The sequence below is a fragment of the Sinohyriopsis cumingii genome, chromosome 4, assembly GCF_028554795.1.
Source record: "Sinohyriopsis cumingii isolate HCF-2022 chromosome 4, ASM2855479v2, whole genome shotgun sequence".
In the NCBI taxonomy this organism is placed as follows: Eukaryota; Metazoa; Mollusca; class Bivalvia; order Unionida; family Unionidae; genus Sinohyriopsis; species Sinohyriopsis cumingii.
In genome coordinates, this window is record NC_142964.1 from 133697420 (window position 1) to 133841598 (window position 144179).

The window sequence follows — 144179 nt, forward strand, 5'->3', positions numbered from 1 at the left end:
GTTGGACCATCTCCATATGATTGGTTAAAAAATTTCGTTGATTATTACGAAGAAATAGATGATGATCATAGAGCTCTTGATGCAAATTTGAAGGAGTTTAAAAAATTAATCAGATTACAATCAAACAAAATTCAGTGTGAAATAATACGTGGAGTGATCTCAGAGACCTCAATGAGTGATTTTTTGAACTCATGGAGACCCACCGATTTGATCGTAGCAAGTAGAAAAATAGTCAGAGACGCTTTACAACAACAGTTATTTCAACTACATAAAGAACAATATTCAGAACTACCCGTACCGTTGTGTTATAGACCATCAGATACACGAAAACAGAATATTAATGTCGATATTCCAGGACCCTTGACAGAGTCAAGGAAACAGAATCTCGTATTAAATGATATTGTCGCCGTTGATATCAGTGTGGTCGAAGATGCATTACGCGCTGACAAATCTCCATGGGTGTTGGGATACGCCATGACAATCCACTCGTCTCAGGGATTAACTATTTCTGATACACGAGTCTGGATTGTAGACGATCGCATCGAGTGGTCAAATTTAGTTTATTTAGCGGTATCGAGGGTCAGAAATATATCTCAATTACGTAGAATCATAATTCCTGAAATAGTTGATAAATTTAACATCATCGATGATGATATAATAAGAAAAAAATTAATCGGATACAAACAATCTGACAAAAAAAATAAACGTGACTTTGATCTTGATGTTGAATTTATTATTGAGTTAAAACAGCAGCAGAATAATCATTGCACCAGTTGTAATTGTATAATGTTATGGCGGTATTCGAGTAATGATTCAAGACAATTCACCGTAGATAGAAAAGATAATAGTCGCGGTCATACACGAGAAAATACCATGTTAACCTGTCTTGAGTGTAATCGACGTAGAGGCGCTGGCACCCTTGGCGCTAGTGCTAGTTAAGTGATCGAAATCACCGGAGTGATCGCGGTGGTAGTTGTGTATCCGCGGGAATTATTTGTAGTTGTTCACGTGTAAATCCACGTTGAGGAGCAGCAGAATCTAATCTGTAGATTGCAGGTCTGGAAACACCTACATTTCTTCCAGTGGATCTTGTCACGGTAGATATTTTGTGTGTGGTAACACTCCAAATAGGATCAGTTGCTCTCGCTTTACCACCTTCAAGTTCACCAGGCTCATATAAATATCTGACTGTGACATCACCTAATATTTTTTGTTTTCTAGCATCTTTCCGTTGTGTTGGTATATTTTTTTTTGTGACCGCGCTAATGGGTTTCATGTTGGTTGTTCGTGTGATCTCATTATTTAATGCAGCTATCACGATTGGTAATCTTGCAACCCATTCGCGAGATCTTTTATCCTGAATAAATTCCCTCGCGTATTGATATCCAAATAACCGCTCAGCAAGTGTTCGATTAAATCGCTCAACAATTGCTTGATCACGGTGAATTGCAGTATGACCTCGTCGTATTTTGGTATTATGTTGTTTCATCAGCGATGATACTGGACCAAGAAATTCCTTGCCAGGATCAACCTGTAGTAGCTGTGGCCATCGCAGACCACCTCGTGGTCCGAGTCCTCGTTGATAAATTCGTTCAAACGCATCGGCTACTTCAGATGATGTTTTCGCCGATAGCGGCTCTGCTTCTTTATATCTACTTGCAACATCAACTACGGTTAGCGCGTACTTGTAAGTTTTTCCACGCACAGTATCATGCGGTAAAAACAGAATATCAGCTTGATGAACTTCATTAGGAACACTGACATCGAAATACGCGTACTGAATTTGTTTAGGACGTGGTAGATAAATTTGCCATATTGCTTGTTTAGATAACCACGCGCTAGCAGTAGAATGTTTAACCGATGCTGCATCAGCGAGTTTACCAATTGCTGCTTTGCCTCTCCAGTATCCTCTCGGTGAATAATAAATTGATTCCATTATTAATTACCAGCCCCAATCGCTAATTTACCTTTCATCGAGGATCTTACTAACCAATTAGCTAATGATTCTCTAATATTTTTATTTTTTTATAGAATTTAATGAATGAATTAATTTTACATCTGCAATATGCCTATCTTGTAGATTTTGACTTTTATAAGCTACATCATGAGCATGACAAGCTCGATCAATAGCATTTATTGGTTCCTCGCCTGGTTTTGGTTGATCTTGATTATCGAGCCTGATATCAAGTCGAGTACCAGGACCGCAATAATTATATCCTGGTAGATGTTTTTCTCCACTATATTTAGCCCATGGAGCACCTGGAAACTTTGACATCAAATTAGCAATATTACCACCGCGCTTATTAGGTAAAAACGAAAATTTCTTTCTACAGCACATAGAACATTTTCCACCGTACGCTATTTTTTTGTTTTTTGTTGTAACTGTAGCTAAATCAATAGTTGGAGTTTTAACTTTACAGCGTAAACAATATAAATTCATGTTATAATATATATGGATATAATTGATTTCTCAGCAACTCGGCAGCGAGAGCCAGTTAAGCATCATCCTGCGCTACCGAACTCCATCAGAATGATTATCATAGGACCATCTGGATCGGGTAAGACGCAATTATTACTTAATCTGATAATGAGATGGTTGAAATGGGATAAGTTGTATTTAGTAGCACCATCCGTTGATGATCAACGATGTTATGATGTACTTAAAGATTTCAATGAAAACGCGCGATTACTGGATGAAGATAATGATGTTATAGAGTTTATAACCGATATTGATGAAGCACCATCCGTAGATTCCATAGACGGATTTATTAATAATTTAGTTGTATACGACGATGTGATGCTAGATAAACAATCAAATCCAGCCAGAATATTTTCCCGAGGGAGACATAAAAATACAGACGTGATCTATGTTACTCAACGATATACACAAATACCAAAAGTGATCAGAGACAACTGCAACATTTTAGTTGTGTTTAATGGCGTAGACACACACACGTTGCGAAATATTCATCAAACTTGGTGTGGTGGTGACATGGATATAATTAAATTCAAAAATTTCTTCTCACGAGCGCAAGCTACCCCGCATGGATTTATAACAATAAATTTACATGATCCAAGAACAAGATATCGTGTGGGTATTGATAAAATATTTGGGTAACAGGGGTGATGATAAAATTAAATTTAATTAAACAGATATCATTAATATAATGAACAACTGTGCGTGGCTGCGTCAAGGAACAACAGATAAATGCAACAAAAGGTGCCGTGGAGAATATTGCAAGAAACATAATTATCTTATAAAGAAAAACCCTCATGCTGGTCCACGAAGATGTGTTGGTTGTAACAACGGCGTTAGAGGATTATATCAGATTTGCAAAAATTGCGGTGGAGATCAATACAGAAGTTTGATGAACTATTACAGAAAAAGAAAGAACATAAATCCAAAAATAGAAAAACCACCATCAGAACTTGAATATTACTTGAAACATAGAACAAATTCCGAAGATTCAGATGAAGATGATTCAGATGAGGAAAAACGACAGCGAGAACGCGTTGAAAAATATTCATCAAACTTGGTATGGTGGTAAATTAATAGCAGCAGAGAGGGTACCTACCAACGTTGGTCGTCAAAAAAATAAACAAGGAATAAATAAACACGTAGAGTACTTTATTTTTTCAGATACTATTTCGAACTGAGGTTTTATTAGTACAATCGTCCATTACAGAAATAAAACATCTCAAGGAAAGTTCATTTGTAAAATCTGGACCTTTCTACGAGATGATTTATTTGTTTGTTTTATTTGTTTTGTCGGAATTCTATGGTCTGTTCACCCTCTCTGCTGCTAAACAACATGATCAGTTTAATGGAAATTATCCAGACATATTATATTTAGACCCCAAATTCCTGCCTTATTACTTCATCATAGACCAGTGTATGTCAGGTGAGTAATATCAAGCCCACTTGTTTTACTACACTTTTGCACAAAGTGATGTATACATATAGACAAATGAATTTTTACGAGACTTTTTACCCTTTTCAATAATAAAGTTGGTGATCAAAACTCGGATTTCAAGGTTAAAGGGTTGGGTCTCTTTTTATCAGTAATGGGTTGTGAACATAATAGCGAAAATAATACTTATTTATCAAACCCAGATTGTGGATACTTGATTTTCTCTCTAAATAATGTTAATTATGCATTTAAGTAAACCTAACATGAGGGTACATCTTGACCTTGTCTGAGAAGAGTTCAGTAATTTTCTGTCTCTAACATCATAGTATGTCTCTTAAATCAAAATCTAGGTCAAAATCTGTCTCTAACATCAAGATCTAGGTCAAAGGTCTGTCTCTAATATCAAGATCTAGGTCAAGGTCTGTCTCTAATATCAAGATCTAGGTCAAAGATTTCTGTGCTGCACTTATGAACATGTTAACTCAAATATGATGGTAAACATACAAGTGTGTGTGTATGTGTGTGTAATTTGGATTTTTTTAAGTAGCTTTAACAATATTTCACTCATATCGCTATGATGTCTGCAGTGTGGCAGTTTAAAGTGACATCTAGCTCTGCATGCATCCAAGGATTAAAGCCAATGGTAACGATTTTTGCACATACATACATACATACATACATATATATATATATATATATATATATATATATATATATATATATATATATATATATATATATATATATATATTCTGGTAAAGTAATAAAGCGAAACCAGTCTCGCATTCTATATATACATGTATGTGGATCATCAGAGTCTATATCTTTTTTAGGAAAAATAAACATCAAATAACTAAAAGAAAAAAATTGACAAAGACAAAACACAGAAACTATATAGCAGACAAAACATCATGGCATATACATAGCAAATATGGATGTTATCCACTATCACTGGAAATAGGGATTATCTTATGTAAATATGTCAATGGGCGATATTACAAAACATATAACAAGTTATCAATTTTATTGAATAAAGCTATCACGTATTGGGAGAGGAGGAAATAAGGGGCCTGTATATACAGAGAACGACTCATCCAAGAAAGCAGCAAATTAAGAGAAACCACTGCAACAAAAACGATCATATAAATACATTTTCTTTTCAAAATTCCTTTTGATTTTTTACGGAAAAAACAACACATAAATATCAGAGGGTAGGAACAAGAACACATAAAATCCTGAGAATGTTTCAAACAAAGAGTCATGGGGGTGACACACTCGAGGCCAATAGCTAAGTATATCTAAATGTCGAAGGTGTGCCCACGTATACAAATTAACATTCTTCTAGAATATAGATATCTGCAATTAAGTATGCAAATTAGGGACACATATGTCGTCCCGGACTCGTAGATAATTTCCTAGCTAATGGTAACTGGAGTTGTTAGTTACGTTTCGTGCAAAGAATTTCTAATTGCTTTAGTAATTTAACGTACTTCATTTTGACCCAGAACTTAACTTTGCAATGAATTTAAAAATTTCATTAGTAGTAAATGTATCACGTGATTGCTTCTGGACAGTATCTGGGTATATTTGGGCAGTATTTGAGTATTATTTGGGCAGTAGTTGGGTAGTATTTCGGTAAATTTGGGTAAATTTGGGTAAATCGTGCCGCCCTCTTTAACACACACTACTGGATTTCAGTGATCTGCGTACGAACTTTGGGTTATGGGATAAAGGACCGCTCCGGTGGCTTAGGCGGTTAGAACGTCCGCCTCGGATGTGGGAGGTCGCAGGTTCGAACCCTGGCTTAGTCATGCCAAAGACTTATAAAAATGGTACTAACAGCTGCCTCGCTAGGTGCTCAGCATTAAGAGGTTAGCGTTGGGACTCGTTGGCCTGGTGTCAGGATAATTTGACTGGGTCGGACATGATACTACATGTCTGCAACATTATGCCCCATTGCTAAATATCGCTATAGACTGCCACACTGCAGACATCGTAGTTATATGACTGAAAAACTGTTAAAGCTACGTTAAAAGTAAACACACGCACAAACACACACACAGTAGGTAATGAAGTTGTCCTGATTTTATAAGGTGAAAATGTCATTCGTCGCTGCCTTATTCTGGAATGAAATCAAATTTCCACAAAACATATCCTACAGCATAATCGTCGTACAAAATACTATGGGTAGTGTTGGTTCCTAATTGCCTGGTGGCATCAGACAGAGTCAAGTAAGACTGAAATTAATTCGTCTATACAAAGTTAAGTTTCAAGGTCTGACTGCCTCAAGTCACTTCTGTCATCAACACATTGAAGATTAGGTTAGTAGGTGTGATTTTTACATTTCCCCCTTCCCCATTGAATTTTTAATTGCAACATTAAACTTCCATTTCCCCATAGTACCATTTGAAAGACATATTTATAAGAACGTAAATTCCCCTTCACCCCATATTGCCATTTTAAAAAAAAATGTATAGGGACCTGATGTCAAAATTTCCAATAATGGCATTTTTCAAAATTTGCTGGGGAAGTTGTATTAATTTCCCAGTGTCCCCATGGTTTTACACTATACTACTGTTGGACAGGTGGTCAAAGATCCATCATTGCCTTCGAAAAGCGATACAAACGGGACAAATTAGGAAAATTGTTCTTGAATTTAGATCGTTCCTCTTGATCTCGACATGGTGTGTTCATGAGTTACAAAATTGGACATGTAACTGATCTTTAACTGTTACAAGTCAGTTTCAGTTATGAAAGAAATGGGGAAACCAACTCTTTTCTATATTAGGATTTTTCTGGATTTCTTTTTGTGTCCGTGCGAGTATACGCGTGCCGGTGTCATTCTAATGAAACCCATTAAATTTTTTATTTATACCCTGTTGAATGTAACCAGCTCATTTATGTCTCATTGGAATTTTCACATAAGATCTGGTATTACATGAACCTCTCAAACACATTACTGTCATCAGCGAGACTAAACTGATGATGATTCGTTCCCGAGTTAGTATACCAATAACTTTGTGAAATTTCAAAGAATATAATCCAGGCTACTTTTATGGAGAGAGAGAGAGAGAGAGAGAGAGAGAGAGATTTTAATTTTCGAGGTTAATGTAGCCAATGAACGGCTGAAAAAAAGAAGTTTGTAATTACAGCTGCCGCATAAATGACATGATCGTTTTTATGTCAGAAAGCCTACCTTAAAGTTGAAAATTACACTAGACTAATTCAATTTTACAGCCTACCATATGTATCTGACACCGCAGAATACTTCTGCAGCCAGTCAATGAACTGTATTATAATCCACAATTTCTTCCTTATCTGTCCCTTGAGCATCCTTTCTTCCTACATTCTCTATTTTGTTTGATACCAAGACAACGTAATGAGGCAGGAGGGCAAAGCCTAAACGTTCTGTTAAGCAGTACACATTTGTTTAATGTTTGTGACAATTCCCCCCGTGACACTTCTTGATATCTAATTTGATGGTAAAACGACAAAAAGATCAAAATTTTAAAAATATTCAGAAGAATATATGCAACCATGGTGTAGAATTGGGGGATGGGGAGTTAAGATCAAATTATTATTCACACAGTGTGAAATTAATGCGGAGTTTTCGTTTGGTATAGGCTGTTGTTGAGTATCCTTTAATATGTCTCAGAATTAAGTTCAGAGACACACAGAAACACAAACACTCACAAACATCGAGCTCGAATTAAAATTATCTAACCTGTATGACAGAATTGTTTACTCGTATTAAAAATGATGTTAATGTTCTCAAATGTATTCTCATATAGGATCCAACGAGAGCACTTTTCGCTCTGCTGTATATGTATGTATGTATGTATGTATGTATGTATGTATGTATGTATGTATGTATGTATCTCTCTCTCTCTCTCTCTCTCTCTCTCTCTCTTATATATATATATATATATATATATATATATATATATATATATATATATATGTGTGTGTGTGTGTGTGTGTGTGTGTGTGTGTGTGTGTTGTTCATATTTCCCTTTTAGTCACGCATTCATTTGAATGTTTCTAATGTCAACTTTAAAAAAAATGAATTTAGCATTTGGCATTTTATATAGCATATTTTTAACCCTCTTTAATTACCCAAAATGACGTACGTAACCGGGGCTATGCCTAGATACATACTGTCATCAGTCTGTCTGCACTATAGCTCAAAACGTCGTATGGGACATTTGGGATTTTTCCTTGCTTCACTAATATGGTATAGGCTGTAGACAAGTAAGTGTCCCTTTTTGTTACATCCTACTTACGGATAAAAGCACATTCTACTTCCAAGCAAATATTTAGGAATATTTCACAGAATACCAGTAATTAAATTCACTCAATGTTTTACATAAAGATCATTAATGTACATTACTTTCGAAAGCTTTATGTGCTATATATTCATTACAAGACTGATACATTTCACTTAAAGGCGATGAAGTCCTATTTTACCATTCTTTAATTAGACACTTAAATGGGTGCTAATTGGATACATTAATGAAACCCGATAGTTTGTTCAATAAACCAGATATTCTAGTTACAATACAACTATCGACAGATAATTAAGGGACAGTAACTACGGCTACACTATTTGAAGTTTAAATGAGTCTGCTAATTGTCACAATTGTAACCAGTTAGCCCCCATTTAAGTGTCTAATAAAAGAATGGTAATATTTTCTCCGAATGTATGGATCACTTGTAACCATTCCTTAAATCTTGGCATGAGCCTAATCACTGTTTTAGATATTTTTAAGCTTTCAATTCAAGATTTCTTCCCTACGATGTCATTTTGCACACCAGCTTCTTCTTAGAACTATTAAAGTAAAAAATAAAGAGATGAAAACAGAACAGTATTGCTTAGAATTTTCTTGTTAAAAATATCTAAATTATTATTAAAAAGCTAGTCTGGCATGTTAGAAAGAGAACTAATCTTCGTTTTGTTAAAAATATATGCTTACATTATCACCTTCAATTCAATGCATCATTAATTGTTTGTATATTCCTAAGTTGTATCGATTGAGTTATTTCCCTTTATTCAGCACTTATATGGTCAGTATTTATAACCTGTGCCATTTTGAGCCACAAATTCTTTTCAATTATTTTAATGTGTACTTTTCAAATATATCAATTAGGCATATGCAGTTTCCGAAAAGTATTGTTCAGCCGTTTGAAAATACCCATGTAACCATCGCTATGACTTGATCAATACTGTGCAGTTGCGTCATTGGTCTGTCTGCATTTCTGATACGGTCATTTCGTCTTTAGCTTTGAATTCTAGTTTTAAAAATGTTGTATAGGATATACGATCGGATTTAGACTGATGTGACTGGCAATATGATGTTTCCTTATTTTGCAAACGGAACATAGGTTTCGGACCAGGTAGTAGCCCATGTTCTTTATACACCCTGCTTACTGGGAAAGAGATCAACTGGTTCACGGTTCCGAAGTTTTTGTTCATTGATTTCTAAGACGATTTTGTTTAAGGTCTTTGCGCGCAGAATTCAACACTTTGTGGCAAGTAGCAAACTCATTTGAAGATCAAAATGCTGTAGCCGTAGTTACTGCCCCTGAATTATCTGTCTAGAACTGTGGTGTATATATTACAAGTATCTGGTACAAATCATGCGATTTCATTAAAGTAACCAGGTTGGCACAAATTTAAGTAAATTTAAATACAAAATACAAACAGTAAAATAGGAATATTAAACATGTATAGAAGTAATATGCCAATGTTAGTCAACAAATGCAAAGGCAGAGAGAGAGAGAGAGAGCCTTCAGCACGTGTACGCAATACAAACAAATGGGCTTTTGTCTACCACAGGGGTCTCAAAATCAAACCATCCCGAGGGCCGCATGAAGGCATGTTTGATGGCCCAAGGGCCACGCCACCTTTGTTTTCTCTCATGACACATTATAACGCCAATAATTTTGCGGGCCACACGATAACGGCATGGTCTAAATTATTCTAACATTAAATGACCTATATCAGTATATACACGATACTATGAAACGTTTAAACATTCAAACATTTTGGAGATCTGCTTTAAACTGCATTGAAACCTTCAAACACCTGCAAATGTGCGTGAATATCATGTAAAAAAGATATAGGGATGCTATTAGCCTCTTATATTTTTAAATTTCTAACACTGTATCTGTTTGAAAAATTACAAACCAAACTCGGATCACTAATAAAGTACACCAGGGCTAGCTCGTAATGCAAGCTTAACGATAACATGCGTAGAACATGACTTATAAGCATACTGCGGTATGTTCCTTATGACTGAGAGTAAAATACAAGGTGGAATTACCGTGACATCATGCACATGTGCTGAAGCAAATCACGAATCTACCATGATAAACATGACCCAATAAACAAATATAGTGAATATAGGTCGTGGTCAAAGTATTTCTTTTATCTAACAATCTTCAAGTCTAAGGAATGTCTCAAAACAAGCCATATTTTACTTAACATATGGACGAATATGTCAAGGACTTACATTTAGCACCAGAAATGTTAATATAATGGGAAACTGAGTTATCAGAGGTACACATGAAATATACTGATGACCTCAAACCAACTGTATCAACGCTATTCTGATAATTGATAGACGAAGGGAAACATGTTTTAGAGGTGTTTTGATGCGAGATCAATTAATGAGCCAACCTAATACAAAAGAAACAGGAATTATTAATCTTGATAACAGCGATGGTCCAGGAATTCATTGGGTTGCTTACGCGATTGATCCACGTGGAATTGTTTTTTTTCGATTCGTATGGGTTAGCACCTCCAGTTGAATTTCTAAAATATATCGGTAGAGTACAAAGTACTCCGTTTCAAATCCAGTTTGGTACTCAACGCTACCAACACAAACATTAATCGATCCACCAATATGTGGCCGTGAAATAATTAATGTACTTGACGCGTTATCAAAATCAACCAAACTACCTCACAAAGTCGTGCACGAGTATACCGCAAACAGGTTTGTTAACTCATCGTCGTTTTAAACAGCCCTTAAAGATAATAATGGTTGATATTTACGGAAGATCTCTCAGCGACAGTAAAGGCAAAAAACGCGATGATATTGATTTATCAAAATATGCGACTAAAGATGAAATCGTTAATCTTTTAAACTTGTCCGGGATAGACCCAGATGAGGTTGTTATTTTTCAGGATCGATATGGCAAGCTAAAAACCGGCAATATCAGATGGAATTATATAATTCGACGAGTACTCGGTGCGGTCACGGATAATATCCCTGTGTTTACTGACAGCTGAAAAATCAGAGACTCGAGTATATCATTTACAACCATCAGAGATGAAATCACAAAAAGTGTTGCTAATCACTTATAAAATACTGGTGACACAATGACAGGTGAACTCAACATGAGCGGAAAAAGAAATAATGGTGTTAAGAGATCCAACATCCGACGAAGATGCCGAGACGAAAAAATATGTTGACGTTAACTACAGCACCGTAGATAATAAATTAGCCACGTTGCGGGCCGAGTATGATGTTCACGTAGGCACGTTTACAAATCTCCGCAGAAACTTTAGAAAAATTAATAAAACCGCAGAGGAATTCTTTGGTACCCCATTGATCGTTGACGCAAAACTCTCTGATATAAAAAAACCCATTGGATACGATTAAAAAAACACTCGAAGATGTCGTAAGTGGAATTCTAAGATTGTTAACAAAATTAGTCTGATTAAAAAATCCCACCCGGGGTAACTCCGGGGCATATTACTAACATAGTATACACAGTATCATCTGGATTCGCAACATGGTCGCAGCAAAATCAAACTCTCAAACATACCGCAACAGTCACTGGTGTGTACAGGCTGTCTGTGTTCAGATCTGTAAAATTTGAGATATTTACAACGTATCCATGGCGTCATTCAACTGATAAGTTTTCTGGAGTTGTGTCTATCATATTAAAAGCGGAACCGAAGAAACATTTATACTGGAAGCAGGTGATAAGAAATTAACCACAACATCTTACTGGTGGTGTCTAGAATTTGTAGCTGAAACACCTCAATTGGTTACTCGTAAAATAATAATGGCAGCGTCAACAACAGCGTCAACAACAACATTAGATTTTGTAACACAACATTACAGATATAATCAAGTACGCGAATGGCAATCAGAATTAAAAAATACCATCATCGAGTATACGTTGAAAGTAAAAAGATACAAGCGGCGTGTAGTCGCGCTGGATGCTATAGTTTATTCAATATGCACGTTAGCTGCGTCCACCAGGGTATTATTATCAGCGCAAACGCCAGTAACAACTGCAGTAGCAGTAACAATATGCGTTTAATCATCGGCTGCCATCGCTGGTGTTTTTAATATTATCGCGAAAAAGATATCAACGTGCACGAGCACAAAACTCAACGACGCAGTTGTAAAATTAAACACAGCCACAAGAGCATGTTCTTCATTATCGTCGCTGATATCATCAAGCCTCGACAATGCAACGATATCAGATTCCGAATTCGCGCTAATAATTAAGACATACAATGAAGTCCATCATTTGAAAGAAGAAAAAATAAATAATGTCAGAGCTACATCAGCAGATAGCCGCAAATACAAGTCCGGCAAGAACAATAATGATAACAGTAAGCTCAACCAAACCTGAATTCAGTATTAATTTTCCAACTGCGATTCCGGTAAGCGAGATTGCGCTAGCACAGTTGCGAGTATACCACAGTTGGCCAAATATCAGAACAAAATCACTTGGTGGATTACCAGCAAATAATTCGTTTGTGTTTGCAAATAAAAATAAACAACATGGTACACCCGACTGGAACGTTGTTGGAATATCCACAGGGTGCTATCAACTCGAAGAAATCAATGAGGAATTAGCGCATAGAATAAAAAATATCACCGGGAAGGAATCCAAGATAGCAATAACGGCTCATGAACCAACATTGTCTGCCGCGATCGAGATAAACTCTCCCGATTACGCCGTGGATATATTGTAACGTGCCAGGGTCAAGGTCAAATAAAATGGAATAGATGGACAGCTCACGCCTTTTTCAGTTACTAAACCTCTCCAGTGTATTGTAATGTCAAGAAATGTGTGTTCACTGCAAATGTTCTTATATAGATCATAAAAGCACAAAACAAAACAAATATAAATAGTCAACACAGTTTAGTATGTGTCTTCCAGGGGCGAATGTGTTTTTTCACAAAATCTCGTGCTCAGAATAATGAATTATAATATTTGCCAATTTTCAGAACAGATATTTCATAAAGCATGTTGAAATGACAACAATAATTTCAGTCTTAAATTGCATGTTAAAATTAGCATAAATGTTCCATTTGTCCTAATTCACATGTTCTCTAGCTCAGATAATCCCAATTCCCAAACTAATCTTATACAGAAAAAGAAGCTAATTATCTCAAAATTTGTTTATATAACGTACCGAAGTGGTAATGATTTTGTGCACCCAATCAAGGTTCGGAACCAGGCCCGGGTTTGTGTTTTAGAGTCTAATGGTAAATATGTTAGAGGCACAGTCTGGAACCGGATGTTAATAGTGTATCGCATTTGTTGGCTGAGACACAGTGTGTCGTTTTGAGCGACGCAGTATGAAACCGGATGCCGATAGTGTGCGCTTGAGTTGAATGCGACAATGTGTGTCGTTTTGAAGGAACAAAGTGTGTCGTTGTGTCGGGTATATTATTTCGATAGCTAAATGACACAACCACTACAAAATGGATGGAAATTTGTGATTTCAAAATGTTACATGAAACTGAGTAGGAAATTCGATAATGCCAATCGGAATATTAAATTTTCAGTGGATAGCAGACGGCTCTGTTGATGATGACACAGTGACAGTCTCGTCAGCTAAATCCCTCTATGGGAGATTTTATCTGATATAACGAGGAAATAAACGTTGAGACAATTTCAGAGTAACTTTATAGTAGTCATTATGAGTACTAAATTGAATGTGTCGGTAGTAACTAGTCTACCTTGCTTTTAAGGCTTGAAATTATCAGTTGAGACTTTTTGCTTGGTCTTGAGACCTTTACTGGAATCCAGTAGAACCACAATTGCCAAAACGGCGGATCTCACCCCTATTTATAGGTTTTGGGAACACACTCGAGAAATTCATGACAAAGTTTTCACGAATATGACTAAATATGGAAGAATTCGGAAAGATTAACCTGAGCGCCTCCTAGTGGAAAGTCGAGCGCCCAATACACACAGTAGTAAAAATGGCGCCCGATTTCAAACGACAAAAATAGCAATTATTTCACAATAAATTATACAAAGATTCAACATTGCCGATGAACGGTTTCATCACACTGGTGACGAAAACATATGAACATACACGAGTCTTACCTTAATCCTGGAGAAAAATGGATACAATTGCCTATTTCTCTCGCAAAATAGAAGGTAAGTGATAACAGTTTACAATCCTGTCATGTACACATTGGGCTTCAAAAATCTTTACCCAGATGATAAATATTTAAACAAATCATTGTTATATGATTTACATATTGTATTAAATTACTTTTCCTTTGTCCAAGCGTCATATTACAAAAACTGATACTACAGTTGCTATTATTTGCATTGGAAACAGAGGTACGACTTTCTAACATGAAGGGAAGGTAAACATAAATGGAGATTATAAATTATCTCCAACATTAATGATATGTGCAAATGCACTTTATAAAAGTTCAAGTTGACAGGTAGTCAGGATTATTTCAATATATCAGTCATCGATCAGAACAGTGTTAGGATGGCCTGAAATTCCACCTAAAGTACTAACGCATCGACCTGAACCAAAAAAGTCTGATTTCATCACGGACAAGCAATCATATCAGGAAGTTAAACCATCATACAAACAACATTTACTTAACATAAAAAGCGCAACGTTAGGTAGTATATTTAGCTTCCTTAGTAAGGACAATGTGTCGTAGAGTTTTATTTATGAACAAATTCCCAGAGGAGGAAATAATATATTGTTATTCACCTAGATCAAATTATTGAATATTTTAAAATCATTAATCGAGAACATGAATGGGAACGACAGCAACTACGGCAACGCTTCCAAGAACATCTTTTTGATATAACAAGTTCACGCAGCGAAATCATTAAACAAATAGAAACATTAAATCAGTTTGTATCCGACATGGAATATATTAACCAGCGAGTAATCCAGGCAACAACTGATTACACTGACAATATAAATAGATATAAACAACGATTTTTAGCTGCATACTCCATAACAGAAGCTGATCTACCAAATTATTAATTTCTTGGGTATAACGCAGACAAACTAAAAAAATCAGTTAATGATATCATCGATGAGTTCTTTACTGAAATACTTGAACAGTGGAAAAAACACTACCGCCGGCAAGTATTCTCCGATACAATAATAATCCACACGGAGAAGGCCGCCGTGTATCTCCGAAAATCGTAAATATAACTACAACGGTCGCGGTCAGTCTTGTGTGTGATGTAATTGATGGAAGTTACAACACAGACACAACAATATCAGATCAAGCGCAGGAAGGATTTATTCTTTTTTCGTTCACACAGAAAGAACCACCCGGCTTTCTGATTGTACAAGAACCGATCAATCCGGTCTTTCTACGATGTCATAATGCACTGTTATCAAGAATAAATTTCAAACTAACTGACCAATCCGGGCACTTGTTGGATTTAAGGAATGCAACGCTAAGTGTGAATTTATATGTAAAATCCTAAGGATTTTCAATCGTAAAAATCTACGATTTTCAAAGTTTTCCAATCGTGAAAATATATGATTTCTCGTAGTGTTTTTATCAAGGAAACAGCAAAAAATAAAAAAATAAAAAATTCTCCACAAAATCAAAGTGGTATTTTTTTACTTTCATTATCCTTGACTCTCAAGAAGTCTAACTTTCATTTTCATTAGACATAATTTTTCTTAGTTGCCTCACACGAGTATTAATTATCTTCTTTGATTCATATTCACGAGATAATTCTGATCTAATTTTTTCGATTGCACGAGAGAGAGAGAGAGAGAGAGAGAGAGAGAGATTTTCGACCTCACTTTCTTTTGTCGTAGCTAGCGATTGAGACATCGCCAACTGAATCTTCTTTATAAATTTTTACTGAGATGGTAAAATATATCCTCCCTCTTCCTTTTTTTCTTGCAATGTCTCAAAATCAGAAATAATTTTTTCAGGATTTAGTTCATCAGATATATTTATGCCGTCGCGTTCTAATTTTTTAAAAGCATAATTGATATTTTCGTAATTCATTATTTAGTATATTATATATACCGAATATTATATATTTAAAAGAAAAATATTTTACACTAAACACGACACAACCCAATGTGAACCCCTAGATTGACTTATGACATCTAGCAGGCTCATGGGCACGGAACACAACCCCCATGTGAACCCCTAACCTGTCAAACAACAGTCTAAAAGGTTCAGGGGGGCGTGTTTGCGAGGACGAAACAATTCCCATGTGAACCCCTAGCTTACCAAATGATATGCTAGCAGGTTCAGAGGAATACATCTAAGGACACTACAACATATATATTTACACTATTTACCGTGCCTCTCCTAGATTACCTTATGACATTCTAGTAGGTTTGACGGGTATGGACGGCACAACACATAGTATTTACACTATTTACCGTACCTCTCACATATTGCCTTATGACATTCTAGTAGGTTTGACGGGTATGGACAGCACAACACGTAGTATTTGTAGTATTTACATTATTTACAACAAAGATGGCACAACACATAGTATTTACACTATTTACCTTGTTAATCCGTACAGGTATTCTGAAGTCAAGGACAGAGAGAATTATTTACCTTTACAATAAAGAAACTAGGAGACGGTTACGCCACGAAATGTTTCAGAAATAAATAAACAGTTACTTTTGGATTGCAAAAAAATATACAACTTGAATTTAGTTTTACTTAACAAGTCAGATTTATTTATTTTCTGGATAATATGGTGTGTATTTGTGCAATATTCTCAAAGTCAGCGGAGAGAACTCTATTATTTTTTTACACAATCGCGGCAGAGTTATCTCCGTTATCTGTATCTAACACTATTGGGACATAAGAGAACGAAATCCATTTTTCATACAGGTATGAAAACGCTGATCTGGTTAACTTATCTGCAACCTGTTGGACTGAACGCCGGTTAATACCAAAATACTTGCCAGCCGCGTTCATTGACTGAACTGTTATCTCTTCGCCGGTTTCAATATTGACAGATCTTACTGCTTTCTAGCAATTGTTTTACATCTCCCGGTATTCCCACGTGCATAATTCTTGCTCTGCGTGATAGCTTGCAGGATAGATAAATTATTATTAAGTTTTCGACCATCAATATGATTGATCACAAGACTGTATTTGATCTCCCTGTTGTTGTTGTTGTTGTTGTCGGGTTTAACGCCATTTTTTCAGCACACGATAGGCTATATATGGCGGCCAGTATTAATGGTGGAGGAAGAACCCGGGAAAACCTCAGAAAGAACCACCGACCCACGAGAAGCTACTGGCAAGCTTTCTCACATACCCACATTGGCTGAATCTTAGACTCGAACCGCCGCAGACAGAGGTGAGATGGCAGTGATCCGTAACGGAGAGCGCTTTAGACCACTCGGCCACTCGGATCTCCCGGTAAAAAAAACCTCGAATATGAACCTATGGTTGTAATACTTCTTTTTCCCAGCGGTGAACGCTAGATAACCAGCATTATTAACAACACCAACTGGTTTTTTTTTTCCGCTGACAGTGTCTGATTGTACCATCACGAAATGCTTCATAATTCTTGATGATGGGATGTGGGACAAATTTTTTTTGCTCCATTATATATAATATTATTTGTTTAAATTATAACTTATCTTCAAATCTTGCTATATAGTCTTCGATATTTTTAATAACTTTAATGACCTTGACAGAGTCAAGGGTGTTATTTTTCTTCAATTCTCTGTATCTCTTACCATCACAACGGGGGCCCCGAGTGGCCGAGTGGTCTAAAGCGCTCTTCGTTACGGATCACTGCCATCTCACCTTTGTCTGCGGCGGTTCGAGTCTAAGATTCAGCCAATGTGGTCATGTGAGAAAGCTTGCCAGTAGCTTCTCGTGGGTCGGTGGTTCTTTCCGGGGGTTTTCCGGGTTCTTCCCCCACCATTAATACTGGCCGCCATGTATAGCCTATCGTGCTGAAAAATGGTATTAAACCCCACAACAACAACAACAACCATCACAACGCGCACATAGCTGTGTTTTTCCTCTAACTCCAACACCACACCTTAAACACGGCTGTGGACCAAGACTTCCTCGTCGTACGCTTTGCAAATGTCGACCGCAGAATTCACTCACGCAGGATTTGTTACAAGGAATTGAATATCCTACCATCAACCACTTTCACTGATTTCGTAATTGAGCCATCGTATATATATATATATATATATATATATATATATATATATATATATATATATATATATATATATATATATATAATATTTTTTATTTAAATACTTGCCTGAAATATAATATGGAAGAGTTTGAGAGATTATCTACGATCCAGCCTTGGAAAACTTCCAGATTCGATTTTGACAGACTAACCCCTGACTTGCGGAGGCGAGCTCTGACTGATCTGATTAATATTATCAGGGATGCTGAAAAAGAATTTCTTGATGATGGGACATCTCATGTGTGGTCGACATTCAGAAGTGTAAGCGATGACATCACTGATGCTACAATGGGCGATACACGTGCGAAAACGATTATCGATTACCTTGATGATCAGAAATATTTTTTCAGAATAAAGTTTATTGTGGTAGCAGATTCCGCTATGTGGATTATCTGTGACAAACGTGACCCTGTCCTTGCTAATGGAATAACCGCTCTGTTAAGTAAAAATTCCAAGCCAGGAACACTGACTGGTATTGACAGACCATATTACGCTCGAGCGTATCCTGTGACCGCGGGTGTTTATGGAATTTATCATCTAAATGATAAACCCAACATCGAAGATGTTGCACCAGTGAGATTTTCAAAGTTGAATTGTGTAGCCGAACAAGTAATTGAGCATTTTACAACTGCGAAGCGTGGAAATGGGTTAACTTATCAGCGACGTTGGCGAATAAACAAAGGGGCTGAATCGGTCAAGGATACCGGAGCTACAATAAATGATGTTGCTGAGTTATCAAGTAAATTAAAATTTCCAATGGTAGTAAAAACGTTAATCGGAGAGATTTTATATGAATCAGCGAATAAAGGAAAAGGGACACCAATTGATATTTTTGATCACAATGCGTACGCCAGGACTAGCGCAGTAAAAATATTTCCACGGAATCGTGCTGTAAGATTTTACCTCTCAGAAAATATGTTTGATTTTATTAGATAAGTAAAAACGATCCTGTGTCAGTGTGGTTATTTAAAAGTTCTGATGAAGAATATGATCAATTTGTAAGACCCAACGGCGATTTATATCGTCGAGAATCTCTTCATGAAACAATGAGAAAACTCGCGGGAAGATTTTCAACAGAAAATATTAACCTGTTACTGAGTAATTGTTTTACAGTTCCGTCAGTCGAGGCTCATTTTGCCAGAGAGAAAAATTCGTGGAAACCAACACGAACTCGATTTCTCGAGGATGTTCCAGCTAGTTGTGTCGAATACGGGTATGGCGGTTTATGGAATACCAAGTATGATCGTGACGATATGATATCCGTTGACATGATCGCGTGTTATCCCAGGAATTTTCTTGGTTACGGAGAATGTCATAGATATTTTGCGTGGTTTGGCATCCCACGCACGAGATGACAAGAGTTGCCATAAACGGACCGTTACCCGATTTTGACTTGACGGGATTTACTCGTGTTGCATCATTCGAATTCGCTAAGGATCTCCATCCGGTTTGTTATATTTGGTTTGGCAGGCATTTTTCAGAAAAACGCTGAGCGCCAATAGTGTTATAAACGATATATGCTTGACAGTAAAATATTAATATCGCTGACGGTCAGCGAGGCAGTTATATCGTATCGGAAGCAGACCGACGTTTGGTTACCTACACCTAAACTACTTCCTTACCCTGCTGACGCTGACGACTTTGATGCGCGATTAGACACTTTTGCGAAAAATACTACCGAAGAAAGCATTGTAAAAGATCTCGGTAGAAAAATAATCGGTAAATTTACTCAGGCTGGTGCATATGATCATCAACGGCATTGTGCAAGATTGATTATGGATCCCACCGAATATGAATTCCCGGTCGCTGATTCAACAGCGAAAAACATATTTTGTAATCGGGAAGACGTTTACTTATCTGACGTTACACGGTTGGGTACTGTTGTTAGTTTTATCAGTGGAGAATCTCCTCGGTATACTCATTTAAGATCTTCAGTACTCGCTTATGTGTCTATAAACCTGTTATCGATGATAAACATATTTCCTCGCACCGCAGTCAGAGATGCCACGGATTCATTTTATACCGATAAAAAATATTTAGAATTACTGGCTCGGTTTACGAGTACTGATGCATTATGAGGTTCGTTGAGAAAAAAAGGAAGAAATGTTACATAGTTATTGTGAAACCGCGGATGTTGCGGTTAAAGATATTTATTATAGCAATCAGATATCAGAATTGTCGTCTGCGGCGTCCGTGTATGATCCAGTATCCAGACACAAACCCGTTTATTTAAGGGAACCGGGAGGTTCTGGTAAGGCAACTCGGCTGATCGAATTATTTCGACAGAACTGCGTTGATATGATTGTGCTAACACCAACGCATAGACTTGCACGAGAAATGAAACAACGAGGAGTCAATTCTTGTACTTATCACAGCTTTTTCAGATACAAGGGTGACGTATGGATTCCTGATCGAATGGGAGAGAAATATGTTCCTGGTATCATCATTTGGGATGAGATATGCACAGTGTCGCTAGATATATTAAAAATGTTTCTCGATTGGCTATTGTTAAAGAATGTAGCTGTGATAATGTGCGGTGATCACGGTCAGCCACCACCGTTTGTTGGACCATCTCCACATCATTGGCTGAAGGATTTTGTAGATTACTATGAAGAAATAACCAATGATCATAGATCTGTTGATGCAAAATTAAGAGAATTTAAAAAATTAATCAGACTACACCCGAACAAAATTCAATGTGAAACAGCGCGTAAAATTATTCCAGAAACTTTCATTAACGACTTTTGGGAAACGTGGAAACCAAATGATTTGACAGTGGCAAGTAGAAAGATAGAGACACACTTGAACGGAAGTTATTTCAGTTACACAAGGAGAATTTCTCAGCGTTACCAACACCGTTGTGTTATAGACCAACTGATACACGGCGACAGAACATCGACGTTGACATACCAGGACACACTGAGAAACAGAATCTGGTGTTGAATGATATTGTTTTGGTTCCTGTCAGTGTTGTCGAGAATACGCTACACGCTGACAAATCTCCGTGGACGCAAGGATATGCGATGACAATACATTCATCTCAAGGATTAACTATTACTGATACAGTTGTTTGGATTGTTGTTGATCGTATCGAATGGTTAAACTTAGTTTATTTGGCAGTATCTATCGTTAGAAAAATATCTCAACTACGAAGGATTGTCATGGACGCGCCAGTGATCAATGATGATATTGACGACGATATAGTAAGAAAAAAATTAGCAGGTTATAAACAGTGTGACACAAAAAAATAAACGCGACTTTGATCTTGACGTTGAATTTATGAACGCGCTGAAGCAGCAGCAGAATAATCATTGTGCGAGCTGTAATTGTGTAATGTTATAGCAGTACTCGAGTAATAATCCAAAACAATTTACCGTGGATGGAAAAGATAACAGTCGCGGTCATACACGAGAAAATGTGATGCTGACCTGTCTTGAATGTAATCGACGTAGGGGTGCTGGCACCCTTGGTGATAGTTAAGTGATCGCGGTGGTAATTGTGTGTCTTCGGGAATTACTTGTAATTGTTCTCGTGTAAATCCACGTTGATGATCAGTTGAATCAAGCCTGAAGATTGCAGGTCTACCGGCGGATCTTACCACGTTGGAAATTTTGTGTGCGGTAATACACCAGACAAGATCAGTTGCTCTTTTTCTACCACCTTCAAGTTCACCAGGTTCATATAAATATCTTACAGTCACATTGCCCAGCACCGGTTGTTTTGAAAAATCACGTCGTTGTATTGTTATACGCGCACTTTTGATTGCATTAACGGGTTTCAACGCAGTTGTTCGAGTTACTTCATTATTTAGCGCAGCTATCACACTTGGTAATCTTGCAACCCATTCGCGAGATCTCTTGTCTTGAATGAATTCCTTCTCGTACTGATATCCAAATAGCCGCTCAGCAAGTGTTCGATTAAATCGTTCAACAATTGCCTGATCACAGCGAATTGCAGTATGTCCTCGTCGTATTTTCACGTTGTGTTGTTTCATCAGCGATGATACTGCACCTTGAAATTCTTTGCCAGGATCAACCTGTAACAGCTGTGGCCATCGCAGACCACTTCGATGATAAATTCGTTTAAACGCAGAAGCTACCTCAGTTGCTGTCTTTGTTGACAACGGCTCTGCTTCTTTGTATCTACTTGCAATATCGACGACAGTTAACGCGTACTTGTACGTTTTACGACGTATAGTATAATGTGGTAAAAATAAAATATGAGCCTGATGAACTTCATTAGGAACGCTGACATCAAAATGTGCAAAGTGAATTCGTTTAGGCGGTGGTAGTTAAATTTGCCATATTGCCTGTCCTGCTAACCACGTTTCAGCAGTAGAACGTTCGACACCTGCTGCTTCGGCGAGTTTACTAATCGCTGCTCTGCCTTTCCAATATCATCTTGGGGAATAATAAATCGATTCCATTATAATAATAATCGGTTGATTAATTATCCAGCGCCTAGCACTAGTTTACCTTTCATAGCTAATGATTCCTTGAAAGATTTATTCGTAATGGAATTTAGCGCATTTATTAATTTTACATCTGCGATACGTGTATGCTGCAGATCGTTACTTTTATAAGCTACATCATGAGCATGACACGCTTTATCAATTTAATTTATCGATATTCACCAGGTCTTGGTTGATCTTGATTATCAAGTCTGATATCAAGTCTGGTTCCAGGGCCACAATAATTATATCCTGGGAGGTGTTTTTCTCCTGGGTATTTAGCCCACGGAGTCCCGGGTAACTTTGTTAATTTTTCGGCAATATCACCTCCTCGTTTGTTTTTTTAATACTATTTGGCTTTGACTGTGCGGGAATAAATTTAAATTTCTTTGTACCGCATCGTTCACACTTACCTGTAACTGCTGATCTGTTAGTTTTTGTTGTAATAGTTGTTAGTTCACTTGTTGGGGTACGCGCCCTGCATTTCACACAATAAAAAATCCATATTTATTTATCTTTTATGTACCATGAATGTAATTGATTTTTTCTGCAACACGAGCTCGGGAGCCGGTCAAACATCATGTTGCGCTACCAAATTATGTTCGTATGATCATAATTGGACCATCCGGAAGTGGCAAGACGCAACTGTTACTTAATTTGATAATGAGATGGCTCAGGTGGGATAAGTTGTACATGATTGCTCCGTCTGTAGATGACCAGCGGTGCTATGATGTACTTAAGGATTTTAATGAAAATGCAAAATCGTTAAATGAAAACGGCGATGATGTAATCGAGTTTATCACTGATATTGATGAAGCGCCATCTGTAGACGATCTTGATGGATTCGTTAACAATTTAGTTGTATACGATGATGTAATGCTGGATAAACAGTCAAACCCTGCTCGGATATTTTCCAGAGGTAGGCATAAAAACACGGATGTGATTTATGTAACCCAGCGCTATACACAAATTCCTAAAGTGATCAGGGATAATTGTAATATTCTTGCTGTGTTTAACGGAGTTGATACTCACACGTTACGAAATATTCATCAGACCTGGTGTAGCGGTGATATGGACATAATTAAGTTTAGAAATTTATTTAGTCAGGCTCAGTTATCCCCGCATGGATTTATAACAATAAACTTACATGATCCTCAAACACGATACCGAGTCGGTCTTGATACAATTTTAGGAGAATAGAAGCAGAGAGCGTAACGCCTCCAACTTGGCACCGACGTGATCGTGTATTTTCCAGAGATTTTTCGCGATCAGAAAAACTTATCAGCGATAGGCTGGGTAAGTCAAATTAGAGTTTATTAAGTTCGTTGACAGGGTTGCCTCATACCAGATACTGAGACAATCGCGATTTTTTGGTTGCTTTTTGCGATTTTCCAAGAAGGCTTATTTTGCGAAACGGAGAGTGAACCAATTAAAGGTTGTTCACCCTCCCTGCTGATCCATAGATATTATGACAGAATGACTGGTGTACAGTGAAGTAGTTTTCATTTGCAACATGCACAATGGAGAAAATGTTGGCATACCTATGTACTACTTTTATGTACTGGGCCTGAAATTTCTTTATATGTAGTTGTGGAAATTGCGCATGATCTAAGTACACATCTGATGAAAATAACTGTCCTCATGTCCTCGAAAAATCAGCGTGTACTTGTCCAAGGTACTCTTTTTACTTTAGGAGGTATTAAAATAGGGAAAACGAATTTGTCAGAGTAGCGAAATATCAGATTCTGAAAGAGCAAAAATGAATTAGCAATTTACGTCTGTAGTCTAAGAGGTGAAAATGACCAAGCGGAATTAGCAGTCTTTTGAGAGGTACACATCTGAAGTAAGGCCAAGCTGTATACTTTACAACGCCGATTACACAAATCAATCATACACCAAAATAAAGGGAATGAAAAATTGTTTTTAACAATACTTAAGATATATAAGTTTTTTCCTTCTAAATATTCACCACTAAGGAAAACCTGGAAGACTGATTTCTTTAAAATTTAAGCTCTAGTGTAGAGCACCACCAGAGCGGTATCAAAGAGGAACCCGAGAGGACAAGTATAGGGCTCTCAACATATGTGGAAGTATTAATTATGACGTAACGTGTTTTTGACGTAACATCGTTGCCACCGACAACGATGTCATACTACATCATGGAAAAAAATCTCGTCGTTTTTAATACGTCCTTGGTAAGAAAGATTTGTCTCGAGGAAAAAACAATAAATGATTCGGCGAACCAATAAACAACGTCGTTCCGCCTCGGAGGCGGCCAGTAAAGGGTACAAGGACGAGTTCATCAGGAAACGACTTCTGCAGAAGGCATTCAATGGAAATGAAAAGGGTGTAAAGATCTTGAACAATCTTTCAGAGACACTTCATAGCGGCATGGAAGTAATGTGGAGGCAGCATTTCATGTGTGATGTCGAACTAGTCACCAGTAATAAGAAGTTACTGGCACACAGGCTCGTCCTTGCGACATGCTCTGACTACTTCTATGACCTCTTTGTGGAGAACCAGGAGACCTCTTTCAGCATAGATATAAATGAGTTGAGTGGAGACGTTCTGTCAGTCATTCTTGAGGCGTTATACACAGGAAGAGTCCGAGTGGAAGCTGCAAATGTAGATGATCTCCTCGCTGCATCCACCCTCTTGGGCATGTATTTTATACAGGAAGCATGTGAAGAATTTCTAATGGAACATGTCGAAAGGGACAACTGTCTGCAACTTCTTGACACAGCATTCAAAAGCAACCTTTGTCAACTGGCAGAAAAAGCACTCGGAGTTGCCGCCAAGAATTTTCACTCAATCTCTAAGAAGGCTATATTTCTACACCTTCCTGTTGAGCAGTTAATGGCACTTTTAAAGAGGGATGATTTAGATGGAAGCAGCGAACTCGAGTTTTTCCAGCGTATGCGGAGCTGGATTGAAGAGGATAAAAAGAATCGTCTGCGCTACGCGCCGGAACTGATGGCCGCCGTTCGCCTGCCTTTGCTAAACCCCACCGTGGTGGTGGATCACGTGGAATCAATAGAGTATCTGATGGAAATTCCAGAGTGCCAGCAGCTGGTAAAGGAAGCGCTTCATTACCACTGTCTACCTGCCAGACAATGTCTTCTTCAGGTAAATTATACTCAACGCGACACGGGTTTTTAAGATAGATTGTATCGCCGCTTTGATAATCGAACAGTATAGGGTTAGATTATTGAATCTTTCCATCGTCCCTCCATCAGTCCTCCTTTGTATTTCAGTAATCTGTAGATAATAAACTTTCAACTTAATGGCATCATGAGATAAGGATTTCTTGCAAACCTAACATGGGTCGCCCTGATCTATTTCTCAGGTTCATGTACATTTCCTTTAGAATCGTGTCTGAGATCTTATTTCAGTACATATCTTCTCATCTTTTCGACTGCAGTATTGACTCGTCTTGGGTTCAGTATACACCGCAAACAAAAACTGCGTCAATGTGACTTAATTTCCAGCAATTACAAATACTGACTACTGGCACTGAAGTCAGAGTATATTGTGAACTCCCGCACACTAACGATATTAGGTCAGTGAAAGGGTGGTGGCGGCTAGATGTATTTACCACCCACCGGGGAGCTTGAAAGTAACATTCACCTCTTCGAACGAGATTCCACATTGTAACAGGATGATCCGGGTTTGATTACTGTATAGCGAAGGCACTGAAAGCATGTTTTATGAATGAGATGTTTAGTTATAATGGAATTGAAAAGAATGAATGAATCAGACACCAAACTCGCGAGCATACATTCAACTTAACAAAATCATACGCATTGAGTTAAACAACCGATATAAGTAAAATTATATCGTTCCTAACTGGAACGAATTAGAACGAGTAACTCAAACGAATAATCAACGAGAATCAACGCATGGAACTTGTAGACAAATATGACTGGTTTGTGGATATATCACACGGATGATCAATATTAAGAAATTAACACAGAAGTGAACAATAGTTATCTACCACTAAGATATCAAAGTATATTGATTTGCACAAACTTAGATAGGCGATGATTCTGCCACAAACGGTGATTACATATATGTGTGTCTGAGTGTTTGGGTGTGGTTGTGTGGGTGCGGGTGCGCGTGTGAAAGAGATCTGGAGGGAGATAGGTTTCACTAATATTATGATACAGAAATACATCGATTCGATTTTCATTAAAATAGTAATACTGAATAATTTAACAACGGAACATATAACTCGTGGCATCCAGACGCCGACCACTATATGTTTTCAGTCCCACCGCTATATCGGATGGTCAAGGAGCCAGCACTCTTGACCCACCCCGCCCGGTCTGCTGAAGAAACCACTCAAGAGCCCCTTATTCGCTGAAGACTTGTTGGTCCGGAAGTTTTGGTCCTTCACCACTAGAAAACAAGTACCTTCCTCCGGGCCAACGTCATCACTGACAGCAGCACCATGGTTGTACGAAACCCGTCTGAGTCCTACGACTTTACGTTCAATATATGAGCTATACACCCCAAAATCTCAGCTCTACATCCACAATCTCAGCTCTACATCCAAAATCAGACCCACAGTCAGCTGAAACTATAATGTCTAGAGTCATTTAGTACACGAGACTCGGTCGTGTACAATGCAATGATATACATTACGCATGCGCGTAAGTGAAGCTGCTTGTTGCATATCAAATCAGTTCGTCAGAATTACTGTACGAGATTATTACTGTAACAACCAGATTCATACACGAATCTGTATCCGACAAGAATAATGTTCCAGAACTATAAAAACTCGAATATTTTCTCACCCTTTAATACAAGCAACATTTAAATGAATTACATTCGTCTGTTCAGTTATAAAACGGCGTTTGAAAACAGACTGTTGTCTATATAATAATACGGCGTTAAATTAAATAGGCCTGACTGTACAATTTAGAGTAAATACTGAAACATCCAATGTATCAAACACTTCTCTTACATAATATGGATTGCGAAAAGATAACTCATTTGAATATTTCACATAACTTAAAAACTAGAAATTGCTCCCATAAAGGTTATTTGTGTATGTGTTTCTCAACATACAATCAAATGGTTTGGCAGAGCCAGCATTATCGTATTTTGCCTTTCAGGCTTTTTGTTGGTCAGGTTATTGGTGTTTGTATATTTCAACACATAACCAGTACCTGGTTTGGTTGGGCAGAGCCCGCTGTAAGACATTTCGCCTTACAGGTTTTCTGTTTTGCTCATGAAGTTGCCCGTAAAGTGGACAGCTTCCCGACTCTGTAAATAACTTAGTTATGGTACAATACCAAAACCCATAATTTTGAAATAACTCAGGACGTAAATAAACCACCCTATGGTAACGCTCGATGACGCCCGCAGAATTTTTTTTTTTTTTGTTTGTTGCGGGTGTGAGTGCACAAATGTAGTGGTCAGCTGTTAAATGTTACGGATGTAGGTCAAAACATGTTTAGAGGGGAAATTCAGACGCCCATGGTAACGCTGTACACGGAAACCAAACCCGAGCACATTTTAGTTCAGGTACAATGCATAAACACATATCATAGTATCTCATTCAGACAAAAATGATTTTATAAACAGGACTTATAAATAACATTTCACCGATGCTTTGTTGTTAACTATTTTATTATTACTAATAATTCCACAAAGCAGCTACAATTGTATGATCAGTACATATTTCTTGTAAAAACAATAATATAAATCTACACTCCAGATTGTCACGATAATTTACTTCCTCATACTCATACTGTCTGTTTAAGGTCAGGTAAATAGTACTAATTTATACTCTGATTGTGTTCTGTCACATAATAGGACTTTTATTTGTTGCATACGAATGAAAGGATTCGACTTCGGCTTTGCAAGATTCCCTCATTAACCTGAACGCGCGTCATCGAGGCGAGTAGCGAAGGCTTTACGTCAAGTAATTGTATCTACACTTTTAGTGCATATCATTCCGCAGAAAATTCCATCAGCAATACTATCAGAGGATTACATTGTGAGATCATGATTCATACTGACATGTGTTCTCTACAGATCATAACTGTCTACATTTATTGTAAAAAAAAACGTATAGGTGGGGGGGGGGCGTTTTTTTGTGTATAATTTGTTGGTTGACTATGCAAGTTATGTATTGCAAGGCCATTTATCATCATCTTCATCATCTTTCTTCTTAACCCGCTTTGATTTGATCGCCGCTGCAGTCTTCTAGAACAGTTCCTCGCGCACGAGCAGTTCCGTCCTTGGTCATCATAGGTGGCGCTCCAAGGATAAAGACTGATCCTGTTCGAGATGAAATTATGAAGTATAACTTCACCAACAGTCGATGGGAACTGTTGACCCGTCTACCTGAACCTCGTCATCATCATGGAGGTAAATTTTCATAAACAGCACGTGTTGTTTCTGTGAAGAATATTATATGAGGTGTGCATACCGCGATTTTGGCAGGAAACAAAATCGCGTGCCCACTTAACATTATATCCATTTGTAACACATCGTGCCTCTTTACGCACCATATAAACCAAACATGAAGGTTTATATTTAAACTAATTGTTTAATCTTCCATAACTGAAAAAAAAACCCATATTGGTTGCTAATATAACATTATTAGCATAATTTTTAGAAACTGAAAGATACATTAAAAATATTACCTTCACAAAATTGGTGCTGGTATTACCAACTCCAGATATGTATGTGCATCATTAGAACCATGAACTCGCTAATTAAGAGGCTATGGTGCTTTGGTGCTGAGAATTTACAATAAGTTATGTGGATATTTAGGAATTGAAACAAATGAAGCCTCACCAAGGGTCAGTATATTCTGAGAGAGAGAGAGAGAGAGAGAGAGAGAGATGGCCATTATTGGAAAAATATGCAGAACAGCAAGCTAGGTGTATTGTATGACTCTTTTTGTAAGCCACATTCAGAAAATGTATGCATCGGATTCCTATTTTAATGAAGAGTTACCTACAAAAGCTCTTGCAAAACAAACTTCAGTTATTTGAAAGAGTACACGCGGACACCGTCTTCCTTAAAAGTAACAATTTATCTCCTAACATAATATTTCGCCATGTTCTTATTTATATTTTGCTCCTATTATATTTTTCCATCATAAATCTATAAAGCCAAGGTTTGATGAGTCCTAGTTCTGTATCTCATGAAATGTAACAAGTTATTTTCAAATGTCTTCTTCATTTCGTTGGTCTCTCTCTCTCCAAATGATCTGTCTAACTCTATTCAGGATTTGTAATGATTATAAAGCTTGTAATAGGCTTAGAAAATACAACTAATATAGTAGTATTAGTCCACGGATTGACCCACACAATAATCGGTAGAAACCTATTTCTGTTTCTTTTTTTATTTAGAAATTTAAAAAAAGACAGGAAAACAAGAATACTTATTTATGTTTATGATCATAGTCACAAAAATCAGTTGTAATAACCGTGCATCAAAACGTCAACATTAATGGCTGGTCTACTCAAAGAAGAATGACGTCACACATTACAACACCTAAGACAAAGGGAGGTAATGAGGTATTAATTGTGGTTTTCCTATCCCATGATTTATTTAACGGTCAATTTCGGGAATTCTGTTAAAGTAAATTTAACCGGAGAAACGGATTATAATCTGCACATAATGTTCAACAAAAGGCGTGCACAGTTTCCGTTTGGACGATTTATCCATAATTGACCTTTACAGCCTCGACTACGGTTTGGTTTGTGGAAGGTAGAGTTAATAAATATAGCATAATATTTTCATTTAAGTCTTGCGTATGATTTAGATCTTGGACTATCCTGAAGAATAAAAAACACTAGGTAAAAGGAATGTTATGCTTTACAATGCCCTATTCTCTCTCTCTCTCTCTCTCTCTCTCTCTCGTGTTCTTCTCTATTGTTAGCCACTCTAAATGCGTAATTCCACTAAAAAAAAATTCCTTTTTGTTAAAGAAGTGTGTTTTATGCTTACTGGCCCTTTCTGACAAATATCTTGTTCGATGTTGTCATTCCACACAAAGTTTCCTTGCCTATTATACTACTGGAGTTGTTGGTAAATATCACTGGACAACAAATTTTTACAAAAGTCATGTTACTGAAATAAAATTAGTCAATTCTTATCAATTTTTATGTGCTGAACACGAATATGACAGTCAAATTGCAAAATTGGCTCTAGTTTTTTTGTAATCTGCAAGAAATTAATGTTTACATAACGAAATGCATTCCAATAGTAAAAGGTCAACTGTAATAGCCTACCTATAAAAAATCAAGTCATTGACTACATCTTAGATTTCTTCGCCTGTCTCTTGTACAGCTGTTCGGGAGCATCTCTGAGGAGTGTCCAGCAGTAGTCAGCCAGCATTGTAGTGGACCATTTTCCCTGGTATCTTTGTTCCATTGTTGCGATATCTTGATGAAAACGTTCACCGTGTTCATCACTAACAATACCACAGTTGCTAGGAAAGAAATCCAAATGGGAATGAAGGAAGTGAATCTTTAGAGACATATTGCAGCCAAGTTTCTTATACTTCATCAACATGTCTTCTACTAGTTCCTTATAGTTTTCTGCCCTAACATTTCCGAGGAAGTTTGTAGAAACTAGGCGAAAAGCATTCCATGCTTGTTTCGCGTCACCTTCCAGCAAGTTGTTGAACCGGTCATCTTTGAAAAGCTCTCGAATCTGAGGACCCACAAAAACTCCCTCTTTAATCTTTGCTTCGCTGAGTCGAGGGAATTTTTCATGCAGGTATCGGAATGCTGGCAAAGTCCGGTCAATGGCTTTCACGAAGTTCTTCATCAAACCTAGTTTGATGTGAAGGGGTGGTAGCAAGATTTTCTGAGCCTCAACCAGAGCTGGGTGTTGGATATTCTTCTCTCCAATGGCTACATTCTGCCTGTGAGTCCATTCCTTCCTCATGTAGTGCATTTCCCTTGCTCGGCTATCCCACTCGCATAAGAAACACATGCATTTTGTATATCCTTGCTGCAGTCCCATTAAAAGGGCAACTACCTTCAAATCACCACAGAGGTGCCAGCTGTACTTGTTATACTCAATGGAATTCAGTAGCTGCCTTAAGTTATCGTATGTCTCTTTCATGTGGACAGCATACGCTACTGGAATAGATGGAAGAATGTTTCCATTGTGCAAAAGCACAGCCTTGAGACTCAGTTTCGAAGAGTCCACAAATAGTCTCCATTCTTGTGGGTCATGAGTGATTTTTAAAGCATTCATGAGGCCCTCAATATCGGAACAGAATATCAGATTACTTTCCTTTCTGAAGAAAGGCTCCAATTGCTGGTGGCGCTTTCGATATGCAGTAATTGTGACATCTTCTTCTAGAAGATTCCATTGTTGGAGTCTTGATCCTAGCAATTCTGCCTTGTTCTTTGATAAGTCCAAATCACGAATCAGGTCATTTAGTTCTTCCTGTGTTATTCTGTGTGGGGTTGATGATGCACCACAGTGAAAATCTGGATCACTGCATGCTGACCAGGAGAAGAACAGGTCGACTCACCTTTGTCTTCATCAGATGAATCAAGAGAATATTCTGCTGGAGGTTCTGGAATAGGAAGTCCCTCACCATGTGGAACTGGTCTCAATACAGACGGAATGTTTGGGTAGACTATTCTCGACTTCTTTCGCTTCGTTATTCCGCCGGAAAGAGGAGGAACCAAGCAGAAGTAACAGTCATTTAGGTGGTTGCTTGGCTCTCTCCACACCATTGGGACTGCAAACGGCATTGATGACCTTTTGCAATTCAACCACTGTGAAAGCTGTGTTGTACATGTAGCACAGCATATATGCGGAGCCCAAGGCTTGTCTTGGTCACCAACCTTGCATCCGAAGTAAAGATGATATGCCTTCTTCACTTGAGAATTGATACTTTTCTTCTGGTTGGCAAATGTCACTTCCCCACAAATATAGCAAAAATTGTCCGCGGTATTAACACACTTTCGAGGCATTACTGTTCTTTATTGTACGTAAATGGATAAAATAATAAGTTTTATGTAACAGTAGCTTGAACTGTCTCGCACAACGTCTAAAATATTTTAAATGCTGAACCTATCTGATTGGGCTTTATATAGTACACTGCTTACGTCAGCTTCAGCAGCCGCCTGGCATTAGTATAATAGGCCTACACATGTATAGTACACTGCTGACGTCAACTTACTTCAGCAGCCGCATGGCATTAGTATTGCATTGCATCAGAAAATGATGCAACCAACTGTGGATGATGTGAGCATGATGGTATTATGCAATGTTACATCATTATTCCGGATGTTGCTGCAGTCCTACTGGAGAAATTTACACAGTGAAACATAGAAAATGAGGTATATGAATATCTTCAAAACGAGAGCCAATACAAATTTTTCACGGTTATATTCGTGTTCGGCACACCAAAATACTACAGATTAGGGCCTTTTCAAGTCAGTAATGATTTCACTGTTGACCAGTGTATTAGGCTTCCATGTCAACTCTTCCTCTTTTGATCTGTATACTCTCTAATATAGCACAATGTGTTTTACAGGGTGTCCCCTTTAATGTAAACTTAATCATCCCACTTTAGCTACAGTGTTTAGATTACAACTTAAACAACAATTAACAGTTTTGTCTAGCTTGAAAACCTCGAAGTGAAGTTTACCTTTTCGAATTGGACTTGTTTTCTTTACCGTACTGGGTTGGTTTTCCTTTTCGAATTGGGCTTGGGTTTTTTGGGGGGGTGGGGGGGGTGGGGGTTTGTATTTTTTTGTTTTTTTATTTGGGGTGGGGTTATACTGTTAATTAAAATCTTATGGATTTAAGATAAAAACTATAAAACAAATTTTTAAAAGAAATAATTTCTTTAATTTAACTTAGAACAACAATAAGATCTCTGTCTGTCTGTCTGTCTGTATCTCTCTCTTCAACATTGTTGTTTAATGTCTTTGAGGAAAAGGTGTTCAAACTGTCGATTTTGATTAGCTTCAAAACCTCGAAGTGAAGTTTACCTTTTCGAACCAGACTTGTTTTCTTTACCATACTAGGCTAACTTGCCTTTACGAATAGGGCTTGTTTTCCTTTTCAAATTAGGCTTGTTTTTTTTTTTTTATTTGTACTGAGCTTGGTTTTCTTTTTGTATATCTTTTATATAGTTCTCTTAAACTACCGCTTCCGCGACAACTTCGCTAAAACCACCGGTCATTAAGTCGTAATTGAAAGCCTACACAAGCTTGTCCCTTAAACATGACGAAGCGTACACAATCACATATTCCTTAAAGATGATGAAAACCTAAGAAATGATGTGTCCCTTAAAAATTGCGGAACCGACAAAATTATGTTGTACCAATGGAATGACCGGATTCAAAACATAATAATAGCGCTGATGTAGCTTGTAATTTTGTTCTCCACTTATAAATGTGTCATAACCTTTCTCTAAAACCTTTCGTGCGCTAACCTACTCAAAATCACATTGTTTGTGCTGGTTTCCTTTGTGTCTTTACATGTATGTGTGTATTTTTTCTCTCAATTAAATCGACCTTTATATAGGATTAAACTCTTGCAAGAGAAAACATTAGGTGTGTGAATCTCTTAAAACAATAAACAACACAATTTAGCAGATATGGCTTATTATATTTGCAAATAATCGTATTTCCATATTAATCCAATTTTAGGATGCTTATGACAATAAAATTAGTTATGCATACTTAAATCGTGTTTTAGGGTAATTTATTTTAAACTGTCATTTACTACTGTCTTAAAACTGCATATGAACTAATTTTCTTTGAAGTTACAAAAAGGGAGCGAAATGCTAATGAAGCGATAAAAAATGTTTCACAGATGGAATCATCAGAGTAAAGTGTGTAATCAACCTTGATTGATTGTGTATTGAGGTCCTGTCTAATTTAGGAGTCGAATTCCACGCCGGTTCTGGTGGCAAGTCTATCTTTCATCTCGATGGGAAATTATGCTAAGATCACAATCACGCAGTTTTCAGCACGTGCATTATTTTACCTGGATAATTCTTATTTATGACTTCGAGTAACGGTGAATGTGTATTGATTCGATATTTTTCGCTAATTGGTCAATGGCGCGAATTTAATTCTTCCTATTTAGGGTTCAAATATAGTTTATAATAGTCGAGATCCATTATGGGTGTTAGGACTTCGACCGAGGTATTTTGATAAGCAAATGTTTTCCATTCGAGTCTGTTTACGATTTTAATAGGCCCATTTTGCGATTATTTATAGAAGTAAACGTTTTTTGGAATTATATGTTTGTTTCTTTAAAATTTGTTGTATGTGGGATGTAATTTCAGATTACCGTTGCACGGGACGTCAAAACAAACAAGAGAAGTACGAAATTACATAGGCACAAAACTGGTTCTACAATGTTCTTGAAATGCTCCATCATTATATTGACCAGTAATGGTCAGCTGGGTGGGGACGTTCGAGGTATTTGCGTCAAGAGCAAGTTAGTTGGCTTACAAAAATATTTATTGCCCCGCTGATGAGATTCTGGACAATGACTGTTATCAGGAGCTCCATAAATTTCATATAATTAGAAAATGGCCGCAATTTAGATGTATTGTTTAAGAAACGGACTTTGGGTACAAATCGTTTCTATGGATCAATTCAACAGAGGTTTTCATTATCTTTCTCTCACTACATATAAGGTCAAGGCAATGATTGATTTTCATTTTAGATTATAAACTGAAAACTGAAAGCAGAGAGGCTTTCCCAAGCCCAGAGAGTTTACCAAATGACCAACAATAAATTACAGACTATTCCATGTTGAATACTATGCTTTTGTGACCTCCAGCCAGATCTGAAATTCAATTTCCCAAAATGAACCATCACACACTTCCCTAAATAATGAATCAGGTCCCCCAAAACTTGTAATAGAACTTCAGATATGCTTGACCTAAGACAATGCCGACCCCCTTCCTCTGCGGGCTCAAGGATTCGTGTCATCAGTGGCGATTAATTGAAACAAATTGTTTGCAGTGTGTGCGTCCTGTGAAAATCGAATAAAGGATCATGATATTCATTGCCGCTGCGAGTCTGAGTTGTTGACAATCCAATGCAGGACGCTACATTAGCTTTGTAATCTGGCAAGAAGAGCTTTGATCTGGTCATTTGGCTTGTCAGTTTCAGTTGAGAGCTTCAGTCTTCATAGGTATCCTAAATCTGTACGGTCACCATTTCGACTCGAGGAAACCTATACTGATATATCTGGAACCTTACAAAGAATATGACAAATGAGGGTGATGGCAAGAGTCAGTCGATAAGGGTCTTACGTTACTGCAATGTTCTGACGTGCGAAACTAAATAAATTAACTTAATTATTTGTCCCTGTCCTTGTGTTGGACTCTGAAGCGGGTGGCCAGCACAGGTAAAGAAATAATGTCCTCCTCTGATGCGAAAACACAACAAAACAAATATTCAACAGTGGGGAAACCAGGTCTAAATGGATCCGGAACAATTCGAGCAGTGATTCGGATTAAAAAATTGTTTTAGATCTAGATATTGGGAGTATTTTCTAATCCCAGAATGGATTGATGAGATCATAAATAGCTCCTTTGTTCACTGCATTAGCCTTTCGGTGTCTTGCCGGAAAGACAAAGAGTGTTTTAAGCAAAACACAAAACACCAACAAACACAAATTTCGACCCAATATCTTGTCAGTCTGATAATCCGCTTAAGTCAAAGCAGTTTCATGGATTTACCCATCAAGGTATCCCTGCATAAATCTTTGAACTTATGTTGAGGGGTCATGGAATTTAGGGATTCAAATAGCCGCAGTGAGTCTGAGATGCTTGAAAATTTCCCTTGTGAAAGAAATCTGTATTAACCTAAGACGATTCACACTATTGATGCTCGTCTGTCCCACGTTGCCGGCATTGATCAAAGCTATGTTTTTAGCATCACATAAGTCCCTTTTATTCTTTAATCTTTTGCGATGCTCTGACTTCCGTAAATATGGCCACCACAAGGATAGTTGCACATTTAAACCAGTCTGCCACTGATGTGTGTGGAAGAGGATCACGATGGATCGTCATGCAAGGACATATTTGTGAATTGCTAGGGCGAACACTTTGCTTTCTCTAGAAACTACCTTATGGAGACAAGAGAACTGAAGTATAAGATGTCAAGCATGAGAAAGGTGGCTTGTCTCCGAAGCCAGAAAGTCAGTGGCAACTTCACTTAAAAACTGCTTACTAATCCTACTGGAACGCAGCTGAATAAGAAATCTTCCAGCAAAAAATGTGTCTGTATATTTCCAGACATTACCTTACCATTCGATCAGTCCGAGCTACCAAATCCGTGCGAGTGGCCACCGGAACGGAGAGATAATCAGTAGACATGCGTAATCAATGTAACAGTGTGACAGACATAAAACCAAACACTACTAAAAATGAACCAGTTAGACCTATTTATCAAAAAGAGCAGCAAACCTCTCACCACAACAGTAAATGTAACACTGTGACAAATAAGAAATTCAGCAATACTTACACAAACCTAGTTCTAATTCTGCCAACAAAACAAAGAAGCAAATAGGTGTCTACAATGATAATGCTTGTTCGAAAAATAGGTGTCTACAATGATAATGCTTGTTCGAAACCATACAAAGAGCAAGTTCAGAATCTTTTGATCATTCATATCAAGCTCTTCAGTAAGTTTGAAAGTCTAGAAATTATAAGCACTGGCGTATACCCTCTATCCGATAACGTGCCAAAGCATCACAGAAGTTCCGCACTATATCACTTTCATAAATATATCTTACACAGAAATCCAATAGAATTCCTGTGGTTTAAAGGTAAATATTGATGAAATATATCTTCTACTTAAAATAGCACAACACCATAACTTTCTACCTTCAAGATAACTTTTTAACATGAAAATTATAATCAATTTGCAACTTTTTAGAAGTATTCCTGATGAGCACGCTGAAATGGTTTCCATTATCATAACCAAACTCAGAGCCAAATCAATTCCAGTCCTAAATTAAATGCTGTTGACCTTCTTTACAAGCTATGGTCCTACTTGTGCAAAGTCTTTGATGTTTGATCTGACTTTCCCCCAAGCACCCCAATCAATCAGTTTGGTTCTGAGTAACGAATGAAGTCAACAGCACCTTTGTTTTCCTTGCGACTTTCAAGGCCATCCTACACTCTGTGGCTGCAAAGATATGAACGAAAGAGGAAACCACTAGAATAATGTGTTTCAAACGAAACCTTTGCATTGTAGTCGATGAGTCGCATATATACTCGCATCCTGCCACTAGACCCTAATCGTCCTTAGATCTGACTATATGTGATCCATCTTGTTTACTTATTTTCTCTATTAAGTTGACGATGATCTCTATATAAATAACCACATTCTAATGTATTTAATAATTCAAAAGTCAAGGAGTAAGCCAGAGATAGAAGCTAAATAAAACCGATTGGGGAACGTCTCAGACACTCTGCAAATCAAAATTAACGACAGATCTTTCCAAAAACGTGTTGGATCCGATACTCTTACCAACGTACCCCATGGTGTTGCTATTTATACAATACCAAAGTCTGACGTGATTCCGAAATTTATCGACAAACCATGTTAAGATGATACCTGAGATAACGTCATCAGTCAACAGAAGACGGACCTTAGATATTACAATGTCAATCCAACGGATGAATATACATCATAAGTTAAATATAGCGTTAGAGAGATAGTAATAGGTAAACATTAGGATCGTACGTAACAATGGTTGAATTCTCGCTTCTTACTATAGAATAGGGTACAGGGCATCACTGACAAAATGAAAACAGCTGTTCCAACACCGAAATGAATCTAAAATACTGGTCACTGCCAGAAACTTTGCGATCACTGGCCGAAAGTCTACACAAGGTCCTTACTGGAGAACTATTCTGAAAAACCTAAAAGAAAATGTTTCATTAAATCTTAAATCGGTTCACGCTAAAGATTATATACAACACCTTTCACTCTCGGATAACTAATGGACACTCTTGATCGAGCCCACGACACTTCAGTAGGACTAAAATATATCCACTCTCATTTTCTTATACACTTACCTGATGGAGGTCTCAATACACCATTCAACATTTTCGATCAAATTTCGGAAACTGTCGACTTACCACCATTATGGCGAGAAACAACTGTAACACTCGTACATAAACCTACAAAGGACCATAAAGATCATTCCAAGTATCGCCAAAAAGCACTAACAAGATGTATTGGAAACGAAAGGGGGAAAAAACATGGAACGAAGGATCCATGACTGCCAGTAATTATCTCCTCTATCAACTACTACTGTCTCCTCTGGTATATAGAATTCAGTAAACCAATATCAAAATTTCTATGTGGATTAAGACGCCGGAGAAGAACAAATAATCGTCTAGTCAGACATGAATCATTTGTTGAAGAAGTTATCATCAACAAAAATATACTGTTGCCATCTTTTACTGAGAGAAAGTTTATTGCACCACGTGTAATTATGGCCTGATTAATGACCTATTCGCAAGGCCGTCCGTCTGTCTTGATATCCGGCTATTAAAATAAAGATATTTCGTAGTTAAGGTAGGTACCACCCTTTCAGATAGATACTCTCAGGATATGGGTTTACAACAGGACAGCATACTGTCAGTGATGCTTGTTAGCATCAAAATGGACAACATATGGTAAAACGTCTTAATCCAGGAACTGACGGTTCATACTATGTATGGTATAGATTGTAGATTATGCATATTATTGATTCTCAACCACTGATATACTTAAACAGAGATCAGACATTTCCGAAATATAAACCTCTGTATGCACTTTGGTAAATTAAATAATATTTTTTAAGTCCGAAAACGTTATCTTCGTGGTTTTCTTATCTCTGCTGCGGCTAAGATCAAATGTTTAGGACTTACTGGACCATAAACTGACCTTCGTTCTACATAATAAATACCTCAGGAACAGGTGTTTAAAGGCCCTGATCTATTACGAGTCGTTGCAAATACAGATTTGGGTGCAGACTTTGGTACGATCTTGTCCATGACTCTATTGTGTACGAATCATCGTACAAAACTTATCTAACATTTAGAACTTTGAGTCAAACAAACCGTAATATTATCTCCGATGAACGAAATAAGGTCTACATCCTCTAATCGGCCCAATCCGGCATATGATGTGGAGTTTAGGCAAAAATAAGAGAGCTAGTACGCTTCGAAATCAAATTCCATTAACCTACGAATTCTCTGTCATTTAAAGGCAACAAAATTCAGACTGGCTGATAATTCAAAAGTCTCTCTTCCTAAATTAAGACCTTCGTTAATTAGTTAAATGACATCTGGGCCTCCAATCGTGTCCATAAGTCCCAGTATGCAAACGGTTCAAAAGATGAAGAATAGTTTGCAGCTGCCGTTGCCCAACAGCAACATACCGAACCGGTTACAGAATACAGCTTCCTGTTTTGCTGCAGATATTGCAAACATATTTCAAACCTTTGAATTACATCTGGACATCTCAAATTACAATTGTAATCATCGTTTCGGATTCCCTTTCCACGGTAAACGTTTTACTAAACCTTAACTTTAGCAACCAGTTAATAACACAGGTCTTACTGAATCATAAATCTGTTCATACAGTCTAAAACATGTACAATGTCCTATTGGTTGACTATTGACATTAGTATTAAAGGTCATGGTAATTAGGAAATACTATCCTGTATCCTTCCTGAATGGAAGATGTTATCTAGCGCTTTCAGATATTAAATAAATTGGCATGTTCTATATACCCAGAAGACTATATGAAAAGAAAACTCTACTGACAAGTTTTGGGACATGAAACCCCAAACTGGAAAATGGTATCTCTCACGCTGAACATATAGCAGAGATGAAGTGGCACTGTGCCATTCACGTATAGGACACGCATATCTGACTCATAGATACTTTCTAAATGGTGTAGGTCAACAGTAGTGAATACCTTGCCAATGTCCACTGACAGCGCAACACATTCTTCTTGACTTTATCGACTTCCAGCCAGGTTGTTTTTGTTTTATATGAACTCAGTTAAGATCCCCTATGATGATGTCCAGCCAGTAAAAAAAAAATTCATGGACTTTTTTTTAGAAGAATGTGGTTTATATAAAATCAATCTGGCAATTATAATCTCTGGTATTTTTATTTTGGATCTTTATTTAGTATTTTACATACCTCTATATTATGTGATGTAGGACTACATGTTTACATGTTTTTTGAAAGGGCGTATCTCCCTGAAGTTTTTTTTTTATTTTAGTCGCAATCATGAGAACCTAACTTTTAATTGGTACTTCATGGCCAGGGTTGTGCTTACGTGCCGTTAAACCCTAAACATTCATACCTAAGATAATGTCAATACAACAAAAATCACATATTGTTCATTAAAAAAAAAGAAAAAATTATTTTTTTGCAATTATCCCCAACTTTTGAGAGAAACGGTGGGAATTATGTTATCCTACCCATCCTACGTACGCTCATTAATTATTTCGTGTGTGCATATGTAATGTCGAGTACCGTATATGCTCGCTTATAAGTTAAGTTTCAACTGCAAAAAACAATAGCTATAAAGCGCCTGCAGATCAGGGTATATATTGTTTGTTCGACTGATTACTTCTAACAAACTGCTCAGACCCAGATCTGCAGGCTCATGATGCGAAGGCAGATCTGAGTCTGTGCAGTTTGCAGTTGGATTCGTCTTTATAAACGAGTACATACGGTAATTCCTCCTCCACCTTCTGCGAATGAGAATCGAAATTTAATTGATTAATGATATGCGCACAACTGTTTTGGGAATTTAAAACCATTCCGTGATAATGGAGGTGGATGATGTGGGGGAGGATGACGCATATAGGTGTCATGGAGAAGGGGGAGTACTGATAACTATTGAAGGATGACGATAGTGCTGTTTTGCTGCAAACTTCTAGTTTAACAATAAATAACGACACATAAGACGAACATAATATAGCCAGGTAGGTTCTTCAATTACATAATAAAACAACAACATAGTAATGTCTTTCATTACCAATCATTCCAGAAGTTATATTATTTCTGTCGAAAACCACTACTCAGTGCAAATTATGTCTAATAATGGCTATCTGTAGATAAGCTTCATTACGGCACACACTAGCTGTCATTCAAAAAAGCTGATTTCTATTGCATTCTATTTTTTTTAAAATAAAAACATTCGTTGTAGCTTATTCGTTGTTCTGTAAACAGTTAATAATATTTCATTCTCAACCTATATATTGTAATTAGCTTTACCTCAACATTGTTCGAAGAGAAATAGGTGAGTAAATCAACGTCGACTGTAAAAAAAAGCAAACAATTATGGAATGTCAAGGTAATAGATTTTGTCATCATGTGTCAGCTGTGACCTTTTATTATAAAAATAATAATTTACATCTGATAAATGTCTGATTGTTGATGATATTGAACTTTAATATTTTTGCTCAATGCATATATTTTTCAAAATGTAACACTTCCAAATTTCTGAAGAAGCCCATCAATTGTTAGATTGTTATGATAGTTCTGAATCAGTGAAGTAATACTAATATGAATAATGAAGAAAAACAAAGACACCTTCGACATAAGGCGATTAACTAATGTTGAATGGCCGATATCTTCAACATCCCACGCGTTTCGGCTACAAACCATAAATTACATGAAAGCATGGATTATTCCATAGCGAATACTGTGTGCTTCTTCTTGTCGATATCGACTTGCTTTGTTCAGTTGGGCACGAACAACCTATTACAGCTAACTTTTCGAATGTAAATTCTTATTTAGGAAACTTTTGTCATAGGTGTACAAGTCGGGGTATTATTATCGTTTTTGTTGTTTCTATTATTATTGCTATTGATGTTGCTATAAGTTCAAAATAGATGATAAGAATTTGTGTCTCTTTCTATTGACGCACAATTCAGCGAAGCAAGCTTGATATTTAAATGGTACAAAATGGAGTAAATAGAATGTTCAGAGTGATTGAGGGAGGGGAAAATTCCCATCTAATACAAAGTGGGGATAATGGGTTAAAACCGCATCTAATACAGAGTGAAGATAGTTGGTTAAAAACCCCGTCTAATACAGAGTGAAGATAGGGGGTAAAATCCGTCTAATACAGAGTGAAGATAAGGGGTCAAAAACCCTGTCTAATACATAGTGAAGATAGGGGGTTAAAATCTGTCTAATACAGAGTGAAGATAAGGGGTCAAAAACCCTGTCTAATACATAGTGAAGATAGGGGGTTAAAATCTGTCTAATACAGAGTGAAGATAAAGGGTCAAAAACCCTGTCTAATACATAGTGAAGATAGGGGGTTAAAATCTGTCTAATACAGAGTGAAGATGAAGGGTTAAAAACCCCGTCTAATACAGAGTGAAGATGGGGGTTAAAAAACCCGTCTAATACAGAATGAAGATAGGGGGTTAAAATCCGTCTAATACAGAGTGAAGATAGGGGGTTAAAATCCATCTAATACAGAGTGAAGATGGGGGTTAAAATCCGTCTAATACAGAGTGAAAATAGAGGGTTAAAATCTGTCTAATATAGAGTGAAGATGGGGGGTTAAAAACCCCGTCGTCTACAGAGTGAAGATGGGGATTAAAAACCCCGTCAGTAGTATAAGGGGTGAGATTAGCGTCAATGGGAATTAGCATTAAAAACACCCTCTGGGCGAGATTAGCGTCAATGGAAATTTAACATTAACCACCCTGGGCGAGATTAGCGTCAATGGAAATTTAACATGGGCAAAAAACCCTGGGTAAGATTAGCGTCAATGGAATTTAACATTGGAGAAAGGAAAAAAAGGAAATATTGAGATTAGCGTCAAAGGCATTCGAACAATGGAAAAAAAATATCGATTCTAGGGACAAAGGCAATTGAACATGGGGAATAGAGTTTGGGTCTGTCTAGGGACAAGGGGAATTGAACATGGGAATAAAGTGTGGGTTTGTCTAGGGACAAAGGGGAATTGAACATGTTAGAAAAAAAAATAAAAACTACTTTCGGGACAAGGGGAATTGAACATGGGATTTTTTTTTTTCAAAAAATTTTATAAAGGGGTAGGCAATTGAAAAGTCATTCTCTTTTCGAGAAATATGGCTGGCCCTGAAAAGGGCCTTTGGTTTCTTCTTCTTCTTCTTCTGCTTCTAATTTCTTCTTTTTCTCCACCAACTTCTTATTTTCTCACCTACACTCTTTTTCTTCTTTTTTTTCTCCTCCTCTTCTTTCTTCCTCTTCTCATTTTCTTCTTCTTTTTCAATTTTTTCATTCCATTTTCTTATTCTTATCCTTTCCTCTTCATCCTCCTTCTCCTCCTTTATTTCCTTCACCACACCACTTATCATGTCCTTTGCTTTTCTTAAGTTGTTAATCTCCATTTTTACTCTATGCGGACTATAAGAATAGTGGTCTTCATTGAGTCGTACTAGCATTTGTTCTATCATGCCCAAATTGTCAAGGACGTCTTGCAATGTTTGAAATTTATCGAGGTGGTTCGAAGCCATCTTCTCTGTAGAATGGTTTGAACGACGAATACTGTGGGTTCTTATACGAAAAGCGTGGACGTGAAGGAAAACATCCCCCTAAAACATAAAATTGATATTACCTAGATCATGACCTAACATCGTGCGGACGTGAAAGAAAACATCCCCTACTTTTCTCATTTCATGTAATATACTATCCACATAAGTGAAGCAACAATAAACTAACCCCAAATCTACTATTTACACACGCAAATCATTAAAACAAACCCAAATCTACTATCCACACAATCCTACGTGATCTGTTACAAAACCCAAACTATACTCTCCACATACGCTAAGAAACAATAAACAAAATCCATAATCTACTATCCACACAATCCTACGTGAGCGGTTACAAAACCCAAACTATACTTTCCACATACGCTAAGAAACAATAAACAAAATCCATAATCTACTATCCACACAATCGTACGTGAGCAGTTACAAAACCCAAACTATACTCTCCACATACGCTAAGAAACAATAAAGAAATCCATAATCTACCATTCACACAAACTTACGTGAGCAGTTACAAACACAAACACACAAACACATACACTCGCACTATGAAGAAAGAGTTAGTGTTTATATTCACACTACTCTACCTACACACACACACACACACACACACACACACACACACACACACACACACACACACACACACACACACACACTCTCACACACACACACACACACACACACACACACACATTGGCAAATGGATGATTATTTCTTTTCTAGAGTATTGGGTAGCCCTGAAAAGGGCTGTTTTTTTTTTTGAACTTCATAGACACCTGGTTAATGGTGGCAACTTCCAGGCCTGGCGCCACATGCACATCTTGTTCCCCAGTTGCTTTTTACTTTTTTGGGGGAGAGAGCAGAGGCAGGATATGTGGCTTCAGAATCCCAATTTTCGGTTTCTGGGATTCTGAAGTTTCTTCTTCTTTTCTCCTTTTCCTCCTCCTCTTCTTTGTATCTTCTCTCCTCCTCTTCTTTTGTATATTCTCTCCTCTTCTTTGTATCTTCTTTCCTCCTCTTCTTTGTATCTTCTCTCCTCCTCTTCTTTATTTCTTCTTTCCTCCTCCTCTCTCATCCTTCCTTCTTCCACAATGGCCTCCGCGGCCAGTTCGTTCAACAGGCGCCTGGCATATTCCAGATGCACATGAAGTTCCAACAGTTTCGCCAGTCTCGTGTTCATTCTGGTGTTGATCAATCAACAAGGGTAGCTGGACTGCCGAACGAGTTTCAATTTATACTAAAACTGCGGACGTGAAGGAAAACATCCCAATGAAAAACATAAAATTGATCTTACCTAGATCATGACCAAAAAAAAAACAATGCGCGGACCTAAAAGAAACACTCATTCACTTTTTTATACTGCTCATCACTATTCTAAAAAAATTTTTCATTAATCACACCAATATACTATTCACATACGCAAAGCAATAAAATCAAACCCCCAAATCTACTCTCCCCACACCTCCAACAGCCAAAAAAACAAATATCATCTTAATCTATTATCCACACCAACGTACGTGAGCACTTACAAATACACATTCTTATACACAAACACATACCCTCACACTATGAAAAAAGAGTCAGTGTTTATATACACACTACTCTACCTACACATATTGGCAATTGGATTGTTATTTCTTTTGTAGAGTATTGGGTAGCCCTGAAAAGGGCTGGTTTTTTTTTTTTTTTTTTGTTTGCTACGGCAATCTTTTAATTTCTAAGAATGCTACGTCCTCTCAGGATGGACTTTCTGGCGATAGGTCTGCTTCTTCGGAAAGAGAAGAAGAACTCTTTGGTGTCGATACGACAATCGACAAAGCCTTTGTCAGGTTCAGGTTGCTGCTGCTGCTGTTGCTGCTGTCTCTGAAGTCTGTACTTCTCTGTCCATTCTTCTTTCTCCCTGTTCACTTCTTCTCTGAAGAGCTCTTCGATCAGGTCTTCAGTGACTTTTAACATTCTCACGTTCTCTATTTCTTCTGGCTTCGGTATCAGACTGTGTCTGACCCTATGCAAATTCACGTAGGCTTCGTTTAGCTTAGCTAGTTTGGAGCACATCTTCGTAGGTGGATGAGTCAACAATGGATGGTTAGACTGGAGGCTACCCCGGTTCTTAAAGTCAAAGCGCGGACGTGAAGGAAAACATCCCTCCACGGTTTTCGATTCGCAACGTTTAATGAGTGTCATGAGAAAGATAGAGAGAAGTCAAAGTGCATGAATCAACATTCTTATAGTCAAACAAAAGACAAATGCATTTTTTTCAAAACACAACATTTTTTATTCAAAATCACTTAACACTAACCAACAACTCTAACATTTTTTAACAATAATCCAACAATATAACATCAAACATTTTTTTCAAATGACAAACATTTTTTTCAATTTACACTCTACTTTAAACAGGGTTGGCAACGTTGTGAATGAAATTGTGATTTCCACTGTTGCAAGTCATTGAGTCATGGATGGACACTACGTTTCCTAGCTGAAGACAACAAAATAAGCATACTAGTCACAAAATCAACGATTTACTTTCTCATCGTTTCTAGAAAAACCATGATCACTAAATGTTCTTTTGCTGATAATAAGTGATCAATTTCGATCTCAACTTTCTCTTTGAATTTGTCAAAGAGGGCTTTAATGTAATGGATTTCTTGAGTCGTTAATGGAGGACAGAAATGTTCACACAAGTCTTTATACCACCAACGTAACACGTCTTTTTTAAACAGACTCCAAGCTTCGTCCAGATATTCTTTGAATTTTTTCTTCTTGACTGATGTTTTGACATTCATAGTAATCATGCTTCATCCATATCGTAACTGTGTCTGTCAGGTATGTAGCACAGTAGGAGACCAATTGCTGTTCTTGTTCTGGACATCTCGACTTGATCATGATGTCCTTTTCGTCTTTGTCTTGGGATTCTCCTTCCACGGTCTCCTCACATTTCATGTCTAAAGTTTCTCCACTAGGCAAAGAGGGATAACAGTCTTCCATGCTTCTAATAGTCTAGAATGACTTCTCTCAAACTGTTGATTTCTATGGTATTGTCGAATTCTGCATACAGGTGGACGTTCACTGTGTGATCTGGAGGTGGATTTGCAAACTGAAGTTCCACACGAATCTGGCCCGATTTTATAGGGTGGAAATGTCCCTCGTCGCTGCCTTGGTCTGGAGTGAAATCAAAACCACACAGAGCATAGCCTCCTGCATAATCGTCGTACGAAATACCGTCACTGGTGTTGGTTCCTAACTGTTCCGTGGCTTCGTACAAGGACAAGTACGATCTCAAATAATTCTTTGCGACACCAAAGTTGGGCTCAAAGGGTCGGGTACACAAGGTCTTGCCGTCGCGACTGACTTCGATCTTGGACACATTGTAATGTTGAAACTCAAAAGGACTTTGATCGTGGGTTCCGTTGAAGGCTGAATTCCTGACGATACCAACAATCAAACGCTTGGGTAACTGTCCTTGGAGCAGATGATCTTCGATCATAGATCGCTGTCCAGCGGGAATGGTGAACGTTTTCACTTCTACGCGTCGTATCGGATACTTAGCGGTCGTTCTGCTCAACGTCTGACTGACGTCGTTTCCCACTTTAGGTAACACTTCCACACGACGCACGTAAAGTCGGGCTTCTTGAATGATAGTTTTGTATTCGTTGGCAAGGGCCATCAAATGGAAAGCGGCACTGCTACGATTCAGTCTCAGACGGATATCCACCCCGTTCAGCAAATACTTTTCTTGTAACCACATGTCCAAATGCAAACGATCCATCAGTTCTAAACTTCGCCCTTGCAGAATTTTCTTACGACGGTCGTTAAGCCCCACCTTGTGAGGATTGTCATCTTCTGTCAGGACTGTGTCGCTAAACGTGCCTACACCTGCCGTGTCAGGTTTCCATACCACGCAAGCATTCAGATGAGTATTCTTGGCTTCTTTTCCGTACATCAAGAGATTTTCCAAGTAGGCACGATATGGGTAAGTATCCATGCTGCTGCTGACCAGTTTGTTCTTCAAGTACAAGTCCACTTCGCTGAACAAGGAATGCATGAAATTGTTGACGGGAGCTACTACATCATCATTGTCTAGGCTAGCGTTGGGTGGTTCGATCACTTTCACTTTCAAATACAAGTAACTGCTATTCAGATCGATGTAATCTTCGGGCTGTCCTTTGATTTCAAACTCGATGGGAGCTGAATCGGTCAATGAGGAGACGGGATGAAATTCCACCCACTGGGATTCTTGCATCGTCATCATGGTGGGGGGCATGGCAAACATATCCAGTTCCGACTTGGAACAAGCACATGACTCTCGGTGCATCATTTTTTTTGTTCTTTCTCAATAATCGAAAACGTCTAAGTCTCAAACGGTTCTTCTTTTCTTGGCCTTTCTCGCTTGAAGTCTCGTGAAAGGGTGTTTTCTTCGTCGTCTCTTTCTGCCTTGTCCTTGCTGAATGCCTGACTCGGTAGCGTGCAGGGCATTTATAGGTGTGTCTCGGCGGCCCAAAATGTCTTTGCCCGTTTGTAACAAGACATTTTTGCCTGCCCTCATGAAGGCTTCTTTAGGGTTTTGCTTGTCGATGATGACATTTTGGAGAAATTCTTTGCCTTGTGTCAGTGCCGCATCTTTCAAGGCGTGCAATCCGCGTGTCACCATCGGTTTCAACATCGGGGCCACCGAACGAAAGGCTGATTTCAACATATCTCCTAAACCGTGTCCTCGCTGTCGAGCAACCCCTCGGTACACTGGATACATGACTTACGAGTCGTGAGAGAACCGTTTTCGAAAATGGAGTTTCACCGTGACTTTTCCTTTGGTGAATGGAATATTTTGTCCCAAATCTCCTTTTATAGCAATGTTGACCGTGTCCAAATACGACTTGCTGACAGGCAAATAGTGAGGATGGACAAATTCGCGGTGGACGTGGTAAGTGTTTCCACCTTCTTCGTCAGTGGCCGTGGCAGAATCCACTTTGAAAGGAATGACACGTAGTAACGGTGCGGAGGTGTGTCCCACCACGTTGTACTCCACCACATCGGAGTACACAAACATCAAATTCAGTCCTTGGTTCAGTTCTACCGGGGCACGAAATAACTTGCTAAAAGACTCGTTGTCGTAAACGATTGGTAATTCGTTTTTCTTGAGCATGGCCATTCTCATGTCCATGTCTCCGCCCAACATGTCAAACAATTCAGGACAAAATAAAATGGACAGGATTTTACTCCCGTCAAATTTCATCAAGAAGCGACGAGCTGCTTTGTGGTATTCCATGGTGACACTTTTTTTGACACTCTCCAAAGCTTTCAGAAACACGACATCAAATCTGGAGGTTATGGCGCTCACCAAATGTTGACCACTAAAATAATAGCCTGGAGGAATGAACAAATGATAGGTGGTGTACTTTTGATTTTTTGTGCCAGGCGTTTTCTTGTCATATTTGCCATAGGTATCCAAGTACTGTTGCAATTGTTCGTCATGAACTTCTACATCAAAAAAATTTTGATTGGGAAGGACATTGAGGACTTGGGTCGGGTGAATGATTTCTACTAAAGCCACTTCCCAATGGGCTTCGTGATCTAAGGGGATGGTCTGAGGTAATTTGGCCGTGTAACAGCACAACGTGTTCTTGGGAAACACCTCCATGGAACTGTCACTGGGTAAGGTTAAGTAAAATTGGTTTTGGTGACTCATAATTCCAGAGTTCTGTGGCTGTCCGAGGGGTTGCTGGATGTCAGAGGCGTGTCTCCGCTCAAAATGGGGTTGTTGTTGGAGTAGTGGCTGGCACTGGCACTGGACGCAAGGTTTCCGTGGTTCCCGTTCGAGGTGAATTTCAGGGAGGGATTAGGAAGCAGGTAAACGATGCAACTGCTCAATAAAATGGTCCACAATTGTTTGTCTCCTTGTTGCAAACTCAAATTGGCGATGGCTGCCCCGATGACACAATACACCACGAAGATTTGGCAGAAAAAGACGATTTGCGTTTTAGGCACTCGTTCTCCACACCACACCCACAAGGGTTGTTTTTGTAAATCTTGCACAGAAGAACTAGGTGAAGGAGGAGTGGTCGACGTAACTGCGTCTGTGTGAAAGGGCATGATGGTCACTTCTTTTTATAGTCGATGACTTGCGAAGCGTTGATCCAAGAATCAAAACTGGGTGGATATCCTTTCCAACGTACTTTGACTTCTTTGACACGTCGTTTGCCCACTTTACGGGTTCTGCGTTCGAGAATGCGTTCGATGTCGTACACGTCGTCTTCTTTTTTGGTCACACGTTGTAACTTGGGCAAATAAAACGTTCCTTTGAGCACTTCTCCGTTCATGTCTTCCAATTTATAGACGGCAGGATGACGACGATGCACTCGTCCAGTGACGCGAAACAATTCGGTCGTCCAGTTAGGTAAGTAATCTTTGTCGAAAGTGCGTTTGGTTTTGCCAGTGCGCACCCAATCTCCTACGGTCAACTCTCTACTTTTCTTGCGGACAGCCCTCGTCGGGGACGTACCAAACAGGCGCTCAAACACCAACACTTCGTTGTCGGGAGTCACGTCTTGCGGGGCACGTCCGATGCTTCGATGGTAAGATTGGTTGTACGCTTGCACCAGGTGCGGTAAGATGTCGATGTACTTCAGAGTGTGGTGATGCGTAAAATATTTCCACATGCGTTCTTTCAAAGTGCGTTGAAAACGTTCCACGATGCTGGCTTTGGTTTCGGGATTCTCGGTGGTAAAAAAATGAATGTCACGTTTCTTTAATTCTTTTTGGAAAGCTTGGTTCAGAAATTTGGTACCTTTGTCCGTTTGCCATCGAAGAGGGTGACGACCACTTTGTTTCAACACTCGTTGCAGGGCTCGCACTAACTCGCTGCTCGATTTGGAAGTCAAGGGCACGACCCAGGCAAATTTGGAAAAGACGTCGATGACACAAAACAAATATTTGTAGCCACGATTGTAGCTGCCCAAATGAGAGACATCGGCTAAATCGGCTTGCCATTGATGATCGATGCCTTCCACTTGGGTGCGACTTCTGGTAAACTTGCGTCGAATGGGTTTGTGTAAAGTGTAGGTAGCTTGTTCTTGTAACCATCGTTGCACTTGAGGTAAACGGAGACTTTTCAATCGAGTTTTGGCAGCACGATACAATTTTTGAACTCCTGCGTAACCTGCAGGATGAGAGGGATCGTAGTAAATGCTGGCTAAGACTTTTTCCATTTTTTTTTGTGTTTGTGTGTTAATAAGACACCCACTCTTGGAGGATGCTACTCTTCTTCTCTTGGGGTACTTTCTTGGATTGCAATGCTTTGCGTGTGCGACCGGCAATAGGTGTTGAAGAGGAGGATGTCTGACCGGGGGATATCGGTTCTTGTTTCACTTCTGTCTTCACTTCTGTCTTCACTTTCTTTTTCTCTTGTGATGAAGAAGGGGTGGCCATCATCTTTTTAATCCATCCAATTCTGGAGGTAGGTGGTGTTGTTAACTTGTGTACTTTTTCTGGTGGAGTTTGAAACCCTTCTTCTTCTTCTTCTCCTTTTTCTGTCTTGGTCACTGGTACTGGTGGTACTGGTACTGGTACTGGTGATGGTGCTGGACTTTTCATCAAGGTCTTAAAATCTTTCAGAGTGGGTAAAGCTGTTTCGCCTAAAGCTTTCTGGTGAAAGAGTTGCAGTCGTTGCAAGAGTTGACCGTACTTTTGCGTTTTTTCTGTTTCGGACAAATCTTGGCGATCTATCAAGGACTGCAATTCGTGTTGCAACTGGGACATCTCGCTCAAATGGGGATTGGGAGGTAAATGCGGAGTGCGTTGTTCTTGCCAACGATGGTATTCCATCCATCGTTTGTAAGGCACTAAAGCTAGTTTTCGTCCTTCCATGGGGTTGTCAGGGGTAAATTCTGAGATCTTGGGACTTCCGAGGGCCTTTTTATCTTGCTCCCACCAGTCCTCCCAACATGGTTCCCAAGACTCCTTTCAGCAAGGGACCTAACAAGAGGGGTAAAATGCCTCCACGTTGGACCAACATCTTCTTCTTTTGACGAATGGGAATTTTCTTTTGAACCATTTGGCGAAGAACGTGACGATGTTTACCTAAGCATTGTTTCTGGTGTTTGGACAAAGGGATCGTGCCTTTCAAGACGTTCAAACAACATTCGCACACGGTATCGATGACCTCTTTGGAGGCTGTTTGAATGAGTTTTTTTCGTAGGGGTGGAGAAGCTTTGGACAGGACAGATAACATGTCCCCATGTTTGACTAAACGAGGAGGCAGTCCTTTCCTTTTCTTTCCTTGGGGATTAGAAGAGGGATGCTTTCTGGAGGGTGACATCTTTGAGTCTTCAGCACCAAAAACACTGATACCCGTACTTAGTCACAGACCTTCTTTATACTGGAATGCGTCGCCACTGATTGTCTTGACGTCGTATCAACTTGAGGACAGGCATGACACGTCGTGGACGGGTACGCAACGGACTAAATCGAGCCAGTTCTTGCTTGGACAAATCCAGTAAACTTTGTAACATGCCCGATCTTTCTTGGACTTTGACTTTGGGAGCAGGTACTTTGTGAGCCGCAGCCACTGTTGCGAAACTGGAGGGTCCTGCCACTGGGGAAGTTCTTTGGGTCATCAACGGAGAAGTTCTTGGTGTGATCAACGTCTCCAAGTACTGTTCGGTTCTTGGTGACATCAACGGAGAAGTGATGGAACCTGAGGATACCGGAGACGCAGTCACCGCCGTGGCAGGTCGTGGTTTGCGAGTGTAAGGTTGCGTCCTGGTCGAAGTGCCTCTCTTGCGACTAGTTTTCTTCTGTGGGCTTTTCTTTTTCTGGGGACTTTTTCTCTGTTTCTTTTTCTGAGGGCTTCTTTTCTTTTTCCGGGGTGGTGTCTGGTCAGAGGAGGGTCCCGCCACTGGAGAAGTTCTTGCAGACACGGGTCTTTTTGGGGACCTGGTCTTTTTCTTTTTCTTCTTGGAGCTTCGTTTGACTGCTTTTTTTTTGTCTTGGGGAAAATTTTGGGAGCATTAGGATCCCATCTTAAGAGAGAGCGAATGATGACCCCTCCTAGAGTACCGCTCCCTCCAGATTTCAAAATGATTTGTTTTTTGGTTTGAGTGTCAATGCGGGGATCGGCCAGTTGGGTTAAAGCGACTTTGTTTCGATCGAAAAAGCGTTTGGTTTGATGAGGAATCTGAATGATCCCTTGGAGTAATTGACGTGCCGTCACCGTGAACCATCGTAAGACTGCTTTGAGACTAGCTTCTAAGACACGAGCTCGTATTTGTGGATTTTTTTCTCGACTGATGCCGTAGAAGGCACGAATCAATTTGACGGGAAGATGCGACTGAAGGGACGTCATGTTGACACTGTGTGTGTGAGACAGACGAAAAGGGTCTGAGGCTTTTATAGATTTTTTGTGGAATGAAGTTAAGTCGAGGACGGAGACGTGTACAGGACAGGCCCTCCATCTTGGCACCAGTGGTGAAACAAGTGGGTACGAAATCGCAAATCCTCGGGGGTCGTAGGTTTCAAATCGACTAGTAAATAGGCGTGTGGAGTGTGAGTGGCATCGTCGTACGCCTGAGTCAGCCAAGGCGTTCCTAACTGTTTGGCTAAGACTTGCACTTGCGATTTATCTCGAGGGCTTTTAAACAAGACCACATAATGCGCATTGAGACTGATGGTGCGATGGGCTTTACTTTGTTGAAACAAATTTTGAGTGATGTAAACGACACTGGCATTACGGTGATGCCCTTTGCGCGTGAACCACAGATTAATTTCTTCTTCGTTTTCTCCTAACATGTCGTCAAAAATGACCAAATGGGTTTGACGGGAGTCAGAGACGATGCCATCGTCTTCTTTAGGAATGCCTTCCACAAACACGATGGAATCGCCTTGACTTTCTCGCAAGAGGCTGTACGCCGATTGCCACTCTTTGTAACACCACACGATGCGTTGAGGTGGTCGATCGATCAAATGATGTTTATGTTCGATCAAACGTTTGACAAATTCGGTTTTGCCTGAACCGCTAGGTCCAGCAATGAGCATGTTAAAGGGATGACGAAGATACAAAGCCTCCCAAATGGTACGATCTAAGTGTTCGTCGATGACTTTGACAGTGGAGGAAGAGGGAGCAGAGACAGCAGTGGTAGCCATAGTGTGAGAAATGTCACTTGTGACACGAAAACAAACAAGACAAGAGTTTATATACTTTTTTTAGAACACGTTTATTGAATGTTTCAAACATGAATACGAAAGACAAAAATACATAAAAGCCAAAGGCTTAAGTATAAGGATAAAAGGCACATGATAACCATTAACGTGGAATAAACACAAGTGTCTGTACAACATGTTTTGGGTAAAGTTCTAACCAGTTCTATAGTAGGGGGTAAGGTCACACAAGTGTCCTCCCGAAAGGGTCTTTCAGGCCTGTCCACGACAGTCCCGTCCTGGGTGACGGGTTCTTCTGGCACCGTCACTAACACAGGTTGAAAAGTCGCAAGGCTCACAATCGCATTCCACTTCAGAAGCCCCACACTTGAATTGTGCCTGTCTAAACTTGTTTTGTGTCTCTCTGAAAGTATTCATCTTGTTCGCTCGGTCTTGGTAGTCACAATGAACTATCGATCTTGCCTAGGGTTCCTTTTTATATACAGACCAATACCGACGTGTCCATACGGTAAGGTGAAATGATTGGGAAGTCGCACTCTCTTCTGGTACACGATTTGATAGACTTTTTCCAAGGGTCGACTGACGATGTGGTGAGTGGGTAAACGTACAATTTTGTTGGGTTGATAGGTGGTCACTTTAAAGTTTGCATCCTCTCCCGATTGCAAGGCTTCTTTCAATACCCCAAAGTTCACCACACGACTGGTACGATAATTCAGAGTCAATCCTTTCACTTTACACGTCGTGTGCAATTCTCCTTGTGGGTCCCGGTATTCGTAGCCGAGCATGAGCTGTCACGTAAGCCGCAATGATGACATTTCCAAAGGGGTCGTCTTGTACAAAGTCCAGATCTTCTTCGTAATTGACCAAGATCAAATCCTCGCGAGCGACGTCCACGTGTTTCATGTATTTGGTTTTGTCGTGAATCATCTGAAAGTAGCGGGAAGGTTCTGTCAAATATTCCGTCTTGGGTAAACACGGTCGTTGTGCCATTTTACCCCACAAGCAATTTAACATCACTTTGGCAAACGACCGCCTGCCTTCGTTTTTCTCGATGTGGTCTAAAGAGATGCCTTCTTGTTCATAGTATTTCTCTTTGAATGTCTTTTCGTCTTCGGAAGTGTGACACCAGGAAGGATAGCCGCTGGCTTCTTGTTTCAGTTTCAAAAAGGCATCCACGTAGTCGGCGAAAATGCCTTTCTGAGTGGGGTCACCCTTGTGGTATTGTTGTGTCTTGGGAAAGTGGCAAATTTCGTACACTTCTAACAGTAGGTATCCCATGTCCAGAGCTTTGAACAATTCTACGCTGACCCAGGTTCCCGTCAAGGCCCGTTCTTCCTGGCTGTGCTGACAAGGTTGGTCTTGGTTGCACGTTTCGGCACAAGTACGGCACAATGGAAACATCAGTTTGCCTTGACAATGGTGAGGTAAGACGGGATGGTATAGGTTCGTGGGAGGCAAAACTTTACACTTGATCAAGCCTTCGTATTGTCGAATGTTTTTCAGGTCGATGTGTTCCGTGAACAATTGTGGGTCCCCTGCAGGAAAGGGACAATATTTGCACACGTAAGGATACAACGAACACACGTCCAAGTATTTGATTTCTTCTCCTTTCTCTTCGTCGGCTTGGTACAGCAAACAGGTGGTATTGGTCCTTCCTCCGTACAAACTATCCCTCGGGTTTAGGGGGTCCATCAGCTTGTAACTTTCCACGGCACGTTTAAACTCGGGATCGGTTTTCATACGGTGATCGTACTCGTGTTCCCACATTTCCACCACTTGGTATCCTTCCTGTTCTAACTTTAGACGTCGCTGACAAGTGTCCTGGTACAAGTCTTCCATGGTTCGTTGTAAAAACTGATTTTTAGTGCTACGATCAGGGTAACAGACGGGACATCCGTGAAATAAGCAACTGTTAAACTCGTACACGATCTTGGGTTTTCTAAGTCCCAGCCATCGACTGAATACGTTCCGATGGTCTTTTCGCCTCCTCCGTTGCGGGCATGCTGAATCCATTTGTCTTCCTTGTCGCACAAGTAATGTAACCAACGTAGGGCTTTGACCGAGTATTGACGTTTGACATAGTGGGTCGTTTGAGGACTGATGACAGCCACAGTGTTTTCAGGCATGAATCGTTGTCGATACACTAAGGAACACGCTTTGGCAATGGTGCAAGCTTCTTTCAAAGGATCGACCCCCTCCGTGTTCCATGAACAGTTCTCGAAATTTTCCACAGCAACGCCGTAAAATGTCCACGTCGGAACGACAATACTTTAGCATTTCTTCCTGAAAGTCGAAAGGGTCCGAGGCGTGAGTCTGGTACCAAGCGTAGAAAGCTTCTCGTTGTTCGGTACGCATGTTGTCGGGGTCGTAATAGTGAGCCTCAGGCAAATGGGGTAGAACGGCGTGTTGATTGGCTTCCGTATTGAAAAAGTGTGGAAAGTACCCTTTAGCCATTTCTGTCATTCCAAACGTTTTAGGCATTCGACTCAAAAGGCATGGCCAAATAGCTCATCGAATCTTTAAACTGCACTTGTCCCACTTGCATGAAAATGATTTTGGCTCCGTTCAAAGTGACTTTAGGACGTTCGGTGCCTTGTTCCGTATAGTATCTGAGAAGAAACTGTCCATCGTATCCGGAGAAATTGTGAGCCATGACTGTGGCATGACGATGACAATCTCCGTAACGTTCGATGTCCTCTTGGCTCCACGTCTTGTCGATGGGATCTAAGACCCATTGGGCAAAATCGGCTAACGTGTTCGGTCCTCGAAAGATTTTTCACGCCCTCCGGGAATCTTGCTGCTGTGAGGGCAATGACTGAAGATAGGTTCTTGAATGCACTTCTCGCACGCTCGATGAGCCACGCAGAAATTAGGAATGTGAATGCCAGTCTCTTGCATGCATTCGAAATCGAAAAAGATGAAATTGCCTTTCTTCTTGTGACCGTCCTCTTTCTCTGGTGGGGGTTGGTATTTTTGCACGTAGCATTCGTGTTTCAAGTCCACGATGTGGTGACAAATGTGACATTTTTTCTTTCCTGAACATACGTGTGCCTTGGCATTATTGGTACGTAGGCCTTGTCGACACTTAGGGCACAGTCTCAGCAGTTGACAAGCACATTTCTGCTATGAACCTTGCGTCTTCAGATGTTGTTGGTAACAGGCAGGGCTGACAAACGTGCGCAGATTAGCAGGACATTCTACTCTTTCTTGTCCTTCGCTCAGACAGGTGGAGAGGCCAAACATCCTGGGCATTTCCATCCGCAATGTTTGTGTTGCTCTCGATTGTTATAGCCATAGTCACATTTCTCACAGTAATAACTGTATCCCAGGAATCCAGTGATAGTGATAATGGTATCGAAATGGTCATCGTGATAATAGACATGAATGTATTTTCCGTCCTTAAAGTCTTTCCCTCGAAACAACAGAGGCCCACGCACTTCTTGAGGGTGCACTTTCAAGGTGTAGCGTGGAGCTAGGACATCTTGCAATTTTTGCATTTCAGGAATGCCACAGGGTGTGTCTTTGGACAGGCCAGCTTGTTTCAACAGGAGTTCTGCTTCGTTTCGTTGTTTGGCTCAGTCCGATTGTTGAATAGTTTTCCAGGTTCTTTTCCATTCTGCCGTGTCGTTCTTGTTGGCATAGGTTCGTCCCACCACGATGGCTCGGGCTAAGCACATCTGGTCTTGAGGGTTGTTAATTTGGACGAGACTCTTTTTGGTGCTGCGAAGGTCGTTCACCAATAACACCTTATTGCGTTGTCCGGTCCCTTGAGGAGGAGAGACGTGGGCCATTTTCGGTGTGGCTTTACCATCGGTGATGTCAAACTGGTCATTAGATTGTTGTACGTGTTGAATCTTGTCCATGATTTTGGAAGGGGTTAGTTCTGCCGGTCTGCTAAACTCGATCCAAACAGGGGATTTCAAGCTGTCGTGTTGTATGGATAGTGTCAAGCGATCGTCTTCTTTGGGTTGACATTGTCGCTTGAGTGCGGTGAGCAAAGAATCCCACATCTCGGTGATAAACCCTTCTGCTTTCTCCAATGGTACGTCGGACTTGAAATCTTTAAACTTCACTGTGTAGGTGTAAGCCGTGGTTCTAAATTTTCTAGAGGAGCGCTTTTCCGTCTATCGAATGGAATAGTACTTTTCAGGGTTAACTAAGGGTGGTGAACTTTGTTTAGAGGGTTCGGATTCTGGTTCACTCATGTCCTCTTCAAAATCACTGGCATGAATTTGTGCCAATACTTCAGCTCTGGTACGAGGCGATAGATCACGTTCCTGCCTCTTACTTTCTTCTTCTTCTTTCTTCTCGAATGAATAGGATCGTTTCATCTTGAGTGCAAAACGTCAAATGACTCAAATTTAAACACCATAGACTAATTTATAGTCATGACAAACCAGCGTATATAAAAAGGGTGTGTGTCTTGTCCTTTCACTATTCATTTCACTCTCAAACCGAGCACAACGATGGAAGAGACTACCCAGATGGAACGTTTCATCAGAGCTTTGCGAGGGGTCATTAGAAAATTCTCTTCAGACCAGCCGACGGACTACTCTCCTTCCTTTCGAGATAAAAGTCAAGATACTTGCTATATCTGTCAGAAGAAAGGGCATTGGTCTTCAGAGTGTCCAGACCGTCAAAAAAGAACAAAAACCGGGGCTAGAAAAGACAAAAGTCAAGATACCTGTTATTATTGTCAAGAAAAAGGACATTGGTCTCCAGATTGCCCAAAAAAGAAACAAGAGGAGTCGGAAGAAAAGAGGGATTCTTCAGAAGAAGAGAGAGATTCTTCAGAGGAAGAAAGCAACCAGGTGAAGAAAAAGAAACAGGAGAAGAAAAGAAGAAGGGAAGAAAGTGAGGAGGAAGAGGAGGAAAAGACTGTGACGGTGAAGAAATTGAAAAAAAAAGAGAGAGTAAAAAAAGAAACAGAAGAAGTGAATGTAATTTATAAAGTGTTCTGTTGTGAATTGTGAATTGGATTGTAACTATGGAGAAAAGAATACATTAATGATATAAGGTAAGTGTCTTTGAGTTTTGATTTTAAAATAAGAAGCTACACTCACGCACTCATACACAGACATGTACTATAAGGGTAAAATGGGGGGGGGGGTTGTTGATTTTTGAGTTATTGGCAAATTGAAAGGCTATCTCTTTTCGAGAGAAGTGGGTGGCCCTGAAAAGGGCCTTTTTTGGTGTAGGGGTGAGTTTAAGCAATCAACTTTAACTGCCTTAAGCCTTTGCCACGGCCGAGGCCTACTTCTGATGATGATGATTGGGTTGAAATCACTAAGGGTGGTACGATAGGCTTAGTCACAGGGTTGGCGTGTTTAGCTCGGGAAGGTCGTATTCTCTTCGGTCGTGATAAAGAAGTCTGATACATTTGTTTCAGACTTCTTAACTCCGCTAAAATGTCCAACAGTACCGTAGCCGTTTGATTTTCACCCTCTTGTTTCTTTGCTGCTACTTCTTCTTCTTGTTTTTTTCTTACCTCTTCTTGTTGCTGTTGCTGTTGCTGTAGGAGAAAAGCTTGTTCCGCTTCCTTTTGTCGTTGCATAAATTTCTCCAATTCTTCTTTCTGTCTCTGTCTAAAATTCTCCACTTGCGGTAATGAAGAATGAGACGAAGGTTCCGGAACAAATTCTTGCGAGGTAAGAAAATCCTCAAAATCCCAATGTACCTCTTCTGAAAGTAAGTCCGGGTTCCCTTGGGCGGTCTCCACTGCTGGTGCCCCCCAATGGATCGTTTTCTGAGTTTCCGTCATGTTGAATCACTGTCGCATAGATTGACAGCACACAGGCGCTAGCGAATCTATATAGACCACATGACGTCACAGACTGCTGTCTTCGGATTGGATGCGGACTGACTGAATTTTGTAACGCGTGTTCGGATTGGTGAATGAACTCAATCCGTTTCAATCCTTCCTCTACCTATAAATAAGCGCAGTTCACTGCATTGATTCACCTGTTCTCGTCGCCTCACGATGTGGACCACAGTTGAATCATCCACCCTTGTGTCTTCCATGATGTTTAGGACGGACATGCTCATGTATGTCCGGTCCAAGTGGACTGTTGTTGATAGGACAGATACTAGTCTATGGATGAGAAGAGTTTACATAGAAAGACAAGGATGCCTCAAGAGGATGCTTGTGTATGGACCTGCAGTTAGAAGGAGTTTAAGAAGAAGAAGATGTGACAGATGCCATCTATGTTAATATTAATATTAACATAAACCCAAAGGCCCTTTTCAGGGCCAGCCATATTTCTCGAAAAGAGAATGACTTTTCAATTGCCTACCCCTTTATAAAAATTTAAAAAAAAAAAAATCCCATGTTCAATTCCCCTTGTCCCAAAAGTAGTTTTTTTTTCTAACATGTTCAATTCCCCTTTGTCCCTAGACAAACCCACACTTTATTCCCATGTTCAATTCCCCTTGTCCCTAGACAGACCCAAACTTTATTCCCATGTTCAATTGCCTTTGTCCCTAGAATCGATATTTTTTTTTCCATTGTTCGAATGCCTTTGACGCTAATCTCAATATTTCCTTTTTTTTTTCCTTTCTCCAATGTTAAATTCCATTGACGCTAATCTTACCCAGGGTTTTTTTGCCCATGTTAAATTTCCATTGACGCTAATCTCGCCCAGGGTGGTTAATGTTAAATTTCCATTGACGCTAATCTCGCCCAGGGGGTGTTTTTAATGCTAATTCCCATTGACGCTAATCTCACCCCTTATACTACTCCCGTCTAATACAGAGTGAAGATAGGGGGTTAAAAACCCCGTCTAATACAGAGTGAAGATAGGGGGTTAAAATCCGTCGAATACAGAGTGAAGATAGGGGGCTAAAATCCGTCTAATACAGAGTGAAGATAAGGGGTTAAAATCCGTCTAATGCAGAGTGAAGATAGGGGGTTAAAATCCGTCTAATACAGAGTGAAGATAGGGGGTTAAAATCCGTCTAATACAGAGTGAAGATAAGGGGTTAAAATCCGTCTAATACAGAGTGAAGATAGGGAGTTAAAATCCGTCTATTTCAGAGTGAAGATGGGGGTTAAAATCCGTCTAATGCAGAGTGAAGATAGGGGGTTAAAATCCGTCTAATACAGAGTGAAGATAAGGGGTTAAAATCCGTCTAATACAGAGTGAAGATAGGGGGTTAAAATCCGTCTAATACAGAGTGAAGATAAGGGGTTAAAATCCGTCTAATACAGAGTGAAGATAGGGAGTTAAAATCCGTCTATTTCAGAGTGAAGATGGGGGCTAAAATCCGTCTAATGCAGAGTGAAGATAGGGGGTTAAAATCCGTCTAATACAGAGTGAAGATAAGGGGTTAAAATCCGTCTAATACAGAGTGAAGATAGGGGGTTAAAATCCGTCTAATACAGAGTGAAGATAAGGGGTTAAAATCCGTCTAATACAGAGTGAAGATAAGGGGTTAAAATCCGCCTAATACAGAGCGAAGATAGGGGGTTAAAATCTGTCTAAGAGTGAAGATAGGGGGTTAAAATCCGTCTAATACAGAGTGAAGATAGGGGGTTAAAATCCGTCTAATACAGAGTGAAGATGGGGGTTAAAATCCTTTTAATTCATGGCTGATTTATATATCAGAAACACGTTTTTGTAAGTCGAGATATTGCACTTTGACACATAGCCCTGAGATATTATGAACTCTGAAAGAGTAACTTGTGTAAGGTAAAGTAGTTTGCATTTGCAACATGCACAATGGAGTGAATGTTTTCACACCTGTCTTTTTACTTTCATGTATTTTAGCTGAAAGTTCTTTGGGTATTGTACTTGTGGAAATTGTACCTGCTCTAAGCACACGTGTGCTCGAAAAACCACCTTGAATTAGTCTTAAGCAGTTATTAAACAAGGCGAAAAGAATTTTGCAAGAATAGATAATACCAGCTTCTAAAAGCGTGCTCAGTAAATTACAATAGATAAAATGTAAAAAAATTGCATCGGATCTTTTTTTTTTACGATTTACCTCTGTACTCCAGGAAGTGAAAATGACCAAATGGAGCTAGCAGTTTTATGATAGATGCACATCTGAAGTAAGGACAAAATAATTAAAAGTTTGTTCAACAAAACGTAATATATAGCCAGTGAGGAAAACCGGGGAAATTCTTTTTCTGTAAAAAGCTCACCCTATGCGAACTACGAAACTGTTTTGGCACCACCTCAGACAGTACGCTCGGTCTGGTCACCGATCGAGTAAAAGCTCTTTTTATACATTATTACTTCAAGACGCCAGATTATATTATATAAGTATGTCATTATTTTTCACAATAAATAAGTCGCTAACTTAGGGACCGACCATTTAATTTGTGAGGCATTGGGACGGGGTTTTTGTGAGCGGAAAACAATTTGGCATCCAAGTAGCGTGATAAAATATTCTTGCTCTAATTTTTAGAAGAAAGAAAGAACTTAATTTATTAATTATATTAGTTGAAAAATAATTATCTTGAGATAAGTGGAAGAAAAAAAAGTGCCCTACCTACCCCCGAAACGAAAAAAAAAAAATAAATACAATTAAATAAAATGTTCGGACCCTTACATTCAACAGGAGTTTTATCTTCTCCGCAACCTTGGCTCACAACAAACCAACCATGATCCTTAGTATACATGGTCAACTACTAAAATATGAACTACGTACAAAAGCCAAAATCGAATAATATTATGAGATCTATTTGTTTCAGAGGAAGCCACACAGGTACTAGTTTGTTAATTTTTGGAAAAAATGGAATCCTTGTGAGAAAATGGAGACCGCCTGAGGTACCCCTTGGTGACGAGTGGTCAGTGAACTTTTATATTGTTGTTCTTATTTTAGCCCATGAAACTCCCTTGGCTGGTCATTTATGGGTCATTAAGACTTATCACAAGCTGTTGCATCATTTTTATTGGCCGAAAATTAAAAGTGTTGTTTTTAACTACTGTAGATCTTGTCATGCTTGCCAAATGAAAACCCCAATCAGAAGATACCAAAGGCTCATCTGAAACCTATTCCTGCATTTGACGAACCATTTGGAAGAACAATGGTGGACTATATCGGTCCTTTATCTAAGACCAAGACCACACAGCCAATACTTGTTCACCATAACGTATGCGCCCACAAGATTTACAGAGGCAATTCCGTAGAGGAATATTATAACGAAAACTACAGTAAAAGCTTGAATAATTTTTTTTTATAAATTATTTTTGGCCATCAAAAGTCTTTCCAGTCTGATTAAGGGGTAATTGATATTTTTAGAATTTTTCAAGAAGTTATGAGTCAGTTAGGCATAATAGAGTTTAACTCTTCTGCGGATCACCTGAAAATCAAAGGGCTTTAGAAAGATTTCATCAGGCTTGGAAGAATATGACATATTGATTTGATACAGGAAAATATTTGAATGTGAATGTTCATTTGCTGTTGTTACTGTTAGGGAATCAATTCAATGGTCATTATGTTTTAATCCTTTTGAACTAGCTGTTGGACATACTGTCCATAGATCATTGAAATTTGTTAATATAGATACTTCATTCAACCGAAAATTCAGAAATTATTCTTCATATTTTCTCTTCTGTAGTTAAATTTATTGCAGCTAAATCAAAAATAGTCAGTCTAATATAATTTTTATTCATTAAACGAAGTAATAATACAATGAACTTATAGTTTAGTGTTAATATATACGCTGACCTTGTGTGAGATTGTCATATATCAAAATGTACCTCAAGGCAGTGATGGTATTCTGGCTTTGTATACAAACAACAAGACTGTCATGGTAATGAACTGCAACTTTATTCAAGTATCTTAATAAATGTATCATCTTGTGTTATGGTTGAAAATAAATCAAGAGTTCGAGTTTACTCAATTCCATCTCCTTAGTCAGCTGGTACGAAGCATACTCATCGCTAGTGTCATAATCCAATGTAGTATTATCAGGACCTAGCTTGGCCGTTTCAATTCACTGGTCCAGAGACATCGTCGTATAAGACTAGCCAAAATCCTCTACGCTCGTCTTTTAATGAAATTTCGCCCGTATCTTGCTACTATACTCTAGAGACAGACAGACAGACAAACAGAGGCGGCCTTTGGACATTTTCATATTTAATTTATACTCGATTTTTAGAAAATTATAATCGGTTTAAGAAACAACATCAACAATAATGCATTAAATACATTACAGTATCTGTGCCTTGTAACCAAGAAATTTATCGCATATTGTCGACAGGTTGTTGCAACTTTGTATCATTGATTATATAAACACTGTAGATAAATCCCAAGGAAAGTGTACACATACCGTTACGACGAACGATATGCTTGTAGGTTACATGATGTAAATTCAGCTTCAATTTTTCATCCAGCCCAAATTATCTCCATGAACTCCAGATTTCTGTGTATCTTGTCCCTTATGCATGGGGGGGGGGGGGGCGGGACGGAAAGCAGAAAGGTTGGCAATGAAATTGTTTACCATTTTAAATATTCATTTAGAAAACTAGGAGTATTAATACTTTTTATCTTTATTTTTGTACGTCACTAATGATTACTGACTGGAAGTCAATCATTGATATATAGGCCTAGAATCAACAGCACATAGTTTCAAGATTATTTATATATGCGTATTATTGCGCCATGGGCCGATCACAGTTTGATAAACCATCACAATTTGATAAACCAACAGTACTGGTATATCAAATTGCTTTATACCAGCCGTGTTATTATATATATATATATATATATATATATATATATATATATATATATATATATATATATATATATATATATATATATATATATATATATATATATATATATATATATATATATATATATATATATATATATATATATATATATGGGTGGGGGGTACAGATATGCATGTAGTATGATGCAACATAAGTACACAATGCGCTAATGTATGACCAATAAAATTTGCCACGAATATGCTTGTGTCGAAGCACATGGATTCCAGCTCTTTCGAGATAAAACACAAAAGTGGCACCAATGTACATAATCAGTATTCCAAATGCTGTGCTTAGTAATGTCGTAACTACATTATACCTGAGCTATGATAGATACCTAATGCCCCGTATTAAAGAGATGAGATGAAAGTAACGTAAGAACAAAATAATAACAATAATTAATAACCCATTAACTGAATCATGTGATTTTATGTAGCTTTCGTTATATTAGTAGCTTCAGTTAGTGCTTTATGGCTATAATATGAAGATTTCTAACCTTGACAAAGCTCGTGGAATACCAATTTAATAAATATAGACACACTCACGCCTTTCCTAGATAGAATTTATATACGTCTTTCTAAGTTCGAATAATATTGGCATTCAAATACAAAGTGATAATCGTCTTTTTAGCACATTACGAAAATGACGATTCCTTTGATCCAGTGATGTGAATTACGGTCTCTTCTATTTTCTATTTAATAAATCCCGATGCCCATTATGAGGGAGGCGAGTAGCGGCTCCGACCTAATGCTTTATGCTCTCCAATTTAAGGTTAACGATGTAACTAGACAGACTCCCGCCTCTAAAAATCATTCAAATAGGAGAATTTAAATAATTATGCAGTTGCGTTTTTAGTCATTAGACGTGGCGGTGCAATAACAATGTTATTACCTAATGTTGCTCACGTACTACTCAATTTAATATATTAAATAAGACATATATAATTCAATTAAATGACACTGTTCTAGGTATGTCGGCTTAGTATTCGCGACAACACTGAAATAACATCAAAGCTTTCTGTCTTCCACTCCCTCGCCTGAAAGATAGCCTACCGAAGTTACCCATTTAATTTCTTGCCCCCATCTGTAGCATATTAAATACAGCCTACTGACGGATAAATTTCATGATTCAACATTTTTGGTTTATTGAATTCCCAACATAGTCATTATATTGTATTGCACGCATTTTAATTATGTTATCGTCCAGAGCAGTGCTTGTATACGATTCTGAACCTTATTCTACAAGGGCCAGAATCGTATACAAAAGGTAGAAGTCGACTCAGAAAATATGTAGCCATTTTTGGCCTGTACATCAGATTTGAGTATTACGCATCGATATTTTGTATCTTTTGAATGTATAGCTTGTAAGAAAATGATGAACTCTTTCGGCATTACGTAGCCTGTTTCTTGACAATCTCGATTCACGACATAAGATTTTTAAACAAAAATTGTACGGTCGTTTACAATCACATTATTGCATCAAACTGGAATTTATATTCAACATTTATGTTTATGTTGAGTGGCAATCTTCTGTTTGAGACTGGCTCATGTTAGTGATGAATTGTCGAATGTGAATCGTTTTTTTTTGGGGGGTTGGGTTGGGTTGTTTATTTGTTTGTTTTGCTTTCTTTTTTAATTACGGCAGGGGTGGGCAAACTACAGCCCGCGGGCCGCATGCGGCCCGCCAAGGGTTTTCATGCGGCCTAGGAACAAGTCATCATTCGCACTGACTCTGTTTATGTTACTCTGTTTATCAAATAAATGTGCTTCTTATGAAGTTTAAGTTTAAGTTTTCAGATATTAACAACATATTAACAATTGAAAATTAATTATGATGTTATTTAGAAAAATCTTTTGTTTTTGCTATTTCAAATATTAATTATTTTACTTAAGGAACTATGCGGCCCGCGACAAGGTGTAAATTTGTGTATGCGGCACTTGCACTGGAAAGTTTGCCCACCTCTGAATTACGGTGACTAATTTATAAATTGGACATCAAGAAAATATTGGTTTGTCGATTTGGTCAGACGTTAAAAATTGTTCCCGATAGTTCCATAAGAACACCTTTGTCCGGAATAAGACAGATGTGTATGTTTCTCGCAAAAGTTATTGTTTCCTACTACGTGAATATTTAGAAATGCTAACTGGCCAAAACCTGCATCTAGAATGTACGAGGTAGTCTTCCCTACAGAGAGATCTGAGAGAGCAAAGTAGCAATAAACATTTCGCATGATTGTTAATTGGTTAAGTTTTATTTTATTGAAGAGCCAACGATACGCTGTCTCAGTTCTTCCCCTTTGTACATTAGAGTGGTGCCAAGAATGCGTGATTTTGTGTTGTATGCACAGGGAAAGATTATATAAACACATTAATGCCACTAGGGGTCGAGTCTGAATTTTGGACTATAAAGTCCGTTTTCGGCTGCACATTCTGTTTTACGACTTTACGAAAATTTGTATGGTTGTGAATTTGTTATGGCAAAATGGGTCCTTTCATGGTCATCTGTCCCTTGTATTAAAGGAATACCCGAGTCTCATTTGTCAACCTTTTATACATTCCATATCTTCCATTTTTGTGCAGATTTTTTATGGTGTTCAAAATTGCAAGTATTTAGCGACTTAAAGCATTGCCAGGAGAGGTGGGGATGTGGAATTGGCGTGACTCTAGAGGCAGTAATCATAGAAGGATCAACTGACAATGCGTATGCTTTAACTGGTCCTGTTTCTCCATTCTTTGACGAGTTTCAAGATGTATGTGTTGGTGATTATGGAGTTTTATTTCGATAGCGAGTGACTGCAAATTTGAGATGGTATATCCTCAACCCTGGCCGTGACCAAAAACTGTTCAGTGCTACCCAAGTAGATCAGCTCTTGTTAGTCGGTGAGATGTCTGTTTGTAGATAATGTTGTCTGTTCTTTATCAAGAACTTTAAATACAACATTTTGACTTTTCACCGATAATTTTCTCCGGTCTGATTTGCCTTTGGGCAAAATATTTTAATTTCATTAGCACAAAATTATGAGCCAGTATGACAAAAAAAAAAAGAAAAAAAAAGAAAGAACTAAACGGGAGAAAGTTAAGGAGATTATACACAATTTCTATTTTCTTCAGTGGCAGTACTGAACGGATTCATGTATGTCGCTGGCGGGGAACCCCAGAACGAGCACGGAAATCCCGTCAACACGATGCACCGGTTTGACCCCAGGAACAACACGTGGCTGCTTGTTGCTTCCATGAAACATGCCAGACAGAGTTTCCAGTTCGGTATTCTGAATGGGATGATTTATGCTGTAGGTACGGACGACCAATCTAATTGTGGTGTAAATAAATGGCTCTTATTACATGGGATATGTTTTCTTTTCAAAGAGATTGTGAAGCAAAATTGTGCACAGAGATTCCTTGTGGCTTTGCAGACAACATTCCATTACATCTTTAGTCGAAGTTCTAATTCCCAATTGTTTTTGATCACCATTCTTCCATCTTACGTGCGCAAAGACAGTTTAATATTTTGAGTTTATACTACAATGTCTATCTTAATAATGACATTAAATGATATGGTTATTAATCTTTCAGTCGCTAAACATAATCTTGCCCCAAAATAATTAGAATAAATACTGTTAACTATAACTTATTATCTGTTCCTTTATCTGGCAGTTAATTGCAGCAACAACAATCAATCCTTTATCTGGCAATTGATTCTAACAACATCAGTGCCCCCTTTATCTGGCAATTAATTTTAACAACATCAGTCCCTCTTTTATCTGGCAACCAATTGTAACAACACCAATCCATCCTTTATCTGGCAGTTAATTCTAGCAACACCAATCCTTCCTTTATCTGGCAGTTAATTGTAGCAACATCAATCCATCCTTTATCTGACAATTAATTCTAACATCAGTCCATCCTTTATCTGGCAATTAATTCTAACAACATCAGTCCCTCCTTTCTGTGGCAATCAATTCTAACAACACCAATCAATCCTTTATCTGGCAGTTAATTCTAACAACATCAATCCATCATTTATCTGGCAGTTAATTCTAACATAAGTCTCTCCTTCATCTGGCAGTTAGTCTAATATCAATCCCTCCTTTACCTGGCAATTAATTCTAACAACATCAGTCCCTCCTTTATCTGGCAGTTAATTCTAACAACATCAATCCATCCTTTAACCGGCAATTAATTCTAGCAACATCAGTTCCTCCTTTATCTGGCAGTTAATTCTAACAACATCAATCCATCATTGACATGGCAGTTAATTCTAATATAAGTCTCTCCTTTATCTAGCAGTTTAATCTAATATCAGTCCTTCCTTTATCAAGCAATTCATTCTAAGAACATCAGTTTCTCCTTTATCTGGCAGCTAATTTTAACAGTCTCTCCTTTATCTGGTAATTAATTCTAATAATGTCAGTCCCAGTGGTACAAGTTTTCAAGGGCTAACAATTGCACAAAAGGTGAATATCTAATTTTATCTCAGAAAGATGAAATGATCACAAAAACTCATATATTTTTCATAAAGCAGGCAAACGTTTCAAATGTTCGAATGGCCGTCCTTCAAACTGGAAGACAATTATATTTCAACCTCCTTACTTTGCACATTATATATTTTCTTTTGACTATATAGGGTTGATGACAGTTCCGGGGTTTGGAATGGCAAAAGATCTCCAAGTTTCAAAATGTTCAGTCGCTAATTGTTTTATCCATTTGCTTTAAATTTTCAGCAGAAAATTAAACCTGAAAAATTTAAGAACAAAAATGTGATGAAAATATATTTACAATGTGAATTTAAAAACAAAGCTTATCGACGGATTTGTCTTTATTTTTTAATCCTTTTGCGTAAATTTAAGGATATAAGCAAGGTATGAGTAGTTGTGAAAAGTTCAAACACTATATAAAAAAATTAAATGCCACAAGTCTAAATCCGGTACCAAAATAAAATTAAACATGTTTTTAAGTTAGGTAATGCAATCAGTGGACATTATCAGTCTCATTTTTTGCTCAGCAAAAGTCAATTTCCAATATTTTCTGGATTCATGCTGTAGAGACTTTGAAGTATTTATCCCTCTATCTTTCTTTCTTTCTCATCCAGGAGGTCGCATTAACGCCACTGATTCCGTGGCATCGGTGGAGCGGTACAATCCTGCCGTTAATATATGGGAAGACGTCACGCCGCTCAACTCCCCACGACGTTGTGTGGCTGTCGGTTGTCTGTCTGGACGTCTGTACGCGGTCGGGGGATCAGGTATGTCTTCTCTTTTACTAAACGCTGCCAGCGCAAGCAAGTTTAATTTTGGCAAAAAAGATGACATACAAGAACGCACAAAACAACCAACGAATACGTAGACACAAACAAAATTAACGATTGTTAGATGTAAGTAGATCCAATACTTAATGAGGAGAATGGGTTTTATACCAATAATTGGAAGGTAATATTTTTTTTTTTTACATTCGGTGGAATGGTATATATCGTTAATTCTGTTCGTCCACCCGGTTTCGTCCATCGCGAAATTTTGCTTCCATTCAATAATGTTCGAAGGACTAAATGAACTGAAACCAAGCACAATATTAAAAAGAACTATATCAACTTTTATTTTCAAAATTTTCTGACAAAGTTTGAGAGAATGACCTAATACGTGTGGTTGCATATCAAGCCAAACTCTTTTGGATGGTGGCTATGATGTCTTAGAATGTCTAAATTCATCGAAAGTATGTGGCCCTGGGTTTCTCGCATTTAAACTTAGGCGAAATATTTCACAATCAATTAAGTACACATGCGTACTTTCTTTTACACCCACCCCCACCTACGCGTACATACGCTTGACGCCCTACCCCCCCCCCCCCCCGAATTCTATTGAGCTTCCAATATTTAATCAACGCAGAAACGATCAAGGATTAATAATGTTAACGGTTTTAATAAAACAGGTAGTCCACCAACATTGAATGTCTGGCTGCATCAAAGAAATAAACTGCGTGATTTTAAGAAGTTTGTCTAGTGTCCGCTAAAATTCAAACTCCGACTGAACCCAGTCGAACAGGTTACGCATAATTATTATCGAGGTTTCAATCACCCATCCCGTTTTATATGCATGCGTACATTATCAGTAGACCCACCCACACACACATACATGCGTATGCATTTGGGTTAACCCTACCTCCACCTACATGCATACGTACTAAATGAACGGCGCCTCATTGGAATTAGCAAATGTATTATCAGGGCAAGGTGTTCAAAAACCGCTGTGTCAAACTGTCGTCCTATATGTCCACTTTGTATTTCATACCCTATCTAAAGTCACTGAGAAGTGTGTATCTATGGACGCCACAATATTGTGCAGCACGATATAATTTTACATTGTTACGTATATTGACAGCAGTTTGTATTGTGTGTGACCTTTATAACTGAGGGTAGAGGTCTACATGACTACTCTCATGTTTTGTCTTGTTAGCAAGTTGTAAATAGGTTGTTTCTTTCGGTCTAAGTTGACGGTCCATGCTTGCGTTTGACTTTAAAAATTCTACAAATAATTTGTTTACAGTTTCGTGTAATTTTCCATTAAAATGATGTACTTTTTCAGAAAATTTCTTCGTGACATAGGTCAAACATTCAGATGTCTGATATTATATTTATTTTGCTCATGGGAAGACAGTGCTTAAACAAGCAGAGGTTTTCATCAAATCCTGAAAATCCTATATACACAGTTGCATTTGACAAAGTTTTTGAGATATATCGCGTTGAAACTAAACATTTTTACATGTACTTTTTCATTCACTTACTCGTGCTGGCATTTAGGACAACCCTACTCTCCGGAAGCAGACAGCTGACGAAAATGGCAACTTCTGCGTGCTCAAGAATTTTCAAAATAAAGAAAGTGTCCGTTTTTTTAAATCTCCCTTAAGTTCTACACATTCCTTTTGTCATAATCAGGATTATTAATGTGAAAGTCTGAGGAATACCGTGTCCTTATAACTTTGAACCTGCGTAAAAGTGCGAAAGTGTGGAGCGGAGCCTTCAAGACTTATTATATGACGATGGTCCAAAATGGAAACTGCCTATCTGAGCGCCAACAAGGTCACTATGGCCGCCATCTTGAAAATCTTGTTAGTTTTGGATGCTCTTCATCCCGAAACAGATGGTTGTGTTGACTTGAGGTTACATTAAAAGACTTTTTAAAATATCTAGTTTGCCTCAATGAAATGTTTCTGTTCCTTCCTACAACTTAGAGCCCATGTCGGCCATCGATAAAATTTTATTATGGCTGATCCTTCTGATTTCCTGGTTATAATGACACGGGATTTTCTCCCAAACCCCTTCTGCAATAAGTATCGATAGTTGGTCCTGAAAATCTTCTCTCGACATTAGATTTTAGCAACATGACAAAAACTAGACATGCTTGACCTTGTCATGGAGTCTAAGGCCATTACTTTGATTTTTGTACTTTTCTGATGTAATGAACATGCTGAGTTGTGCATATATATATATATATATATATATATATATATATATATATATATATATATATATATATATATATATATAACCAGACTTAGAATATGGGCGTATCTTGACAGTATCTACGACCATTTCAGCGATCTTTGTTGATGATATCAGGTTAAAGGTCAACGGCCATGACACAATTTTGGGGACACCGCACTTATCTTGCAAACATGAAAACACACTCATCTTGAAATCATGATAATTCTACATATAAGAGAACATTATATATTCTTTTTACATAACATGGGATGTTTGAGTTTCTCAAAAAGATGGTTTCAATACTCGTTTCGTTTCTAGGCGGCAAATCTGTCTCCAGTAGAGTCGAGAGGTACAACCCTATTGAGAATAGATGGGACCTGCTCAACCCAATCAACATACCGCGTTTCTTCGGGCATCTTTTCAGTGTACATAGCAATCTGTTCCTAGTTGGTGGTGCTACAGTGGATGCAGACGGAAATGTCGTCTGCGTGGATTCCATAGAAAAATTTTCCCTTTCCACCGGTCAATGGACAATCATATGTACCATGCAAAATCCTCGTTCTGAATTTGGAGCATGCGTAATGAATGACCGGATATACGTTTTCGGAGGATACAATTGGAACTTGAATCAGAGGTCATGTAATGTGGAATACTTTGATACGGACACCAACACTTGGAGCAGTCTTTCGAGGCTTGAGCAACCGTTAACCGGATTAGCAGCGTGCACTATAACCTTATATCATAGAGGTTCAGTAGAATAAAACATCTGAAGACCAATATGTTCTTTTACTTTGGAAAATAATGCCCTTTCTATTTAAATTTTATCTAAAAGCGTGTGGGAGTGAGTGTGGTATCGGTGTGCAAAATGGTCTCTCCCACTGAGATTTTTATTTTAAAGTTCACCTTATGTATGTATGCATGTCATCTGTATCTATTACTATCGTTATAGTTTTGTATTCGAAATGTTATGCCACATAAAAAGTAAGGATTGCTCGTTAGGTTTACTATGTGATCTTTTAACTGCCAGTGATCTGTTTAGAATCGACGCGGAATCTCTCATTATCTGCATCCTCTTTCATTGGAGCGGAAACTAAAATAATACCTCAAATTTCGATTACAGGACCTATACAAAGCCTCCAAATAAGGTTTAAGTATAGCTTACAAGGCCTATATAAAGTGTGCATGTAATGTCTAAGTTTAGGATAGAAGGCTTCTCTACAGCTTCAAAATAATGTCTGAATTAAGATTACAAGGACTATACAAGCCTTAAAATAATGTCTAAGTATAGGTTACAAGGTCTATATAAAGCATGCATGCAATGTCTAAGTTTAGGGTAGAAGACCTACATACAGCTTCAAAATAATATCTTAAATGAGGTTACAAAGCCTATGCGAAGCCATAAAATAATGTCTAAATTTAGATTATAAGGCCCATATAATGCATGAATGCAATGTCTAAATTTAGGTGATAAAGCCTATACAAAGCCCCAACAAAATTTCTAAATTTAGGTTATAAGGCCTATACAAAGTCTCAAAATAATGAACTTACGTTACAAGACCGTTGTAAAGCGTCAAAACGTCATGCACATTCTGCAAGATAGATCTGAATATATATAACAATTTGCAGTTTGTCTTTGTGGAAGAACAAGGAAATAGTTGATGAGACATTGTGTAATGTAACTGATAGCGATGAGACGTTGTGTAATGTAACTGATAGCGATGATACATTGTGGAATGTAATTGATAGCGAGTACGTATAACCTCAGTGGATTTCTGCAGATCTTAGAGAACTTGTAAGAGGATGTCCTCACATGATGACAGCGATACTATCCATTTTAAAATACGGGCTTTGCAAGATAATCTATACGATTAGAAATTAAAGCACTTATTCCAAGTATACACGGACAGCTTGTTGTCAAAAGCCTTAACTTTGGCTCTAAACAAGCACAAGTTCTTGCCTTGTCAAAACCCTAACTTTGGCTTAAACAAAAACAATTTCCTCTCCAAGATTTCTTGACATCAGACCTTCTAAGTAAAGGAATGAATGCATCGGCCTTTAAAGTGGGGGAAAATCACTACAACATGGATTCATCAAAAGTTATGGTCTTGCAGGAGGAATAGTGTACAATTAACAGTTACACTGGAAAAAGGAAAAGAAGTTAATCTTACATGTAATATTGGAGCATATATCTTTATTCAGTAAGATCAAAAATCTTTCTTTCGTTTCAATTTTAATTGTAGTTGTTTGGCTTTTCTGATAATACCTGCTTCTCTTTTGCTATATGGAAACAATAGTAAGCTATCGATCCTTGTCTAATTGTTAACTCACTTAAAACTCCATGTACTTTGCATAGGTAGCAACTCAGATGAATTTAAATTTCTGCTATACAAGTCCTCATAAAAGTCAATAAATTGACCTATGGAATTTCTGGCGATAGGCCTAATTTTTCATAAAGTTGTTTTGTGGCGTAACTGTACCATTCTGCCCTTCGCAAAAATGTATTATGCAAACCAACTAAAATGGATGAAGACAGTTCATTTTACATCGATGTCAACTAATTTCCTAACTTGAATTCTTAAAGCGTCGGTTTCGTAAATCAAGGGTCGCTGGTTTGATGCCCTCCAGGCCAACATCGGTTGGCTGCCTCGGCGTGTCTTTGGGAAAGGTATATGGCTCTTGTTTCCTCGGTGTGTAGGCTATACTGTTTTAAAAGCATCATAAAGCCAGCACAAAAAAGAACATAAATAAATCCGTCAAATCTAATAGTATATATTTAATCGACTCTCAAAGATCCAGTGCACTAAAGGGTTAAACAACCTTCTGGTTTATCTCTTTCTTGGTGCCGAATACTTACAGGGTTTCTTGAACTTTTGAGAATGAATCGAATTCATTCTGCCCGAACTTAAAAAAACAATGGCATGAAAGTATTAAAGCCTAAAAGGAACAATTTTTATCCATCTTTTCAGGACGTTTATATGAACATAGTTTGCCTCACTTTAAGAAAAGATTCATCTCCTTTTGTTTAAATTGAAAGACGTTTCAAAGATATGGTTAAACATTTTTTTTTAATAGTGGAAAATATAGATAAATATTTTATTTGAAAATTCTTTCATACCAAACCGTTTTGCGTCTTAATATATAGGTCAGTTTTGATGTATTTGTGGTTACCCAGGTCCAAATACATATTCACAGACACAAACACACACATGAGCGCACGCGAGAGAGAGAGAGAGAGAGAGAGAGAGAGAGAGAGAGAGATATGTGATTCTGTAACAAGAAAAATTTTCTTTGGGAAAAGGCTGTTTCAATGGGAAAGATGACGTCAAATATTTTGCTAACTTTGTTTAAAATCGAAACGAAGAAACAATTATATCGTGTTATTGTAATAATTGGTATCTTATATGCCTTACTGGAGTTTGTCAATATGTCAGATATTTAGGTCGATACGGATAGACAGGTCCCAATCAAAGAATAGTATTACCATAGACTACTTTTCGTTTTTTTTTTACCATGTCAGTGTCCAAACAAGTTCATTTGGGCGACTATTTTAGCCCCTTGTCTTATATATGGCCTATTCAATCCTGTCAGTGGCAAATTGCTCAGTCTAGCATATAGTCTTATCTTTTGAACGCCACATTCTATTTTCCCCCGTTGAGCACAATTTGGCCCATTTTTGAAACATTCATACACCTCGACCTGCCAATGTCCGATGCAATAAAAGTCTTTATTTTTGGCTTTTTGCAGACTTCAAGTTTGTTCTTGACATTAACCGGTCGGGAAACAGTCTGGTGGATTCTTCTACTCAGAAAATAATACCTTATAATAACTGAAGGGCAGAATAAATAAATATACGGAGTCATCGTGAAAATAAAAGCAGATTATTATTTTATTCAAAGTCATATAGTTTTCAAAGTCAACAGAAGTTCATGTAGTTATCAAAGCAGAGAAATTTGTAAGTAAATTCATCATTTCGTTCACAGCAATCACGATTTTACATTAACCTGTGAATTTTGCAAAGATTAAGTTGTGTATAAGAATGAGCGACTCTGTCTAAGAAAAAGCCCCGACGCTATTGCTAAATGTAAAGTAAAGGTTCTAGCCTGAATCACATATGCCATGAAACATTTATGAATTTTCTTCCGTAATCACTTTCTTACAGCTCATTTTCACGGAAATGGCACCATGGGACACCTGACTATATATATATATATATATATATATATATATATATATATATATATATATATATATATATATATATATATATATATATATATATATATATATATATATATCTATATCTATATCTATATATATATATATATATATATATATATATATATATATATATATATATATATATATCCTTTTAATTAATCAAAACACATTTACTTTCGCTTAAAGTAATTTGATTATCATTGTCAAGCATCGAAGTCATGAGAAACAACGATGCTGCTAAATCGCAAATTACATTGAATGTTTGGTCGACGTCGTATTTAGATTAAAATAAATCGCAAATTACATCTGAATGTTTGGTCGACGTCGTATTTAGATTAAAATAAATCGCAAATTACATCTGAATGTTTGGTCGACGTCGTATTTGGATTAAAAAGGATTCTAATGTCGCTGAGGTTATGGCGAGAGCTAGGAAAGACCGAGCAGATGATGCTTCAAGACGAACTTAAAATCTGATATTAGCGAGTCTTCAAATTACACCACTGGGAATTTATTTACATAATCTCTTTGAATCTTTTAATGTAATAAGAAATAAACAAAGCCATTACAACAGTTCATTTTGACAGAACCTTTGTTCTATCTATTAAAGGTCACAACAAATCTTAGGTGTCCCATGGTGCCATTTCCGTGAAAATGAGCTGTAAGAAAGTGATTACCGAAGAAAATTCATAAATGTTTCATGGCATATGTGATTCAGGCTAGAACCTTTACTTACAGTCGTCTCGACCTAATCCTTCTCTAAGCTGCATTTATATCTTGGGGCTTATTTGGGCTCTTCCCTAAAAAGAGATTTAACCAAGACAGAGTGCAGCAGACAAAGCCAAGAAAAAGAAAGATTTAAATGTTGGGTAGGGATCAACTATAATGCTGTTTTCCAGGAGAACAAAATGGTACACGGTGATGCATCGAAAAACGCATTACCGCAAAATGAACTGAAATTGGATAACACGAGTTCCTTCTATATGTGCTTAAAGAATGGAATGCCACTCTTTTCTCTGTTAATGCTGCACATTTTGCATTAGACTAATTTGTCAAACATTAAGGCCCTTGTAATGTTGATATTGCTGCCATATTTTTAAATACTTTTTACCAGGAGAGATACGCATGCTTCCTAGATGCCTTTCTGTTATTTAGTATTTCTGTAAACTGTGTCGAACATTTTATTTGCTGTTATGAAAAGTATTTTCACAGGTGACATTTCATTCACTATAATTCGAAAAATTACGTTTGCAATTATTTACGCTGACCTGATCAGCAGGACGTAAGCAATTGAGGGTAGTCCTACGTCGTCTGCAGTACGTGAGTATTTTAGGGTGGTCTGACGTCGTCAGCAGGACTTGAGTAGTTAAGGTTGGTTTGACGTCGTCAGGGCGTGAGTATTAGGTGGTGATCTGATTTCGTCTGCAGGATGTGAGTATTTTAGGGTGGTCTTACATGATCCGCACATAAATATTAGATAGTAGTCAGTCCTGCAAGATTAAACCAACTTTTAGTTGCTCATTTCTGGCACCGTCAGTTTATTTTACAGGGGCCTTTAGCGGTTTAAGGTCAAATGAGTGCATGATGTTCGTGCAAACACGAGAGGAATAAAGATGTGAATTATAGAAAGAACTCTTTTTATCAATTATTCAAACACTTAGCAGCACCACATTTTCGATGATACACCATGTAATGTTTGTGAAGCCATTTGAACATAGCTGTAATCCATTTCATTAGCCACGTTGAAAGCTACGCTCTGTTAAGCACACTACATCACTTCCAGGCTAAAATAAAATCTTTCTAATGACATTTAATTTCATGACAGTCATACTGAGAAATATTAATTACAAGTAAGGTTCATAGGCTTTATGACACGGTGGAGGGTCAGACTTTTGTTTGCTTTAATAATGGAACAACTAAGGCAATTTGCACACAGTGTTTTCGGTGTGTTCCGGATTAAAAACTTTGGAGACCCTTTTGAACAAATCCTATTATTCAATGTCAACTCCTATTTTGCAATGGTTTTTGAATGTTCCTCCTTATGACTATAAAACGACAATTTAGTTACAACTATCCTAGAATCCCACTGGCTTCTATAGTTGACAACAAGTTTTGAAGAAACAAGAGGAGATATGAAGATGTTAAGACCCTGTGGAATTTACTTGAATCTCAAATCAGAACAATCAAAACAGTGGGCAATTTACCCTTCTACACACGTCAGACAGAGCTTTGAAGATGCATGGACTTTATGGCATTATTTCTTGCAGTGAGGATATTGGTGTGTGAGTCGTCCATTATTTAGTTTCTTATTGTGAAGGTGTTCTTCAGGTAACCAACAATCTTTCGTGTGTTTGCGAAACTTTTTTCAATTTCTCAAAATTAAGAATACATTTCTTGGAATTTCAGCTAAAATGATGAACATAAGGAGGGATGGGTCTATATGGTTTTTGAAAGAGGAAGCTTTGATCAATTGCAGAATAGTTTAACGAAAAACGCTTGGCATGAGATTAAAACAGACAACAATCAGGGTGTTCGCTTCCCCATTCTAACTGCCCCATATATTGCCATAGAACATCACTAACGTGTCTCCCGCAATAATAAAAAATTGCGGCACACGCATGTTGTTTTTGTATTGATGCTCTGGACTTTTACTGTATATTTAGCTACTTCATAAATTTAGATGTTGTAAATTACCTTGGAGAGATGTAAATTAAAATTAAACCAGGCACCATCTGCACACGCGCAATGACTAACGAACTTATTTTGAAATTACATTATCCGTAATTTACAATCAAAACACGGTATAAGCGTAAGGCTTTCAAAAGATGGTAGCCATTCAAGGAAAGACATATTACTGAGTGTTAAGCACGCAACTCGAGAAGCTTCTCGAAAATTATAACAAGAAATGTAGTTTTGTCAGACGAAAGCAAGAGACTGTAACCTAAAAGAGAGCTTGCACTCAATGAAGGGATGTGAAATAAAGTAATCAGAGAAAACATTCCTAGTGATACTAATATAAATAATAAATACAAAATACATACATAAAGCCTTTGGAAGTTATGCAATTAAGGAGTTGGAGGAGGAGTTTCAACGTTCATTGATAGCATCGTGCATGTAAAGATATGTTGTCAACTCATTCTTCTCAGGCATACATTTTCTTGACAAAAATATAAACCGACTTACAACAATAATCAGTTATATTGTAAATCTCGGTCGATCCGTGTAAATTACATATCCATAGCTCGTTCGCGCAGCACCTTGCACGTACAGCCTGATTTTACCTTGATATAGTCTACTCGGAAAGGCTGTGTCACGTTAAAGTCCTTGACGATTGCATACATATAAGTAAACTGTTGGACGCATCTAGATTCGTATACCGTCTGGTTAATAAATCTGCAAGGAGCATACGAATAGTCTGGTGCACACGACTTTTCGTAAAATTTCTGCACAGTGTTCGAATCTCTGTAAAGCTGTAGTAGCTTCCCGTCACGTGATAGGCCCCCTAGTGGCGAGATTCTCTCTAGAACAGTAGGACAGCAGTCAAATCCAGCATTTGGATCATTATCGTGGAGTTTCCCCCGCTTGTCTCGTCCCCCCAGTAATCTGAAGAGAGAAAGAGACAGAATTTTGTTTAACTAGTTCCATTACCATAGTTTAACTAGTTGCATTTTTTTATATTTAACTATTTGCATTAAATTAAGGAGAGAGAGAGAGAGAGAGAGAGAGAGAGAGAGAGAGAGAGAGAGAGAGATATTGAGATTTGTTGTTATATTCCCTGGGTCAGTGCCCATCCTTTCCCAAGTTAACCGACAAGGTCATAAAAGCAAACATTCTGTTCATACGCATGTTTCATGTGTTTATGATGTTAGGTACATGAACAGTATGATATAATAATAATAATAATAATAATAATAATAATAATAAATAAATAAATAAATAAATAAATAAATAAATAAATAACGATTCTTCGTCCTAAATTGTCTTTACTTTGCGCAGGCGTACACAGTATGGGGAACAATGGAATTCTGAGAAGGCGGGGAAATAATGCATAATGAGATTCAACAGTTTAGGAATCAGATTGAAGGGTCGATTCATATTTTACTTTGTGGATGACGTTTATTTCCTGTTTACATATTTACAAGTTCTCTTTGAAATAATTACACGTTTTGAATGTCAAAGGTCGTCAGTGTTTACGTAGTAGGAGTTATGAATGTCAGAGGTAGTCATGTTCACGTAATACGAGTTTTTGGATGTCAGAAGTCGTCAGTGGTTATCTAATACGAGTTTAATTTGACCCCTTACACATGCAGTTGGCCGAATGGCGGGGCGATCTTCCGAATACAGTGACCACATTGGGTTGAATATATGACCACTGTGGTGTGAAAACATTTGCGCATGTGCTCTTCTACATATATTGGGGTTGTTTCAAAGATGACGGAAATGTTTTCGATTTGGTCAGTTCCGTTTCTTTACATGTCTCTCTTCGACACTTTAGAACATCGATAGCATTGAATAGTCATTACCAATCAGCGATATAGAACCGAAAATCAATCACTTTCTTTTACAGCGAAATTGACTTTAAATGAAATAGCAAAGTACAGTTTGGCCCAGAACAATACTGAAACTAATATCAAGGTTGAATTTGATTCATTGATAAAGTGTAGGTAAAATTACTGTCAACTTATAACCTTAATTGTAGGTGGGGAAAATATTTTGTATAACAGGCAAGTTATCTAGTTAGACTTCTGAATATATACCAAGCTTTGGTTTCCAACAGATAAAGAGGCAGCTGTTGTCTGTTATCAGCGATATACTCTAGCGGACGAGTGATAATAAGATGAAAATCCCTGAAGACTTTTGAATATAAAACAATTAGAAAAGGAAAAGTACCATTCTGAAAAAGAAGACTGATTCCTCAAAGCCGTGAATAATAATAATTCTTCCGGCAGCATGTGTTGAATAATTAAGGTTAATTGGGGTACCTGATGGAATCTGTATTTCGATGATAAAGTATGCAAGTAGTGAATGGGGATACTTTACGGACAATGGGAATTAGCATTAAAAACACCCTTGGGTCAGATTACGGACAATGGAAATTTAACATGGCGAAAAATCGTGGGTCAGATTACGGACAAGGGGAATTAACATGGTGAAAAATCGTGGGTCAGATTACGGACAAGGGGAATTAACATGGGAAGAAATCGTGGGTCACTTTACGGACAAGGGGAATTTAACATGGCGATAAATCGTGGGACAATCTACGGACAAGGGGAATTGAACATGGGTAATTTTTTAAATTTTAAAAAAAATTTTTTTAAAAAAGGGGTAGGCAATTCAAAGACTATCTCTTTTCGAGATATATGGCTGGCCCTGAAAAGGGCCTTTGGGTTTATGTTAATATTAATATTAACATAGATGGCATCTCTCACATCTTCTTCTTCTTCTTAAACTCCTTCTAACTGCCGGTCCATACACAAGTACCCTCTTGAGACATCCTTGTCTTTCTATATAAACTCTCCTCATCCATAGACTTGTATCTGTCCTATCAACAACAGTCCACTTGGACCGGACATACATGAGCATGTCCGTCCTGAACATCATTGTTGACACAAGGGTTGAAGATTGAACGTCGGTCCACATCTTGAGGCTCCGAGAAACAGGTGAATCAATGCAGTGAACGGCGCTTATTTATAGGCAGAGGTAGGATTGAAACGAATTGGGTTCATTCACCAATCCGAACACGCGTTACAAAATTCAGCCAACCGCATCCAATCCGAAGAGAGCAGTCTGTGACGTCACGTAGTCAATATAGATTCGCTAGCGCTTGTGTGCAGTCAATCTATGCGACAGTGATTCAACATGACGGAAACTCAGAAAACGATCCATTGGGGTGCACCAGCAGGGGAGACCGCCCAAGGGAACTCGGACTTACTTTCAGAAGAGGTGAATTGGGATTTTGTGGATTTTCTCTCCTCGCAAGAATTTGTTCCGGAACCTGCGTTACCTTCTTCATTACCGCAAGTGGAGAATTTTAGACAGAGACAGAAAGAAGAATTGGAGAAATTTATACAACGACAAAAGGAAGCGGAACAAGCTTTTCTCCTACAGCAACAGCAACAGCAAGAAGAAGAGGTAAGAAAAAAACAACAGCAGCAACAACAAGAAGAAGTAGCAGCAAAGAAACAAGAGGGTGAAAATCAAACGGTCACGGTACTGTTGGACATTTTAGCGGAGTTAAGAAGTCTGAAACAAATGTATCAGACTTCTTTATCACGACCGAAGAGAATACGACCTTCCCGAGCCAAACATGTCAACCCTGTGACTAAGCCTACCGTACCACCCTTAGTGATTTCAACCCAATCATTATCATCATCAACATTACGCAGTCCAGAAGTAGGCCTTGGCCGTGGCAAAGGCTTAAGGCAGTTAAAATTGATTGCTTAAACTCACCCCTACACCATGAAGAAAAAAGGCCCTTTTCAGGGCCACCCACATTTCTCGAAAAGAAATACAATTTCAATTTGCCAATAACTCATAAAAAAACTCACCCATGTTACCCTTTTAGTACGTGTCTGTGTATGAGTGCGTGAGTGTAGCTTCTTATTTTAAAATCACAACTCAAAGACACTTACCTTATATCATTCATTTATTCTTTTCTCCATTTTTTACAATCCAATTCACAATTTATAACACAACACTTTAATAAAAAGTTCATTAATTTCTTCTTTTCTCCTTGTTTAGTCTCTCTGTTTTTTGAATTTCTTCACCGTCACACTCTTTTCCTCTTCTTCCTCCTCGCTTTCTTCCCTTCTTCTTTTTTTCTCCTGTTTCTTTTTCTTCACCTGTCTTCTTTCTTCCTCAGAAGAATCCCTCTCTTCCTCTGAAGAATCCCTCTCTTCTTCTGAAGAATTCCTCTTTTCTTCTGACTCCTCTTGTTTCTTTTTTGGGCAATCTGGAGACCAATGTCCTTTTTCTTGACAATAATAACAGGTATCTTGACTTTTGTCTCTTTTATCCCCTGTTTTTTTTCTTTTTTGACGGTCTGGACACTCTGAAGACCAATGCCCTTTCTTCTGACAGATATAGCAAGTATCTTGACTTTTATCTCTAAAGGAAGGAGAGTAGTCCGTAGGCTGGTCTGAAGAGAATTTTCTAATGACCCCTCGCAAAGCTCTGACGAAACGTTCCATCTGATCAGTCTCTTCCATCGTTGTGCTCGGCTTGAGAGTGAAATGAATAGTGAAAGGACAAGACACACACCCTTTTATATACGCTGGTCTGCTATGACTATAAAGTAGTTTATGGTGTTTGAACTTGAGTCATTTGACTTTTTGCTTTCAAGATGAAACGATCCCATTCATTCGAGAAGAAAGAAGAAGAAAGTAAGAGGCAGAAACGTGATCTATCGCCTCGTACCAGGGCTGAAATCTTGGCACAAATTCATGCCAGTGATTTTGAAGAGGACATGAGTGAACCAGAATCCGAACCCTCTAAACCAATTTCATCACCCTTAGTTAACCCTGAAAATTACTATTCCATTCGAGAGACGGAAAAGCGCTCCTCTAGAAAATTTAGAACCACGGCTTACAAATACACGGTGAAGTTTAAAGATTTCAAGGCTGAAGTGCCGTTAGAGAAAGCAGAAGTGTTCATCACCGAGGTGTGGGATTCTTTGCTCACTGCACTCAAGCGACAATGTCAACCCAAAGAAGACGATCGCTTGAGACTTTCCATACAACACGACGGTTTGAAATCCCCTGTTTGGATCGAGTTTAGCACCCCTGCAGAATTGACTGCTTCCAAAGTCATGGACAAGATTCAACACGTACAACAATCTAATGATCAGTTTGACATCACCGATGGTAAAGCCTCACTGGACATGACCCACGTCTCTCCTCCTCAAGGGACAGGACGCAAAAAGATGTTATTGGTGGACGACCTTCGCAACACCAAAAAGAGTCTCGTCCGAATTAACAACCCTCAAGACCAGATGTGTTTAGCCCGTGCCATCGTGGTGGGACGAACCTATGCCAACAAGAACGACACGGTAGAATGGAAAAGAACCTGGGACACTATTCAACGTTCCGACCGAGCCAAACAACGAAACGAAGCAGAACTCCTGTTACAACAAGCCGGACTGCCCAAAGACACACCCTGTGGCATTCCTGAGATGCAAAAATTGCAAGATGCCCTAGCTCCACGCTACACCTTGAAAGTGCACCCTCAAGAAGTGCGCGGGCCTCTATTGTTTCGAGGCCAAGATTTTAAGGACGGAAAATACATTCATGTTTATCATCACGATGACCATTTCGATACCATTACCAGTATCACCGGATTCCTGGGATACGGTTATTACTGTGAGAAATGTGACCATGGTTATAACAATCGAGAGCAACACAAGCATTGTGGATCGAAATGCACAGGATGTTTGGCCTCTTCACCCTGTCTGAGCGAAGAACCAGTGCCTTGTTCCACTTGTTTGCGCACGTTTGTCAGCCCTACCTGTTACCAACAACATTTGAAAACGCAAGGTTCACAGAAGAAATGTGCTTGTCAACTCCTGAGATTGTGCCCTACGTGTCGACAAGGCATACGTACCAATAGTACCAAGGCACACTTATGTCGAGGAAAGAAAAAATGTCACATTTGTCACCGCATCGTGGACTTGGAACACCAATGTTACGTGCAAAAATACCAACCCCCACCAGAGAAAGAGGACGGTCACAAGAAGAAAGGCAATTTCATCTTTTTCGATTTCGAATGCATGCAAGAGACTGGCATTCACATCCCTAATTTCTGCGTGGCTCATCGAGCGTGCGAGAAGTGCATTCAAGAACCTATCTTCAGTCATTGCCCTCACTGCAGCAAGATTCCTGGAGGGCGTGAAAAAATCTTTCGGGGACCAAAGACGCTAGACGATTTTGCCCAATGGGTCTTAGACCCCGTCGACAAGACGTGGAGCCAAGAGGACATCGAACTTTACGGAGATTGTCATCGTCATGCCACGGTGATGGCTCACAATTTTTCCGGATACGATGGACAGTTTCTTCTCAGATACTATACGGAACATGGCACCGAGCGTCCTAAAGTGACTTTGAACGGAGCCAAAATCATTTTCATGCAAGTGGGACAAGTACAGTTTAAAGATTCGATGAGTTACTTGGCCATGCCTTTGAGTCGAATGCCTAAAACGTTTGGAATGACAGAAATGGCTAAAGGGTACTTTCCACACTTTTTCAATACGGAAGCCAATCAACATGCCGTTCTACCCCATTTGCCTGAGGCTCACTATTACGACCCCGACAACATGCGTACCGAACAACGAGAAGCTTTCTACGCTTGGTACCAGGCTCACGCCTCCGACCCCTTCGACTTTCAGGAAGAAATGCTAAAGTATTGTCGTTCCGACGTGGACATTTTACGGCGTTGCTGTGGAAAATTTCGAGAACTGTTCATGGAACACGGAGGGGTCGATCCTTTGAAAGAAGCTTGCACCATTGCCAAAGCGTGTTCCTTAGTGTATCGACAACGATTCATGCCTGAAAACACCGTGGCTGTCATCAGCCCTCAAACGACCCACTTTGTCAAACGTCAATACTCGGTCAAAGCCCTACGTTGGTTACATTACTTGTGCGACAAGGAAGACAAGTGGATTCAGCATGCCCGCAACGGAGGGGGCGAAAAGACCATCGGAACGTATTCGGTCGATGGCTGGGACTTAGAAAACCCCAAGATCGTGTACGAGTTTAACGGTTGCTTATTTCACGGATGTCGCGTCTGTTACCCTGACCGTGGTACTAAAAATCAGTTTTTGCAACGAACCATGGAAGACTTGTACCAGGACACTTGTCAGCGACGCCTAAAGTTAGAACAGGAAGGATACCAAGTGGTGGAAATGTGGGAACACGAGTACGATCACCGCTTGAAAACCGATCCCGAGTTTAAACGCCTCGTGGAAAGTTACCAGTTCATGGACCCCCTGAACCCGAGGGATAGTTTGTACGGAGGAAGGACCAATGCCACCTGTTTGCTGTACCAAGCCGACGAAGAGAAAGGAGAAGAAATCAAATACTTGGACGTGTGTTCGCTGTATCCCTACGTGTGCAAATATTGTCGCTTTCCTGTAGGGCACCCGCAATTGCTGACGGAACACATCGACCTGGTCAACATTCGACAATACGAAGGCTTGATCAAGTGCAAAGTTTTGCCTCCCACGAACCTATACCATCCCGTCTTACCTCACCATTGTCAAGGCAAACTGATGTTTCCCTTGTGCCGTACTTGTGCCGAAACGTGCAACCAAGACCAGCCTTGTCAGCACAGCCAGGAAGAACGGACCTTGACGGGAACCTGGGTCAGCGTGGAATTGTTCAAAGCTCTGGACATGGGATACCAACTGTTAGAAGTGTACGAAATTTGCCACTTTCCCAAGACACAACAATACCACAAGGGTGACCCTACTCAGAAAGGCATTTTCGCAGACTACGTGGATGCCTTTTTGAAACTGAAGCAAGAAGCCAGCGGATATCCTTCCTGGTGTCACACTCCCGAAGACCAAATAAAATTCAAAGAGAAATACCGGGAACAAGAAGGCATCACTTTAGACCACATCGAGAAAAACGAAGGCAGGCGATCGTTTGCCGAAGTGATGTTAAATTGCTTGTGGGGTAAAATGGCACAACGCCCGTGTTTACCCAAGACGGAATATTTGACAGAACCTTCCCGCTACTTCCAGATGATTCACGACAAAACCAAATACATGAAACACGTGGACGTCGTTCGAGAGAATTTGATCTTGGTCAATTACGAAGAAGATCTGGACTTTGTACAAGACGACCCTTTTGGAAATGTCATCATTGCGGCTTACGTGACAGCTCATGCTCGCTTAAAATTGTACGAAGCTTTAGAACTGTTAGAAGAACGTGTCCTGTACTTTGACACGGACAGTTGCATTTACATCCATCACCCGATTCAACATCACCCTAACATCGAAGGAGACCGTTTAGGAGCCTGGACAGACGAGCATCCCGACGACAAGATTCTAAGTTTCGTCAGTGGCGGTCCCAAAAATTACGGCTACGAATACCGGGACAAACAAGGAGAAGTGCACACGACGTGCAAAGTGAAAGGACTGACTCTGAATTATCGTACCAGTCGAGTGGTCAACTTTGGAGTATTGAAAGAAGCCTTGCAATCGGGAGAGGATGGAAACTTTAAAGTGACCACCTATCAACCGAACAAGATTGTACGTTTACCCACTCACCACATCGTCAGTCGGCCCTTGGAAAAAGTCTATCAAATCGTGTACCAGAAGCGAGTTCGACTTCCCAATCATTTCACCTTACCGTATGGACATGTTGGTATAAAACATTGGTTGTAAGAGGATAGTTACGAGAAAGATGACTTCGCCACAGCAAGAATCGAGTGAGAAACCCGATGAGAACTCCAAGTTCAAGCCCTACCATTTTCCAGTCTTCTTACCTGACTATTGTGATTGTGCCCGTCGATTGGACACATTTCAGAAATGGCCTACGGATAGGGAAGGATTACCTTCTTCGCATGTTTTAGCTAGAACAGGATTTGTCTACTTGGGACCTGAGTGAGGATTGGGATACGAGGTACAGTGTTTCGCTTGCGGACTGAAGTTACGAATGGATCTATGTATCTATAAAGATTCAGCTATTCTGGAACATACTCGATGGTCTCCGCACTGTCCTTACCTTTCTATGGCCTTTCCATCCATCACACTACGGTACAATGTTGACGGTACCTTAGAGACGGTACCTTCCAGAACAAGACATAAAAAACGTAAAAAAGGAAAGATGTACAAGCTGGAGACTGCATTGAGACTAGTATAAAAAGGGGCTATGGTCAAGATCGATAGTTCATTGTGACTACCAAGACCGAGCAAACAAGATGAATACTTTCAGAGAAACACAGAACAAGTTGTTTAGAAAGGCACAATTCAAGTGTGAGGCTTCGGAAGTGGAATGCGATTGTGAGCCTTGCGATGGGACCGATGCTGTACCTTGTGACCTGAGCGATGCCGTAAAGCATCATGGGAACTTTAGTGCCCCTACCCCTATCATGGAAAGTGATGCTGTGCGTGTCAAACCTGTGGGATGTGAAAGTGATGCCGCTCGTCCTCTTGGACATTTTACTGGGTTTCGTTTTAAAGGGGAATGTTCACCTTCACGTCTACCCCCCTACGGATGTCATCCAGCCCTGAGCAAACTCCTACCCATGTCACTCAACCCTCATCGAAACGAACCTGTGAAAGACGAATATTCGTTCCCTGTGCGTTTGTCGGAATACTGCGACTTTGAAAATCGTCTTCAATCGTTCAAAGGAAAATGGCCAAAGTATCTGGGAGGACCGACCCCCGAAGAATTAGCCAGAGCCGGATTTTTCTACTTGGGCGAAGGAGATAAAGTCAAGTGCTTCAGTTGCGGTGTGTCACTTCACCACTGGGAACCGCAAGATTCGGCCTACGTAGAACATGCTCGATGGTCACCGAATTGTCATTACTTACCCTTAGTGGGACCGAGACATTGAAGTAACTTCTTACCATAATCATCTGTTCATGGATACTTTACAAGAGAACATTCGTGCTTTGCCTGTGGAGGTGAGAGAACGCATTTATCGAGAACTGGTCAAAATACAAGTGAAACGTAAAGAACAATTGCATCCGATACGTCACCGGTGTTTGAACCACTGGTACCTGAAGGCTATACAAGGACTGATTCAATTGAAAGTGTTCCATTGGACAGACATTGATCAACGACCTCCTGGTTATAAAAAGGAATGGTTTGGTATGGACGATTTTATCTACTACATTGTAAACGTACTGCATCGAATTCCAGAGGAAGAGTTAACGAATTACCAACATCTTGAACACAATGTCAACTTGGTGAAAGAGGAAACTTCTGAACGAATTGTCATGTGTAGGTTAGTGACTCAACGATTTAAATTCGACACTGAAGTGAAACCATGTTTGTGCAAAGAGTACATTTCTTGTGTCAGACCAAAGAGGATTTAGTATGACCTATTCATGGATACTTTACAAGAGAACATTCGTGCTTTGCCTGTGGAGTTGAGAGAACGCATTTACCGAGAGCTGGTGAAAATACAAGTCAAACGTAAAGAACAATTGCATCCGATACGTCACCAGATCTTTAACCACTGGTACCTGAATGGTATAAGAGAACTGATTCGTCAGAAATTCTTTCAATGGTCAGACATTGTTCAAAACTTTGAGGTCGCTAATGATCGACATGTTCATAATTATGGTTACTTCGAGATTCACCTAGTGCAACGCATTGAGGAAGACAAGTTAAAGGATTACCAACATATTTTACGTGGAATCTACTTAGCGGAAGAGGAAACACCTAAACGAACTCTGACGTTTCGGTTACAGTATGCAAGATTTAGATTCCCTACTGGAGAACGAAGATCTCTGGCTAGAAAGTACGTCTATTGCATCCGAAAAAAAGAGAATATAAAAACAGGCTGTCATGCCACGGTTTATGTCACATGTCATCCAACAGATTCCGTGGAAGGAACTCAATGACCATATTCAAACCGTGGATCATTACCATCGATTATTACAAGAACTTTATCCATTCAATTTTGGACGACAAGTGGTGTGTGTCTTAGTGACTTGTTTTCTGGGATTTCGTTTACCAGCCGATTCTTTGTGGACTCTTTACGATCAGTACTTACCACCTCCATGGCCTTAAATGGTCACGAAAAACTCCTTTTGCTCAAAGCCTTGCGGTTTCATCTGGATACTTCTCGACCTCAACAGGAAAAAAAGATTCGTCAACTTTTAGCGACCCAAGACGTGTATGACGATGTGTGTGTAGCTTGTGACTTACACCCTCATTGGACAGATGTTCGTGACTGGAAAAAGGGGGGTTTTGAGGCTTGGACCCAAGAAGTGGCCCAGTATGCACAAGAGTTGTTCAAGGAAAAAAGTTACTTTTCAACCCGTGTTAGTGACGGTGCCAGAAGAACCCGTCACCGAGAACAACCACTCGCTTCAGGACAGGACTGTCATGGACATTCCTGAAAGGTCATTCCGGGAGGACACTTGTGTGACAATACCTCATGTAGAGACTGTAAGAACATTACACACTGTCCCTAGGACATCTTGGTTACCCAAAACATGTTGTACAGACACTTGTTTATATTCCACTTTGATCGCTTTGCTGTGTTTTATATTCCTGTACATCACTATTTGGGTTGTATGTATTTTTGTCTTTCGTGTTCATATTTGAAACATTCAATAAACGTGTTCTGAAAAAAGTATATAAACTCTTGTCTTGTTTGTTTTTCGTGTCACAAGTGACATTTCTCATACCATGGCTACCTCTGCTGTCTCTGCTCCCTCTTCCTCTACTGTCAAAGTCATCGACGAACACTTAGATCGTGCTAGTTGGGAGGCTTTGTATCTTCGCCATCCCTTTAACATGCTCATTGCTGGACCTAGCGGTTCAGGCAAAACCGAATTCGTCAAACGTTTGATCGAACATAAACATCATTTGATCGATCGGCCCCCTCAACGGATCGTGTGGTGTTACAAAGAGTGGCAATCGGCGTACAGCCTCTTGCGAGAAAGTCAAGGCGATTCCATCGTGTTTGTGGAAGGCATTCCTAAAGAAGACGACGGCATCGTCTCTGACTCCCGTCAAACCCATTTGGTCATTTTCGACGACATGTTAGGAGAAGACGAAGAAGAAATTAAACTGTGGTTCACGCGCAAAGGGCATCACCGTAATGCCAGTGTCGTTTACATCACCCAAAATTTGTTTCAACAAAGTAAAGCCCATCGCACCATCAGTCTCAATGCGCATTACGTAGTCTTGTTTAAAAGCCCTCGAGATAAATCGCAAGTGCAAGTCTTAGCCAAACAGTTAGGAACGCCTTGGCTGACTCAGGCGTACGACGATGCCACTCAAACTCCACACGCCTATTTACTCGTCGATTTGAAACCTACGACTCCCGAGGATTTGCGATTTCGTACCCACTTGTTTCACCACTGGTGCCAAGACGGAGGGCCTGTCCTGTACACGTCTCCGTCCTCGACTTCATTTCACTCCCCATGAAAAAAATCTATAAAAACCTCAGACCCTTTTTCGTCTGTCTCACACAGTGTGAACATGACGTCCCTTCAGTCGCATCTTCCCGTCAAATTGATTCGTGCCTTGTATGGCATCAGTCGAGAAAAAGATCCACAAACACGAGCTCGTGTCTTAGAAGCTAGTCTCAAAGAAGTCTTACGATGGTTCACGGTGACGGCACGTCAATTACTCCAAGGAATCATTCAGATTCCTCATCAAACCCAACGCTTTTTCGATCGAAACAAAGTCGCTTTGGTCCAACTGGCCGATCCCCGCATCGACACTCAAACCAAAAAACAAATCATTTTGAAACCTGGAGGGAGCGGTACTCTAGGAGGGGTCATCATTCGCTCACTCTTAAGATGGGATCCTAATGCCCCCAAAGTTATCCCCAAGACAAAAGTTCAACGAAGCCCCAAGAAGAAAAAGAAAAAGACCAAGTCCCCAAGAAGAATAACTTCTCCAGTGGCAGGACCCTCCTCTTACCAGACACCACCACCACCATCACCCCGGAAAAAGAAAAGAAGCCCCCAAAAAAAGAAACAGAGAAAAAGTCCTCAGAAAAAGAAAAGTCCACAGAAGAAAACTAGTCGCAAGAGAGGCACTTCGGCCAGGACGCAACCTTACACTCGCAAACCACGACCTGCCACAACGTCTCCGGCAGCCTCACGTTTGTCCACTTCTCCGTTGATGTCACCAGGAACTGAAGAGTACTTGGAGACGTTGATTACACCAAGAACTTCTCCGTTGATGACCCCCAAAAGAACTTCCCCAGTGGCAGGACCTTCCCATTTAGCGGCAGTGGCTGCTGCTCACAAAGTACCTTCTCCCAAAATCAAAGTTCAAGAAAGATCGGGCATGTTACAAAGTTTACTGGATTTGTCCAAGCAAGAACTGGCTCGATTTAGTCCGTTACGTACCCCTGCACGACGTGTCATGCCTGTCCTCAAACTGATAAAACGTAAAGACAATCAGTGGCGACGCGTTCCAGTATAAAAAAGGCCTGTGACCGAGTAGGGTATCAGTGTTTTTAGGTACTCCTAAAGACTCAAAGATGTCACCCTCCAGAAAACCCCAAGGAAAGAAAAGAAAAGGACTACCACCACGTTTAGCCAAACACGGGGACCTGTTATCTGTCCTGTCCAAAGCTTCTCCACCCCTACGAAAAAAACTCATTCAAACGGCCTCCAAAGAGGTCATCGATACCGTGTGCGAATGTTGTTTGAACGTTTTGAAAGGCACGATCCCTTTGTCCAAACACCAGAAACAATGCTTAGGCAAACATCGTCACGTTCTTCGGAAAATGGTTCAAAAGAAAATTCCCATTCGTCAAAAAAAGAAGATGTTGGTCCAACGTGGAGGCATTTTACCTCTCTTGTTAGGCCCCATACTGAAAGGAGTCTTGGGAACCATGTTGGGAGGACTGATGGGAGCAAGATAAAAAGGCCTTCGGAAGTCCCAAGATCTCAGAATTCACCCCTGACAACCCCATGGAAGGACGAAAACTAGCTTTAGTGCCTTACAAACGATGGATGGAATACCATCGGTGGCAAGAACAACGCACCCCGCATTTACCTCCCAATCCCAATTTGAGCGAAATGTCCCAGTTGCAACACGAATTGCAATCCTTGCTGGATCGCCAAGATTTGTCCGAAACAGAAAAATCGCAAAAGTACGGTCAACTCTTGCAAAGACTGCAACTCTTTCACCAGAAAGCTTTAGACGAAACAGCTTTACCCACTCTGAAAGATTTTAAGACCTTGATGAAAAGTCCAGCACCATCACCAGTACCAGTACCACCAGTACCCGTGACCAAGACAGAAAAAGGAAAAGAAGAAGAAGAAGAAGGGTTTCAAACTCCACCAGAAAAAGTACGCAAGTTAACAACACCACCTACCTCCAGAATTGGATGGATTAAAAAGATGATGGCGACCCCTTCTTCCTCACAAGAGAAAAAGAAAGTGAAGACAGAAGTGAAGACAGAAGTGAAACAAGAACCGATATCCCCTGCTCAGACATCCTCCTCCTCTTCGACACCTATTGCTGGCCGCACACGCAAAGCCTTGCAATCCAAGAAAATACCCCAAGAGAAAAAGAGTAGCCTCTTCCAAGAGTGGGTGCCTTATTAAGACAAAAAAAATGGAAAAAGTCTTAGCTAGCATTTACTACGATCCCTCCCATCCTGCAGGTTACGCAGGAGTTCAAAAATTGTATCGTGCTGCCAAAACGCGACTGAAAAGTCTCCGTTTACCTCAAGTGCAACGATGGTTACAAGAACAAGCTACCTACACTTTGCACAAACCCATTCGACGCAAGTTTGCCAGAAGTCGCACCCGAGTGGAAGGTATCGATCATCAATGGCAAGCCGATTTAGCCGATGTCTCTCATTTGGCCAGCTACAATCGTGGTTACAAATATTTGTTTTGTGTCATCGACGTCTTTTCCAAATTTGCCTGGGTCGTGCCCTTGACTTCCAAATCCAGCAGCGAGTTAGTGCGAGCCCTGCAACGGGTGTTGAAACAAAGCGGTCGTCGCCCTCTTCGATGGCAAACGGACAAAGGCACCGAATTTCTGAACCAAGCTTTCCAAAAAGAATTAAAGAAACGTGACATTCATTTTTTTACCACCGAGAATCCCGAAACCAAAGCCAGCATCGTGGAACGTTTTCAACGCACTTTGAAAGAACGCATGTGGAAATATTTTACGCATCACCACACTCTGAAGTACATCGACATCTTACCGCACCTGGTGCAAGCGTACAACCAATCTTACCATCGAAGCATCGGACGTGCCCCGCAAGACGTGACTCCCGACAACGAAGTGCTGGTGTTTGAGCGCCTGTTCGGTACGTCCCCGACGAGGGCTGTCCCCAAGAAAAGTGGAGAGTTGACCGTAGGAGATTGGGTGCGCATTGGCAAAACCAAACGCACTTTCGACAAAGGTTACTTACCTAACTGGACGACCGAATTGTTTCGCGTCACTGGACGAGTGCATGGCCGTCATCCTACCGTCTATAAATTGGAAGACATGAACGGAGAAGTACTCAAAGGAACGTTTTATTTGCCCGAGTTACAACGTGTCACCAAAAAAGAAGACGACGTGTACGACATCGAAAGCATTCTCGAACGCAGAACCCGTAAAGTGGGCAAACGACGTGTCAAAGAAGTCAAAGTACGTTGGAAAGGATATCCACCCAGTTTCGATTCTTGGATCGACGCTTCGCAAGTCATCGACTATAAAAAGAAGAAGTGACCATCATGCCCTTTCACACAGCAACAGACGCAGCTACGTCGACCACTCCTTCTTCCCCTAGTTCTTCTGTGCAAGATTTACAAAAACAACCCTTGTGGGTGTGGTGTGGAGAACGTGTGCCTAAAACGCAAATCGTCTTTTTCTGCCAAATCTTCGTGGTGTATTGTGTCATCGGGGCAGCCATCGCCAATTTGAGTTTGCAACAAGGAGACAAACAATTGTGGACCATTTTATTGAGCAGTTGCATCGGTTACCTGCTTCCCAATCCCTCCCTGAAATTCTCCTCGAACGGGAACGTTGTGTCCAGTGCCAGTGTCAGTGCCAGTCACCACTCCAACAACCACAACCAGAACCCCATTTTGAGCGGAGACACGCCTCTGACGTCCACTAATATTCCCTCGGACAGCCACAGAACTCTGGAATTATGAGTCACCAAAACCAATTTTACTTAACCTTACCCAGTGACAGTTCCATGGAGGTGTTTCCCCACAACACGTTGTGCTGTTACACGGCCAAATTACCTCAAGCCATCCCCTTAGATCACGAAGCCCATTGGGAAGTGGCTTTAGTCGAAATGATTCACCCGACCCAAGTCCTCAATGTCGTTGCCAATCAAAATGTTTTTGATGTGGAAGTTTATGACGAACAAATACAACAGTGGATGGATACCAATAGCAAATATAAGCATAAAACCCCTGGCACAAAAAATCTAAAGTACACCATTTATCACTTGTTCATTCCCCCAGGGTATTATTTTAGTGGTCAACATTTGGTCAACACCATAGCCACCAGGTTTAATGGCGTGTTTGGGGAAGCTTTTAAGAATGTCAAGAACAAAACTGTCACCCTGGAATACCACAAAACAGCTCGTCGCTTCCTGATAAAATTTCCTGAGGATAAAATCATGGGTTTCTATTTTTGTGATGAATTGTTTGACATGTTAGGCGGTAACATGGAGATGAGGAAGAAAGTAGAACAACGAAAAAACCCCCCCGAATTATCCATCATTTACGACAACGAGTCTTTTGGCCAGTATTTTAATACCCCGGTAGAACTGAACCAAGGACTGAATTTGATGTTTGTGTACTCCGATGTGGTGGAATACAACGTGGTGGGACACACCTCCGTGCCGTTACTGCGTGTCATTCCTTTCAAAGTGGATTCTGCCGCAAACGCTGACGAGGAAGGTGGAAACACTTACCACGTCCACCGCGAATTTGTCCATCCTCACTATTTGCCGGTCAGCAAGTCGTATTTGGACACGGTCAACATTACTATAAAAGGAGATCTGGGACAAGATATTCCATTCACCAAAGGAAAAGTCACGGTGAAACTCCATTTTCGAAAACGGTTCTCTCACGATTCGTAAGTAAGTCATGTATCCAGTGTACCGAGGGGTGGCTCGACAGCGAGGACACGGTTTAGGAGACATGTTAAAATCGGCCTTTCGTTCGGTGGCCCCGGTGTTGAAACCGATGGTGACACGCGGATTGCACGCCTTGAAAGATGCGGCACTGACGCAAGGCAAAGAATTTCTCCAAAATGTCATCATCGACAAACAAAACCCTAAAGAAGCCTTCATGAGGGCAGGCAAAAATGTCTTGCTGCAAACGGGTAAAGACATTTTGGACCGACGAGACACACCTATAAATGCCCTGCACGCTACCGAGTCTGGCATTCAGCAAGGACAAGGCAGAAAGAGACGAAGAAGAAAACACCCTTTCACCAGACTTCAAGCGAGAAAGGCTAAGAAAAGAAGAACCGTTCGAGACTTAGACGTTTTCGATTATTGAGACACAGAGAAAAAATGATGCACCGAGAGTCTTGCGCTTGTTCCAAGACGGAACTGGATCTGTTTGCCATGCCCCCCACCATGATGACGATGCAAGAATCTCAATGGGTGGAATTTCATCCCGTCTCCTCATTGACAGCCTCAGCTCCCATCGAGTTTGAAATCAAAGGACAGCCCGAAGATTACATCGATCTGAATAGCACTTACTTGTACTTGAAAGTCAAAGTTCTAGATAAGGATGATGGTGCAGTAGATGCCAGTGAGAATATAGCTCCCGTCAACAATTTCATGCATTCCTTGTTTAGTGGAGTGGACTTGTACTTGAATAACAAACTGGTCAGCAGCAGCATGGATACTTACCCTTACCGTGCCTACCTGGAAAATCTCTTGACGTACGGAATAGATGCCAAGGATACCCATCTTAATGCTTGTGTGCTGTGGGAACCTGACGAAGCGGGCAAGTTCGACGCTATAGATGGAAGCAATAGCGGCTTTGAGCAAAGAGAACTCAAAATCTTAGATAAGAAGAGTTTAGAACTGATGGATCGTTTGCATTTGGACATGTGGTTGCAAGAGAAATATTTGCTGAACGGAGTCAATGTCCGCTTGAGACTGAATCGTAGCAGTGCCACTTTCCATTTGTTGGCTGAGAATGCTAAGGCTCCTAAAAGCAAAATCGAAGAGGCCAAACTCTACGTACGACGCATAGAAGTGTTACCCAAAGTAGGTAACGACATCAGTCAAACGTTGAGCAGAACGAACGCCAAGTATCCCATCCGACGTGTGGAAGTGAAAACGTTCACCATTCCCGTTGGACATCATTCCATGATCGAAGATCATCTGTTTCAAGGACAGCTACCCAAGCGTTTAATCCTTGGTATGGTCGAGAATGAAGCCTTCAACGGAACCTTCGAAAAAAATCCTTTCAACTTTCATCACTTCGACGTGAAGAAAATCGAAGTCAGTAGGGATGGCAAGACCTTGTGTACCCGACCTTTCGAACCCGACTTTGCCAACAAAAATTACTTGAGATCGTACTTGTCCTTGTACGAAGCCACGGGCCAGTTAGGAACCAATACCAGTCACGGCATTACGTACGACGATTATGCAAAAGGCTATGCTTTGTGGGCTTTCGATTTCACTCCAGACCAAGGCAGCGACGAAGGACATTTCCACCCTATAAAATCCGGCCAGATTCGTGTGGAACTTCAGTTTGCAAAACCACTGGACAAGACAGTGAACGTCATCCTGTATGCAGAATTCGACAATACCATAGAAATCAACAGTTTGAGAGAAGTCATTCTAGATTATTAGAAAGCCATGGAAGACTGTTATCCCTCTTTACCTAGTGGAGAAACTTTAAAGATGAAATGTGAGGAGACCGTGGAAGGAGAAGAATCCCAAGACAAAGACGAAGAAGTTGTCATGATGAAGTCGAGATGGCCAGAACAAGAAGCCCATTTAGTCTCCTGTTTTGCCAAACACTTGGTCGACAAAATGACGGAATTGATCAAGAAAAATTGTTATGGATGTCAAAACGATCATCCCAGTCAAATTCAACACGATAAATGCCTGATGTTAAGTCAAGAAGAAAAATTGGACGAGTATCTGGACGATGCTTGGAGTCTCATCTCAAACAAAGACGTGTTGCACCAGTGGTATAAAGACTTGCGTGAACATTCTTGTCCACCATTAACCACTCAAGAGATCCATCGTATCGAAGCTCTCCTGAATCAGAGTGAAGAAACAGAACGAATAACCGTTTATTCGTCAGACATTTTCAAGCAAAAAGTCAGGATCGAATTGACGACTTATTATTACCTGTGAAGAAAAAAACACACAAAACAATGGATACCTGGGAACTTTATTACCTTTTGAACCACAGTTCGTATACGGCTTCTTGGAATCCTGTCGTCTGTGCTAAAGATGAACTCCCTCATCGCAAACCTAAAGACCATCAAGCTTACGTGATCAACACGGACGAAAGTCATCTCCCAGGAACCCACTGGGTAGCCGTTTACTTTCCTCAAGAAGGCTGTGTGGAATATTTCGATTCGTACGGATTGCCCCCTTTGGAAGACGATATCATCGACTTTATGAGAAGAACTGCTCAAACCACCCGATTCAATAACGTGAAATTACAAGGCACAGATTCCTTGGTGTGTGGACAGTACTGTGTGTATTTTCTGCATCATCGCAGCCTGGGCTATTCCTTAGAACATTTAGTGACTCATTTCGATCCTCGTTCTTCTGCTAGAAACGATGTGAAAGTAGATCGATGGTTTTGTGACCATTATGCTTATCTTTTGTCTCAAGCTAGGAAACGTAGTGTCCATCAATGGCCTAATGATTTCCAACAGTGGAAATCACAATTTCATTCACAACGTTGTCAGCCCTGTTCAAAGTAGATTGAGAATTGAGAAAAAATTGTTTGTGATTTAAAAAAATTGTTTGATGTTATAGTGTTATATTATTGTTAAAAATGTTGTTGTTTAGTGTTAAGTGATTTTTGAATAAAAAATGTTGTGTTTTGAAAAAATGTCTTTGTCTTTTGTTTAGCTAGAAGAATGTTGGATTGATGCTCTTTCATTTCTTACTATCCCTCTCATGAACGTTGCGGCTCGAAAAAAACCGTGTGGGGGATGTTTTCCTTCACGTCCGCGCTTTAACTTTAAGAACCGGTTTGTTCCCAGTCTAACCATCCATTGTCGACTCATCCTCCTACGAAGATGTGCTCCAAACTAGCTAAGCTCAACGAAGCCTACGTGAATTTGCATAGGGTCAGACACAGTCTGATACCAAAGCCAGAAGAAATAGAGAATGTGAGAATGTTAAAAATCACTGAAGACCTGATAGAAGAGCTCTTCAGAGAAGAAATGAACAGGGAAAAAGAAGAATGGACAGAAAAGTACAGACTTCAGAGACAGCAGCAACAGCAGCAGCAACAACAGCAACAGCAGCAGCAACCTGAAGCTGACAGAGGCTTTGTCGATTGCCGTATCGACACCAAAGAATTCTTCTTCTCTTTCCGAAGAAGCAGACCTATTGCCAGAAAGTCTATCCTCAAAGGACATCGCATTCTTAGAAACTAAAAAAGAATGCCATAGCAAACAAAAAAACAGCCCTTTTCAGGGCTACCCCAATACTCTAGAAAAGAAGTAACGATAGATTTGCCAATGTGTGTAGGTAGAGTAGTGTGAAAATAAACACTAACTCTTTCTTAAAAATGTGAGAGTATGTGTTTGTGTGATTGTGTTAGTAAGTGATAAAATAGGTTGGTGTGAATAGTAGATTAAAATGATGTTTGTTTTTTGGGGCTGTTTGAGGTGTATATTTGTGGTTAGATTGGATTGATTTGCGTATGTGGATAGTCTATTGAAGTGATGGGTAGCATAAAAAAGTGAGCGAGTGTTTCTTTTAGGTCCGCGCGTTGTTGTTTTTTTTTTGGTCATGATCTAGGTAAGATGAATTTTATGTTATTAGGGATGTTTTCCTTCACGTACGCGCTTTCAGTATAAATTGAAAGTCGTTAGGCAGTCCAGCTACCCTTGTTGATTGATCAACACCAAAAATGAACACGAGACTGGAGAAACTGTTGGAGCTTCATGTGCATCTGGAATATGCCAGGCGCATATTAAATGAACTGGCCGCGGAAGCCATTGTCGAGGAGGGAAGGATAAGAGAGGAGGAAAGAAGAAACAAAGAAGAGGAGGAGAGAAGATATAAAGAAGAAGAAGAAAGAAGATATAAAGAGGAAAGAAGAAACAAAGAAGAGGAGGAGGAAAAGGAGAGAAGAAATTTCAAAATCCCGGAGAGCGAAAATTGGGATTCTGAAGCAACATATCCTGCCTCTGCTCTCTCCCCCCAAAAGGTAAAAAGTAACTGGGGGATAAGATGCGTATGTGGTGCCAGGCCTGGAAGGTGCCACCATTAACCAGGTGCCCATGAAGTTCCAAACAAAACAGCCCTTTTAAGGGCTACCCAATACTCTAGAAAAGAAATAAACGATCAATTTGCCAATGTGTGTAGGTAGAGTAGTGTGTATATAAAGACTAACTCTTTTTTATAAAAATGTGAGGGTATGAGTTTGTGTGTTAGTGTTAGTAAGTGATAAAGTAGGTTGGTGTGAATAGTAGATTATGGGTTTATTATTGTTTCTTAGAGTATGTGGAGAGTATAGTTTGGGCTTGATTATATGAAATGAGAAAAGTGGGGATGTTTTCCTTCACGTACGCACATTGTTGGTCATGATCTAGGTAAGATCCATTTTATGTTTTTAGGGGATGTTTTCCATCACGTCCGCGCTTTTTGTATAAGAACCCACAGTATTCGTGGTTCAAACCATTCTGCAAAGAATAAAAAAAGAAGATGGCTTCAAACCACCTTAACAAAATGGAAAAATTGCAAAACGTCATGGACAATTTAGGAATGTTTGAGCAAATGTTGGTTAACCTAAACGAGGATCACTACTCATATAGTCCCCATAGAGTGAAGATGGAGATAAACAATTTACGAAAAATGAAGGTAATCATTAGTGATCTGTTGAAAGAAATAAAGGAGGAAAAGGAGGATGAAGAGGAAAGGATAAGGATGAGAGAATGGAATGAAAAAATTGAAAAAGAAGAAGAAAATGAAAAGAGGAAGAAAGAAGAGGAGGAAGAGAAGAAGAAAGAAGAGGAGAAGAAAAAAAAGAAAGAGAAGAAGAGTGTAGGAGATAAAATAAGAACTTGGTGGAGGAAAAGAAGAAATTAGAAGAAGAAGAAGAAAACCCAAAGGCCCTTTTCAGGGCCAGCCATATATCTCGAAAAGAGATAGTCTTTGAATTGCCTACCCCTTTTTTTAAAAAAATTTTTAAAAAATAAATCCCATGTTCAATTCCCCTTGTCCGTAGATTGTCCCACGATTTATCGCCATGTTAAATTCCCCTTGTCCGTAAAGTGACCCACGATTTCTTCCCATGTTAATTCCCCTTGTCCGTAATCTGACCCACGATTTTTCACCATGTTAATTCCCCTTGTCCGTAATCTGACCCACGATTTTTCGCCATGTTAAATTTCCATTGTCCGTAATCTGACCCAAGGGTGTTTTTAATGCTAATTCCCATTGTCCGTAAAGTATCCCCATTCACTACTTATGCACTTAGTAAGTATAAAATAATTATTGTTGATAGATTTGAGTCAATTGATACCTACTGTAAATATGAACGTATGTCTCGTATCAGCAGTTATTTCATTATTGGTAAATTGATATAAGTTGTTTTCACTGTATATATGTATCCAGTCTCGCACAGACACACTCTCTCTTTCTTGTGTGATAGGAAGATCATTTGTCACAATTATTAAATTTGTCCACAAACTGATTCATACTGACTGTTATTCAGATTTTCCAACTATTCGTACGTTTGAAATTTTGTGATTTCGTAAGATTCAGTTTCATACGATAATAGTTTGATGATATTTAACTGTGCATCTTGAACACAATAAGCTAATATATGGTTTGGAATAAATAGAAAACTGAACTGAACTGAGCTGATATACTCATAAGGCAGACAGAATATATGTACAAAATAATTTCGATAGTGAGAATATTTAACTAAAACTCATTTTATTGTTTCCTGTCATTATTCCATTTCTTTGAGGGTGAGCTGGTAATAATTGTCCCCGATCGTACTGCTTCATGTTATATGAAGTTTCGCTCCGCAGACAGGGAGGGAATTTATCTGTAACCTATTGATTTTCTTAATAAAATTCTTCATGTTGCCATTTTTAACATGATTGATACTCTGTTTTAAGGTCTGATGAGAAACAAGCATGTCTATAGATTTCTAATTGTCTGACCCTTTTGTATTCCTGCTCCGGAAATGACAATGGACTTAAAGATCGTAATTGGACCCTAAATGGCGTTATCGTTTCACCTTATGACAAGTACTAATGAAAATAGCTAATCGTGGGCGAACTATTATCTACAAGTTAGTAGTAAATTAAGACGAAATGTAACAAAACAAAAGGATGCGCAATTGGATGGACATCGGATAGAATATTTCACTTTTAAGAGACAAGTGCGGTATTTTAAACAGCCCATTAATGTAGGAAAGGTTGTAAGAAAATAGATATTGCATCCTTCCAAAGACATTACGTTCTGTGATACGAATAATATTACAGTTAAGACATGTACAGGCAGTATAAAAAATAGCATGATTTCGGTCTTTGCTAATGCATTGGTGATTGATGAATCGTCAGACTGTGCTCTTTAGATCTGAGAGATTGATGAAAATTGCCAGTACTTGACTTGTATCACCATTTAGCATTGTTTAGCCATGATATAGTTTTATCCTTTTCATTTAGGGAGAATTTCTCATACTGTTAAATATTCATAAACTTTTTAAATGTGACGACAGGTCTTACAAAGACGAAATATTGGGGAACCTGTTCAAATCGTGAATTGAGGTTTGTATGGAAACAACTGGCAAATTGTCTCTTGGAAAATTACACAACATTCCTTATAAAAAAAAAAAAGACGTTTTGTAGCTAACGATAAAAGCGTATTCTCTGTGGCGAATAACAATGAAAAGCGATGGTCAAATCACCAAAATCCACTCAGATCGTCCAATCTGGCTTATTTGATTGATAGGAAACTGAGTTGTGGTTTAAAACTTGCATTATTTGCTTTTGTTGTCGTGGAGTAGGGATAGGGGAAAGGTAGGGTAAGGGTATGGTGAGGGTAGGGCAGGGGTAAGGGTAGGGTAAAGGTATGGGTAAGGGAGGTGTAGGGTGATAATAAGAAGACCCTTTTCCTTCAGATGACTGTTTTGGTTTGAGATTGGGTCAGCAGCACTTTCATCAAATTTTAGGTCGGGCATAAATTTTCGTATAGTGAAACTTGGATGCAAATGCCCTCTGCACTTCTTTTTGCCATATCTATGGTCAATTATGGGATGACAGCGTACAAATGGATGTGTCGTTGCCACCTCGTCGCCAGTGCGTGGCGGATTTGTATTGGGGAAACACTCCATTTTTTTAAAAATGAATTGCTTGCCCTACGTTTTATAACCACACCACTGTTTGTTTTTTGTTTTTTTTCCTGGGCTTTGTTGTTTCTTTGTTCAAACTAATTTCAGTACAATACACTGGGAGACAGACAAAATCATAGAATTATCTCAGTTTCCAATACTTTGCAGAGGAAGGCAACTTTGAAGACAAAATATTGTACTTATAGGTACCAATCTACTATTAGCGATGCATGTTTTGAGTTCACTTCAAACAATGACTTCTTCTTAACCCAAGTAATTTAGATAGGACAATTCGTATAGTTATAATTATCACTGACAGTGGTTTAGAAACAATGCACCAGAAAGTTTCCATTTATTATTAATCTAAATTGTGTAGCTTGACAAGCGGCGGAGGGATATTGTTATAAAAGGTGTGATGGTGCTCATTTCTGTACAGCTGTAAACCTTAATGATGATGTGACATCCTACTTTGCAACCGGTACAAAGATACTAATTTGATGCAAATATACCTACCTGAGTCTGTCATAGCATGCTAAAACGATTATACTGAATGCATGGAATTAAAACAAATATTTGCTGCTATTTTATGAACAAAGGTTCTTCATGGAATTTTCTGAAGAAATATTTTATGTTTAATAAACATATTCGTTATAACGTCATAAAGTCATTATTTTTAAACTCGTATTGCAGTTTTAAAAGTGAGTGAATAAAATAACTGCGATCCATGCCCAGTAGATGCAGTCACATCTTGAAAAAGCTTGATTATCTTCGTAGATATATTTTAATTACCTTTGGAGTTATTACTATTATTATTATTATTATTATTATTATTATTATTAGTAGTAGTAGTAGTAGCAGCAGCAGCAGTAGCAGTAGTAGTAGTATTAGTATATCCATGTTAAAATTGTTAGACACAATGTTAAACATGGAGATCATCACACAAATAATGCGTTCTCCTGTTCCATTATTTAATACATGGTCAAAACAGGATAAATGAAGCTTCGCTAAAAAGTATTTATCTTGATTGAACTATTATCTGTATACAGTGTATATAGTAAACTGAACGAAGGAGGTGGTATTCAGAAATTGAATATGACATATAGTACACTGAACGAAGGAGGGTGGTAATCAGAAATTGAATATGATCTATATAGTACACTGAACGAAGGAGGGCGTAATCATTGAATATGATCTATATTGTACACTGAACGAAGGAGGGCGGCAATGAGAAATTGAATATGATCTATATAGTACAGTGAACGAAGGAGGGCGGTAATCAGAAATTGAATATGATCTATATTGTACACTGAACGAAGGAGGGTGGTAATCAGAAATTGAATATGATCTATATAGTACACTGAACGAAGGAGGGCGGTAATTAGACATTGAATATGATCTATATAGTACACTGAACGAAGGAGGGCGGCAATGAGAAATTGAACGGTCACATAATCATTCTTGAGACAATGCAAGCGGGCTGTCTTGCAAAAATACATTAAATTAATCTTACATGTTGATCTAAAGCAAATAAGAAAGTGAAAAATAAAAGGAAAATGAACCGACTGTAAGCTACGAATTCTTTCTGTCCCTTCCTTTGTTTCTCTCCAGCCATTAGGCATTGACAAATCAAATCTTGTTGTTACATCTTTGGTCATACTATCATGTTCTGTCTTCACGGTTATGGCTGTGTACTTTTGAAAGGCACAAAATATCTACGTCCAGCTTAATATTTTTATTTAACACACTTAAATTAGTACTGGGGAATCTTCGGTTCTGTTAATGTGGTGGGAGGTTTTCATGTACTTTTCTGATTTTACTCTAGAGCAATGACGTCGTAATGTCGTCCATTTTATGCACATGTAACTTAGGATTTAACTCTGAGAAACATGAGTACCTGATACGGAACTGCTGTTCTGTTAATAGATTAATGATCTCTGATGGTAGCCTTTTTACAGTTTTAATACATTATTTATTCCTTTATGAAACACGATCTGTTCTCTGAGCGACATCTACAACCTTACGTATACCTTCAATCATCGATTTTGGTCACTTACCTTTCTTTTGCTAAAATGCTTTTCAGAACTTTGATTCTGTCGCTGCTCAGCGAGTCTATTACACGATTGACGTAGAGTAGCAGTGTCAGCAGCACCTGGAAAAAAATTATTATAAATGTAACATGTAATAATTAGGATTCAATTGACATTTTATGTAATAAATGTAACATGTAATAATTAGGATTCAATTGACATTTTATGATGTCGTTATGCCTCATATGTAATTGAACCCAGAGCTAATCATCGTCCGCTTGGTCGCAAAACAAGACGTATCACGATACTGGGGTAGCAGTACAGTATGCACTACAGTGGTGTTTGCAACGTATCACGATACTGGGGTAGCAGTACAGTATGCACTACAGTGGTGTTTGCAAATGTTATTAATTAGTGTTTGATCTGATCTTAACACAAACAATGGCTATATGTCCCTACTTAATTCTAAAGTTTTAAAACTGTAAAATGGCGAATCGGATACAAAATAACGTTAGGGAGATAAACTTGATAATGTTGAGAAGAAAAAGAATCTGAAGGAAAGAAATCATACAATGACAAAAATACCTTAGATTACCCCCATGACCCGTTCTGAGATAGGACCCTGTCTACCATGCTATTTAAGAGAGAAGGTAAGTGACTTTCCACCCATGACCCTCAATTTCCTTCTACTATTTCCGTCTTTAAAGGGACACGACCATACTGAATGGCTTGTTTTACTCCTGATATATTTTTCTATTCATCAAGCCATAAATCGATTTTCTGCGTTACACCAAACTGAGGTTGCGGGTTCCGAAACGTGCGAATTTCGCGAATTTTGCCTGCCGAGACAACGTTGCGCTCAGGTCACAACCGGTGAAAAGAGCTACATATACTATGTTTGCGACTCTACGATACATCCCTTCTTTAATTACAGAACAGTGGTAGATGCAAAAGTAAGTTTTTGCTTACTATTAACTCGATTCAACTTTAGAAATCCAGTTACATGGAAGAAGCAGACAAGTAGACACTGTCTTTTTCACTACACATACATCGCATACAAGCGACTCTCATTTTCAAAACATGTACACTATGGGGCACACAAGTCAACGCCGAACTATGGCTCAAAAGGTTATACTTAAATAACATCCATGCACCATCACCATTTCACGATGTAAACTATTTGTACCCCGGGCAAAAATAGGTATTAACATCATCATGTTAGGAATCATTTGAATGTGTTAAATTAATGAGAGTATACATCCAAGTAAGATTGCACTACATCAAATTACAATTTCCAGAAATACGTTAGATAATGACCGAAAATATTTATTTATCTGATGCATGGATGTTATTTAAGTATGGTATATCTAGCTCTTTTCACCTTTTTTCACCTGAGCGTAACGTTGTCCCGGCAGGTAAAATTCGCAAAATTCGCAAGTTTCGGAACCTTCAGATTTTTTTTTCTTAATATCAAGCTCGCGTCGAGCACCTGTGCAACAACGCTAATGGTCTTAACAATAGCGTACAGGCTGTACCAAGTTTCAAACGACCACGTAACACGTATCAAGTCGTGTGTGTATGTGTTCAAATTATCAGCGATTCAAGTACATATTTTCGTAAGGGTGATGTTGTTGTTGTTGTAGGGTTTAACGCCATTTTTCAGCACACGATAGACTATACATGGCGGCCAGTATTAATGGTGGAGGAAGAACCCGGAAAAACCTCGGAAAGAACCACCGACCCACGAGAAGCTACTGGCAAGCGTTCGCACATACCCACATTAGCCGAATCCGAGACTCGAACCCACGCAGACAGAGGTGAGATGGCAGTGATCCGTAACGGAGAGCGCTTTAGACCACTCGGCCACTCGGGGCCCCTCGTAAGGGCGAAGCTTCAATTAGGGTTTGTGAAACTCAAAATGTATGCATTAGTTTGAAAATTGAAAGATGTAGGAAGAAAAATATATCCTCTAATAATTTTCTCATACCGACCTTCATACAGACGTTGAAATCAGTTCAAATGCTAACGTGACCAAGCGTACATAATTTTCCCCAAATATGGAATTTGAACGTGTCAGGGGATTTTCACAAGGGTGAATAATACAGATCGAAGTCGAAGTTCCTGAAGGGATTAAATAATGTCAGGGGGTTAATATGTCAAGAGACATAAAGCACCTCAGTGTCCTTTCTTATCTCAACATGATATATATATCCGCAACTGTACAGATGTCGACACAGTATGTCGTTGCAGAGATTTCACGATATCAATACATATCGATGAATCGTTACATCCAGTCAAATGACGCTGTTGTAGATCACCACTGCTCGAAGGAACTGCTTAACACCTAGTCAAATGATGTTGTTGTACATCACCACTTCATGAGGGATTAGTTTGACACCCAGTCAAATGATGTTGTACATCACCACTTCTCGAAGGACTTGTTTAACATCCAGTCAAATGATGTGCATTCTTGAAGAACTCGTGTTGACACCCAGTCAAATAACGTTGCTGTGTATCACCATTTCTCGAAGGACTTGTTTGACACCCAGTCAACTGATGATATTGTACATCACCATTTCTCGAAGGATTTGCTTGACAACCAGTCAACTGACACCGTGTTTATCTCCACTTCTCCAAGGATTTGCTTAACACATAGTATAATCAATGTTTCTAGTCATTCTCCACCAAAGCTAAAAGTTGCGTTTATGTATATATTACGTATAATGGCACGTCAGGACAATTATGGATATATGGTGCCAATTAAAAATAAGTTCTAAAACTAAATATAAATAATTGCAGAACATGTTTTAGGAAGATAAAACCTTCCAAATAAAGGGAAACAATATACCAAGTCCCAGATTTCCCTACTTATAATTTTAAAGATAAAAGGAAGATAAAGTCGAAATAACACTACTAAATATGATAAGAAAAGTCATAACAAATTTTTCGTAATTTGTGAACTGTCCAAAAATATAATCCCAAACAAAAAATGACTGTTATGTGGAAGAATCCCACGTGGAGAGAAGGCGCCACCGTCATTGCAAACGAAGCAATTACATTAGAAACAAAAATGTATAATTGGCCATTCTACATTAAACTAAATTAGCCATTTAAAATAGGCATTAAAATTCCTGTGAATAGTGTTTCCTCTGTTTTAATTCAAATTAAAGAAGTTACAACCTTCGGGTGATTCGAACATTTTCTTCGCTTGCCGCCGTTTGTACTTACCCATAAAATGTCGGATATAGGCATAGTTTCACCATCAGATTTTCTAGCAAGCTTGTTGGGTGTCATAAATGAAACCTGAAAAACACAAGAACTATTTTATTAGAACTAAATTTCAACAAAGTCTCATTTATAAAATATGAAATTGGCATACAGACCTAGATACAAAAAAGTGTGTGTGTGTGTGTGTGTGTGTGTGTGTGTGTGTGTGTGACGGGCTTCTTGTAGCGAGTGGCATATTGTGCATTGTGCTTATTCAACAGGTTTAATAAATTTTATATCATGCAAAGACAGTTTAAGATTTAACGCCTTCATGGGCGTACATTTACAAAGTGATGCTGAATGATTAAGCTTTACAATATCAAGATATGAATAAAGTATATCTATAAAATAAATTAGGTACCGAGATATGCTCTTTGAAGTTCCACTTTTACAAAGTTCGTCGAAGCTCCGTACTTTGTTAAAAGTGATAAATTAATAATTTTAGTAAACCCTCAAGGAACCACTCCATGACGCCAGTAAACGTGCATGTTATGTAATGCACATAAACTGGTAACGGTTCCATTGTAAAAATATTTCATCGATGTTACCAGCTTTTCTTCTGGAGTATAAATAATGTATATGTCCACAATGTATAACAAAAACTTATAACATACGTCAAAGGAAAACCTGGACTATTACATATTTGAACTAGTGTAATAATCTTCAAGCAGGAGTGATAGAGAAAATTAAAAAGAAATAAATGAGTAAGCTACGTGTCTGTTTTCTTTTTCTCAGATTAGCAAACTTTTATAAGAAGAATCGATGCCAGGGCGATCTGTGTAATCAAGTGATAATTGTGCAAAGAACCAGTTGCTATGAAAAAGAAGAATGCACTATTTGTGAATCAATCACATTTTAACGATTTCAAGTAGCCATTATTGAACTTACTGTAGTAACATCAACACAGTTAACAACAATAGTTTGCATATATTGAAAATAAATACTTATTTCTTAGCCAAGAAAGGCTAATGTCTTTACACATATGTTTTCATAATATTATTGACATCATTTATACAAAGCCAGGTATGGGAGTCGGTGTCAATAAGCAGTAAGTAAGATAAAAGACGCTCCATCTTTTCTTAAACCATCGTCAAATAGAGTATAAACTTAACATATATAAAATTGAAAATATTAACACCAATTAGTCATTTATTACTTCGTAACGCGAATTTAAACTTAAAATTTAGTTTCAATATTCTCTCAAAATTATTCCATCAGTAGGAAGGATCCACAATAATAATTTACAAATTTTGCTGTTTCAACGCCACAGTCTTAGGCATCCGATGTGCGTATGCTTAACGGCCAAGTAGTCATTGACGAGATAAAAAAATTAAAAATTAATTGTCATAAGGCGTCCTTATTTCGGGATAAACTTAATTTTCTCACGTAATTCCACGTAGAAAATAACAATACTGTCCCTGCTTTGATTTTATTTTGAAATAAAGAAAATTATTTTTTAAATAAGGACAGGTATTACGTTTGCAAATCAGAAGATGTGGTGGCAAATGCTTTGAATGAAATTTCGTTTGTGATGGTCGTGCATGAACATTAATGACATTCTCAGCAAATGTAGTCGCCAATGAAATTTGTCTGTATGACAAAAATAATTTATCAACAGAAGACAAATTGACCCTAACGCATTTTTCTCGAAAATTTAAGATTTATAACAGTAATGCAGCTATAAATATCATGTTCAAGAATAGTCGGGTTTTCTTATGAACGCACCGGAAGGAAATTTCTTGGTTTAACTTGGTGCGTGGAAGTGGGCAAAGTTTTGTTCTAGAATACAGAAGTGGCTATTGTTTTGTTTCGAAAATATGTAACGAAAGAATCCTTTTCAACCGAGTGTGTGTATATATCACAGTGTCTCAGATACATGTAGCATGTTTATCTTCTTTGTTGATAAGTGCAAGGTCAATGTTAGCTCTGTATTATAGTTACTTATTTGTAGCGTAGTCCTTTTTTTTGCGTGTATTTGTTTTGATAGATCCATGCTTTCATAATTTAGTACCTTTTTTCTGCAACTTTAGCGATTTTTTAACAGCACACAATTATGAGGGGTGGGGATTCGTATTCACACACGTGGTCGAAGACCAAGGTCATTGGGACTCAACAGATTATATTTTCTTTATTTCTTTTCTTCTATTAAATAAATCTCAGAATCTAGCCTTTTCACATCTTTCATTTGAGTTTCACATATCACTATATCACTATATTTTGAAATGCTAAGAATCAGCGGTAAATTTGTCTGTTTTCTCACAAATTCCCTTTCTCTCATGCATAGAATGTAACCAGCTAAAATGAATTTTTTGGAAAATGAAGAATCTTACATTTTGTTGATCTAATATGAAATACATGAAAGGAGTTGAATAGTATGGTAGGTTACGATCGGCTTTTGTCAAAACAAACAATAATTAAAGTTTCCATTAATTTCGTATATTAAGAACCTTGATTTACTCGGTGATACTACCATCATATTACACCCCAGAGTGACGCGTTACTCCACAGAGTAACAAACGATTTTCATGAATTGTGTCATGACGCTAATGAAGGTGAGCGTTGTGTGTGATACAGTTGTTATTTTCACGCTGAAATAACGATTGAGGATAAAACAGTTAAGAACTGTCGTTGCTGTTTGTTGAAGCTCTGTAACACTCATACAAGCGAGGAAACAATGTCTTCGTGGTACCTTTTCATCATTAAATACGTAAATGGACAGGCTCTGAATAGAAATTCCAACCGTTTAGGTCAGCTGACATTGTAACCGCATCTATTATCCATTTGTAAAATAAAATTTGAATTTCTGTTGCAATTCCAGCTACATTTGTTTCAGACTTGATAGTTAGGAAAGTCTGGAGGCTTTTAATGGAAATATTTACATTGTTATTCTCCAGTTCCTTGCGAATAAAGAAATAAAACATCGTCGGTTTTAGCATAACAATGAGTATCAGGAATTTGTTTCTTTATCACTAAAGCCGAGATGAGAACATAACAACATACTAATTTTACATTGATAGGGTTGGTGCATTCTGGGAAAAAAAAGATATTCTTTAAAATATAATACTTGAAACAATTCATTACAATAATGGCGTGCAAGACACTTAAGTATATATGTCATACAAGCGATTGATTTTTCTTCTTTTGTTTGAATTTGTTTTGTTGCAAGAGGGTTAAAACAAACTTGAATAAGACGATTTCAACCGAGAAGTATAAATATAGATCGATTAATGTTTAATACTAATGTTTCCTAGTTAATTGTATATTTTATTTGATAGTATCATCACCGACCACTTAGTACTATTCGACAATGCCAAATGTTGTCAGAAGAAATGAAGGGAAAAAAAGGATGAAGACTGGGCACGACTTTTCCTTCCATGCGATTGTTACAGATCCACTTAAGAATTGCTGTCCGATACGCAGCAACGCAATAATATTGTAATTATTTTAATGGAAAATCACATATTATTAACTGGCACATTTGTCTTTTTCTCTGCATAGACTTAACAATGTAATCTTTGCACTTTTTTCGGGGGGGGGGGGGGGATTCTTTTATACTGAAGCAATATGGCCGTTGCCACGAACTGCGTGAAGTCGTTTAATATTTATACAAGGTCCTGCATGGTAAAGACTGGTGGAATCCATCAAGAAATTCACGTATGTAGTATTATCGATATTGGACAGAAATGTGTTTCCGTGGACTGTATATAGCTCAATACGCCTAAATTTAAATACCATGAATAACTGTGAAAAGATAATTCCCTTCGCCTAACCGCCAGGTGTCGCGCGTGTGAGGCATGACGGTAATTATAGCTTTTGCGTCAAATGTAAACACTTCAGAACGATTTTTGTAAAATATAAATTCAAGATGCAAAAACTTGTGATATTTTGGCATTTCTTTGTTTATTAACAACTGCAAGGTCGTTATAAGTATTTATCGGGAATCAGAATTTAAAACAAATATACTTTTATTTAAGTTGAAAATATTTATTCTTAAGTCTTGCATGGAATGAAATGTTTTCTAATTTATTGCAGATATCTTGACTGATCAAATGTAACAACTAAAAGCTACATTTAATTCCCATAACTGTTACTGGATGCTAGATTTGTACAATGAATGCAACCAACAGTCGTGCATTCATGTGCGGTAACAAACTAAAAATGTTTTTCAAAATTGAAGAGCTTCTATCCCACACACCCACAAGAGATTATATACGCAATGAAACCAACACAGTATTTTCGCCAATCAAATCGATAAAAAAATGGATGTGATTCTTTCTGAGTAAGTATCCAGTCTGAAGTGGAGATAATGATTCAGTTCCGTCAAAAAATTAAATGAGCAACATTGCTGAGATGGTAAACTTTGATTTCACTATACGTTCATTATGGTTTAGTGTGTGTGTGTGTGTGTGTGTGTGTTCTTTCATCGTCGCAAGCCATGGGCGAACATTCGTTATTCTCTCTTTAAAAGAAATTTTCGTGCAATGCCTGCGACGATTGTGTACCGTGTGCTGACGAAACAAATACATAATACACTACAAGATTTTGCTTACAATATGTTCTTTTAGGTAACTCTTCTGAGTCAAAGGTATAGTTACACCAAAATTCCATTTACGTGCTGTTCACAGACTTGAGTCAAAGGTATAGTTACACCAAAATTCCATTTACGTGCTGTTCACAGACTTACAGGAAATAACACGCTTGCTGTGTAAAATAGTAGTAATTTGTTTACAATATATAGAGGACTGTATAACAACAATGCCAACTGGTTTTCCTAAACTGTATGTGTTTACATGCTGACTGTATGACTCACTGGCATGTGTACCAATAGATGGCTATATACGATGTAACTGAATCGTCCCAAGCACAATGTCGTATCAGGCTTAGGACGTAATTACCTGACCGCTCCGGTGGCCTAGTGGTTAGAGCTTCCGCCTCGGTTGCTGAGGTCGCGGGTTCGATTCCCGGCCGAGTCATACCAAAGACTTACACAAATGGTACTAACAGCTGCCTCGCTTGGCGCTCAGCATTAAGAGGTTAGTATTAGGACTGGTCGGCCTGGTGTCAGGATAATGTGACTGGGTGGGACATCGTGCTACATGTCTGCGGCATGATGCCCCAGGGCTAGACATCACCATAAACTGCCACACTGCAGACATAGTAACGATATGACTGAAAAATTGTTAAAAGCTACGTTAAAAATCCAAATCACACACACATAATTCTCTAAAAGAGCACTTTAAATAACACATCATTTTATTCTAAACTTACTTCTCAAACAAATGAAAAATAATGGGAGCAAAAGGAATGCTAAATCCAAAATAGGCATCTGATTTGGATTTGGATTTTTTTTTAAACGTAGCTTTAACAATTTTTCAGTCATATCGCTACGATGTCTGCAGTGTGGCAGTTTTTAGTGATGTTTAGCACTAGGGCATCATGCCACAGACATGTTGCATGATGTCCCACCCAGTTACATTATCCTGACACCGGGCCGACCAGTCCTAACACTAACCTCTTAATGCTGAGCGCCAAGCGAGGCAGCTGTTAGTACCATTTTTGTAAGTCTTTGGTATGACTCGGCCAGGGATCGAACCCACGACCTCCCGCATCCGAGGCGGACGCTCTAACCACTAGGCCACCGGAGCGGTCAAAATAGGCATCTGATAATAATAATAATAATAATAATAATCTTTTTATCCACTAGAACCTTAATGATTGGAACAGCTAGACTTATTGGCTTATTCAGAAGTTGGCGCAGACAATCTGGTGTAATACCATGAAAATTGTATATAAAAAAGTCTGGAATTACGCCGTTGTGCATTCAAGGACGTGAACCATGGATATCTCTCCGCGAAATAAATAAATCTCATAGAATTATCTTAACCCAATAATCAGAGGATGAATCGATTTTCGTCCGATTTTATATAAGCCTGTCAGCAAATGTTAAAGGAAACTTCTGCGGCAAACGACTTAACAAAGAGCTTTATATAGCACCGACTTACATGCACACGTGTGTGATGTGCAGGGCGAAGAGAGTATTTTCGAGTACAGTTTTTGGATAATTTGATCTACAAGCATCAGATCGATCTTTTTAATTTGTGACGGTCTAACTATTTATAAGGCAATTCTTTAAGTGAGATTCATCATTTAAAAAATTCCAAATGTATGCACCACGAAATTCTATAGAAACAAGTACGTTTTGAGACGGTTCACATTCCATAGAAACAAGTTCGGGTTGAAAGGGCTCACATTTCATAGAAACTAGTTCTGGTTGAGTAGGCCATAATTGGAACAATGACCAACTATCTTAAACTGTATTCGGTTTTAATATTGTAATATAATCATTTAATTAAAGCCAGAATGTGTCATTACATTATGAAATTTATCTTATGAGAGGAACCATGACGAAGCTCATTTTTACGGTCCCGTCTTATTATGTGGGAAAAGTATATAATAATACCTATGCCAATCCGTCTCTTTCAATCGCTTAGCGTCTAAATGTCTGTCAAAAAATGGCCTTTACGCTCAGTAGCTTTTGGCTGACTAAATTATAATAAAATTTCTACATGACGCTTTAAATTAAGGGAGACTACATCAAAATTCCATTTTCAGCAATTTCGGACAAACAGTTTCATGGCTATGGCTTTTAAATATTTTTCTTTTCAAACTAAAGCAAGTTTTCTTAAAATCTATTATGAACACATACTGTCGGGGGCAACCGTGTCATATAGACACATGCTAAGTTTCAACAAATCTGCATATTCATAATTAAAGAAATACAATTCTTCTTGCTGTAACATAATGAAATATATTTATTTTTAATTATATCCGATAGTATAAATTAGAGATTATTCCAAATATCATTTCCTTTTTCTAACGGTTCAACACGTATATAAACGAGATATGTTTTTATTGGGAGTCAGTGGAAAGACATACATAGTTTCTGTCTGTGTGTATGCTAAGAACTGAACATTTATATCAACACCAAATCAACCACATAAGATGAAATCGGTATGATATTGACTCATATCGCAGCATCCAAATACATGTGTGAGAATGATGTGTTATGTGTTGATTGCGTTGATTGTAACGACATTATTGGGTCTTCGCAAAGCTAGGGCGAAAATAAGTATTGTGAAGTTGTTCCTATATATTATGACATTCTTGTTTTGAGGAGACAGTGCCTGTGGTCAAGAAAAAGTTTTCAAAATTTTGTTCTGAACAGTTGTTTCGGATTATTAGTTGTATTACATCACACATAGCTTCACTAACCACCTTCATCATTAGTTATTATTTTTGGGGAGACAAATATTGATATAAATGACTATATCAAATTCAATTTTAGCGTTTTAAATAAATTTACATAGACAAGAATAAGAAAATAAGGATGTTTTGCTGACTTTTAACCGTTTAAATGGATTGGTTGTTCTGTGATATCGTATTTGGACTACTGTACTTTGGAGAGGGCTAATTAAAGTGGTTGTGAATTTAAAAAAAAAAAAATGTAAGAATATTTAATGAGGAATTAAAGTATTGATTAAATAATACAGAAATATTTTAGGTAATGCAATTACGTAATAATTTTTAATTTGGTGATATTGAAAGAAATATCAATTTATGAATTATGTGTTTAGATCGCAAAGAATATCATTTGAAAATGTTTCATATATTCTTCAATCACACACACACGCGCAAACACACGCACGCATACACAAACATACACACACACACACACACACACACACACGCAGAGTTCAGGAAATCTACGACAATTTCTGTGTGAAAGAAAAGAAATAAAATAGATTAAATATTATATAATTCTTAAACCGTATTATTTTCAGTAATTAGCATCGGTACTTGTCATGCGGATTACATGAAACTATTTTTTCTCTCTTTTTTTTCATTTTTTGTGGGGGGGGGGGAGGGCGTCGCGTTTCGATTTCTTCATCCATTTCATCCCACATTCCGTAGCCTTTTGACAACCCCAACTCGCAATACACGTCATCATGCATAAGCCAGCGAAGTCTCAAGTTTCTACTTCTGGTAGTCTAGAAAGAGTATCTTGACACTGAAACTCGAGATAATATAAGCCCTCGCCAGCCCTATCGATGCTTCCACTTTTTCGAAAGACGTAAGAGAAACTCTATGTGATATCATTCTATGCTGTAACTTCAGTGAAAGTAAATTACAGCAGCATCATTTGTGTCTATGTGTTTATGAGCATTAAAACCACACATGGACTGATATCTAGTATTGTAATAAAATGTCCCTCTAAAATAGATAAGAACTCGCAACTAAACTGACAGCCTATAATGTTACATCACTGACAAACTACATTTAAAAATTGAGGAATTAAATTTTTTCTGATAATTTACTACTTTAAAATAGATACTAACCACCTCGAAGTAATCTGGTAAACTGAAGAACTAACACATTAGAGTACCTAGTTCAGTGAGGCATTTGGATTAAACCGTTTGTCTGGGAATATATTTCAGTTTGAATGGTCACACTAAAATTCTTGTACTAAAGGATATCTTTAGGGCATTTCCTAAGAGATTGTTTTATCTGGATTTCTATTGGAAGTCCATTACTCTCTAGCAATAGACTCCTGGTATTGAAAATATTGGCGAGTTTTCAAATTAAGAATTATGGAGAATAATATGTACTGTGAATAGCAAACTTCATTTAGTCAGAATTTTGCCAATAAAACAATAACTATATTCTTGGCAACATCACGTGACAAAACCACGATTCAATCCTGTGTATTTACAATTCATGTATAATGGCTACGTACATACATGCATATATACGAGAATTACCCAATATGGGGAAATCTAATAGCGCTCTTTTCCCCAAGTTATCTCAAAAGAAATTAGAATGATGCCAGCGATTACTTTTTTTTTTAATCCAGGGAAGGTACGTGTTCAATACAGTTTAAATAACCTGCAAATAAAAAGAAAAAATAAATAAAAGAAATATTAAGAGAAATAATATGATGGGAAAAAATTTACCTGCTGCATTGATTGTATCAAAATTATTATGTTTCCTGTCGGTGCGGTGGCGTTAGCATTAATGAAAAAAACACCTGCATAAATAAAATTTATGTGAAAAATGTTGATAGAAAAAATAAAATCAAAAACTTACTTCAGATTCATCTTCTTGTTTTTTTCAACCCAAAAGTTTTTCCGTCTATGTCAACCTCCTTTAGTTTATCTCAACGACGAGAGAAATGTACAAATCAGTAATCCTTTGTAAATATCCAATAAAAATGTATCACTGCATGTTCGTCCGAGTGTACGGATGTTCCCTTTCAATAGATAGCAGCTAATAGTGAGATTTTATCCGAAATTCCTTGTTACAATTTTGTGGAGAACTTTTTGTCACAATTCCACCAAAGTCTGTGACTTTAAGAAGAACAATGGTATATCTATTGGACTTTCTAATTATGCAAGCTATATAGTTCTACCAATGCTTCGCCTAAAGCGTTGGCGTGGGGCGGTTATCAACAGTGGATGCGGAGCTTGTTGGATCGAATCAACCTTAATTTTCTGATCAGGTTTACTATTCATCCACCTGATTATCAAGTTGATCGTTTATTTATGTTCAATAACAGGGGCGTTTCTGGGATTAGCGTGTCGCCAAATAGGGACCAGCTACACCACAGTGCTGGATAATGTACGCGAAAAGGGGGTATGTTAACGAAACCGTCAGGTTACCATACACACATAGGAGACCACACCAAATGTATGTAATGTTCTGTAGCTTTTATTTACGAATCTGTAATGTACCATGAAATGTGATGGTTTGTACCAACTTTATGTGTTACACAGGCTTCGTAACTACAAAGTTATTTGCCATCTCGTTGTATCATCTACCAATGAAGAAATATGCAAGTTTGTTTCTGTCAGTTACTCTGTGTGTGTGTGTGTGTGTGTGTGTGTGTACGTTGTGTGTTCAACAAAAACACATGGGTCGGTTATTTTTATAGCTAGTGTAGTTCAGCATGATATTCACGAAAACCAAATTGGGAGAATATTTGAACAATATGGACCGACTTTGTTTTAGTAATTTCGAGTGTATAGAGAAAACTATGAATTCTGCACCTTCAGGAATGCGAAAAGTCATTTTCAAGATAATTTTCTAGCTCCAAATATTATTATTAACTTTTTTTGGTAGTTTTAGCCCAACATACATTTCGGTTTTCACAACTCTGCAAATCCATATGAGGGAAACATTCAACTAAATGTGGTTAAACGTAACCCTGGAATAGGAATAAAGTGATCCCAACATATATGTTACGAGGTATATGATCTCAACACATATGTTATGACGTATATGATCTCAACACATATGTTACGCGGTATATGATCTCAACACATATGTTACGCGGTATATGATCTCAACACATATGTTACGCGGTATATGATCTCAACACATATGTTACGAGGTATATGATCTCAACACATATGTTACGAGGTATATGATCTAAACACATATGTTATGACGTATATGATCTCAACACATATGTTACGAGGTATATGATCTCAACACATATGTTACGAGGTATATGATCTCAACACATATGTTATGACGTATATGATCTCAACACATATGTTACGCGGTATATGATCTCAACACATATGTTACGCGGTATATGATCTCAACACATATGTTACGCGGTATATGATCTCAACACATATGTTACGAGGTATATGATCTCAACACATATGTTACGAGGTATATGATCTCAACACATATGTTACGAGGTATATGATCTCAACACATATGTTACGAGGTATATGATCTCAACACATATGTTACGAGGTATATGATCTCAACACATATGTTACGAGGTATCTAGTATCAATTACAGAGTACTTAACAAAATCAACTGATGTGTATATGAATCTGTACTTGTAATCACGCCTGTATAACTGTACTTGGGGACGGATCCAGAAATCTCGTTTAAGTGAAGTGATTGACCAATGACGCGAAGCCCTCGGCACCTCATGCATTTAAGGGAAGTGATTGGCCAGTGACGCGAATCCCTCGGCACCTCATGCATTTAAGGAAAGTGATTGGCCAGTGACGCGAATCCCTCGGCACCTCATGCATTTAAGCGTTACCAGGGCATATTTATATCTATCTAATTATAGAACAAAACTCACTCTAGGAAATGTATCGATAGTGTTTTGTTACTCTCGCTTTTATGAGAGGGGTGGGGTGGAGGCGTATGATTACCCCCTCCCAAAAAAAGAAAACTGCCCCTGATACTAGTAAGCGTAGCTAATATTGTTTACGATCATAAATTCGTTATAAAAGTTTTCAAGTTATTATTTGTATGGATAGTTTATTCTATATTTTACAGAAGTTTGTTATAAAATCCAGCTTCATTCTAAGTATCATTCATTGTTGTTGCGTTCCGTTTACCTACATCTTTGATAAGCTGTCAGTCGTACTGGGTTATTGTTCAAAGCGCTAGTCAATAAGCAAAATCTGATTTGTATAGAAAACTTGAGTAGTATACAATTTCCGATCGATAGTACGTTGTGTTAACTTGACAGAGTACAAAACGACCGATAGTACCGTGTATATACTTGACAGACTGAGTACAAAACAATCTATAGTGCTTTGTATTCACTTGACAGACTGAGCACAAAACGATCGATAATATCATATATATATATATATATATATATATATATATATATATATATATATATATATATATATATATATATATATATATATATATATATATATATATATATATATATATATGCACTTCACAGGTTGAACACAAAACAACCGATTGCACCATGTATTTAATATATTTAATCTTCACCGACTGAATACAAAGCGAACAACAGCACCGTATGTTTATTTGACAAGTTGAGCATATAACGAAATAAACATCTCCACAAAATATGGCACTGAAACAACAATAACGACAACAACGCGATATAATAATAATAATAATAATAATCAGAAGAAGAAGAAGAAGAAGATGCTGTTGCTGCTGCTGCTGATGATGATACCGACCTACGGTCAAATATAACCACCTTCGCTTAAATAGAGAACACTTTTGTAAATTTAAGCAACATAGAGAATAGTTGCGCAGAACATACCTCGTTTTTACAGTTGCTGCTGATGGCAAAGATGAAAAATGTGGAACTGAAAATTTACTTTGAATGACTTCTACTCCAACATTATACAATACATTGTGAACATTTTGACAGACAACATTATGATGCGTTCCAATATTATCTTACATACAAATAAAAGGATCACCTGGATGTGAACAGGATCTGGTAAATATTCATTTTTAAATTAAGATCCAAAGTAAAATGATGTCATATCACAAATTGCCAATTAAACTTAGGGGGATTGGAGGAAAATAAATACATTGTAAATATAGTGAGCATGAACAGTACTAATAGGTTATGGTACACGTATTCATAAAGTTTCTGTAGGAAAGGGAGGATATACAAAATCCTTCTATTAGAGAAGACCAGGTTTTTGAAAGTATCAGTTAATGCAAGACATTGGTTGAAACGATTATCTTATTAAAGCCAGTCGTTGTAACTGTGCTTATAATTATCGACGTGTCACATGCTCGAACAACGAGAGCATAAACTGAAGTTCTGAATGGAATCACTTTGAATAAAACGTTCTTTTTATATGCACCATTGTGTCATAACTAAACATGCAACCAGTGTACACGTGTGCATTTAAGCATTTTATATACCATTATCGTATTTTGTATTGTTATTTTGTATTGTGTTTTATTTTCTGCAGGTCGCCATGGTAGTTGTTGTATATGTTTTCAAGTGTTCTGATTAAAACGTAAAATGATAACAATAACGATGGATTGAAAAATGACAACTGTGAATGACTATAGGAGGAGTTTTACATAGAAAGAAATGATAGTATAAAGAGTAAACTCCTGAAAAAAAATGAAAATTACCACACCGTTCACAATCAGATATTTTCAGTTTATTGAATTTGAAGATGACGCTGTAAAGTCAAGTAGTACGTAATCTTTGAAATGCGTTTCAGTATGAAATGCAGCCCATTATAAAATGCAGCCCTAAAGGAAATTCAGCCCAATACGAATGCAGCCCAATATGAAATGCAGTCCAATATGAATGCAGCCCAATATGAAATGCAGTCCAATATGAATGCAGCCTAATATGAAATGCAGTCCAACTGTAGTTTGTTGGGTTGGTATAAATAAGCAGTTGTATCTCGAGATGTCAATGAATCCACGTTTGGTCATGATACTGTATATGAAGGTTGTATCTTGAGATGTCATTGAATCCACGTTTGGTCATGATACTGTATATAAAAGTTGGAGCTTGAGATCACTGTATCACACTTGTAAAGGCTTGTCGATGTTCGATTCAAATACAGCGACGAATGTAATTCGCATTCTGATTCGCCAAGTGTCACAATTTGCGCCAGATAAAAACAAAACAACATATACTATCGAAAACTGCATAACCACTGCGATGTCAAAACCAACCTTGTCAGGTAATACCACAGAGAATATAAATCTTCGACTGTCAATAGCAGCTGCTTTAGTTACGTCGTAGGTTCTCGCGTGGCTTCGTGAACGCTTAGAATATGAGAGTCTGGTAAAATGCTACGCTGGTAACGGCCAATATCTGGTTAATTAGAGACGTCGTTCTCAATAACGTTAGTTTGGAAAATTCCCCCGAAACCTCAATAGCTTCACATCGGCGTAGTGCTTAATGTGCGTTTGTGATTTGGATTTTAACTTAGCTTTAACAATTTGTCAGTCATATCACTATGATGTCTGTAGTGTGGCAGTTGATAGTGATGTCTAACATCATGCCGCAGACACGTAGCATGATGTCCCACCCAGTCACATTATCCTGACACCAGGCCGACCAGTCCTAACACTAACATCTTAATACTGAGCGCCAAGCAAGGGAGCTATTAGTACTATTTTTAAAAAATAAATTTTTGATATGACTCGCCCGAGTTCGAACACGTGACCTCCTGCATCAGAGGCGGACGAACTAACCACTAGGCCACCGGAGCAGTCTGGTGCATAGTGTATAATAGATATACAATTTCCGTGCTTTTTTTAAAGATGGAAGTAGTATATGGGGCCACCCTAGCGACAATGGGAATTAGCATTACAAAACCCCTTGGGCCACTCTAGCGACAAGGGAAATTTAACATGGAGAAAAACCCTGGGTCACTCTAGCGACAAGGGGAATTGAACATGGAAATTGAACATGGGAATGTCACCTGGGGATCAGTGGGAATTAAACATTGGTAACGTCATAGGCTTATAGGGTCAAAACCTTTTATAGGGTGAAATGTATTTGTAGGGACAAAGGGTTGATAGGGACAAACATAGACATACAGAAACAAACAAATACACATTGAAACACACAGAAAAGAGGACAGAAATATTCTAAAGAAAAACTCACAGATAGAATAGAGACTCGATAAAGAAAAGTCTGTTGTATGGGTTCAAAACATTTATTCAAGTACATATATACATGGGCTCTCTGGCCTGTGCTTTGGTCTAAGCACTATCCATTAAATACATAAACATTTGAACATAAAAGAAACATATTTACGAGTTGTTTAGTTATTGACTCTAGTAAACTAATGTTTAAAATTAACGTTCACTCCTTTCTAAAATCACTTCATATGCAACGAATTTACATTAAATGTTCGTTTATAAGAAAAAGTTAAAACAAAACAAGTGACAAACAATCAAATGAGAGAAAGTTCGTGTTTGTCTCCCTATCCGTTACACACGTTGTTTAAAATCTGGTCAGCTACCACTTGTGTCCCAGCATAGATGTTTCCGATCTCGTATTCCCTGTCAGTCGTAAATCTGCTGTTACGTCCATCGTGCTAGGTACACTTATCGGTAAGCAGATCAAGAGCAGTGATCGTCTTCTTCCCATGGAGGTACAACTTATGCCATATGAATAGTCACTTTTCCATCGGTGATGTCAAATTTTTCTCTCACCGACCGCACGTCTTCAATAGCCCTCAAAAGTTTGGAAGAAGTTATTTCTGCAGGTGTGCTAAATCCGAGACATACAGGCGAGTTCAAACTGTCGTGATACATAGATAGGCTCAAACGACCTTCATCTTTGACTTGGCAATGACATTTGAGTTCCTGTAACAGTGAGTCAAGTAGATCCGTAATGAAACCTGATACTTCCTCGGCTGGAACGTCAGACGCGAAGTCTTTAAATTTCACCGTGTAGGTGTAAGTTGTCGTTCTAAATTTTCTCGAGGTCGCTGTCTGGGTCATTTGGATGCTAAAATACTCCTTTAGGTCTATTGAATCCTTTCCCTTCTTGAACGCACTTTGCTGTGACGGTATGGTGGTGAAAGAGGTCAATGATGTTTGTTCCTTCTCTTTTTTTCTTCTGCGTAGAGTTATTCATCTTTCTCGTCGCTTGTCCTCGCAATGAAGTATCGTTCTTGGAAGTCGTCTCTTTTTATACTGGGTGATATGAGCATGTCCATAAGGTAAAGTTTTGTGGTCTGGAAGTTTCACTGGTTGCACGTAGTTTGTCATGGCATTAGTACATAACAACTAAGATGTGGTATTGCATTGGTGATGTGATCGTGAGGCATAGAATCACACCCGAGTTTCTCGTTGGACTTGAGTCTTACGCTCTATACTTGCTGTTTGAAAGGATTCATTTTTGTCGATTGGTCTTGGTAGTGACAATGAACTATTGGTCATGGACGTTGTCCCTTTTTATATGCCGACCAATATCGATGTGACCGTACGGCAACGTAAAGTGATTGGGAAGTCTCACTCGCTTCTGGTACACGATTTGATAGATTTTTTCCAGGGGTCGACTGACGATGTGGTGAGTGGGTAAACGTACAATCTTGTTCGGTTGGTGAGTGGTCACTTTAAAGTTTCCATCCTCTCCCGATTGCAAGGCTTCTTTCAATACCCCAAAGTTGACCACTCGACTGGTACGATAATTCAGAGTCAGTCCTTTCACTTTGCACGTCGTGTGCACTTCTCCTTGTTTGTCCCGGTATTGGTAGCCGTAATTTTTAGGACCGCCACTCGCGAAACTTAGAATCTTGTCGTCGGGGTGTTCGTCTGTCCAGGCTCCTAAACGGTTTTCTTCGATGTTAGGGTGTTGCTGACCCGGTCGATCGATGTAGATGCAACTGTCCGTGTCAAAGTACAGGACGCGTTCCCCTAACAGTTCTAAAGCTTCGTACAATTTTAAGCGAGCATGAGCTGTCACGTAAGCCGCAATGATGACATTTCCAAAAGGGTCGTCTTGTACAAAGTCCAGATCTTCTTCGTAATTGACCAAGATCAAATTCTCTCGAACGACGTCCACGTGTTTCATGTATTTGGTTTTGTCGTGAATCATCTGGAAGTAGCGGGAAGGTTCTGTCAAGTATTCCGTCTTGGGTAAACACGGTCGTTGTGCCATTTTACCCCACAAGCAATTTAACATCACTTTGGCAAACGATCGCCTGCCTTCGTTTTTCTCGATGTGGTCTAAAGAGATGCCTTCTTGTTCATAGTATTTCTCTTTGAATTGTATTTGGTCTTCGGGAGTGTGACACCAGGAAGGATAGCCGCTGGCTTCTTGTTTCAGTTTCAAAAAGGCATCCACGTAGTCAGCGAAAATGCCTTTCTGACTGGGATCACCCTTGTGGTATTGTTGTGTCTTGGGAAAGTGGCAAATTTCGTACACTTCTAACAGTTGGTATCCCATGTCCAGAGCTTTGAACAATTCTACGCTGACCCAGGTTCCCGTCAAGGCACGTTCTTCCTGGGTGTGCTGACAAGGTTGGTCTTGGTTGCACGTTTCGGCACAAGTACGGCACAATGGAAACATCAGTTTGCCTTGACAATGGTGAGATAAGACGGGATGGTATAGGTTCGTGGGAGGCAAAACTTTACACTTGATCAAGCCTTCGTATTGTCGAATGTTTTTCAGGTCGATGTGTTCCGTTAACAATTGCGGGTGCCCTACAGGAAAGCGACAATATTTGCACACGTAGGGATACAGCGAACACACGTCCAAGTATTTGATTTCTTCTCCTTTCTCTTCGTCGGCTTGGTACAGCAAACAGGTGGCATTGGTCCTTCCTCCGTACAAACTATCCCTCGGGTTCAGCGGGTCCATGAACTGGTAACTTTCCACGAGGCGTTTAAACTCGGGATCGGTTTTCATACGGTGATCGTACTCGTGTTCCCACATTTCCACCACTTGGTATCCTTCCTGTTCCAACTTTAGGCGCCGCTGACAAGTGTCCTGGTACAAGTCTTCCATGGTTCGTTGTAAAAACTGATTTTTAGTGCTACGATCAGGGTAACAGACGGGACATCCGTGAAATAAGCAACCGTTAAACTCGTACACGATCTTGGGGTTTTCTAAGTCCCAGCCATCTACCGAATACGTTCCGATCGTCTTTTTACCCCCTCCGTTGCGGGCATGCTGAATCCATTTGTTTTCCTTGTCGCACAAGTAATGTAACCAACGTAGGGCTTTGACCGAGTATTGACGTTTGACAAAGTTGGTCGTTTGAGGGCTGATGACAGCCACGGTGTTTTCAGGCATAAATCGTTGTCGATACACTAAGGAACACGCTTTGGCAATGGTGCAAGCTTCTTTCAAAGGATCGACCCCTCCGTGTTCCATGAACAGTTCTCGAAATTTTCCACAGCAACGCCGTAAAATGTCCACGTCGGAACGACAATACTTTAGCATTTCTTCCTGAAAGTCGAAAAGGTCCGAGGCGTGAGCCTGGTACCAAGCGTAGAAAGCTTCTCGTTGTTCGGTACGCATGTTGTCGGGTTCGTAATAGTGAGCCTCAGGTAAATGGGGTAAAACGGCGTGTTGATTGGCTTCCGTATTGAAAAAGTGTGGAAAGTACCCTTTAACCATTTCTGTCATTCCAAACGTTTTAGGCATTCGACTCAAAGGCATGGCCAAATAGCTCATCGAATCTTTAAACTGTACTTGTCCCACTTGCATGAAAATGATTTTGGCTCCGTTCAAAGTCACTTTAGGACGTTCGGTGCCATGTTCCGTATAGTATCTGAGAAGAAACTGTCCATCGTATCCGGAGAAATTGTGAGCCATCGCCGTGGCATGACGATGACAATCTCCGTAACGTTCGATGTCCTCTTGGCTCCACGTCTTGTCGATGGGGTCTAAGACCCATCGAGCGAAATCGGCTAGCGTGTTCGGTCCCCGAAAGATTTTTTCACGTCCTCCAGGAATCTTGCTGCAGTGAGGGCAATGGCTGAAGATAGGTTCTTGAATGCACTTCTCGCACGCTCGATGAGCCACGCAGAAATTAGGAATGTGAATGCCAGTCTCTTGCATGCATTCGAAATCGAAAAAGATGAAATTGCTTTTCTTCTTGTGACCATCCTCTTTCTCTGGTTGGGGTTGGTATTTTTGCACGTAGCATTGGTGCTTCAAGTCCACGATGTGATGACAACTGTGACATTTTTTTTCCCTGAACATACGTGTGCCTTGGTACTATTGGTACGTATGCCTTGTCCACACGTAGGGCACAATCTCAGGAGTTGACAAGCACATTTCTGCTGTGAACCTTGCGTCTTCAGATGTTGTTGGTAACAGGCAGGGCTGACAAACGTGCGCAGACAAGCAGGACAATGCAATGGTTTTTGCCCTTCGCTCAGACAGGTTGGAGAGGCCAAACATCCTCGGCATTTCGATCCACAATGTTTGTGTTGCTCTCGATTATTATAACCACGGTCACATTTCTCACAGTAATATCTGTATCCCAGGAATCCGGGGATGGCGGTAATGGTATCGAAATGTTCATCGTGATAATAGACATGAATGTATTTTCCGTCCTTAAAGTCTTGGCCTCGAAACAACAGAGGTCCGCGCACTTCTTGAGGGTGCACTTTCAAGGTGTATCGTGGAGCTAGGGCATCTTGCAATTTTTGCATCTCAGGAATGCCACAGGGTGTGTCTTTGGACAGTCCGGCTTGTTGTAACAGGAGTTCTGCTTCATTTCGTTGTTTGGCTCGATCGGATCGTTGAATAGTTTTCCAGGTTCTTTTCCATTCTACCGTGTCGTTCTTGTTGGCATAGGTTCGTCCCACCACGATGGCACGGGCTAAACACATCTGGTCTTGAGGGTTGTTAATTCGGACGAGACTTGTTTTGCTGTTGCGAAGGTCGTCCACCAATAAGACCTTTTTGCGTCCAGTCCCTTGAGGAGGAGAGACGTGGGCCATTTTCAGTGTGGCTTTACCATCCGTGATGTCAAACTGATCATTAGATTGTTGTACGTGTTGAATCTTGTCCATGACTTTAGAAGGGGTTAGTTCTGCGGGTCTGCTAAACTCGATCCAAACAGGGGATTTCAAGCTGTCGTGATCTATGGATAGTGTCAAGAAATCGTCTTCTTTGGGTTGACATTGTCGCTTTAGTGTGGTGAGCAAAGAATCCCACATCTCGGTGATAAACCCTTCTGCTTTCTCCAGTGGTACGTCGGACTTGAAATCTTTAAACTTCACCGTGTAGGTGTAAGTCGTGGTTCTAAATTTTCTAGATGGTCGCTTTTCCGTCTCTCGAATGTGATAGTACTTTTCAGGGTTAACTGGTGGACTTTGGTTTTGAGTGGGCTCTCTATGTCTGGTCGCAGACGTGGAAGGTGTTGGTTCAGGTTTGCTCATGTCTTCGTTTTGAGCGAACACTTCTTTTCGTGTGTGAGGCGATACGTCACTTTGCTGCCTCTTACGTTCTTCTTCTCTCTCACTGAAATCGTGCGATCGTTTCATCTCGATTGCTGATTCAGAAATGATTTAACCAAGTTCATTCTCTCCATATATACCCTCTCTACCTCTTGTTGTCACAATGACTTGGTATATTTCACAAGGGCAAGTGAAAGCCAAGCATATAGGAGCCCAACGAGAGCGGTGCGTCTTAAACACCTCATGCATCTTGATGACCCTTCGATTCAAACCCTACCACGAAAGAAAAAAGTTGCAAGAAAAAAACCCAGACAGTTGGTGTCTTCAAGAGAGCTAGAGACGCCGGCACTGTGTCGCTGGGACACGTACGTACTCCAGAAAACTACGCCACTCGACAACGTTGTCTCCTTCTCTCAGTCACTTCTACTTTGTCGCTGAATACATTCTACCAACCCTGTTTTAACACACGTTTCTTCATCTGATATTTTAAAAAAATATACTAAACGCATTTTTAAAAGAACTACCCTTTTTCGACAGCAGTGACGGCGTCTCCTCCTGCTGTTACCACTGTTGCTGTACAAAGATGATCTTTCCGTAAGATCAAAATATGAGACAGAGCAAGTAAGTTGTGAAGTTGAGCGGAGGTGTCTAAACAACAACTGTCAAGCCCCTATGTTCCATTTCTGTTTGTGATAATAGCTTGTGATACTTCACATTTTCTAAAGTGGAAATCTTTACAAACCGTACAAAAGTTATATGACTTTGGCTTCTGACAGTTGTACAGACTCTTCACTTTATAAGTGTCACGAGAAAATAGTGTATCCAAGTTTTACCATTTTCCAAAACACCCACACACTTGCAACGTGACCAGAATCTGTACTTCTTTATTTGTGGATATCCAACAGACCTGTCCCAGCATATATAGCTGGTTAAGAACTGTAGGAATATCACCTCATTTTTTTTCAGATATATCAAAGCTTTTATGTGTATCTTCCCTGTTCCACCCTTTATTAGTGCTTAGGTATATTCCCTAAAAAACACAAACAATTTGGAACAAAATTAAATTTTGGATTAAGGTTTCTCTCTGTTTATACATTTTTTTTTCAAGTTGTTGGTACATGGCATATGACATCCAAATACTTTCTCAAACTGAGAGGCATTTCTACACATGTCATTGCCTTTGTTAAATTCGGTTTTGTTGGTTAGTCATCGTTAATCTTTAATTCTATTTTTATGATGTATTTCTTTTTTGCTAGAAGATTTAATTTATTTAAGTTGTTTAGTCTGTTGCTGCAAAATAGAAAATGCATGTATCTATAGCAAAGTGTTTAAGTTAGTTCAGTTTTTTATTTCAAGCTCTACAAAAGGTACCAAGTTTGTCTTGCAAGGGGATTGAAACTTTAAGTTACGCGGACGTGAAGGAAAACATACCTTTGTTACTACAATTTGCTGTCTTTGTGTTCGTTCTAATCATGCTTGCCTTATATCTTTTTGTTTTAGGATCATATTTCTTCTGATGTAAATACATACATCAATGGATAGACAGCTTGGGTTATCATCCTTGAGGTTCACTGTACTTTTAGTTTCTTTACTTCATACAAACCCCAAAATCACTAGCTTGAATGGAAAAAAATAACAAAAAACTGACACCTGGTACTGTAACACATCTGTCTCTGTTGATGTGAGTGTGCTTGACAAAATGTTTGAGTAAGATTAAAAATGTTTGTCAGTTTCAAAACTCGAACCAGTACTGTGGCCGTTTAATATTTTCATGTGGCAAGAAGAAATGGTACAATACGCAACAAAGGGATTGTACATTTACACTCCAATCTGTCTGCACTGCAATGGTAACAACGCTCTTGCGTTGACATTATTTTGCCACACTACCTAAGAAAAAACAATTCATCACTCATCATAAACGATTTCATTGGCTATACATATTTTCTTACCGCTTTCGCTTCAAATTGACTTCAGTACCTTTTCGCACAGTGACAAGATCGGACTGTTTTTTGTTTTTTTTTATTCTGCGGCTGGTCGCTACACTACTTGCTCTGAATTTACAACCAAACATTGTGTTACGCATTGTAAGTGACTTCATTGGGCCAACCGATATTTTACACTTCTGTCTCTATTCATGTGAGTGTGCTTGTCAAAATGTTTGAGTAAGATTGAAAATGTTTGTCAGTTTCAAAACGCGAACCAGTACTGTGACCGTTTAGTATTTGATCTGGCAAGAAGAAATGGTACAATACGCAACAAAGGGTTTGTACGTTTACACTCTCCAATCTGTCTGCACTGCAATGGTAACAACGCTCTTGCGTTGGCATTATTTTGCCACACTACCTAAGAAAAAAACAATGCATCACTCATCATAAACGATTTCATTGGCTATACTCATTTTCTTACCGCTTTCGCTTCGAATTGACTTCAGTACCGTTTCGCACAGTGACAAGATCGGATGTGTTTCTTTTTTTTTTGTTTTTTTTTTTTTTTATTCTGCGGCTGGTCGCTACTCTTCTTGCCCTGAATTTACAATCAAACAATGTGTTGCACATTGTAAATGACTTCATTGGTCAGTCGATATTTTCCACCGCCTTAGCTTCAAATTGGTTTCACTTGTTATTCGCACCGCGAGATGATTAGACGCGTTTTTCTGTACCTGACCATTAGTCACTTCACAAACAATAAAACTAACACACAAATGATCACGCCATGGGCGACTCATGGCAATTATGTTAGTCATGTTACGAAATATATCACGACTTGTTTGGATGTACTTTTCTGTGGTCACTCTTTAATCACATGCGTCTTCAGTTCACTCTTGTGATATTTTTTAAAGGGTGTATTTTTTCTATGGATGTGATTGTTATGTTCTATATGTTCTTTTATGTTTTCAGTGATTTTACTTTATATCTGTATTTTAATTTAGATGTATAGACTATGTAGTCTGAAATAAAGAATTCTTATCTTATCTTATGTAAGTGGAATGAGTGTTTCTTTGAAACTTTCATAAGAAATACCGTAAAAAAACAAACTTACGTGTCGTGATATTTTTAAAGTAGGAATACATGCTTTCTCTCTCTCTCTCTCTCTCTGTGGTTTTGATTTATACCCTAATGAAATATGTTCCCGTTTGAAAATACCTCTCCAAAATTGTGATCAGTGGTCACCATAATTACGCGAACTGTTCCGTTTGTCATCTTATTTTTTTCAAAAGTTTACACTCTAAAAAATTGTAGAACGATTTTTTTTCTTCCATCAGTAAATCTTTGGATAAAATAAAAGCTTGAGTTTGCACAATTCTGGTATCTTAACTTTATCCTATTTTGGAACTGCAACATGTCACGGAATTTTTTTTCTTCTAACATTAGATTTACAGTTTTTCAGAAAAAAAGACAATCACACGGCTTTTTCAAGAATGAAGCAAGCGACATTGCACTGTATAACTCTGCCTATGGTTAACTCTGAATTCTAAAGTCAACACATGGGTTCAGGAAAAAATGTAACAATGTTCGTCTTAGGAGGATAGGACGAACATTGTTACATTTTTTCCTGAACCCATGTGTTGACTTTAGAATTCAGAGTTAACCATAGGCAGAGTTATACAGTGCAATGTCGCTTGCTTCATTCTTGAAAAAGCCGTGTGATTGTCTTTTTTTCTGAAAAACTGTAAATCTAATGTTAGAAGAAAAAAAATTCCGTGACATGTTGCAGTTCCAAAATAGGATGAAGTTAAGATACCAGAATTGTGCAAACTCAAGCTTTTATTTTATCCAAAGATTTACTGATGGAAGAAAAAAAATCGTTCTACAATTTTTTAGAGTGTAAACTTTTGAAAAAAATAAGATGACAAACGGAACAGTTCGCGTAATTATGGTGACCACTGATCACAATTTTGGAGAGGTATTTTCAAACGGGAACATATTTCATTAGGGTATAAATCAAAACCACAGAGAGAGAGAGAGAGAGCATGTATTCCTACTTTAAAAATATCACGACACGTACGTTTGCTTTTTTACGGTATATTTTTCTTATGAAAGTTTCAAAGAAACACTCATTCCACTTACATAAGATAAGATAAGAATTCTTTATTTCAGACTACATAGTCTATACATCTAAATTAAAATACAGATATAAAGTAAAATCACTGAAAACATAAAAGAACATATAGAACATAACAATCACATCCATAGAAAAAATACACCCTTTAAAAAATATCACAAGAGTGAACTGAAGACGTATGTGATTAAAGAGTGACCACAGAAAAGTACATCCAAACAAGTCGTGATATATTTCGTAACATGACTAACATAATTGCCATGAGTCGCCCATGGCGTGATCATTTGTGTGTTAGTTTTATTGTTTGTGAAGTGACTAATGGTCAGGTACAGAAAAACGCGTCTAATCATCTCGCGGTGCGAATAACAAGTGAAACCAATTTGAAGCTAAGGCGGTGGAAAATATCGACTGACCAATGAAGTCATTTACAATGTGCAACACATTGTTTGATTGTAAATTCAGGGCAAGAAGAGTAGCGACCAGCCGCAGAATAAAAAAAAAAAAGAACAAAAAAAAAGAAACACATCCGATCTTGTCACTGTGCGAAACGGTACTGAAGTCAATTCGAAGCGAAAGCGGTAAGAAAATGAGTATAGCCAATGAAATCGTTTATGATGAGTGATGCATTGTTTTTTTCTTAGGTAGTGTGGCAAAATAATGCCAACGCAAGAGCGTTGTTACCATTGCAGTGCAGACAGATTGGAGAGTGTAAACGTACAAACCCTTTGTTGCGTATTGTACCATTTCTTCTTGCCAGATCAAATACTAAACGGTCACAGTACTGGTTCGCGTTTTGAAACTGACAAACATTTTCAATCTTACTCAAACATTTTGACAAGCACACTCACATGAATAGAGACAGAAGTGTAAAATATCGGTTGGCCCAATGAAGTCACTTACAATGCGTAACACAATGTTTGGTTGTAAATTCAGAGCAAGTAGTGTAGCGACCAGCCGCAGAATAAAAAAAAAGCAAAAAACAGTCCGATCTTGTCACTGTGCGAAAAGGTACTGAAGTCAATTCGAAGCGAAAGCGGTAAGAAAATATGTATAGCCAATGAAATCGTTTATGATGAGTGATGAATTGTTTTTTCTTAGGTAGTGTGGCAAAATAATGTCAACGCAAGAGCGTTGTTACCATTGCAGTGCAGACAGATTGGAGTGTAAATGTACAATCCCTTTGTTGCGTATTGTACCATTTCTTCTTGCCACATGAAAATATTAAACGGCCACAGTACTGGTTCGAGTTTTGAAACTGACAAACATTTTTAATCTTACTCAAACATTTTGTCAAGCACACTCACATCAACAGAGACAGATGTGTTACAGTACCAGGTGTCAGTTTTTTGTTATTTTTTTCCATTCAAGCTAGTGATTTTGGGGTTTGTATGAAGTAAAGAAACTAAAAGTACAGTGAACCTCAAGGATGATAACCCAAGCTGTCTATCCATTGATGTATGTATTTACATCAGAAGAAATATGATCCTAAAACAAAAAGATATAAGGCAAGCATGATTAGAACGAACACAAAGACAGCAAATTGTAGTAACAAAGGTATGTTTTCCTTCACGTCCGCGTAACTTAAAGTTTCAATCCCCTTGCAAGACAAACTTGGTACCTTTTGTAGAGCTTGAAATAAAAAACTGAACAAACTTAAGCACTTTGCTATAGATACATGCATTTTCTATTTTGCAGCAACAGACTAAACAACTTAAATAAATTAAATCTTCTAGCAAAAAAGAAATACATCATAAAAATAGAATTAAAGATTAACGATGACTAACCAACAAAACCGAATTTAACAAAGGCAATGACATGTGTAGAAATGCCTCTCAGTTTGAGAAAGTATTTGGATGTCATATGCCATGTACCAACAACTTGAAAAAAAAATGTATAAACAGAGAGAAACCTTAATCCAAAATTTAATTTTGTTCCAAATTGTTTGTGTTTTTTAGGGAATATACCTAAGCACTAATAAAGGGTGGAACAGGGAAGATACACATAAAAGCTTTGATATATCTGAAAAAAAATGAGGTGATATTCCTACAGTTCTTAACCAGCTATGTATGCTGGGACAGGTCTGTTGGATATCCACAAATAAAGAAGTACAGATTCTGGTCACGTTGCAAGTGTGTGGGTGTTTTGGAAAATGGTAAAACTTGGATACACTATTTTCTCGTGACACTTATAAAGTGAAGAGTCTGTACAACTGTCAGAAGCCAAAGTCATATAACTTTTGTACGGTTTGTAAAGATTTCCACTTTAGAAAATGTGAAGTATCACAAGCTATTATCACAAACAGAAATGGAACATAGGGGCTTGACAGTTGTTGTTTAGACACCTCCGCTCAACTTCACAACTTACTTGCTCTGTCTCATATTTTGATCTTACGGAAAGATCATCTTTGTACAGCAACAGTGGTAACAGCAGGAGGAGACGCCGTCACTGCTGTCGAAAAAGGGTAGTTCTTTTAAAAATGCGTTTAGTATATTTTTTTAAAATATCAGATGAAGAAACGTGTGTTAAAACAGGGTTGGTAGAATGTATTCAGCGACAAAGTAGAAGTGACTGAGAGAAGGAGACAACGTTGTCGAGTGGCGTAGTTTTCTGGAGTACGTACGTGTCCCAGCGACACAGTGCCGGCGTCTCTAGCTCTCTTGAAGACACCAACTGTCTGGGTTTTTTTCTTGCAACTTTTTTCTTTCGTGGTAGGGTTTGAATCGAAGGGTCATCAAGATGCATGAGGTGTTTAAGACGCACCGCTCTCGTTGGGCTCCTATATGCTTGGCTTTCACTTGCCCTTGTGAAATATACCAAGTCATTGTGACAACAAGAGGTAGAGAGGGTATATATGGAGAGAATGAACTTGGTTAAATCATTTCTGAATCAGCAATCGAGATGAAACGATCGCACGATTTCAGTGAGAGAGAAGAAGAACGTAAGAGGCAGCAAAGTGACGTATCGCCTCACACACGAAAAGAAGTGTTCGCTCAAAACGAAGACATGAGCAAACCTGAACCAACACCTTCCACGTCTGCGACCAGACATAGAGAGCCCACTCAAAACCAAAGTCCACCAGTTAACCCTGAAAAGTACTATCACATTCGAGAGACGGAAAAGCGACCATCTAGAAAATTTAGAACCACGACTTACACCTACACGGTGAAGTTTAAAGATTTCAAGTCCGACGTACCACTGGAGAAAGCAGAAGGGTTTATCACCGAGATGTGGGATTCTTTGCTCACCACACTAAAGCGACAATGTCAACCCAAAGAAGACGATTTCTTGACACTATCCATAGATCACGACAGCTTGAAATCCCCTGTTTGGATCGAGTTTAGCAGACCCGCAGAACTAACCCCTTCTAAAGTCATGGACAAGATTCAACACGTACAACAATCTAATGATCAGTTTGACATCACGGATGGTAAAGCCACACTGAAAATGGCCCACGTCTCTCCTCCTCAAGGGACTGGACGCAAAAAGGTCTTATTGGTGGACGACCTTCGCAACAGCAAAACAAGTCTCGTCCGAATTAACAACCCTCAAGACCAGATGTGTTTAGCCCGTGCCATCGTGGTGGGACGAACCTATGCCAACAAGAACGACACGGTAGAATGGAAAAGAACCTGGAAAACTATTCAACGATCCGATCGAGCCAAACAACGAAATGAAGCAGAACTCCTGTTACAACAAGCCGGACTGTCCAAAGACACACCCTGTGGCATTCCTGAGATGCAAAAATTGCAAGATGCCCTAGCTCCACGATACACCTTGAAAGTGCACCCTCAAGAAGTGCGCGGACCTCTGTTGTTTCGAGGCCAAGACTTTAAGGACGGAAAATACATTCATGTCTATTATCACGATGAACATTTCGATACCATTACCGCCATCCCCGGATTCCTGGGATACAGATATTACTGTGAGAAATGTGACCGTGGTTATAATAATCGAGAGCAACACAAACATTGTGGATCGAAATGCCGAGGATGTTTGGCCTCTCCAACCTGTCTGAGCGAAGGGCAAAAACCATTGCATTGTCCTGCTTGTCTGCGCACGTTTGTCAGCCCTGCCTGTTACCAACAACATCTGAAGACGCAAGGTTCACAGCAGAAATGTGCTTGTCAACTCCTGAGATTGTGCCCTACGTGTGGACAAGGCATACGTACCAATAGTACCAAGGCACACGTATGTTCAGGGAAAAAAAATGTCACAGTTGTCATCACATCGTGGACTTGAAGCACCAATGCTACGTGCAAAAATACCAACCCCAACCAGAGAAAGAGGATGGTCACAAGAAGAAAAGCAATTTCATCTTTTTCGATTTCGAATGCATGCAAGAGACTGGCATTCACATTCCTAATTTCTGCGTGGCTCATCGAGCGTGCGAGAAGTGCATTCAAGAACCTATCTTCAGCCATTGCCCTCACTGCAGCAAGATTCCTGGAGGACGTGAAAAAATCTTTCGGGGACCGAACACGCTAGCCGATTTCGCTCGATGGGTCTTAGACCCCATCGACAAGACGTGGAGCCAAGAGGACATCGAACGTTACGGAGATTGTCATCGTCATGCCACGGTGATGGCTCACAATTTCTCCGGATACGATGGACAGTTTCTTCTCAGATACTATACGGAACATGGCACCGAACGTCCTAAAGTGACTTTGAACGGAGCCAAAATCATTTTCATGCAAGTGGGACAAGTACAGTTTAAAGATTCGATGAGCTATTTGGCCATGCCTTTGAGTCGAATGCCTAAAACGTTTGGAATGACAGAAATGGTTAAAGGGTACTTTCCACACTTTTTCAATACGGAAGCCAATCAACACGCCGTTTTACCCCATTTACCTGAGGCTCACTATTACGAACCCGACAACATGCGTACCGAACAACGAGAAGCTTTCTACGCTTGGTACCAGGCTCACGCCTCGGACCTTTTCGACTTTCAGGAAGAAATGCTAAAGTATTGTCGTTCCGACGTGGACATTTTACGGCGTTGCTGTGGAAAATTTCGAGAACTGTTCATGGAACACGGAGGGGTCGATCCTTTGAAAGAAGCTTGCACCATTGCCAAAGCGTGTTCCTTAGTGTATCGACAACGATTCATGCCTGAAAACACCGTGGCTGTCATCAGCCCTCAAACGACCAACTTTGTCAAACGTCAATACTCGGTCAAAGCCCTACGTTGGTTACATTACTTGTGCGACAAGGAAAACAAATGGATTCAGCATGCCCGCAACGGAGGGGGTAAAAAGACGATCGGAACGTATTCGGTAGATGGCTGGGACTTAGAAAACCCCAAGATCGTGTACGAGTTTAACGGTTGCTTATTTCACGGATGTCCCGTCTGTTACCCTGATCGTAGCACTAAAAATCAGTTTTTACAACGAACCATGGAAGACTTGTACCAGGACACTTGTCAGCGGCGCCTAAAGTTGGAACAGGAAGGATACCAAGTGGTGGAAATGTGGGAACACGAGTACGATCACCGTATGAAAACCGATCCCGAGTTTAAACGCCTCGTGGAAAGTTACCAGTTCATGGACCCGCTGAACCCGAGGGATAGTTTGTACGGAGGAAGGACCAATGCCACCTGTTTGCTGTACCAAGCCGACGAAGAGAAAGGAGAAGAAATCAAATACTTGGACGTGTGTTCGCTGTATCCCTACGTGTGCAAATATTGTCGCTTTCCTGTAGGGCACCCGCAATTGTTAACGGAACACATCGACCTGAAAAACATTCGACAATACGAAGGCTTGATCAAGTGTAAAGTTTTGCCTCCCACGAACCTATACCATCCCGTCTTATCTCACCATTGTCAAGGCAAACTGATGTTTCCATTGTGCCGTACTTGTGCCGAAACGTGCAACCAAGACCAACCTTGTCAGCACACCCAGGAAGAACGTGCCTTGACGGGAACCTGGGTCAGCGTAGAATTGTTCAAAGCTCTGGACATGGGATACCAACTGTTAGAAGTGTACGAAATTTGCCACTTTCCCAAGACACAACAATACCACAAGGGTGATCCCAGTCAGAAAGGCATTTTCGCTGACTACGTGGATGCCTTTTTGAAACTGAAACAAGAAGCCAGCGGCTATCCTTCCTGGTGTCACACTCCCGAAGACCAAATACAATTCAAAGAGAAATACTATGAACAAGAAGGCATCTCTTTAGACCACATCGAGAAAAACGAAGGCAGGCGATCGTTTGCCAAAGTGATGTTAAATTGCTTGTGGGGTAAAATGGCACAACGACCGTGTTTACCCAAGACGGAATACTTGACAGAACCTTCCCGCTACTTCCAGATGATTCACGACAAAACCAAATACATGAAACACGTGGACGTCGTTCGAGAGAATTTGATCTTGGTCAATTACGAAGAAGATCTGGACTTTGTACAAGACGACCCTTTTGGAAATGTCATCACTGCGGCTTACGTGACAGCTCATGCTCGCTTAAAATTGTACGAAGCTTTAGAACTGTTAGGGGAACGCGTCCTGTACTTTGACACGGACAGTTGCATCTACATCGATCGACCGGGTCAGCAACACCCTAACATCGAAGAAAACCGTTTAGGAGCCTGGACAGACGAACACCCCGACGACAAGATTCTAAGTTTCGCGAGTGGCGGTCCTAAAAATTACGGCTACCAATACCGGGACAAACAAGGAGAAGTGCACACAGAGTGCAAAGTGAAAGGACTGACTCTGAATTATCGTACCAGTCGAGTGGTCAACTTTGGGGTATTGAAAGAAGCCTTGCAATCGGGAGAGGATGGAAACTTTAAAGTGACCACTCACCAACCGAACAAGATTGTACGTTTACCCACTCACCACATCGTCAGTCGACCCCTGGAAAAAATCTATCAAATCGTGTACCAGAAGCGAGTGAGACTTCCCAATCACTTTACGTTGCCGTACGGTCACATCGATATTGGTCGGCATATAAAAAGGGACAACGTCCATGACCAATAGTTCATTGTCACTACCAAGACCAATCGACAAAAATGAATCCTTTCAAACAGCAAGTATAGAGCGTAAGACTCAAGTCCAACGAGAAACTCGGGTGTGATTCTATGCCTCACGATCACATCACCAATGCAATACCACATCTTAGTTGTTATGTACTAATGCCATGACAAACTACGTGCAACCAGTGAAACTTCCAGACCACAAAACTTTACCTTATGGACATGCTCATATCACCCAGTATAAAAAGAGACGACTTCCAAGAACGATACTTCATTGCGAGGACAAGCGACGAGAAAGATGAATAACTCTACGCAGAAGAAAAAAAGAGAAGGAACAAACATCATTGACCTCTTTCACCACCATACCGTCACAGCAAAGTGCGTTCAAGAAGGGAAAGGATTCAATAGACCTAAAGGAGTATTTTAGCATCCAAATGGCCCAGACAGCGACCTCGAGAAAATTTAGAACGACAACTTACACCTACACGGTGAAATTTAAAGACTTCGCGTCTGACGTTCCAGCCGAGGAAGTATCAGGTTTCATTACGGATCTACTTGACTCACTGTTACAGGAACTCAAATGTCATTGCCAAGTCAAAGATGAAGGTCGTTTGAGCCTATCTATGTATCACGACAGTTTGAACTCGCCTGTATGTCTCAGATTTAGCACACCTGCAGAAATAACTTCTTCCAAACTTTTGAGGGCTATTGAAGACGTGCGGTCGGTGAGAGAAAAATTTGACATCACCGATGGAAAAGTGACTATTCATATGGCATAAGTTGTACCTCCATGGGAAGAAGACGATCACTGCTCTTGATCTGCTTACCGATAAGTGTACCTAGCACGATGGACGTAACAGCAGATTTACGACTGACAGGGAATACGAGATCGGAAACATCTATGCTGGGACACAAGTGGTAGCTGACCAGATTTTAAACAACGTGTGTAACGGATAGGGAGACAAACACGAACTTTCTCTCATTTGATTGTTTGTCACTTGTTTTGTTTTAACTTTTTCTTATAAACGAACATTTAATGTAAATTCGTTGCATATGAAGTGATTTTAGAAAGGAGTGAACGTTAATTTTAAACATTAGTTTACTAGAGTCAATAACTAAACAACTCGTAAATATGTTTCTTTTATGTTCAAATGTTTATGTATTTAATGGATAGTGCTTAGACCAAAGCACAGGCCAGAGAGCCCATGTATATATGTACTTGAATAAATGTTTTGAACCCATACAACAGACTTTTCTTTATCGAGTCTTTATTCTATCTGTGAGTCTTTCTTTAGAATATTTCTGTCCTCTTTTCTGTGTGTTTCAATGTGTATTTGTTTGTTTCTGTATGTCTATGTTTGTCCCTATCAACCCTTTGTCCCTACAAATACATTTCACCCTATAAAAGGTTTTGACCCTATAAGCCTATGACGTTACCAATGTTTAATTCCCACTGATCCCCAGGTGACATTCCCATGTTCAATTTCCATGTTCAATTCCCCTTGTCGCTAGAGTGACCCAGGGTTTTTCTCCATGTTAAATTTCCCTTGTCGCTAGAGTGGCCCAGGGGGTTTTGTAATGCTAATTCCCATTGTCGCTAGGGTGGCCCCATATACTACTGATGGAAGTTTATAGTAAGATACTGTCTCACGAGTACCGCAACCACCGGCGATGTAAAATTAGACCATCCGCCATATTTATATGTGTATGGAATTCGTCACCTTTAGTTTGGTACCATGCCTTTTGTTCCACTAGATTCGTAACGTAGCAAAGAACACAATGTACTACGGGTACATAGGTATATAAGGGACCTACTGTATCTGCCCAGTTGTCGTTATACAGACTAAGCTGAAATGCTTCACCGAGCTCTGTTACTGATTGGATGACTTTGGTAAACCGTTGTGAATATCTCTTCCTATCTTAAAATTGTTCAAGACGTGTATTCTGTAATATTTAAACCAAAAGTAAGACTGAAAACTTAACAAAAGTTAACAGCACTGCTGAGGTGTGCTTAAATCAGTCAATGAAACTGTTCATATGTATGTTGACACCTTATCAGTACAATTACGTAAGATATCATGTCATCTCTTCAGCCAATTAAATCGCTTTTTTTTCTGAATTATTTTGAACGCCTCGTTACCGGAAAAAACTAAGTTATTTTCTTCCAGACTCTCTTATGGTAAAGATCTCACGAAACAACGTTATAGTCTGGTTCAACGAGAATAGTGTTTATTCGAAGTTCCAATCCACAGTTTCGTATTTTGTACATGGGTAGGTTTCGAAATAAAAATTGAATCGCGACATTTGAACCAGGAGATCACGTGTTACTTAACAAAATCCAGGAAAGCTTATGCTGGCGTGAATCTCTTTGAATTTAAGCATTCAATATAAACAAAACCGTGCGGATATCTCACTCAGTTTGATAACCATGGGGTTTGCTCATAGAGAATGTTCGATTTTAACAAGGAAACTGTTTTCCAAATGTTTAGAATGAAATTTAAAAAAGCTTAACCGGTGGGATCTGGGCCAAATTTTAGTATAGAACAGTTTTATGTACTCAAATCTCCTCATGGATGTAGTAGTTGCAGGAAAATTCCTTTCACAGAATTTCGGCTATTATTTAAACATTTGCTGATCGTTCACAAATCAATTTAAATAGCACGGAATTATTTCGACTTACAATTACAACAAAACCACGCGTTGGACAGAAAATTACAGGTTATTAACTGACAATTAAAGCATATTGGGCCTGAGATTATGAGGCACAGTACGCCCGAACATGCGAGGGCATTCTATGCCACACAAATGAGGGTCAATTAATTTTTAATATTCAGTCAATAACCTTCTTGTTATATACTTAAAACAAGCATATTAATCACTGGTGGCCATTAAATGTATGACGTGGTAAGCGTTCGATGTTTCCGTCGCCATTTTTGTTTGTTTAGCCGTTGCCAGAAGTAGTTCATCGCATATTTACGATATAAGGAAAAGGCAAATAGTTTGACTTCAGTATGGTTAATACTGCTGGATATTGACCGGTCACAACAGCGTTATACGAATGGGACTGTTTATTTTATTTTTTATCGTAGGAGATGTAAAAGGTCCCAATATCGTGCAGTCGTCAGCAAAGATTTAATATCTTGCAAACGGCATGCGTGTAAGGTCTCATTGGATAGTTTCGTATTTTGACACTTCCCTAATTTTTAAGGTAGAAGGCATGAACCTAATTATGTTAAGCATATCATTTTATGTGGCTTTGATTTACTTTGAGTTAGGCTTGAAAATGGGTTGGCTTTTTTGGTGACTGCCTGTCACGGTTAGACTAGCAATGGAGATCAAATGCGTAACTTGGGTTGCAAATGAAAGCCGACTTGTCTTACATATTTACGTATGTCTGCTACAGAGGTAAATACCTAAAAGTCGAGATGGTTGCGGGGTGATGAAAAGTACGCTAATTTGTTATATTACTAGTGAACTTTATTCATGCATAAGACACATAGTGATTCTTTTAGCTGCCTTGTCACAGGAAAATATTCAAAATAGCTCTATCCTGTCAAAAATGAACGTAAAAAAGAGGGGTTAGTGGCATTGCTGGTTCAGTATAAAAGCCACCAGTTAGAGAAGGAATTAACCGGATTGCCGCAGTCAAAATCTCACATGCATGCTTTCAAAAAATATCATTTGTTTGTTTTTATTTGTATCTTCAGTGTAAAATTATTCTCATTTTTCTGCAAAAGTTAATTGTCGGATGAAAATTCACCCGATAAACTGTCCAGTGAGACCAAAGGTAGTTAAATTTTGTGAGACCTGGAGCATCAGCTGGGGTTTGGGAACTTGGATATGACATCATTTTTAACGACCGTAAAACCACCACAAATATCCTCAAGCTTTGAAATACATGAGCGTTGTTCTCAGATTATTTTGTGTTTGTTTTGATCTAAGCCTAGTTATCAGTCCGGGAGCCAGAGGTGTGTTGTGCTGACTGAAATCAAAACACACATTATAATTTTGCAGT

The 144179-nt window shown here is 38.9% G+C and overlaps 2 protein-coding genes across 3 annotated transcripts; one reads left to right on the forward strand and one right to left on the reverse strand.

The window, feature by feature from the left end:
• The first annotated feature begins 24975 nt into the window (after positions 1 to 24975).
• Positions 24976 to 73499, forward strand: LOC149802118 (kelch-like protein 13). Of its 2 annotated transcripts, none has more exons than XM_089954388.1 (5): positions 24976 to 25953; positions 29037 to 29205; positions 68360 to 68542; positions 70338 to 70490; positions 73041 to 73499. In XM_089954388.1, the coding sequence occupies exons 1-5, from the start codon at positions 25057 to 25059 to the stop codon at positions 73481 to 73483; spliced, it is 1845 nt and encodes a 614-aa protein (XP_089810514.1). In that variant the 5' UTR covers positions 24976 to 25056; the 3' UTR covers positions 73484 to 73499. The 2 variants fall into 2 exon arrangements, with proteins under 2 accessions (XP_089810514.1, XP_089810515.1); XM_089954389.1 differs by having other exon boundaries at positions 68360 to 68538; positions 73041 to 73285.
• Positions 73500 to 77066: 3567 nt separating this feature from the next.
• LOC149802119 (uncharacterized) lies at positions 77067 to 118774 on the reverse strand. Its single transcript, XM_089954391.1, has 4 exons — positions 118551 to 118774; positions 109368 to 109442; positions 106167 to 106261; positions 77067 to 80540 (listed from the first exon to the last, which is right to left on the reverse strand). The coding sequence occupies exons 2-4, from the start codon at positions 109431 to 109433 to the stop codon at positions 80165 to 80167; spliced, it is 537 nt and encodes a 178-aa protein (XP_089810517.1). The 5' UTR covers positions 109434 to 109442; positions 118551 to 118774; the 3' UTR covers positions 77067 to 80164.
• Between the last annotated feature and the right edge of the window lie 25405 nt (positions 118775 to 144179).

Excerpts from the sequence above, each read along its gene's own strand:
- LOC149802119 (XM_089954391.1), bottom strand. The coding sequence starts at position 109,433 with ATGACACCCAACAAGCTTGCTAGAAAATCTGATGGTGAAACTATGCCT. Across the intron at positions 106,262-109,367 it reads CTATATCCGACATTTTATGG|GTGCTGCTGACACTGCTACT; the intron begins GTAAGTACAAAC and ends ATTTTTTTCCAG. Across the intron at positions 80,541-106,166 it reads AGCATTTTAGCAAAAGAAAG|ATTACTGGGGGGACGAGACA; the intron begins GTAAGTGACCAA and ends TTCTCTCTTCAG.
- LOC149802118 (XM_089954388.1), top strand. The coding sequence starts at position 25,057 with ATGATTCGGCGAACCAATAAACAACGTCGTTCCGCCTCGGAGGCGGCC. Across the intron at positions 25,954-29,036 it reads CCAGACAATGTCTTCTTCAG|TCTTCTAGAACAGTTCCTCG; the intron begins GTAAATTATACT and ends TCGCCGCTGCAG. Across the intron at positions 68,543-70,337 it reads TGGGATGATTTATGCTGTAG|GAGGTCGCATTAACGCCACT; the intron begins GTACGGACGACC and ends TTTCTCATCCAG.